Source organism: Gadus chalcogrammus, chromosome 23 (genome assembly GCF_026213295.1).
Source record: "Gadus chalcogrammus isolate NIFS_2021 chromosome 23, NIFS_Gcha_1.0, whole genome shotgun sequence".
Lineage (NCBI taxonomy): Eukaryota > Metazoa > Chordata > Actinopteri > Gadiformes > Gadidae > Gadus > Gadus chalcogrammus.
In genome coordinates, this window is record NC_079434.1 from 4,114,116 (window position 1) to 4,221,615 (window position 107,500).

At 43.6% G+C, this 107,500-nt stretch overlaps 6 protein-coding genes across 10 annotated transcripts; 3 read left to right on the top strand and 3 right to left on the bottom strand.

Annotated features, from left to right (window-relative positions):
* Positions 1–22,515: 22,515 nt before the first annotated feature.
* Positions 22,516–61,819, bottom strand: xylb (xylulokinase homolog (H. influenzae)). The gene is made up of 19 exons (XM_056583892.1): positions 61,702–61,819; positions 61,028–61,110; positions 60,444–60,513; positions 59,977–60,057; positions 59,627–59,713; positions 59,306–59,434; positions 58,979–59,044; positions 58,009–58,081; positions 56,009–56,127; positions 55,543–55,624; positions 55,350–55,390; positions 54,901–55,016; positions 53,870–53,985; positions 53,614–53,687; positions 53,099–53,195; positions 50,781–50,839; positions 46,327–46,414; positions 30,668–30,765; positions 22,516–24,980 (listed from the first exon to the last, which is right to left on the bottom strand). The coding sequence occupies exons 1-19, from the start codon at positions 61,753–61,755 to the stop codon at positions 24,918–24,920; spliced, it is 1,596 nt and encodes a 531-aa protein (XP_056439867.1). The 5' UTR covers positions 61,756–61,819; the 3' UTR covers positions 22,516–24,917.
* Positions 61,711–65,436, top strand: LOC130376967 (uncharacterized). Of its 2 annotated transcripts, none has more exons than XM_056583893.1 (3): positions 61,711–63,187; positions 63,761–64,013; positions 64,190–65,436. In XM_056583893.1, exons 1-3 carry the CDS (start codon positions 62,944–62,946, stop codon positions 64,752–64,754), a joined length of 1,062 nt encoding a protein of 353 aa, XP_056439868.1. In that variant the 5' UTR covers positions 61,711–62,943; the 3' UTR covers positions 64,755–65,436. The 2 variants fall into 2 exon arrangements, with proteins under 2 accessions (XP_056439868.1, XP_056439869.1); XM_056583894.1 differs by having other exon boundaries at positions 62,657–63,187; positions 63,887–64,013.
* Positions 65,437–65,692: 256 nt separating this feature from the next.
* nub1 (negative regulator of ubiquitin-like proteins 1) lies at positions 65,693–78,073 on the top strand. Its single transcript, XM_056584222.1, has 15 exons — positions 65,693–65,813; positions 66,085–66,219; positions 66,400–66,567; positions 66,721–66,785; positions 67,108–67,172; positions 67,548–67,712; positions 67,810–67,898; positions 68,099–68,205; positions 69,336–69,522; positions 72,394–72,501; positions 72,590–72,742; positions 73,945–74,091; positions 74,601–74,678; positions 75,695–75,917; positions 76,134–78,073. Exons 2-15 carry the CDS (start codon positions 66,103–66,105, stop codon positions 76,274–76,276), a joined length of 1,815 nt encoding a protein of 604 aa, XP_056440197.1. The 5' UTR covers positions 65,693–65,813; positions 66,085–66,102; the 3' UTR covers positions 76,277–78,073.
* Positions 77,977–80,660, bottom strand: crygn2 (crystallin, gamma N2). Its single transcript, XM_056584223.1, has 5 exons — positions 80,640–80,660; positions 79,683–79,774; positions 79,196–79,352; positions 78,654–78,799; positions 77,977–78,254 (listed from the first exon to the last, which is right to left on the bottom strand). Exons 1-5 carry the CDS (start codon positions 80,658–80,660, stop codon positions 78,119–78,121), a joined length of 552 nt encoding a protein of 183 aa, XP_056440198.1. The 3' UTR covers positions 77,977–78,118.
* Positions 80,661–89,453: 8,793 nt separating this feature from the next.
* On the bottom strand, positions 89,454–95,926 carry rheb (Ras homolog, mTORC1 binding). Of its 2 annotated transcripts, XM_056584339.1 has the most exons (9): positions 95,789–95,926; positions 95,061–95,132; positions 94,627–94,694; positions 94,427–94,509; positions 93,715–93,771; positions 93,417–93,464; positions 92,442–92,523; positions 90,918–91,006; positions 90,296–90,607 (listed from the first exon to the last, which is right to left on the bottom strand). In XM_056584339.1, exons 1-9 carry the CDS (start codon positions 95,838–95,840, stop codon positions 90,391–90,393), a joined length of 768 nt encoding a protein of 255 aa, XP_056440314.1. In that variant the 5' UTR covers positions 95,841–95,926; the 3' UTR covers positions 90,296–90,390. The 2 variants fall into 2 exon arrangements, with proteins under 2 accessions (XP_056440315.1, XP_056440314.1); XM_056584340.1 differs by having other exon boundaries at positions 89,454–91,006.
* Positions 95,927–97,135: 1,209 nt separating this feature from the next.
* eci2 (enoyl-CoA delta isomerase 2) lies at positions 97,136–106,324 on the top strand. 3 transcript variants are annotated; one of them, XM_056584300.1, is made up of 11 exons: positions 97,136–97,305; positions 98,238–98,299; positions 100,412–100,515; positions 100,670–100,768; positions 102,344–102,532; positions 103,022–103,091; positions 103,348–103,450; positions 103,571–103,691; positions 103,833–103,922; positions 105,021–105,164; positions 105,923–106,324. In XM_056584300.1, exons 1-11 carry the CDS (start codon positions 97,256–97,258, stop codon positions 106,076–106,078), a joined length of 1,188 nt encoding a protein of 395 aa, XP_056440275.1. In that variant the 5' UTR covers positions 97,136–97,255; the 3' UTR covers positions 106,079–106,324. The 3 variants fall into 3 exon arrangements, with proteins under 3 accessions (XP_056440275.1, XP_056440276.1, XP_056440277.1); XM_056584301.1 differs by having other exon boundaries at positions 97,305–97,395; XM_056584302.1 differs by lacking the exon at positions 97,136–97,305 and adding an exon at positions 97,405–97,672.
* Positions 106,325–107,500: the final 1,176 nt, after the last annotated feature.

Below are 107,500 nucleotides of genomic sequence, written 5' to 3' on the forward strand. Positions count from 1 at the left end.
TGTTCGTACATGGTTCTAGGGCCCTATTTTAACGGTCTAAAACGCAAGTGAGAAGCACCAAGCGCAAGTAGCTTTGTGAGCGGTTCTATGGCGATGTTGCTATTTTACCGGCGCATAAATTAATCTTGCGCCTGGCGCAAATCTAAAAAGGGTTGGTCTGAAGTAGCCTAATTACCCGTAGGTGTGGTTTGGGCGTAACGTGCAATAAACCAATGAGAGTGCCATCTCCCATCCCCTTTAAGGGCCATGAGCGCATTTGAATCTGACGAGTTGATATTTTGACAGGGCATTTGCAGTCTCCGATGAGACAGATGCATGACCACATGAATTTCGAACTTCAAATTGCTCAGTTTATGGCCAAATAATATGGCATTATCGTTATCGACTTGTGTTCCTAATATGCATGTGTCCCCCCGTTAATATACATTGCCATGGACTGTATTATGTGTTACGTGTTTAGGTTGCGTGTGTTTAAGCAGATGGACGCACACATTTATTAATTATTTGACACATACACACACGCGCGCCCGCATTCATTCATTCTTTTTCATACTCACTCACGGTAATACAATGTTTTCTCACGATCAAATACTCAACAATTCTAAAAGTTATGGGCTTGTACACGATGTCTGTATCAAGAAAATATGTGTTTGCTGTACGGTGTTTGCAGATGCATTGATTTAAAAGTACAACTTATTACCGCTGTTCTTTCCCAAATAATTTACCAAGAATGTGTGGCTAGGTAGATGAGGGAAGCAACGTGTAGGCATTATGCGCAAGGTGCACAAGCAACATTATGCATGCGCCCTTAAAATAGCATCTGAACAACGCGCCACTGACTTTAAACCAAGTATTTCCTGGTTTGTGGCGGAATTGTTTTCCGAAACTGCAAAATAGCACCAGGGAATGTTTGCGCCAGAACACGCCTCCTCCTTTTGCCGAACCGCCCCTTGGGGCGCAAGATCATTCCCTAATTTACTGACGCATGGCGGTGGAGGGAAAAGAACGCTCAGCGCCAGTTGCAAACTAGCAACGACACATGCGTCAGTGTAGAAAGTCAATTGCGCCGGATGCAAGATAGGGCCCATAATCTTAGCTAAACTGAAGAAAAGCATTGATGAGAGCAGGGATCAGAGAATCACAGACAGTTCTGGAAGAGATTGTGACACATCCTGGTGGATATCAATGCAAAGATAGACACGTAAAACACACACACACACACACACACACACACACACACACACACACACACACACACACACACACACACACACAAACACACACACACACACACACACACACACACACACACACACACACACACACACACACACACATACACACACACACACACAACACTGCACAGAGTCACACATTTCTCAGATGCCTTCTTAGATTCTACTCTCTAAGAGTAGATAGTTACGTCCCTCTCTTCTGTCCTCTCCTTTTAAATCTTCCTCTCCTTTCTTGTCCTCTCTCCACGTTTGCCTTCTGATCTCAACCCCCTCCCCTCCATACACACTCTTCCTCTTCCTCATCTCCCCCCACCTGCCTTCCCTTTCTCCTCTCCTCTCATCTTCGCCCTCTAATGTTTTATGACTTGGCCTCGCGCATGCTTTAATGAGTCACTCACACACACGCACACACACACATCAGAGTGGCAGTGTTATATCAACCACACCCACCCCTCTCTCTATTTCTATGTGTATATCTCCTTTCTTTCTTTCCTTTTTCTCCCCTCGCTCTCTCCCTCTATTTCCACCAAGCCTTTCTCTCTCTCAATGCTTCTATCTTTCTTAAACTCGCGTGCTCTCTGTCTCTCCTGCTCTTATTTGCTATCTGTTTGTCTGTCTATCAGTCCTTTTCTTTCTTTCTTCCTCTGCCCCCACCCCATCTCTCAATCTCTCTGTCAATACCCTCTTTTAAATGTAGGTGAACTCAGAGATCACCGCTATACAGATAGAGGACATATGCTTTTCATGGATCTGTAGCCAAGTTGTAATGTAATTGTCTAGCATGTACTCGGTTCACACTTAGTGCGCTCATGAAAAACAGACAAAGACAAAAGACAAAAAACATTAAAAAAACATTACCAACGACAACCATTTAATCAAGACTCTCAAAACCATATTATCTATCAACTCTCTTTGTTTACCTGCTATTTCGATTTTAGGAATTCATTCATTCCATAAAACACAAACAATTTATTCACAACTTATATTTTGCCTTTGTTAGATGTGGGTATCACCTCTAGCTTCCTGTCATAATTATTTCCTATTATCTTTTACCTGAATGTCATGGCCACACAAAATCCATCTCCTGTGTTTGTTGGGTGATAAAAGTTTAATGTTCATCGGAGGATAGGGACATGATGTTAGAGGTGAAGAAAGGGCGTCCAAGGGATGATGAACAGGAGAAAGAGAGGGAGAGAGTGAGAGAGGGACAGGGGTGGTAAAACAGAGGACAAAGAGACAAATATAGATGTAACAAGAGGCATAAGAAAGACAGACAGACAGACAGACAGACAGACAGACAGACAGACAGACAGACGGACGGACGGACGGACGGACGGACGGACGGACGGACGGACGGACGGACGGACGGACGGACGGACGGACGGACGGACGGACGGACGGACGGACGGACGGACGGACGGACGGACGGACGGACGGACGGGCAGACGGGCAGACGGGCAGACGGGCAGACGGGCAGACGGGCAGACAGACAGACGGGCAGACAGACAGACAGACAGACAGACAGACAGACAGACAGACAGACAGACAGACAGACAGACAGACAGACAGACAGACAGGCAGGTAGTGTGATGCTCCGATTGCACTTCATTAAGACACCATTAAGGGAACGTACGAATCGGCACTGGTCCGCTGGGACACATTAGCGTGTAACAAATTGTCGCTTGAGAATTCCAACAGCAGCACAGTAGCGCTGCGGCTCGATTACCTCCGCCTGAAACCCACAGGGTGAAAGAACTTACTCACTCTCAGAACCCAGCTCTATTAAACTACAAAAACATTGATCTGTAATCTTAGAGTAGAGAATCACCAATCACACACAATACAACTCTTCCCCGTTCATGTTCCAGAGATTTGTTTTATTGCTGTTTATCCTAGGCATACAACGAAAGGGTAGGGTTAAGTAGAACAGTAGGAAGTGTGGAAGATCATGCTGGTCTTTTTTGGTCATTTTTGGGACGGTATGTGTCCATAACTGTAATAGTCAGGACCAGAGATCCGTGGACCTGTTCCAGATTGTGGGTTCAAAAGAAATGTGAGGAAGAACAATTGATAGAACTGGAGGCTTCAGGACAAGAGGTACTGGCTGTCTGGGCTGGTCTAATAGAGAGTGATGAGAGGGAGAACTCCTCTGTACCCAGCCATAGACACCCACTAGGATTTATCTAGATGGAGTTTGCAATATAAATACTACTCTTGGCAATGTCAGAACCAGCCTTTATTCTTTAGATCCTCATATCCTCAAGGCACAAAAAGGGAGCTAGGCACAGTTCTGTGACTGCTTGCACCCTATAGCTACACTAATACATGTGTAGTAGCTACAGGGCAGTAGTGCCCAAAAAATGAACCCATTGAGATGTATTCTATTTCAAGGGCAAGAACCGTTCCCACTGGACTAGTCTCACAAATCAAACTCAAAATGTATATCGAAACTCGAAGTTGAAATATGGGTGATTATTTCATCCATATTTCCGTATTTGTTTCAATAAATCATGTGGCTTTAGGCGGGCTCTGTATGTGCGTAATTAGCAAACATAAACTTGGTTAGCAGTAGTGAACTGTAAAAAGTGTCTGAAAGTGTTTCAAATCAACACTGTGTTGACTGGCATCACACAAACTAATATGTTTTCTTCTGTAGTATAGCCCCATAAAAAGCAGGCAACAAAGTGTCACTCCGCCCCTTGCGTTTCTTGTTTCCGGCCCAGACTCTGTACCATCTCAGCCTAGATGTTCTGCCGTAACATAGTAGGACGCCTGGGATTCAGAATACCCTTTGTTACGGCGCGAGGTTGGAGGAGTCAAACGCACGACACAGAGGGTTGTAACAGTACGGATGATTATCCGATGGGAAAGGAGCAGAGGTTTGTTGATGCGGGAGGCCAGCCGGATCGGAGGAGGAACCAGGAAGCTGGCGTGGAGGAACACCTGTCTAGGTGGTAGTCTGGCCAGGTGCAGAGGGTTAGAACCCGACAACCTCGAATGCAGTGAGAAAGATACATGAGAACTAGGAACAATGCTAACGGAGGTAGACTGTTTGACGATCTGGCGATGAGTGATTGAGAAGCCGGACTAGATAAACAGGAAAGGTTCATTAAGATGATCCTCAGGTCATTCTGGTTGAGGTGGAGAAGGAGGACTCTGGAGAAGCTGGTTACACCCTTATACCACTGAGGGACGGAGTTAGGATATGGCTCGATGTTTCAGACCTATCTGGGGCTCTGGGGTCGCGGAGGCCCCTTCAGTCATCAACAAACCTGCACTGCTCGCATATCTGGTCCATTTGAATCTAACCAGAGTGTGTTTCCTGAGTTGAATTTGGGTACGTTTGTAAAGATAAGAACAGTCACATGAAACTAAATGCAAACAATGGCAAAATACAAAAAAATGAATCTTGTTTCGCTTGAAGACGTGAGTCTCGAGCGATTTCTAAGTGAACTCGGTTGTTGGTTAGTTTCGGTAAACATAACCCAACCTAACAATGGGAAGCAATGCAACATACAGCGCCTTGTTGTTTGAAGACGTTCTTTATGGTTACTCCAATTTATATCAGGCTGGTTTTACTGAGAAACTCTGTGAACGTATCCAGCTCTAAGATGTTCATCTTTTTTCATCCCTAGTAAAACATGGGGTTACATCACGGTTACAGAGAAAACACAGAGAAAGGACATCGGGCACTCATACAAATATATATGCACACAATAAGAATAAGTATATGCTCATGGGAACACTTTCAGTTTTGAAACACGGACATGGCCTAGAGCTGTCCAGTTCCAAATCTTTTTAAAAGTATAGAATCCATGGTTGAATGCGTGTGACTCCTCTAGCTGGAATGATACTTAAGGCAGAAGAACCATTGAGAAAATCAAATCGATGCATAGGCACTCTGCACATATTATATTTGTATGTGAGGCACAAAGCAGGGAGTATGTGTTCAGAGTTAAGGTTGAACTAATATTTACCCACATGAAGACTCAGAGAATGGAAGCGTGGTTTAAATTGGAACATCTTAAAGAAACAAACCGTTTCTGTTCTTCCTCTTTTGACTGTAAGAATTTTTTTCGGTGAAGGTCAAGTTGAAAAGTAGAGGGCTTTCTCATTCAAAGGACTGACTCTATATATGTCTATTTATGTCTACAGGCGACTGCAGCCATGAAAGCTTTGGCCCTATTCTTAAGTGTTTCTCCTTACATTCCCGTCATTTAGACAATTATCAGCAAATACTTATATTATCCAGAGAAAGGAATTATTTGACTTTTTCGTTGTTGATCCACAACACGGGGATCATGGATAGATATTAAGATATTCAACAGTCTTTCAAAGATAGGGAAAGAAAAGAGGATAGCTTTGATTGTTTTTTAACTGTAACGCAATACACACCACACAACAAAAGGGGATTTGTGCTGCGTGTGCTCCGGTGTGCAAACAGGGTTAACCATAGACTCCAAAGGAATTGATCAGAGCACTAGTAATCAACCAGGGACAGCAGAGCTCCCAGTGCAAAGCAAACCTCTGAAAGGGGAAGCTAGCGGGCAAGTAATACATGGACGGGTGCACGTTTAAATGCACCGCAAAACAGCTTGAATGTCCAGGACAAGAACACAGACACACAGGTGTGTTTATGTGTGTGTCTGTATGTGTGTGGATCTAATGAGTGCTGAACCTCAAATTATTAATGTATTTTCAAGCGTGGGATTAAGAGTTGTTTATTGACCATATGGTGCATTCACCTCTGTGTGTGTGGATGTGCATGTGTGTGCATACATGCATGCATGTGTGTGTGTGTGACTGCATGTGCATATTGTTGTGTGTTGGGGGCAGTAGTGTTGTGTCAGCATACTATGACACAAAGATTTATTGTTGTGGCGAGCTGTCATACCTCTTCCTGCAGATTAGGTGATGTGTATGTTTGTGTGTTCGTGCGTTTGTGTATGTACTGTATGCATGTGTGCGTGCAGTCACATGCATGTGAACACAGAGTAAACATTCAAGTCAACTTGAATGTCACGCAACGCCTGTGTGTTCTTGTACCGCTGCATGTGAAAATGTGTGTGTGTTTGTGTGTCTGCATATATTAACGCATGTGGGCGTGCATTTGTGATAAAATGGGGATAAATCTCATCTGACAGAGTAATGGTTTGGTGGGGAGTGATCGCAGTAAGCAGCGGTAAGCACTATCTACATGGAGAAAACAGCAGCAGAAATATGGCCTCTTAAAAACATAGATCAACCGAGAGAGAGAGAGAGAGAGAGAGAGAGAGAGAGAGAGAGAGAGAGAGAGAGAGAGAGAGAGAGAGAGAGAGAGAGAGAGAGAGAGAGAGCAGGAGATCCTCTTCATACTTGTTTAATGTTTGATTGATCAGTAATCTGTGCATTGTTATTTCTCATTATTATTAAACTATTATTATTGATGTTATTGTTAATTCATAATTAAGGTAGATGCAGAGAGCGGGCTAGTAAAAGTGAGATAGAGTGAGATAGAGAGTGACACAGAAGCAAAAGAGAAAGAGAGAGATGGACAGAGATGGAGAGACAGAAGCTGTGTTCGAAATCGTTCCCTATACACTCGTTCCCTATTCCCTATATAGTGTACATGATATAGTGCACTATATAGGGAATAGGGAACGAGAATTCGGACACTACGCTGAACATTTCTAAACGTCATTTGCGTCAGTAAATGCGCCGGCTATTTGTGTGACGCAGACAGATGCGCCCATATCATGTAAACAAACCGGGCACTCTCGAGGAAAGCTGGAGGTTGTATTGATGTTGAATGTTACATTTCCTTGAACAAGGTTTTTCTTATTAATTTTGAATGTTACATTTTCTATGTTAAATCCCAAATAAATTGTTGACATTTCTAAACAAAAGCCGGAGACTCCATCATTAAATGTATTCGTTTTCTAGGTTATTAAGCTTCTTATTTTCCTCCGGAAAAACACAACCGCATTGCATTGTGGTATACGGGAGTAACATGTAGGGAACATCTTATGTACCCTATTTTAAGTCCACTATATAGTGCCCTATATAGTGGACCACTGAGAATTCGAACACCCTACAAAATGGCGTGCACCCTATTTAGTGCACTACATCCATGATAGGGAACGATTTCGAACACAGCTAAAGAGTGACACAGAGTCAAGGGGGAGAGAGTGAGAAAGAGAGAGACCCAAACACACACACAAACACATACACAGGGAGATGAACATGGAAGGTGGAGTGAGGTATGTCTTGGGGTTAGCAGGTTTGATACTTGCCTGGAAGGTTTCGGGTGCAATCAAAATTCTACATGAAGGTGGGATGCTTACACCCTACCTGCTCATAAATTACATTTGGATCAACATTTCTGCCATATATAATACATTCTTGTGACTTATTACTAATATATTTTGAAGGAAGTTGGAGGCTCACATGTCCTTGGCTGTCAACCCGGTATTATCTGATTTCGTCACTGAATATTAATCTATTGAATCGTGTCCCAGAGACTAGATTTTCTGACTTTTTTCGTGCTACAATGTAAAACCCATGTATTTTGAATGGGATTGTTTTCTGACTATTTTCATGCTGGACGAAAATATATATTAATATCAGACATCCATAGTAATTACTATTTAATCAAAACAAATATTAAAAGATCAGAGGTAGAATTAGGTGACCTGGTGCTACATGATTAGCACCGGGGCTAATCATACATTTCACACTATTTTCCATTAGAGGATCCTCAACCTGGGAGGGGCCTGGGAGTATGCCCATCCGGTCTACATGTGTTTTGTGGATCTGGAGAAGGCGTATGACCGGGTCCCCCGGGAGAAACTGTGGGAGGTGCTGCGGGAGTATGGGGTAAAGGGGTCTATCCTCAGGGCCATCCAATCCCTGTACTCCCAAAGCGAGAGCTGTGTTCGCGTCCTCGGCAGCCAGTCAGTTTCGTTCTCGGTGGGTGCTGGGCTCCGCCAGGGCTGCGCCTTGTCACCAATCCTGTTTGTGATATACATGGACAGGATATCGAGGCGTAGTCGTGGTGGGGAGGGGTTGCAGTTCGGTGGTCTGAGGATCTCGTCACTGCTTTTTGCGGATGATGTGGTCCTCATGGGATCATCGGCCTGTGACCTTCAGCACTCACTGGATCGGCTGGCGGCCGAGTGTGAAGCGGCTGGGATGAGGATCAGCACCGCTAAATCTGAGGCCATGACTCTTAGCAGGAAACCGATGGATTGCTTACTCCGGGTAGGAAATGAGTCCTTAGCCCAAGTGAAGGAGTTCAAGTACCTCGGGGTCTTGTTCGCGTGTGAGGGTACTATGGAACGTGAGATTGGCCGGAGAATCGGAGCAGCGGGGGCGGTATTGCGTTCGCTTTACCGCACCGTTGTGACGAAAAGAGAGCTGAGCCGCAAGGCAAAGCTCTCGATCTACCGGTCGATCTTCGTTCCTATCCTCACCTATGGTCATGAGGGCTGGGTGATGACCGAAAGGACGAGATCGCGGGTACAAGCGGCCGAGATGAGTTTTCTCAGAAGGGTGGTTGGCGTCTCCCTTAGGGATAGGGTGAGAAGCTCAGCCATCCGTGAGGAACTCGGATTAGAGCCGCTGCTCCTTTACTTAGAAAGGAGTCAGCTGAGGTGGTTCGGGCATCTGGTAAGGATGCCCACTGGGCGCCTTCCTTGGGAGGTGTTTCAGGCACGTCCAGTGGGGAGGAGACCTCGGGGAAGACCCAGGACTAGGTGGAGAGATTATATCTCAACACTGGCCTGGGAACGCCTCGGGATCCCCCCGTCAGAGTTGGTCAATGTGGCCCGGGAAAGGGAAGTCTGGGGCCCCCTGCTTGAGCTGCTCCCCCCGCGACCCGACCCCGGATAAGCGGAAGAAAATGAGATGAGATGAGATGAGAGGATCCTCAACCTCAATATTTCATATGTGAAATGGACGGTATCCACACTCAATAGTAAGAACGTTATTAACTCTATATATTTAGTAAGGTTCAGTGGGTAGTTATCATCATTTCGTAGGGATGCTCCGATTTACAACTAGTTACATTTGGGTACTTGCCGATACCGAGTAGCAATATGTGCACTAGCACTAGTAAAACCATTACAGTTTAAAGAGGCTTTAAACCCACTGACAGAGGGAATTCGAATACAATGAGATTAAAAAAATCTGTTTTGGGCTAAGAGTTCTAGGAAGGAGGGAGGCGTGTTATCGGCATGGTTACGGCCCATGGCAACTTTAGGATGCTTTCTTAATACCGCCTTTGTGCATAAGTATGTAGCGGTATACTAAAGGTGACCGGGAATCCTAACCCTCGGACGCGGGTATTAAATGAATCTCTGCTCAGACGGGGCTTCACCGCCCACACACCGTAGCGGTATATAATAAGTTTCCCCCGGATGCTACAGTCCAACACTGCCCAGGCTCTGAGTAGCAAACCCAGATGTATAGATATATTTCTGAAAATCACGCATGGAAACGTGCATAAAAAAAATTGTTGCATCCAGATGCACCCCTAATAAAATGGTGCAAATAGATGACCCAATAACCAAGATAATGCTGCTGATGCGTAGCTAAGGACCTAACAAGCCGCAGTACTTACAAACATTGCAATCATACAGCTAGCAAGACTAGGATGGTGGAAGATGTGATTTCTATAGTGTTAATGTAACTCAGTTTCACTTCTGGAATAGCCACATCCGGTCCGACGGGAAGTACTAACAAATAAAGACAGCTCAATAAAATAAAAGCCTTGGCATAAAAACAGTGACGAATAGGGCCCAGAACAGTGGGTTAACACCAAAAGCGAAGGCGTGGTGAGAGTAGATACAGAATTCCAATCAGGCGGTTGGTTTGAATGGTTTGAAGACTTTTTTTAAGCATATTGGTGGAGGAGGCGCTCTCTTGTTAAAGGTCCCATGGCATTAAAATCTCACATTATGAGATTTTCTAACATTAATATGAGTTCCCCTAGTCTGCCCATGGTCCCCGAATGGCTAAAACTGACGTTTGTTGTAAAACGAGCACTAAGTATCCTGCTCGCCTTTGAAAAAATGGAAACTCAGGCGCGCTGATTTGGAATGTGGCCCCATATGTCGTCATAAGGGGCCAAGCTACCTCCCCCTTCTATGCCTTGCCCGCCCAGAGAATTTGGCCAGCCAATGAGACAATGAACTACGACCGTGCGAGCGCCACATGTGTGTGTATGTGTGATAACACACACTGTAACGCAAGTGTTGTACACTTCTTTGAGGCATGGCGCTGATGCCGAGGCGGTGGTGCCTCGGCAGCGGGCAACGGGCAGCGACGAGGCGGTTGTGCCTCGGCAGGGTGGCTCCGGCGGGAGTCAATCGCGGGCAACAATCCCATTCTCCTCCATGTCGCGGTTCAGTCTACTTTAGATTGATGTGGAAGCTGAAGAACCAGAGACGTCGGAGAACCTGACGCAGTCGTTTGAGATCATGATATCGTCTGGAGGCGCACACAGCTTTGGCCGTGATAATATATATTATATGATATAGATATCTATTTATAGTAAGATATTATTTAGATACAGAGCTCCAGGACTCCCGCCGGAGGACCCGGAGTGTTCTAGAATATTTACAGAACATGGCCAAAGGCTGTGTGCGCCTCGCCATTTCGATACAACCACTCCAGACAGAGCGCATGGTACCCTGTCAGCAAGCTGCTCAGGGCCACACCCCCACCCTCCTCCTTGACCCGCCTCTCTCCTCCTCATTTGCATTAAAGCTACAGACACTGAAACGGCGCGTTTGGGGAAAGCTCAATGTGCAACTGGCTCGAAGTGGCTGTAATTCTGCACAACAGCTGGATTTCGGGGACGTCTTAAAATACTGTGTTAGGGGCCCACACGACTAATATCTATATTAAAGCATCCATAAAGTAGTATGCCATGGAACCTTTAACAACAACGTTTCCTTTCATCAATTCATTCTCAACCATGGCCAAGATAATCACCACTACCACCAGTCTTAATTTAGGACCAGAGACGTCGGAGAACCTAAAGGTTTTGTTTATGGGTTCATAATATCATCCTTGCAGCACCAAGCGTTTGGCCATGATATAATTTATTATATAATATGATATACTATAGGGCTCCAGGAGTCCGCAAACAGCAACAATCCCTTTTTCAAATCAAGACAGGAGTAGCAGGGTGGAGTCAAAAGTAATTGGCAATCCAAATCAAACAGAAAAGCACATCACACCACCAACTGACCAACAGAATGTAGATAAAAGCACACAGCACACAACTTAAATATCAGGATCCCTTACACCAGCCTACTGGCTGGGAGGGGCTTCAAAGCTGAAAGTGACTAGTTGAAGAACACATTTAAGAAGCTATACTCACGTAGTGCAGTGACTCTAGCAGTCCCTGTAGAACAATGAGTACACCCTTAATGCTGACATTTGGGGATTGTTATTATTTCTACATGGAAAAACTGTATCTTTCTTGGAAAAGCACCCCCCCCCCCCCCCCTCTAGCTCTCCAACAACCCTGGCACCCAGCGGTGGGTAGGCGGGTGAGGGAAGAGTCATTGACAGAGGGCACACCCAGAGAAATAAGAAGGTCAGGGAGGAGAGAAGGAAATCGAAAAAGGTCAGAAAATACATGAGCAAAATGGAAGGGGCGAGAGAGAAAGAGAGCAAGAGAGAGATCATTAGGGATTGTATAACACTACCCACCTGCTCTCGCTCTCTCAGACACACACACACACACACACACACACACACACACACACACACACACACACACACACACACACACACACACACACACACACACACACACACACACACACACACACACATACGCACAAACACCACACACACATCATTTTAGGACAGACCAGAGGGGTTCGGCTCTTCAGCCTTCGGCCCCCAGTGTAAATCAATAAATTAGGACAACGTTAATTGGTCCAATTAATGCATATGCTAATTACTAATCTGGGCGTTGATTAGCAGAGGTTCCAGGAGGTTGCACAAGGGAAGAAAAAGGAACAGGGATTAATTAGGGGCATGATGTCGAATTCAGCCACACATATCTGTCAATTTATACACACTCACACACACAACCCTGTGTGGAAACAAACCTGTCTTGCTGGGCCCGGGGAGGTTAATTAAAACAGATCATTATGGGTTGATTAATTAATAAACACAGAGACGAGCCTGACTGACAGCCCAACATCAGGGAGAACAGCTCCCCACAGACGGAGAGGCTGAGAGGCAGAGCAAGAGAAGCCTCGAGAAAGGGTGAGAAACAGGGAGAAAATAAGGAACGAAATAAGGAAAAAGGTGTGAAGGCGTCATGGATGAATAGAGGCAGAAACTGATAGAAGGAGAGGAAGACATGCAGAGGGAAACAGACACAGAGAGGCAAGGTCAACTCAATTTGATTCTGAATTTAAAATTTAAAGGCTTATTAATATGATCCTTTTATGGGGTTGATAATTCAGATGTACGACTAGAATAGGGTTACATGCCTTTATACCACGGTCTGCGGGAATACTCGATTCTGATTGGATGCAGGGTGTGCATTAACTCCTGATATACGGACACCCGGACAAGTAGTTCCGTCAAATTGTCTGTTTACCGTTCTCAATTAATGCGCTAGCTGGCGAATCGTCTCTAAAATAGTAGTAACCATAGCAACGGGAAACAAAACAAAGCTGAGCGGACTATAATACCTCCCGCTACCTCCCGTTCTAAAGTCGTAGCTATGGCCCGTCCTAATTACTGGAGGAGTGAACAACGTTTCCGTTGCATGAGAACCCAACGGGCGTGTAATGGTGGTTCCGGGTATTAGTCAGACCCTCAGGCGTAACCAGGCAAACAAATGTATGTTTTGTGGAAAACTTTATATTCGGATTGTAAAACGCATGAAAATATAAATTAATGGTCTTAATTTGGTCACCGTTGGTAAGTGACCGTGGTATAAGCGGGATAATGCCCTTCGAGGTGTCCATTATGTAAGGGATAATGCCCGACGAGGTGTCCATTATCAGGAATTAATGGACGACGTGGAGGCGTGAACCGTCCGACGCGAAGCGGAGGACGGTTGCCTACGCGAAGTTCAAAGTAGTTCCTGTATGGCTGTACTTATTTTCTTACTGTTGTGCTTGAATGGCTGTAGTTCATTTCTGACTGTTGTTCCTTTCTGACAGTAGTTCCTGTAGTTCCTGAATGACTGTATTTCATGTAGGAGAATAGTTCCTGTATGGCAGTAGTTATTTTATGACTGTTTCTGTATGGCTGTAGTTCATTTCTGACTGTAGTTCCTGTATCACTGTAGTTCCTATGTAACTTTAGTTCCTGTATGGCTGCAGTTCCTTTATGAATGTAACCTGTGTATTACAGCACCAGATATTGCCCAAATTCAGATTGAAAGCCAACTAATTAGCTGGCATCCGTCAGAGCAGCCGCCACCGGTACACATCTATGCTGCCTTCTTTTTTAAAGTGTGGGTGCATGCGTGCATGCGTGTTGAAGGTTCCTTGGAAACCATTTTTCCCCAATTGGCTTCTGAACAGAGAGCTGACGGTGACCTTTACAGAGGGGCCACAGGAGGGAACACTAATGTCTCTCATGCATGCATCATGTCATCACGAGCACATTCTGCTGCTCCTTACCTCAGATTACCTCGCCCTTCCTCTTGTCTCAATCCACCTTACTTCCCTCCCGACATCCTGACCGTGGGATATTGCTGGAATACTGTGGCTCTTACCTTTGACCGACACACGGCGTGGGGGCGGATATAAGCTAACACTGCCGTTTTGCTCCGCAAGTTTTCGTTCGAGAGACCTTGGACATGATGGAGGGAGAGGTGACTCCTCTTTATCTGGCTGGCTCTTTCCAGTTTGAAAATATTCTGAAAAAAGTCAAGTCACATCTATGTTTAACATGTTTTGAAACATGTTATCATATGATGACATACCTTTTTGTTGGGCTATCCTTTCCTCTTCCACTTTTCTTTTCAATTTTTTATAAATAAGTCACCTGAAAGCTTGGAACTTTTCATTGTGGAAAACGTTGTGAGCATAAAATGAGGAAGGGCGCCCGGCCAAATTTGCCTTTATTTTATTTTTTCCTTTGAGGGCGACCGGCCTCCACCCTCCCCTCCTCCACCCTCCACCCCAGAGGATGACTCTCCAAAGGAGACCTTCTATAAAGCTAAAGCCTTTAGAGAGAGAGAGAGAGAGAGAGAGAGAGAGAGAGAGAGAGAGAGAGAGAGAGAGAGAGAGAGAGAGAGAGAGAGAGAGAGAGAGAGAGAGAGAGCGAGAGTGAGAATGACTGTAGTCCCCGAATGACTGTAGTCCCTGAATAACTCCTGTCTGACTAATCCTTGCATGACTTTAGCTCTGTAGAGAGGGAAAGAGGACAAAAAAAGAGGCAGACAGTCAGATATTTGCGAAAGCTTTCATCACAGCTTCGGCCTTCATTGGACTCACTGAACCAGCCAACGAACCATGTACCCTCTGTCTTTGATTATTTTCCAGGAATCCTTCCTGAGATTCCTGGGGACCTGCTAAGATTCCGTGAGGGGTGCAGAGATCCTTGGCCCTTAGGTCGCACAGTATCCACGGCCATTTCTGCATTCCGAAGCAGATTCAATCAATAGAATATGAAGTCATGGTACAGACGTTCTACAACATCCAAGCAGTGCAGAAGGTGCTAGGACACCAAGGTAGAGTTTTCCCGCCGCGGAAGGGGAAATCAATGCTCACCAGGTAAACGCCTCAAAAGAAACAAATCGATATGGAGCAAACGCCCGGCGGTGGAGAGAACCGAAGATTAAAACAGAGCGATAGGAGAGAGAGCCACGCAGAGATTGAGGAGGCAAAGGTGGGAGCAAAGGATGGTGGAAGGGGAGAGGAGGGTGGGGTGGGGTGGAGGACAAATATTCTTAAAAGTGTGAAGTGAGGGGATGAGAGTGGGGCAAACAGTTTGGAGAGTAGATTGAGAAAAGGCTCACGGAATGGAATTGAAGAAGAAGGGAAAGCATAGAAAAGAAGGGAAGAGAATGAACGAGGAGACTGTGGATGAGTAAAAGGTGAGAGAGGGAGGGAGAGTGACCAGAGCAGGTTGAATAATGAGAGTGTGGTAGGTGGGAGCTCATAGACAGACTAACAATTTGAGGAAAAGCAAGACGAAAGAGCAGGGATTCCTTCCTTCACTAATGAGGGTCAACACGAGAGAACAACGATAATCGTATTCATAGTGAGAGGAAGAAAGAGTGCGAGAGAAAGAACAAAAAGAATGGAAAGGAGGTCTCCTCACTTACCCTCTCCTTTTAGCGTGACAACATGACACAGACAGTCGTTACATCTGGGCCCCGGCTCCAGTAAGCAGTCATCGGCCCTTGGACCTGCTGTCCTCGGCCTTCAAATCAGACCCGGGTTTAAGGGCTTCTCAGCAAGGCCGTCCATTGCCATGCCGCCGGGGACCTCGTAAACAATTTACACCTATATTGCTGTACAGCAATAAAGTAGCATAACTTTATCCCTGTACTGCAACGACGTACCACATCTGTATCACTACACCGCAGCAGCAGCTATATTGCTGTACTGTGGTAAAGTTCATTTACTTTATCACTATACTGCCATAAAGTACCACACCAGTTTCACTGTACTATGGTAAAGTTCCAAGACTTTATCATTAAACTGCCATCAATTACCACACCTGTTTTGCTGTACTGTGGTAAAATACCACAACTTTATCACTATACTGTACCCCATCTGTGATTCACTAACATATCTATCCCACTGTACTGTGATACAGTACACCATCTATATCACTGGACTGTGATAAAGTACCATATATATCCCACTGTACTGTGATACAGTACCCCATCTGTATCACTGGACTGTGATAAAGTACCATATCTGTATCACTGTACTGTGATTCCCTACCATGTCTGTACCACTGTACTGTGATACAGTACCCAATCTGTACCACTGTACTTTGATTCACTACCATGTCTGTACCACTGTACTGTGATACAGTACCCAATCTGTATCCCTGTACTGGGATAAAGTACCATATCTGTATTTACTGTGATACAGTACAATATCTGCATTGCTGTACTGTGAAAAAGTACCAAATCTGTACCACTCTACTGTGGTACCATATCTGTATCACTTTACTGTGATGTCGTCCCAAAGCGCTCTCCTTGTACTGTAATAAAGTATCACACCGTGTCACTTTAATGGGATAAATACCACATCTGTATCACGTTACAGACACTGAACATATCCAAGAATTTGTATGTGTTTGTTTGATGAGTTATACTGAAAAGTTGCTACTCTCGGTAGTGCCTTGATACCAATGCACACAGGAGGGATGCTAACCCCATCCCAAAATATCCCAGATGTTGACGCTACAATACTACTATTCAGTAGCGTGCGGTGACCCTACATTTCAGTGGGGCAGAAACTACTCGTCTATGACCACACCCACAATTTATGTTTTTTTATATGTTGTACATTATATCCATATTTTGTATTGTATTATATCTTATTATATGTATATATGATTGCTTCACATCACTCACACCCGTGGTACATACATTCCCTTGTCCTCTTTGCACACACTTGCTCGAAAAAGTAGACATGGGAAACAAAAAACGGTGTTTCTCTTTGAGCAACAATAGCCATTCTTTATTTTCTTACCATGCTCGAGCGAAAGTTCTGTTGTAAGTTTTCCCCCTATCCTTCGTTTGTTGGATAATGTTTGTGTCCGATCTGTCCGGGCCAAGTTGTTCTCAAATGGTGTTTTTTTAACAGAAACTACAACACTGTTAATCACAGGTGCAACACCACTTGCCATATCTGCATCTGATATAGTAACGACGAAAGATACTGGCAAAATAATTGGAGTTAAACAACAACAGTTCTAGATTATGACCATGGGGCAGATTACTTTATGACCATATAGGCGCGGATTGCAATTCTTATTACAGCCTGCAGGGTTATGCGATAAACATAATGAGGAACACGGCCACTGAGCTACCCTGCACCAACATTGCATGACACGTTCAACTCAAGTAGAGTCGCCACCATCATCCAAAATTTGATGTCAACAGACCATACATTTTCGGAAAATCTACAGAAACTAGATAGTTAATGGGACCATCACGTTATTAAAAATAGACTTGTAGCAATGATTTACAGACAAACAATTTTTTTGGGAGCATGTTTTTGCAGGAAAGATGTTGATGTTCCCCTTAATGGCAGACTGTGCCTCGGCTTTCAGGTGACTGGGCTGCAGAGCAGTGGCCGAATGTGATGTTCAGCTTGTTCATAATTGTCTAATCGGGTTTCGAACTCTCAAACTAAGGATCACCAGTACAAGGCATTATCCCATTGAGCCACTGACAAACCCTCATTCAAATGGTCAAAATGTCTATTGATAAGCACACATCATCCAGAAAACTCCAAGCAAAAATTTCTCAAATGAATTAAGGGCTTTCTTAAAAGTAAATACCTGAAAAATCTTTGAGATTCTGGGGAAATAAAAGTTTTTGTCAAGAACACTAGCGGAAGAAATCTAAATATAACAGAGTTCATTATGAAGGAAAAATTGTTAAAAAGAAGTTCCCCATAATGCCCTACTGTGTCTTGGCAGTCAGATTCTTGGAAACTAATGAGCCGGAATTTTGATTGCCTGAAAAAAACTCCAAGCACACATTTCACGAGAATTTAGGGCTTTCTTTAAAGAGTACAGATCGGAAAATGTGCACAGTTAATTGTATCCACCTAATGATAGCCGTAGTTATACAATAACAAAGACCAGGGTGAAAAAGATGCATCTGATTTTAGAGATTAATATGATGAAAGAAATTTGAGTCCAGGTCAATCTCGTAAGGAGAAATAAGGCTAGTTCATAATCTTTTTAAATAGCACCACCTTTGGGTGCAGTACTACAATTTGGGTTTATTAGTAGTGGGGGTTATTGGTATCCACCTATTAATAGTCGTATGTTTTTTTATACAATAACAAAATGGTCATATAAGAAAAATGGGCTACTGCTCCACCTTTATTGGCCAATATTTCTCAAATGGAACAAAGTAAAACAAATTCTGTTGGAAGATTTTCATCATCACATTCTTTGGTAAGATTACATCTCGTCAGATCTCTTAGGATCTATTTAAAATATAGTATATATAAAATATAGTATATATATAGTATCATTAGTTAAAACGCTATTTGGGTGACAAAATGTGATAATGCTCATTGTACTGTCATGAACAGCCAGAGGTGTCAAAAGTATTCACATTCATTACTCAAGTAGAAGTATAGATACTAGCGTTTAAAAATACTTCTGTAGAAGTTGAAGTATCAACTCAAGCTTTTTACTTAAGTAAAAGTATAAAAGTACTGGTTTCAAAACTACTTAAAGTATTAAAGTAAAAGTAATGCAAGGGGAAAAAAATGCCAATGCCAAAGTGCCACAGGGGCCTATATAATTCAGCTTTTTTTGCCAAGTATGCTCACACATACAAGGAATTTGGTCTCTGCATGTATCCCATCTGTGAATTAGTGACACACACAGCACACCTCTATAGCACACTGCCCCACTTCCCCAAAAAAAACATTTTACTAAGGGCCATCTAATGACTATAATGTTAATGTTGAAAAAATTGGGATGCACCTGTTTCAGACACATTTATGCCCATTGAAAATTAACGCATATTAGTACAATGCAAATACATTCAAGAACCATATATGTGTACTACTGAGCATTAACATGCGTTTCATGGAGCGGAAGATATGATGACTAGTATTGGAATGGTGCAAAAAGTCAAACTTCAGAGGCATGTTATCAAAAGCCTTTATTGGGAATGTAAATGTATGTTCCAAGCCTAGCTGCAGGAATTTAAGATGTAACGAGTAAGAACTGAGTTGTTTTTGCATCCAACCATTTCAAAAAATTCTTCCAGGTACGGCCAGGGATGTAGAAGCTGGAATGTGGCGCGATTTATGTCAAGTCAGAGAATGTAGACGGGCTCTGGTCATGCGCAGGTGCCATGTATCGCGTATAAACCAATAGGGTGTCAGAATGGTATATGTTTCTATTCTCATCCAACCAATCAAATTCACTCTATCCGATTGGCGCGAATTATCTGAATAGGTTTTTGTTTTTTTTGAACACCGGCGGAATAAAAACAAGCCAAAATTAAATAGGAGTAACAAGGCCATTTTTAAAAAGTTTATAAAGTACAGATACCCAAATTCTCTACTTAAGTAAGGTAACGAAGTATTTGTACTTAGTTACTTGACACCTCTGTGAACAGCCCATGTTTCCATGAGCCATATACAGAGTGAAAATTGTGCATGTGTCCACTTTTTCATTGATAATTCACAGGTAAGTATTGAATTTCAATAATATATCTTTGTCATTGTGAGTTCTGACATAATATTGCGATGGAACCATAACTTTTTTGAATGGATTATTCAGAATGTGTTCACACCCCAATATGGCTGTAATATTTACTGCCTTCCAGTAAAGCAAATAGCCTACTGAAAGGGAATGACGGAAAATACAACTACATGCTAACTTTATACCCCTGCTCTTAGATTCTAGTCTGGTTCTGCACTTTTCTGATGGCTGTTGTCCAAAGCGCTGGGCACGTTTGAGATTTAGATTATTCTTTAGATTTAAAGTGTAACAAAATACCTTACACCGAGTTGAATTTTTAAACTTTAATACACACAAAATAATCAGCTGGGTGTTGACTTCGTAGTAAAGGTTTACTATCTTGCAAAGTCGTTTTTATCACAAAATCGTACAAAATCATGAGCAACGATGCAAGATCATGAAATAAATAGTTAATTTGCGTTGGTATCACGGTTCTCGGCTCGTCGTCAGCTTGGCCTCTCCCACGCATTCAGAAACACAAGCTAATTAATTTGTTGTATTGTTGCCTTGTTTACTGTAATGGAACAATGCCAGTGCTCTTGAGCCACCATAGACCGTCTAATATCTTACCTATGATTACCTGCTCTTTGCCAACCACCCGATCTCAACACAACATGTCCGTGCTGGCGCAGTCCCCAAGGCATCATGGGTCCCCAGAAAGTTTGTTGTATTTTGAAGATCGAGGGATGAATCGTTATCTTGATGTAGAAGCTGAATTTATTATTATCAAAACTTGAGAGCTAGCCTATTACAGTATGTATGATCTATCAATTGAGCTTACAGCAAATCCATACTCACTCTCCAAAAGGTCCCCAATGGGTTTAACAGTAAATAAAATAAGACAGGGATCCTCACATATTGCGTCTACTTTTACTTATGTTTATTGATTACTTTATATCTTCATAGTGACATGTCTGATCTATTTTGATTACATGCCAAGATTTTGTGGGACTGTTGAAAGACAAAGGGTTTTCTCTGTATCCCATGTGCACACACAGATACACACAACACACACACGCTCACTCTCATTTGTCTTTTAATACGCCAACCCTGAAATAAAATAGTGTATACAAATGTATCTAAATTGCATGTTGTTGGCCGCCCACAATGCACAGCCCTAGAATCCCATCCTCCTAGCTTTGTTGTGCGCCTGGGACTGTGTTCCAGAGTCATTTCAGGACACTGCACACATACGCACACACAGACACACGTGACTAGTCTCTGCAGTGGCAGTCTCCTCATTTGAACTCACACACTACATCCCCCAAACCTCCCCCCTTTCTCTCTGCCGCAGCTAACATACTTACACACATGCACGTACACGCAAGCACACTCAGACACACACTCACAGTCCACTCTCACTGTACTGTCAATTAAACAATCTATGGTCTCCCATGCATAAGGCACTTTGGAGAACAACTAACAAACCCACCTGAAAACAGACACACACACACACACACACACACACACACACACACACACACACACACACACACACACACACACACACACACACACACACACACACACACACACACACACACACACACACACAGACACACACACACACACACTCATTAAGGTAATGTTGTTTGCATGCAAGTATGTAACCTATGGATCATATAGAGCCGAGAATAATGACCGAAGAGGGGAAGGTGGAAGAAAGAGAAAGCGAGAGCGAGAGAGATGGACAGAGGGAGGATCAGAGAGCGAGGAACAGCGGGAGGGAGAGAGAGAGGAGAATGGGGAGAGGGACTGAGCAGATAACTGTAAGAGACACGAGAGTGACGGCAGAGGCAGATAAATGAATACATGCATTTGAGGAGAAAGAGCTGGAAGAGTGCATTAGAGAGCCAGCATAAAAGGTATTTTTAGAGTGTGACGATAGATAGGGAAAGGTACAGACAAATCCGGCCCTGAAGACGAGAGCTGTTCTGACATTCACCTCATGCCGACATGCTGTGTGCGTGCGACACACGTGTGATACCGTGGAGTGTGTGTGGATGATGGCTGGTTTAAGCGGCCTCACCTGACCTGCCTAGTACTCTGAGGCTGGGTGAGGCTGAACACCTGTTGCACATTGCGTAATCAGTGTGAATGGGTTGAACCAGCCATCTCCACACACTCCGGGAGAGATCTCCTGCATGGTAACATGGAGCAGCAGGTTCATCGTCGACAAACTTCTACAATAAACGGGCTTTCAACATCGCCAACCTGCTTCTTTTGTGTGGAGGAGCGCATTAAATCCCCCTAGGAGTAGTGTGGCAATGGACCTCGTTACAGATGGCTCTGGAAAAAGGGTGATGAGCACGAAATGGATCTGTCAGTTAGACACACACACACACACACACACACACACACACACACACACACACACACACACACACACACACACACACACAACATTTAATAAAGTTTGGTTTGCCATGTTAAGTATTAGACACAGAAGATCCAGAGAGATTTAGGAGGCCTTGAACTGTTGTGTTTGTGCAATATAAAAACACGTTATGCGTCCTTGTGTACAAAACGACACATTGTACCAGAAGAGGAAGACTGACAGTTAAGCCTTAAATCTAAAACATATTATCATATTATTATCATATTAGCTAAAAACATATTATGGACGGGAATCGTTACAACATATACAGACTATATGTGGGAATATATAATAACCCGATCAGATGGCTAGCTAGCTGCTTGGATGCCAAAGTAATTCCTTGTAAACTGACCAATTATTAATATTATTTGTATTAATACATTACGCTTCAATTTTTCTTTTTTAACCATAATAAACCTTTATTCTCTTTATTTTTCATATGTTTAGTAAAAAATATGAGAACAATTATTGTATTCATAAGAAATACACAATATTTGTTTGTTTTACTGATCCTATCAAGATTTATTTGACACAAATTATATAGATGGAGACTATACAGTTAAAATTTAATTCAGAATCATCCCTCAATGAACACACAATAACCCTTTAAATTTTTAGAGTTGACATTTTTCTCTGCACTTGAAAATAAACCAATCAACAAACCAATCAACAAATCAACTTGCAGCTTATAATTACACAGACTACTGTCAGTTGATTGGTTGGTTCAACTGACCGGATGCCAACAACATGTTTCTGCAAAGGTCCAATTTGACTACTTAACATCCTAATTGAAAAAATAAAACAAATCAATAAAAAAAAGACTAATTATAATGAGTCCTTCACTGAGGTTATGGCAAGTTAGCCTTGCAAGAGAAAATTCACACTGACCAAAAACTTTTGCTCTTTTAATTTTGCATTCATTGAAATAAAATGAATTGCTTATGGATGTCGGCATTTTCAATATCAAATAGTGACCAATGAAAATGAGTTGACTGCATGACAGATGACTGCATTGAAGACTGTAATGTCTTACTTTTTAATATATTGACTTTTATTTAATTTGTTCATTAATTTGTTCATCAATCATTTCACCCTCATAGAAGATTTCTCCCTTCATGCACCAACATACATAACTGATTCCAATGGTCTAAAGGGCCTGAATGTACAGAACAGCGAAGATTTAGCTACTCCAATTGTGATGGTATGGTTGGATTGTGGGCAGCCTAACTTGCGATAAAAGCGTGCGCTGAATGACTAGATCTCCTGTTTCAAAGACAGACAGAAGAGTGGGTGGAAACAGGCGACAGGCCTCAGTCTCATATGGGTGCTGGGTGGTGCTGAGGGCTCTGCTGTCTGTACACTTGAGACAGTCAAACTTCAATGTCAGTATAGAACTCAGGGAACTATACGATTCTTTATAAGCGTACTGTATTATCTGCAAACACGAATGAAGTAGAATTAACACAATTGAATGCCAACTATTGACTACTGTGTCTTTTGAGCTTCAAATTTAAGGGCTCGCTGACAGTTAAAGTCCCAGCACACTTATAAGAACTCCTATGTTAAAACTGCGGTTGGCATTTACAATAAAAGAATCCTGATAATAAACCTGTATTTTAGCATCTAAAACAAAAAATATAAAAAAGTTATTCTTAACTTTTTACAAAGTTTCGCTCTGCTTTACTGTCTGCTGTGGATGTGCTGTTGATAGTGTATGAGTTTATGTTTGGATGTAAGTCTCGTTTTTCTGTCACCTCCTTTAGAGACTTGTAAGCTTCCTGAATCAGAATCTGAACAACTCTTCAGTTAGGTTTAATTATGACCATTGTTGGTACCCTAAAACAAAAAAAAACAACGATTTTGTCTTCTTATGTGATTGGGTTTTTATGTTAAAGTTTGAATAAAAAACTAAAGATAGAAATGTAAGATGCTGCATGTATGAATTTAGGGTTTCAATGAGCCAAAACAGAAGAGAACTGAAGAAAGCAACATTCTGAAACTAAACAACACCAAAACATACAAACTCCTGCCTCCTCCCGCCCTGCATTTCAGTGGTTAAAATTAAACTAAGTATAGTTCTTTAATATTAAATTCATAGCACCTTCAAGAAGAGAGACAGGAGGCAGTGATAGTCGACCAAAACATAAATCAAAATGTTGTCTTTATCTTGGTGTCTCAAACATGGAAAGTAATTAATAATAAGCAAAACTATTTCAGACATGATCTTCCTGAAGGTTCCCATTAATTGAAGAACCAACTGAGATTACTAATCTAATTATGGGCACAATCGCAGCTGGCAGCAACAACAACCGAACACAGAAATAATTTGAGGTTTCTTGACTTGTGTGACAAAGCTGATACAGACTGGTGGGTAATTAATGCTTAATTTAATCAGTGAAAATAAGAAAAATAGAAGAATATCAAAAGCTACCACTAATTAATAGGAAAGAAACACAAAAGTTAATCTAAAGAAACAAGCAATTGTAATTCAGTAACTAGTGTCTGTTCCTGTTGCAACTCAACCAATCACAAACTGAATAGATCTTCAGATTCTCTTACTCCATGGCCAATCACCTCTCTGGTATATTTCAATGTTTCAAGGTCATGTACCTCTGTAATTTTGACTCACTCAGAAGACTATACATACCATTTGATGGATGCTTTTACAGAAGCGTCTTACAATACCGTGAGTGCATTCATTATACATTCTGAGCATGGGTGGGTCCCAGCAGGGATTTCAGTTCAGCTCTGACCTAAAATCAACTCCTACAATCATCACCAGAACTTGAGTCGCAAAAATTACGCGATGCTTTACAAATCCTAGACGCCAATCAGGTGTTATAGGAAGACGTATGTGATTGACGGAGCTAATACTAGTTTTCCTGTAGGATTCTGTCCTCCAGCTCAGCGTAGCGCTTCAGCATCTGATTGTAGACCTGGAAGAAACCCACACAAAAACATTATTATAGGCATATCAACTGCTCTCTCTCTCTCTCTCTCTCTCTCTCTCTCTCTCTCTCTCTCTCTCTCTCTCTCTCTCTCTCTCTCTCTCTCTCTCTCTCTCTCTCTCTCTCTCTCTCTCTCTCTCTCTCTCTCTCTCTCTCTCTCTCTCTCTCTCTCCTTACAAGTGGTTTAATGAGAATCATTTCTGAAAGTAGCACAACCTCTCTGAGTCTCTGAGTACATGTGTCTGTGGATATGTGTGTGTCCACTATTATATGTGTCTGTGGATGCGTGTTTGTTACAAAAATCACACGCATACAATATGTGTGTGTGTTAGTCTGTTCATCGTAGTTTGTACGTTTGTCTGCGTCAAAGTGTGCATGTGTATCTTACTCTGTGTCAGTGTGTGTGCGTGTGTGCCAAAGCATGTGCACGTGTGTGTCCATATTTGCCTATGTCTGTTAATATGTGGATGTATGTATAACTGATGGATGTAGTTATTCATCTGTGCGTTTGAATGTGTGTGTGCATACATTCATTGCGTCTTCATGCATCCTGCTATATATATATATGTAATTGTAGCACACAATTCTTCCCTTGAGTCTTCCTGTCATGTGTTCTTTAAACCAACCCCCCCCCCCCCCCCCCATCTTAACATTCAACCCACATCCTCGAGACGAGCAGTGAGGCGCGCAGCTGACCTGATTTTCACAGTATTGTGTTTAAGTCTTCCATTCCCCGCGGGGCTGAAGCAGCGACCACCGCGCTCAGGCTGCTAGCGACTCTACTTCCATATTGTTCTATCATGTCATCTTGCCCAATGGGTAGATCATGGATACCCCAAACAAAGCTTTTTTTCTTAAATATATATATATACATATTCATCTAAGTTCAACAATCTCTTATGTCCCAAAGGGGAAAGTTGTTTTGCAGGAGGAGAATACATACAGTACTGTACTGTATGCATCACACAGGTAGCATAACAAGAAACAGAGCCCAACAGGCATTTATTATATATATATATATATATATATATATATATATAAGAAATTATTCGTGCGGTAATGATAGGACAATGAATGACATTGTTGCACAGTAGGATCACTGGTGGGGAATCAGAATCACGAATGAATGATGTTCACCACTGCCATTGTTATCCTGTGTGTGTGTGTTGTGGCAACCCGGTCCCAACACCTCGGGCCAGGCGGCCCAGGGGAGAGGTGGTGGATGGCATATACCGCCGATAACCACCAGTCGGAGCCAGAGAGCGTCCAGTGCGTCACCCTAATCGGCCCAAATAGAGAACACCTGCGGCGGAGGACGCGGAAGACCAGGTAACCCTTCGAAAGGCGGTGACATTTTGTCTTAGGGGGAGAACTGGGAGTCCGAGAGGGAGCAGGGAACCTCCAGGACCCGATACGGACGGGTAGAAGGGTCAATCTAGCGGACCTTCCCCCAGTGGTCCCGAGGGAACCCGCACGCCCGGACGACGTACGCCAACACGGAACGCACTGCTGGAAGAGCGCTACCGACGGGAGTGACCTCCCTCTCCATGGACGAGACCGGCCCGGTCATAGAGACAATCACCTGGACTCTACCGTGGCTCACGGAGTCAGTATGATTTTTGCTATCCCCGCGTTGGGCACAGACCCACGTGGTTTTCCGTTGTTCAATGAATAAACGCCTTATTGGGCTTTGAACGGACCTTGGCGTATGGTGATTACCTGAGTGAGAGAGACATTCCTGGGGCCGTGTCGTCACATATGGTGGAGGATGCGGGCAGCCTGACCACGCTACGGACCACTCAGGTTTACCAACCCACCCGCCAATGCAGAACCCGGATGGAGCCGCCGCCGCAGCCACCACCCAGCGTCAGCAGCGGGACCAAGCCCTGGCAGCCGACAGGGTTTTAATAGACAATTCCGTCCGTCAGCTCCCGCCAGACGCCCGAAGAACCCTCGCCACCAACCACCCCGACACGATAGATGAGCTGGTCCGGCAACTGGAGAACTGGCAGGTGGCTCAACAGCTGAGTTTTAGCGTCCCAAACCCCTCGCGACCCACCAAGACGCATCGGGACCGACGAGGACCGAATCCTTTGCCACGAGCACCCACACCGAGACCGCAGACCCTCTCCCAGAAGCCCCAAGAGGATAGACAGTGCTTCAGTACGTACGGACCGGACACCTAGCCCGACAGTGTCCCAGAAACCGGGACGTATCCATGCCGCCAGCCTTCGCCGATGAGGGACGGTCAGGGCCGTGTCTCCTGACCACCTGTTGGGCGCATCAGAAGCCCGGGGCCCCAACCCTCCCAGTGCGGGTAGGGAATAAGGACACTCGGGCCCTCTTGGATACCGGCAGTGTCGTGACCCTCCTACGCCCCGACCTAGCTGGGGGACGGCGAGGGGAGCCCATAGAGGCCGCCTGTGTGCACGGGGACACCCACACACACGAGACCTGCCATGTGTTAGTGCGGACCTCCCGAGGGATGTATACGGCATGGGCCGGGATTGAACCCCGAACAGGGTTACCGACCACTGCGGGGTCCGGCACGACGGCACGAACAAACCGGCAGACCCACTTATGGGGATAGGGTGGTCCACTCAACCCCAGCAGAATCGTCTACAGAGGACGACGGACCCAAGGGAGATGGCCCCACCCCAGCGGGCATCCCAGGCCACTCGATGGGAGGAACCCCCTCGGGACCCCCCCTGGACACTCCGGATACCCTGACGGCCACCGAGCAGACCGGCCCACCAGGAGAAGCTGAGAGCTCCCCTCTCACCGAGTTCTCAGATTTTTTTCCGACGGGGGGGGGGGGAGGACTGAACAGGAGCTGATGCTCCTGTTCAGTCGGGTAGGGATAGCCAGGGAGGTACTCACAGACCACGGATCCCGTTTCATGTCACAGGTGATCAAAGAACTGCTTTCCTCCAGGAAAAGCAGCTCCGGACATCGGTGTACCAACCCCAGACTGACGGGCTCGTGGAACGTTTTAACAATGCACTAAATCAGAATGCTCAAGAAGGCCATGGTCACCGACGGGAAACATTGGGACCAGCTCCTGCCCCACGTCCTGTTCGCAGTCCGTGAAGTGCCCCAAGCCTCCACGGGTTTCTTCCCCTTCTAGCTGCTGTACGGGAGAAGACCAAGGGGACTCCTCGACCTCGCCAAGGAGGCGTGGGATAGTTGGCCATCCCCTCATCCCACTATGGTGGACCACGTGGAGCAGATGAGGGACCGCATGGCGCAGGTCTGGCCCATCGTCCGGAACCATCTCCGACAGGCCCAGCAAGCTCAAGCCCGGGTCTACAACCGGGGAGCCCAGCTGCGCATATTTTTGCCCCGCGACCTGGTCCTGGTACTCATACCAACGGCAGAGTACAAGTTCTTGGCCAAGTGGCAGGGGCCCTACGAGGTGGTCGACAGGGTGAGGGAGGTGAACTACAGGGCATAGCAGCCCGGGAGATGCAAACCCACCCAACTCTACCACATCAACCTGCTGAAGCAGTGGCGGACTGGAGCTAACCCACCGGCACAGGCATCCCTGGTTCTGGACGCCCGACGCGACATACCGGTAGTTCCCTCGGGAGAAGACCTCAGCCCAGCCCAGAAGCAAGACCTCGAGGAAGTCATCCTACAGAACCAGGATGTCTTCTCAAAAGTACCCGGGAGGACCACATTTGCCCAACTCGACATTGAGACGGCGCCAGGCGTCACGGTGCACGTCCCCTCCTACCGGGTCCCGGAAGCCCGTAAGAATTCGATCCGGGAGGAGGTCGCCAGAATGCTCCAGCTCTGAGTCATCGAGGAGTCACGCAGCGCCTGGTCCAGCCCTGTTGTCCTGGTCCCCAAACCCAATGGGACTTTTACGACTTCCGGAGACTCAATGAGGTCTCGGACTTTGACGCCTACCCCATGCCCAGGGTCGACGAACTGATTGAGCGACTCGGTCCCGCCCGTTACCTCACTACCCTGGACCTCACCAAGGGGTACTGGTAGGTGCCGCTCACCAGAACCGCTCGGGAGAAGAAGGCGTTTGCGACCCCGGGGGGTCTATTCAAGTATACGGTCCTCCCGTTCGGCGTCCATGGCGCACCCGCCACGTTCCAGAGGATGATGGACCAGCTCCTTCCGCCTCACAAGGCATACGCAGCAGCATATATAGATGACATTATCATCCACAGCGCCAGCTGGGATGTCCACCTCCGACAGTTGCGGGCGGTCCTGGGGGAGTTGAGGAGGGCCAGACTCACAGCCAACCCCGCCAAGTGCCGCCTGGGAACGTCCGACCCCAGGAGAGCAAGGTCGCAGCCAACAGGGACTGGCCCCGCCCCACCTCCAAAAAACAGGTGAAATCGTTTCTTGGTCTAGTAGGGTACTACCAGGTTTATCCCCGGCTCTGCCACTCTGGCCAGTCCCCTAAATGACCTGACCCGGAAGGCCCTGCCAGACCGGGTAACGTGGTCGGAGGCGGCCGAGAGAGCATTCGGTGACCTCAGACAAGCCCTCTGCTCGGAGCCCGTCATGATAACCCCTGATTTTTCTCTGCCAATGATATTCCACACGACGCATCTGAAATGGGTCTGGGAGCGGTACTCTCCCAGGTCCGGGTGGGAGAGGAACACCCAGTGACCTACATCAGCAGAAAGTTCCTCCCCAACGAGAAGAACTATTCTACTGTGGAGAAAGAGGCCCTGGCCATCAAGTGGGCCCTGGACAAGCTGAGGTACTATCTCCTGGGGCGGGAGTTCACGCTCGTCACCGATCATGCGCCACTCAAGTGGATGGCCAGAGCGAAGGACTCGAATGCACGGGTGACGAGGTAGTTCCTGGCCCTCCAGGATTTGAGGTTCCAGGTGGACCACAGGCCGGGCAGGGAACACGCCAACGCCGACGCTCTGTCCCGCCGAGATGCCTGTCTCTGGTCAGTCAGAGACAACCCGAGGCTTCAACCAGCGGTGGAGGAGTGTGTCAACCCGGTCCCAACACCTCGGGCCAGGCGGCCCAGGGGAGAGGTGGTGGATGGCATATACCGCCGATAACCACCAGTCGGCGCCAGAGAGCGTCCAGTGCGTCACCCTAATCGGGTGGAGAACACCTGCGGCAGAGGACGCGGAAGACCAGGTACCCCTTCAAAAGGCGGTGACGTGTTCTCTTACTGGGAGTCCGATCGGAGCAGGGAACCTCCAGGACCCGATACGGACGGGTAGACGGTTGGATCTAGCGGACCTTCCCCCAGCGGCCCCGAGGGAACCCGCACGCCCAGACGACGTACGCCAACACGGAACGCACCGCTGGAAGAGCCCTACCAACGGGAGTGACCTCCCTCTCCAGGGACGAGACCGGCCCGGCCGGAGAGACAATCACCCGGACTCTACCGTGGCTCACAGAGTCATCAGTATGATTTTTGGTTTCCCTGCGTTGGGCACAGACCCACGCGGTTTTCCGTTGTTCAATGAATAAACGCCTTGTGGGCTTTGAACGGACCTTGGCGTATGGAGTGAGAGAGACATTCCTGGGGCCGGGTCGCCACAGTGTGTGTGTGTGTGTGTGTGTGTGTGTGTGTGTGTGTGTGTGTGTGTGTGTGTGTGTGTGTGTGTGTGTGTGTGTGTGTGTGTGTGTGTGTGTGTGTGTGTGTGTGTTTGTTTAGCATGTTCGTGTCTGTGTGTGTTTACCTCTTTTGCCCGCGGGTTGGGAGTCACAGCCAGCTTGGGCTCCATTGCGTTCTCCACCACATCAGAGAAGGGGACCCCGGACTCTACAGATTCAAGCCCTGCAACAAAAAACACACTAACACCTTCAGAAGAGAGGACGTCTTCTTTTGGTCAACCGCTGACATGTTCGATTAGGAATGCTTAGTAATTACTATCCTGCCCGCCCCCTCCAAGGCCTGATTTAAACAGTTTGTGCTCTGGTGCTCTGTTTGACTAATGGTTGACTTATTCTCTCACTCTCACTCTCTCGGTCTGAAAAGGTGACCCAGTATGACCGCAGTAGGAGTCTATGGTTATACTGGGTTGCTTCCAGAAAGGACTTCAAATGTGTTAGTCTGTGGAATGTGCACAGAGGCTCTCCCACACACACACACACACACACACACACACACACACACACACACACACACACACACACACACACACACACACACACACACACACACACACACACACACACACACACACACACACACACACACAAACAAATGCCAATGAGACAAGTTTTATTGACTAGAACCACAAAAGCACCAAACACATGCAGAAAAGCACTGTGAACAAATCCATATTTTCCAACATTGCAGTCACTCTTTAACTGGGACTGTAGCAAGTTTGGGAACTTTAAATGGATTAGCATGGATAAGCATTAGAAGCTACGCTACCTGTCTAGCATTCCGCTCTCGATCTTCCATGACAGACTGGGTATACAATTTTAACTTTGTTTGACTAGCCGTCCGGCACCATTCTGCACAGATTTAGCCAGAGCCATAGAGAGAGAGAGAGTTGCATCATCTCTAAAAGGCAAATTATTTCAGAGCAATGGCAGAACATGGAGACGCCCAATGGCAGCAGGAACTTATGGCAGCAGCGCTGCAAAGGAGTTATCAGATTTAATTTAGTTAGCAACATGTTTTACAGTGTCTTGCTAATTTGTTATGCCCCGTTTACACCATCCCGCCAATGGCCGCTAATCGCCGATGGACCACCGATGTGGAAGTCGGGGTGATTCGGGTGACATCAGGCTAAAAATGTATGATCGGGTCAATTTATCGGGGTAGCATTTACACATACCCGATGTTATAACGATAACATAACGATTTATGCCAGGGAAGACACCCGAAGTGCGCTTGGCGTCATTTGACGTCATTTCGAATGACGCCAAACGCGTCATTTGACGTGTTTCGGGAGAAGGCAAAGGGGAGACTGGTTTAGACTGATATTTATTTATATATTTATTTATATTACAATAGCGATTTTATAATAATAGAACGCCGGTTCTAAATGGGTGAAGTACCCTGTAATTATAAAAGTAGGACATCCATCCATCACCCACTATTTATACCCAAGTGGCAGATTGAGGGTCTTCCTTAACACAATCTGGTCACTCACATTCGTTATTTGTCTAGGGTTCTCGAGGGTCTTTCCTGTGTTGAGGTTGCCGATATAAAGACGATAAAACACGATAAAGCGCGGAAGATTAACGAATATAGCCTATGTGCCCAGGAAAATTCCCGAACGATTTGCGATGTCTTACGTTATACTCCCGTTCTATTCCCGATTATAGCCGATTAGCCCATAGCAACACCTGGTAACCGATTCTACCCCGATAGACCCAAAATTAACAAACATGTTCGTTCTTTGCCGATGTTGCCCGATCATTGAGCATTTCTTCCCGTTTCTTCCCGTTGTCTAACGATGTTCCCGGGAAGAGTAACGGTGTTTCCCGATGCAACCACGCTATTTGCCGATGTTATAACGATAGCTGCTGATTTAGCCATCGGGCACCATCGGGGCCCACTATCGGGTAGGTGTAAACAGGGCATTTGCAGTTGGTAGACTCTAATTAAGCTATGTTACAGGGAGAAAATCAAGATCATCAATATGGTTCCTTGTTTTGTTTTCGTGTGCATCCGTACGGGCAAATGTCTCTAAACACATGTTTTGAGTTGGATCTCAAGATTGTTAGATGATCAGTTCAGAGCACATTGACGGTACACTCCTAACTGCGTAAATAGGGTTCATCTTTGTATCTATTCATGTTCTCCACGTGCGCCTCAATTAGTGCCTCATATTTTGAAACATGAGATTATTATAAGTATGTTGATGTAGTCAGTGGTATGATTCTACACAGGAGGTCATGAATGCATTCAAGCATTCAAAGGCAACACCTTGATCGTCATGCTTGCTGTACATTAGTGTTGTTGGAGGATACAGATCCCTTGGAGAGGCTAATGCTCCGTATATGGGGTTGTTGATTTATAGTTACCCTAACCCTAACCACACATAAAACAACCAATAGCCTATAGTGTATTGCATTTATGAAAGGTGTGGGTGTATGATGTGACAATTATTGGCAGTTGGTAGTTGACAAAATATTGAAACATTTGATTTAGCTATTTTAATCAGTATCACCGTGATCTCCAAAATAAGAGGTGTTCCATTTTAAACAAAAAATATGAATACTTTTTATTATTTATAAACAAGTCAGACTGACAAGACTGCAGAGGGGTGGAAGAGACACATTCGGCTCCCGAGCCGCAGGTTGCTGACCCCTGGTTTAGATGGACTGATATTCAATTCCTAACTTTGGTTTGCAATACTCCAAATAAATTTATATTATGTTAACTGGTTACCAAACATCGCTGCTTCATGGTAGGTCAGCAAAGTCATGTGCAAATTCCCCTCATTCATATGCAGCTGGAACTATCTGGAGCTACATGAATCCAGTCAACCACCAAGCTATTTGACCCTCCATTTAGACAACTCTGTCTTTCTATGGCTCTGAATTAAGCTCAGTTATTATTATGGCTTATCGACTTATGACTTACAGTTTTTCTCAGTCGCTTTGGTACATTTCTCAGATCAGAATTGAAATTCTCAAAACTACCTGTTCAATCTTCACATCATTGTGTCACTTGTGCACATCAAAAAAGTTTCTAATTTCTTTGAACAAGTTGCAAATGCTTTGGTACATTCATGCAAATGATTATGTACAATTCTCTGCTCTTTCCTACATTATCAATTGCTTATGTCATGTTGATCCAAATGTATTGTAATGGGTCTCTATTGAATAGTCTCACCCCAAAAACATTTAGGCATTAGGTCATTGCATAAGTCTTTACATGCAAAATGGTTGAACAAGTTGTCATAATATGTCAAGCATATTTCTATACATTTCCATTAGACTTTTTTTCTAAATCTGTTCTGAATTGCTAAATTGCTACCAGGTGAATCTTAACTTTCTCTAAAGAAGGGAAATGTGTGAAGTGTTAGATCAACCAACGATCAACCAGTTTACTGAAATAGCTCAAAGGTGGATCTCCTGAACCATGAACTGGCAAGTATACAGTATATATAGCTGGAGCACAAAACAATGTTACATTGTCTGACAATGGAAGGACAAGGATTTGGACAGGGTCAACAGCCAGAGAGAAGAAGAAGAGGAAGAGGAGTGAGGCTGCCTGAGAATTTGTGGCCCAACAGACAGGAACGTCAGGAGGCGTAGGAAGACTGCACCGTAATTCCTACAGCAATGCATGTACAGTTTACCCTAAGGAGATTTTCCTATGTTCGCATTTCTAGCAATGACATGGTCTGTCAACAAATAAAAGTACAATCAGTCAAAGCGTAAATGAGAATCTTGTCCAGTCTCTTGCAATCAATCTCCCACATACACTAAGGTGTAACTTATAATTTACAAAAATTGTCTTCAAAACTTTAGCCATAGTTTACATCAGAACATCCCTCCAGAGTACACTGTTATTGACAACATGACTAAGCAATTTGACTCTCTTATCCATACACAATGACACAAGGACTTGTCATTGTGATGGCACTGACATGTTCATTGACACAGATATTTACTTTTGAGAAACGAACTAAGGATTTTGAGCAAGAGACTGGGTTTGCAAGAAATCCATGGTGTTTTGCTATTTGTACGAATTGTTTTGAGAAATGCACTTACTGTTTTGCAAATTTCAATTCTGATCTGAGAAATGTACCAAAGTGACTGAGAAAAACGGTAAACTAAGCTAATAAACAAATTAAAGAAACATATACACACACACACATACACTCACATACACACACAAACACGCCATGGCAACACCTGTGTCTGAAAGATCAATCTAACTGAACCTCCACTACTAAATCATTCTCCCACTATTGAATACAACCCCATTGCCCCCAAACGCGCTCTCTCTCTCTCTCTCTCTCTCTCTCTCTCTCTCTCTCTCTCTCTCTCTCTCTCTCTCTCTCTCTCTCTCTCTCTCTCTCTCTCTCTCTCTCTCTCTCTCTCTCTCTCTCTCTCTCTCTCTCTCTCTCTCTCTCTCTCTCTCTCTCTCTCTCTCCCTCCCTCCCCCCCCCCCCCTCTGGAGTCTTTATCTTAGCTAAACTGAAGCAAAGCATAAATGAGAGCTGGGATCAGAGAATCACAGACAGTTCTGGAAGAGATTGTTACACACCCTGGTGTATATGCACAGATAGACACTTAAAACACACACACACACACACACACACACACACACACACACACACACACACACACACACACACACACACACACACACACACACACACACACACACACACACACACCAGTATCTATCTCATATTGATTTGTCAGTCTATGTAAAAGTTATTAATACCTCTCTCGTTGTGCTGCTCAGACCCTCAACAGGATCCACTATCAAAGGCCTAAGGTCTCACTAGTTTCATTGATGTGTTTCATCAAAGTTGAAATTACTGGGAAAATACATGGAACATCCAATTCACCTATGATTTATTGAAGTCATCGCCTGTAGAAGTCATCACCATGCTCCCTCTTCAATCCCTCCATCCAAACATGAATCATCCATCCATCCTCCATCCATCCATTCATCCATTCATCAATCATCCATTGATGATATCACACGCAATTGATATTGCGTGTGATATTACGGCTGCAATATTCAACATCCTTTATGGCCCAGTTCATATATTCCCTATTGCAGCATCAGGGCCTGTTTATCGCATCAGGCGCACCAGACATACCGCCGCCTTCTCCGCTCAGCGTACATAAAAGATAAACAGAGCATTTTACATGCTCTCGCTTTCTTTGAGTTGTTTCACGGTGCGGCTCGTACGCGTCGACGCAGCGACTCCGCAGAGGGCTGGTGAGATCGCCCGGCCCGGGCAACACGGAGACTTCTGTCCATACACCAGGAGATGAAAACGATCCGAGTGGAGCGCCACAGCACCGTTTCATCAGGGCGGGAGAGAGAGGCGGCCCAATAACACCCACCGTGTTACATCCGCTTCAAACGCAGCCATGCAAGCCGCAACGAGATATGGAACATATATGTATGAAATATTTATGCCTAGGATGGCAGGCCCATTCTACATAATTTGGAAAGAGCAAGGAGTATAAAAGATAATTCTCGCCATCTCTGGCAGTATTTTGGTGGAGAAATGAAAAGGTGAAAAAAACCAGTATCTTAGTATCTTACGCAAACTGCGCCGACTTCAAACAGGAGCGTAACGCAGCTGATGCTAACTGCTAATGATCCTCTTGGGAGCGTGGGGAGATGGAGCTGGAGGGACTCACACTGAAACAAGTGGGGGGAGAAGAGGGGATAAATACTTAATCGTAACAGCACACATGGTAGACATTGTGTAAGATGAGCCCTCCTCTAAACGTATTTGTACTGTGTCCACAGAGGACAAAATGATCCCACAAAGGATATAACTGAGTAAGACTTTATAACCTGTATAAAAAAACATATGGTATGCCTCCACCTTAGCGGATCTTAATCCCGTAAATATCCCACAGGTGAGCAGTCATTCCAACAAGTATCTCATGAGAATGACAATATATTTTTTATTGTCCATTTTGAAATATATGTCTGACTTAATAACAATTAATACATCTTAGCATAGGGTTGATCTGTGTGGACCGCAGGTCGTCTTTTTCAAGCACATTTGTGTCTATGAACTGATGCAGTATCTTCAATTGAGTGCTAAATCTGTAGGCAACGGGACAAGACTTTGGTATTGGAACCACTCTTGGGTAACACTTTATAATAAGGTGCCATAATAAATAGCAAAGTAGTCATTGCCTAACCCTTTGTTAATATTTGTTAATTGTTACAAAAATATCTAATTGGCAGAAGTTAATAGTTTTTTTTCACTGACCACAGAGTGTCGCTGGTTAGGGTTAGGGTTGTGTGCTAGGGTTAGGGCCGTGTGTTATGGTTAAGGCTGTGTGTTAGGGTAAGGGTTAGGGCCGTGTGTTAGGGTTAGGGTCGTGTGTTAGGGTTAGGGTTAGGGTTAGGGTCTTGTGTTAGGGTTGGGTTAGGGTTATGCAAACAACTTGTTGCGGCCATCCTTTGCCTTGGGTTGGATGCGTGTGTATGGATTGTTGATAATGTTTGTTGATGGTGTTCGATGTTGGTTGAGTGATTGGATGGTGGGGGGGCGTGGTTTGTGCCACCTGTAAATGCACTCGAGAATGGCAGCCCGTGTCAGTCCAGCAAAGTCACAAACTGGTGCAGACACTGTGGAAATATATAATTTTGACCACTCAAATCTAAGTGTTCGTTTTCAAGTACCTTAAGCTTTTCGTTAAGTTAAGAGTTTATTTGTTATTTTGAAACCCTTTTTACTCATGGTTTGGAAGCCCTTTGTACGAAAATAAATACTTCTTGGATGGAAGAAAACCACGTTTTGGAGTGCGTTTCTCAAACACCACAGTTAATGCCCCGGAGGCATCACTCGACTTCGGATGCCGTGACATTAAGTCAAAATTATCTCGATTCTGGACTGACTGGAAAATGGAAAATGGATTGGACAAGTTTGCAGCGCTAAAGTCCTGCTCTCGGCTGATGAATGGAAAATGTTTGACGACCGTCTACCGTGAATACCGAGCTCAACAGACCGCCGGCGCGCGGTGAAGCCTCGTCAGGTCTTTCGTTGGAAGCGATCACTGCTCACTGCTTATGCCAATATTTGTGTGAAAATTAAGAATTGGAAATGGAAAGCGATACTGATCAAGGTGTGGACCCAGAAAGGAAATTGTTGCAAACAATTAGATCACGCAGAGGAAAGCTCGGCGCTCTGACGAGAAAAAAGAATGAAGTGCTTCATATGGTAAAGACAAATGACGATAAAGAAAATGTGAATAAACATCTGGACACATTCAACGAGCTGTTAACAAACTTTATGGACCTGCAAGTGGATGTGCAATCACTGCTAGAGGTTGATGAAAGAGAAGATGATCATACTCGGTGGTATGAGCCAAAGTTAATCGAATTCAAAGAATTCCTAACAACCGTTCGCTTATGGATGTGTGAGGATGATGATGGTGAAGAGTCTCGTGAAGAAGTGGACGACATAAATGCTTTAGGTGAACAAGTTGATAATGACGATGAAGAACAAGCATGCAGTGAGATTGGCCGTAGCGCGTCACAAGTGTCATTATGCGCCAGCGGCTCCAAATCATTAACAACCGCCTGCGTAGAAGCCGAGGCTGAGCGCGCTGCTCTGAGCGTCAAAGTCAAAACGTTGGAACAAAAGCATGCATTGGATATGGAGGAGGCAAAGATAAAGGCCAAGCAAGAAACGCTTGCATTAACAGCTGAACTGGCAGCCGCAGAAGCTAAAGCAAAAGTACTACGGCAAGCCGGAGCTGGCTCAGTAAGTTCGAAAGCAAGCAGCCGCACAAGTCAACATCGCTCCGCCTTATCTCAACCCCCCCGTGCTAAAATGCAGAAACATCGTACACCGAAATCTGAACCAATCACTGCCCCAATTGAAAGCCGTATTCATGCAAGAACAACTAGCCCAGAAAATGTTGTAGACGTTCTGAAAAGGCAGAATGACATAACTGAAATATTGATAAAACATCAGAAAGCCTCCCTCCTGCCAGTTAGAGAGATTCCCAGCTTTGATGGTGACCCACTGCACTTCAATTCATTCATTAGAGCCTTTGAGCAAGGCATAGAAAACAAAACAGACAATATGCAAGATAGACTCTACTACCTGGAGCAGTACACCGTGGGGCAGCCAAGACAAATTGTACGCAGCTGTCAGCATATGGATATGAAAAGTGGATATAATGAAGCAAAGAAGCAGCTTGAGTGGCATTTTGGAAACAAGATGAGGATCACAATGGCATTCATGAGCAAAACATTAAATTGGACGGCTATAAAAGCAGAGGATGGCCCCGCATTAAGAGCATATTCAATCTTTCTCCGAAGCTGCTACAACACCTTGTCAGGGATTGACTACGTGGAGGAACTGGAAAATGCAGCAAACCTGAGGATAATTGCATCAAAGTTACCCTTTAAGCTGCGTGATACCTGGAGAACAGTCGTCTGTGATATTCAGGAAAGGCAATGCAGACGTCCAAAGTTTGAAGATCTCCTCCAATTCATTGAGAAGAAAACTCGTGCACTACTGGATCCCATGTTTGGCGAAATAAATATGCCACTATCAGTGGAAAATAGAGCCAAACTCAAGGTACCACAAAAGTCCAGCAGGGGGAGCAGTTTTGCCACCACCGTCACCCCTGTCTTTGAAAATGCAAAAAGTAGGATAGAAGGGGAGCATAAACAAATAACAAGGAATGCCATTAAAAGACCCTGCCTGTTTTGTAGCAAAGACCACTCAATGGAAACATGTGTGTTGTTTAAAGGAAAACCCAACAAAGAAAAAGTGGAATTCATGAGAGCCAATGGATTGTGCTTTGGATGCCTGGAAAAAGGACACATGAGCAAGTACTGTAAAAATCGTATGACATGTGAAGCCTGCCACAAGACTCATCCAACCATCTTGCACATAGAAACAAAAGACAGTCAAAGAGAGCAACCAGCTAGGATGCAACTCATAGAAGCATCCATGTCCAGTGCCTTGGTTTCCCTGAGCGCTGGTAGCCACACTGGGGCCGGCATTAAAGAGAGTGCACTCTCAATAGTCCCAGTAAAGGTGAAATTGGGCAAGGGAACAAAAACTGTGCAAACATATGCCTTCTTGGATGGAGGAAGCACTGCAACATTCTGCACTGAGGAGTTGATGCAACAACTAAATGCTAATGGAAGGAAGCAGGACATATTGCTCAGGACAATGGGTCAAGAGAAGCCAGTGTCTAGCTACAAAATCTCTGGATTGGAAGTTGCTGCTTTGAATGGAAATGGATACCTTAAACTGCCTGATGTCTACACACACAAATCCATCCCAGTCTCCCAAGAAAATATCCCTAAGAATGAGGATATTAGAAAATGGCCTTACCTGGATGAGGTTGACTTGACACCAATTGATGCCAGCATTGGGCTGCTTATAGGTGTCAATGCCCCAAAAGCCATGGAGCCATGGAGAGTAATTAATAGTGAGGGTATTGGGCCCTACGCTGTGAAGACTCGACTAGGGTGGGTTGTCAATGGCCCACTCAACATGACTAGTGATGGAAGTGCAGCTGCAGGTACGGTGCAGGTTAATCGCATATCCGTTGAAGATCTGTTGGTCCAGCAATATAATCAAGACTTTGTGGAGCAGCACTATGAGGGCAAAAAGGTGATGTCTGTGGAAGACCAACAGTTTATGGACAAAGTGTCAAGCTCAGCTGTTCTGGAAAATGGCCATTACAGCTTAAAGCTCCCCTTTCGTAAAGATAACGTGAATCTTCCCAACAACAAAGCTGTAGCCCAGCAAAGGGCACAGCACCTGTTAAAGAAGTTCAAAAGAGATCTAAAGTTCTTTAACGAATACAAAGAATTCATGAAGGATGTTATAGCAAAAGGATATGCAGAAGTCATACCACAAGACCAGTTGGAACATAAAAGTGGAAAAGCATGGTTTATACCACATCACGGAGTCTACCACCCACGCAAAAGGACTTTGCGCGTGGTGTTTGATTGTGCATCCGTGTACGGTGGAACATCTCTAAACAAAGAGCTGCTGCAAGGCCCTGACTTAACAAATTCACTGGTAGGCGTATTGCTTCGTTTCCGCCAGGGCTCCATAGCTATCATGACTGACATTGAGGGAATGTTCCACCAGGTGAGAGTGGCAAAAGAGGATGTAAACTATCTGCGCTTTCTCTGGTGGCCAGACGGGGATGTTACGCAAGAGCTGGCGGAGCACAGGATGACAGTGCACATCTTTGGAGCTGTCTCTTCCCAAGTTGTGCCACATTTGCCCTGTTGAAGACAGCTGATGACAACCAAAATGATTATGCAGCCGAGATCGTAAACACCATCCGGCAGAACTTTTACGTTGACGACTGCTTAAAAGCTGTAAATACCGTGGAGCAAGCAACATATCTCTATGAGAACCTCACACACCTGTGCGCCCAAAGGGGGATTTCGGCTCAACAAATGGGTGAGCAACCATCGCTCCGTCCTGGCAGCCATCCCCGAGGATCAGAGAGCTAAAGGAGTTAAAACACTGGACCTGGACAAAGATCAGCTTCCCATGGAAAGGGCGCTTGGAGCTCAATGGAATGTAGAGCAGGATACCTTCACGTTCAGTATTGAGGTAAAACCCCACTCAGTGACCAGACGAGGCATTCTGTCCATAGTAAGCTCAATATACGACCCCCTTGGCTTCCTGGCACCAGTTATTCTCCCTGCAAGACAAATCTTGCAGGGGTTGTGCAAAACAAGCTGGGTTGGGATGACCAAATCCCGCAAGAATGGCTCAAGCGTGGCAAAAGTGGCTGAGTAGCCTAACTTTATTGGATGCATTTAATATCACCAGAAGCTTTGCACCCAAAAACTTTGGAGCAATAGCAGCAGCACAGATGCATCATTTCTGTGATGCCAGTGAAATGGGGTATGGCTCGGTATCTTACCTCCGGCTGACGAACACCAGGAGAGAGGTGAGCATTGCTTTCGTCATGGGAAAGGCCAGAGTAGCGCCACTTAAGCAAACAACCATACCCAGGCTGGAACTTGGAGCTGCAGTCTTAGCTGTGCGCATCAACAAGATGCTACAAACAGAGCTAGAAATCAACATGGAGGAGCCTGTTTTCTGGTCCGACAGCATGACAGTTCTTCAGTACATTGCCAGTAGCACCAAACGATTCAAAACATATGTGGCAAATCGTGTTTCCATCATTCGAGAGCTGTCAGAAGGGGCACAATGGCGGCACATAAGTTCCAAGCTAAATCCAGCAGATGCCGCATCACGTGGCTTGAAGGCTGATGTATTCCTCCAGTCTAAGTTGTGGATCAATGGCCCATGCTTCCTCTGCAAACCTCAATCACAATGGCCAGGAACAATACAAATGGATGGAGTTCTTGACGACGACCCAGAGGTCAACACCAAGATTTCTGCCAATGCCGTAGTGCTGAAAGACAGTGAATGTCCCACAAGTAAGCTTCTGAGCTATTTTTCCAAGTGGACAGACCTAACGAGAGCTGTAGCATGGATTCTGAAGATAAAAGAGCTACTTCTTCAGTTGAGAGGACAAAGAATGAACACAACCCAGGATCAAGCTAAACAGGAGCGCAAACTGAAGCAGCAAATAAAACCAAACATTCCCAAACTGTCAGTGAGCGATTTGGAGAAAGCGGAAAAGGCCATTGTCTGTTTTGTGCAGAGGCAGTCTTATCCAGACGAAATCGAAGCCTTAACTAAAGGCACTTTGAAGAAAGCTAGCCATCTGTACAAGCTGGACCCTGTGATGGTGGATGGAGTCCTGAGAGTTGGTGGTAGGTTGAGCAGGTCGGCTCTCCCTGAAGAAACAAAACATCCAATGATTCTTCCAAAAAGCAGCCAAATCGCCACGCTAATTCTGCGTCACATCCATCTTAAAGTTGGTCATGGGGGCAGAAATCACATGCTATCAACTCTCCGGCGCCGCTTCTGGATACCACATGCCAACTCTGCCGCCCAGAAAAGTCATGGAGATTGTATGACCTGTAAAAGACAACGACAGCAACCTGGTGAGCAAAAGATGGCAGACCTTCCTGCGGACAGAATTATTGCAGATCTGCCTCCATTCACAGACGTTGGAATAGATTACTTCGGCCCAATGGAGGTGAAAAGAGGACGAAACACTGTCAAGCGATTATGGCGTCATATTCACCTGCTTAACATCACGCGCAGTCCATCTAGAAAGTAGCCCATACACTCGACACAGATTCGTGCATAAATGCCATCAGGAGATTTGTCTGCCGCAGAGGTCAAGTAAGAGAACTAAGGTCTGATAATGGCACCAACTTTGTCAGTTCTAACCGGGAGTTAAAGAGTGCCGTCAGAGACTTAAACCAAAACAAGCTGCACCATTCTCTCTCACAGGATGGAATAAAGTGGATATTCAACCCGCCGTATGGAGCTCATCATGGAGGAGTCTGGGAGCGGCTGATACAGCAAGTTAAAAGAGTGCTTTGCACAGTGGTAGGGCAGCAAGTGCTGGACGACGAGGCCCTACATACTGCATTGTGCGAGGTGGAGGCTGTGTTAAATGACCGTCCAATCACCCCATCTAGTGGTGACCTAAATGACCTGGAGGCCTAACCCCAAACCACCTCTTGCAGCTCAAAGCAAAGCCACTTCTACCACCTGGCTTGTTTACCAAAAACGATCAATATGCTCGCAGGCGTTGGAGGGCAGGTCCAGTACATTGCTGACCTGTTCTGGAAGAGGTGGGTGAAAGAATACCTCCCACTAATGCAAGCACGTCAAAAATGGAACAGAGCAAAAAAAAGCTTTGCAGTTGGAGATCTTGTGCTTGTCATGGACGAATCAGCACCCAGAAATTCGTGGCCATTGGGGCGAATCATAGAAAACCATGGCCGATTCCAAGGGATTCGTTCGTCGTGTCCGGCTGAAGACACAAACCGCGGAGCTGGAACGACCCATCACCAAGCTGTGCCTTCTTTTGGAGGGGGCTACAGCTTAAACATCGACACTTAAACTGATACACTGAAGGACGCTGGCACACTACATTTCTCATAACGCACATATCCCCTTGCATTACACCTCTTCCCCTTTTTTGAAGTTTGACCCCTTGCATACACCAACTTCTCTTTTTCGTCTTTTTGAAGATCAAAGACCTTATTTTTGCCTTTTTTTAATGGCCTTATGGGACTGGTTCAAGAGACACTTTAAAAGAAAATGTTAAAAAAAATGCATGAGTAAATGATGTCGGTAGATTCTTGTGTTATGGCTATATATTTTCCCCTTTGTTGGGTTTTGTAATTAGTGCTTGGCAATAATTAGGGGCGGAATGTTGCGGCCATCCTTTTGCCTTGGGTTGGATGCGTGTGTATGGATTGTTGATAATGTTTGTTGATGGTGTTCGATGTGGTTTGAGTGATTGGGATGGTGGGGGGGGCGTGGTTTGTGCACCTGTAAATGCACTCGAGAATGGCCCAGCCCGTGTCAGTCCAGCAAAGTCACAAACTGGTGCAGACACTGTGGAAATATATTAATTTTGACCACTCAAATCTAAGTGTTCGTTTCAAGTACCTAAGCTTTTCGTTAAGTTAGAGTTTATTGTTATTTTGCAAACCCTTTTACTCATGGTTTGAAGGCCCTTTAGTACGGAACATAATACTTCTTGGATGGAAGAAAACCACGTTTTGGAGTGCGTTTCTCAAACACCACAGTTAATGCCCCGGAGGCATCACTCGACTTCGGATGCCGTGACACAACTAATATTTAATTAATGATGAAAAAACGATTGGTAACTTGTGCCAAATAGATATTTTAGTAACAATTAACAAACATTAACAAAGGGTTAGGTAATGACTAGTTTGCTATTTATTATTGCACCTTAGTAAAAAGTGTTACCCACTCTGGTTTTTGTTTGTAGTCTGAGTAGTATTATCAAATCACGTTTGAGCGGGCATTAGCTGCATTCAGGTAAACAGTCTGTGTGGAGAGCAACCATCTCTGAACCCATCGTTTACTGTCTGACGGTTCAGCTCACTAGCCATGTTTCTTATTATTTTCCTTCCGCCGATTTTGGGTAAATATCTATTCTTACAGATGAGGGTTTTACACCAAACCACCTCAATAGTGTCAAGCATATATCAGGGCACTGTGCTACTATTTTTAGAGACCAACCATAACAGACTTCTTTTTAAATTTATATTTGTAATATTCATATTTAACATGGAAAGTTAATGGGGCAAAACGCGAAAATCCATCAGACCAAACCTAAACAAAATGTTGTGCTATGACAAAAACAGGGCGCTATAACTTGTGGTCAAACCTATACGGCCGCTAACCGTACCCTATTTTATAATGAAATCTGAAACTTATTTGACAAGCTGAATCTTTCTCCTCAAGGACCCATAAGGTCCGCCAGGATAGATTTTTCTGTACCTTGAAAGCTTTGGAAAACCTTGAAAATTGACCTGTCATTTGGTCCAAATACTCCTCCTACTGCCAGACCTTAAGTTAGGTAATGTCGAAAGTTTAGTTTGACAGCTTACAAAAGAACGTCACAGGGTCAATTACAAATTAACACTGTTGCAGCTGCTCAACAAGCATTTTTTTTTCCAATGGAAGTCGATGGGGCTTCAATCGCTGACTTCAACCATTCCGAAGGTGAAAAACTGAGAGTTGTCAAAGTCGGTACACGTTTAGAAACCGTGCGTAAGAAGGTCTCCAAAAAGCAAAGGACCTCTTCGGCGAGAGGGGGCGCCGTAACTCAATCTCAAGTCAGCCTCAGAGCGTCCCAGGGACTTGAACCTCCGTGTGCTGCTCATTAGCCTCGTGGCATTGGCATGCTTGCAGAACATTGAGAACACAACGAGCAGGCGCAACTACACACATTTTCTCCAGAAAACACACATGCGCAAACGTGTCTAGTTAGTTTTGATATCTGTTTATGGAGAATAGCTTAAATGTCGGCCGAACCTTAAACACCTATAAAGAAATAACGGAAAAACAATGACCGGCACAGGAGAGGAAGTCTGGCCCTTGATATCATTATCTGTTATTTGGCCCGTTGTCCCGTAGAGCTAAATCGTCCGACAATAGCCGACGGTTCACCAGATTGATTGGTTGTCAAATGTCTAACTGATAGAAAAAGACAGAGCTCTAAGCAGGGCAGAATAATCACAGCCCAAAGGTTCTTGGTTCAATCCCCAATCTCCTCAACCTACCCGTAGGTGTCCTTTAGCGAGAAACCTGACTTAACCTTAACTTAAGATAATCATATGAATTCACTGTAAGTGACAATCAATGAAATCGCCTTCTAAATGAAAACCTAGGGTATTGTGATTTTGCATTGGTATTCTGGTCAATTACATCCAAGGTTGTGCATCATTTTCAACAATGAATCAATGAGTTAAAAAGTACAAATAGTACAAGGCGGTGCAACTATTGAACAGATGCTTCCTTGACAACTCAAAAGCAATATGCTCCGTGCACCCCACAGGAATGGTTTAATTTCATTATAGATAACATTGTGCAAGTCAATGGTCTGCAATTATATGCAAACCATATAAATAGAAAGTGACTCATATAATCATGTTGTTAAACTTGGTTTACACAGTATAAACCACCCCGTGCTGTCCTGTTATTGAAGCGGAGGTTGAGTGTGGTGGCAATATTCTAATAGTATAATACAAGTATTAGTATTCATAACATATGTACTAAAATTATTATCTATATAGTAGTAGTCTTACCATGGAGAGCCCTGTAGGCTGATCCCAGACACGCAGAGTTTGCCACGTCTTTAGTGTAAACCGGGGCGTCAAACACATCTGAGAGCACCTGAGAGAGGAGAGAGAGAGAGAGAGAGAGAGAGCGAGCTTTAAGTTGGAGTCACAACAAGTGATCGCTATGAAACAATATTACACAATTTTAATGAGCTCTTGTTACCACTTACTTGTTATTTGCCCTTTTGACCATTCCCACCCATGTGGTTGTAAGGTGTAATTAGCGCTATATGCGTGGGCATGTGGACGTTCTCAGACCTTGATAATATTGAATTGGTTCCTTGCTAGTAGCTTGTGGTGTCAAAGGTGACATCGGCATCCTGCTTGTGCTAAGCTGAGAGGGGAAGGGTGCAGTTAAAAGTGATGCCTGGTAAATATCCAACAATATTCCTCTGCCGACATATTCATAGTTATTAAATAACTTGTTTTCACATATATTATTTAGTGACTCTGTCCACCAGGGTTTTAACACTTAAGCCTATGCCTGCAAAAGTCTTATTAAATTGAAAGACGTGAGGTGGGTTTTACACCACATGGTCAAAGTGTTTTTCTCTTCAGTTACGTTATACTCCTTTAGCTAGCTTCCAATAGCCTTCCAATATCTCTCCAATGTTGCTGAGGAGAAAATTGGAGTTCCGCATATAGTTAAAGAATGCATCCTTTCTGCGCTACACGAGAGCACAAATCACCAGTGCACAATGTGCATTCCTAACATAGCTTAAAAAATACATGACTGAAGGTTTTCATTCCTCCCCAGGTTCATGGTCTGTGTGAACTTTTGTACCAGGTCAGAGATGTTCTTGAATGTGAAGCATATGGCTCCACGTTGAAATATACTAGAAATACCAAGATTGATAAATGGTAAATTGACTGCATGTAGCCACTCAAAGGGCTTCACAATATTGTCAAACATTCACCCATTCATGCACACATTCATATAAACCTCATGGCAGAGTCAGCCATGCAAGGCGTCAGGAGCAGTAAGTGGGAGGCGTCTCGCTCAGGAACACCTCAACACTCAGCTAGGAGGAGCCGGGGATCGAACTAGCAACCTTCCGGTTACCAGCCAGCCCGCTCTACCTCATGACCCACATGCCGCCCGCGATGGATGGTTGAATATCTCTCTTCCCGTACTGCAGTGTTTCCCCTATATGTATTCAGCAGCGGCGGTGCGCTGCTGCTGAATTGTCAGCGCCACTGCAAAAACAAATACAAATAAAAAAAGTTTGTGCCAAGTTCAAGGCACATTTGCACCATGACCTGGTCTCAGCAGAAACCTTGACTCTGTTGGTTGTTTTGCCATATTTGGACTGCTTGCGTTCTAAAGACTTCATATAAAGGTGAACTATACTCAGTGCTCCATGCTCCTCTCTCCATCCCTCCTCCTCTCTCTGTATCAATAAAACCCTCGTGTTTTCTGCTTCTGTGTACTTCCAAGACTTGAGGACTGCTACTCTTTTAACTCTTCCCAGACTCTCCCTAAACATCTACTCTATGCATGTCTAGAGTGTCATGCTGAAACTTCTACATAAATTATACCTTAAGAGTGTCCTATAGATCTGTTCACTTAACTTGACATTGAGTCATTTAGTGAATCCCCATGCCCAAACTGAAAAGCAAAGCATAAATTCTATATTGGAGCTGCGGCAATATCACTTTTCTATACAGTGTATAGAAAAAAATCGAAAATGCAGATCACAGTTAATGAATAAGTCAATAAAAAAGAGAGAGGGTTTATTCGTTGTGACGAAAAATATATATACTGTAAATAGAGCAGCAAAAGTGATAGAAAGAAAACAAGGCATAAGGACGAAGGGATTGGAAAGAGAGGGATCTCAATTTAACAGAGAAAGTCAATGCTGGCAGATGAATCTGATTGATCCAATTATTATTTCCACTTCCACTGCATATTTAGCAGCTATGTTTTCAACTAAATGATTCACTATAAGGCGTCCTTCAGTGACGACTAAGTCATTAGCCAACGGAAGGACAACTAAACCACCAAATCAATATTAATATTCAAATGAGGGCCTGAATAAAAAAAAGAGGTTTAACACTGCCGATAATTAAAATAATAGCTAGGAGCATTAATCATATTCACTGGCCATGTTTTGAATATATGTAAACAACTATGTTACCATGAATGAAGAAAAAGTCTTTGTCTTCACAGCTGGCTCGCTACACTCTTTATATACTAAGATGCATGAATGTATATGTATGGAGGGAACAGGTAAAACTAAAAGGGACAAATAAATAAAGGCCCACAGCGAACACGCACCAGGATTGTTTGTTCGACCCACAAACACCTGGAGTCTAGCCTGTATGCGTCCTTGAGGAAAATGTCATTGCCACATCTGCTTCTGAATATTTTCTCAATTCAGAACAACTTGATTTGCTTTAAAGAGTCTCTTAAAATGACTAAATATTAAATGATTTCAACAGAAAAAGAAGATATTCACAGCCCACGCACCGCCATTTTCAAGCGAATCACGGGTGTAGTCTTTACCCCAAGGTGCAACTATTCCTCCATACACAACGATACCCACACACACACACACACACACACACACACACACACACACACACACACACACACACACACACACACACACACACACACACACACACACACACACACACACACACACACACACCTTTAAAATGCCCTTGTTAGAAGAGGCTCCACCTGTGGCCAAGACATGCTTCCAGGAACTAAATCACACACACACACACACACACACACACACACACACACACACACACACACACACACACACACGCACACACGCACACACGCACACACGCACACACGATAGGATAACATTCGCTAATTTATTGAATTTGCCTTAACACACTTATTAAACCCATTCATTGCAATTTTAATTAGGGGATCCAAGAGGCAGAAATGCTCGGCATGTGAAATAAATAGTACACTATGTTTCAGAATTGCTATCCATCTGGGGCGGCCGTGCTGATCATTTTTTTCTATGAACGGAAGTTATAGCGCCCCCTATGGGAATTCTGGCAACAAATTATTTCAAGAGCTGCTTACCGGGGATAATTATAAATACCTCAAACCTGACGTCACAAAATGTTTGAGATACTTGAAAGTAATACTTATTTCATATTATTAGACCGGGAGAAAGATTAAAGCGCATTGCTGCTCAACGACAGAGAGGGGAGAGTATATTTAGTGTCAGTGATGGCAGGATAAGAATACTCCAAAAGGAGAAAATGATTACATAACAACATGAATGTATTGTTGAGCGTGACTCTGGACCACCAAGTGAATCGTGGGCAACCTTCAAACAACACGGTGAGAAGGAGAGAGAGAGGAGGGAGGGAGGGAGGGAGGGAGGGAGGGAGGGAGGGAGGGAGGGAGGGAGAGAGAGAGAGAGAGAGAGAGAGAGAGAGAGAGAGAGAGAGAGAGAGAGAGAGAGAGAGGGAGAGAGAGGGAGAGAGAGACGCCTTGGAAGTATAAAGTATAAAATAATGTGGAGAGCACAAGTAAAAGGTTTGGATTGGAACTACAATATGCCGTCAACCAAAACCTTGGAGATGGACTATACATATTTACTATTTACTAGCACACATTTTAAAGGTTAAGGTCAAGGTCAATAAAGGAGCAGGAAGGGGGTAAGGGCGTCTTGCTAAAGCGAGCCTACAGGCTGGGCTGCGGACATGGGGGTTTGAAACAAGAACCTTTGGGCAGGGAGACGACACCTGAGCCCAAAGATAATGGATACATCCAGGGGGGCCAAACAGGGGAATGGTCAGTTACCATGTTGTTAAGGACACACAAGACTAACGAAACCCAGGTTTAAGCCAACCCCCACACGCTTTACCGCCCCGCCAACCATTTAGAGTTATTTAACCAGACAGTGTTCTCCCCTGTGGGCCCTTACTACAGGGTAGCGTACGGCTGACAGCTAGGGGGCCCCGGCTACAGAGACAACCATCATTCTGTAGCCCAGGCCTCTGGTTTCCTATTATACGCTATTAATATGTAATCAGTGCGATGTAGCTACACATGTATGTGTTGGGTAGTTTGCCCGATGACACATCATGTGGCAAAGAATGTGAGCAGCCATCTGGAGAGGGGGCTGCTACAGGAGGATCTGAGGTGCACGAGGAGGTGTGCGGGAACAGGTATTTATAGTCAGATGTTCTTTATGGCTATGCATGGATATGGATAGGCAGGGAACAGGTACAGCTATAAGGGCATGTAAAACCGGCACAGACGCACACACACACAAACACACACACATATATATTTACATTATATATATATATACAGTATATATAGGTGATTTATACATATTTTGTATTGTTTATGGGTACGTACCTACTAAAACTTGATTTGAAAACAATACACCACGGTATACACACAAACTTACATACACACACACACACACACACACCTGTAAAATGTCCTTGTTAGAAGAGGCTCCTCCTGTGGCCAACACTCTGCTTCCAGGAACTAAATCACACACACACACACACACGCACACACACGTGCATTTGGTAACCTTGGAACATTAAGAGAACACATATTTTATGCATAGACAATATTAAATAATTCATAATAAAATATATTTGAATAATTTGAAATGGGAAATATGTATAGTTCATCTTTTCAGGAGAAACGATGCGAGACATTTCTTTTTTTATCACTTTCTTTCAACAAGGTCTCTGTTCTGTCGATAATAGGCCTACAGTGAATACACTTCATAAATGTTCTGTGCTTTCAAAAAAAGAAATCTTAGGATTTCCATCTATTCAATTTGGTTCTGTCTTTCTGTCTTTTGCACAAACATTTTCTTTCCATTCTCATCATCCTTGGCTAACCTCCTTCACACCTCTTTCTCTATTGCCCTCTCTCCCTGCATATACCTTTACCCTTTCTTCTCCTTTCTTCACACCTTTATCTGCCTCCTCTCATCTTGCCTCTCCTATTAACCTTAATTGTCCTCTTCTTCGCCTCCATTCCTCTCCTCAACCTTTCAAATCCTTTCATCGCTCTAATGAGTATGTGCTTTAACCCCCACCCATTCCCCTCCCTTTCACCACACACACACCTACATGCATGCACTTAACACATCCCTCCACGCGCGTGGACAGTTGTGAGTTATACCTTTGGCAGTTATGTAAATCGAGAGGGGTTGGTGGGGCTCTAAAAAAGATCCTGTCAACTCCCAATCGGCACCTGATTGGTAGCCCTGTTCCACTCACCTCTATGGCTATCAGGTGAAACCAGTCATGACCAGCCAAGCATTGAGAAGAAAAGGCAATTATATTGATGGAAAACGGTTGTCTGTTAGTTGGATTGATGGAGTGATAGAGAGGGGGGATGAATCAGACCCTGCCGCGATGGCTGGATTACTGGAAAGATGAGGATTAAGCATGAATAATCACATGGATAAGGGATTTTAAGAACAATTCAGGTTAGATGAGAAGTTTGATAGCTAAAAGAACCAGCTGAATTGAATGATCTTATGAAATGAACAAACTCTGATAATGTTTTTTAAAAGATAAATTAAACAAAGTAATAAACATTTTGGATAGTCTGTTCAGCTTGGATTATATTTGTAATTGGGTCGCGCAGCATTTTTTTTTTAAGTTACTCAAATTCGTGTCGTATGCTTTGAATGTACTCATTTACCTCATTTACAAGTCAATTTGGAGAAAAATAAGCCGTCGCTAAATGACGTGAAATGTAATGCGTGGGGAAAACGTGAACGTGTAGGAGGGAATGGGAGTTTCTCCTCAGGAGATAACCTTAAGTGTAGCCCTGAGAGTTGGCCTGGGAAACCCTGTTCTGTATGCATGGTTACCTGCGAAATATACCCTCTTCAATTCCCCCTGGGCTCACGGAAACACACATACACTCGCAGATAAAGACACAGAATATGCCCGAGATAAAGGCCAAAGGCATTTTTCATCTTCCTCTAAAGGTTGTGGAGTGAGTAGTAGTGTGCCTGTGTGTGTGTGTGTGTGTGTGTGTGTGTGTGTGCCTATGTGCGTGTGTGTGTGTGTGTGTGTGTGTGTGTGTGTGTGTGTGTGTGTGTGTGTGTGTGTGTGTGTGTGTGTGTGTGTGTGTGTGCCTGTGTGCGTGTGTTGAGGGGGGGTTGCTTCTCAATTGCCCCCTGGGGACAAATAAAGTTTTTTTGAATTGAATTGAATTAAACACTTATACACTAGTAAAACAGACAGACAGACAGACAGACAGATGGACAGACGGATCCGGTATTACGTGAAGGGAAGCGTTTCCCATGGCAACACCTCTGTGCCAGAAGTAATTCCCCCGTTAGACTATAGGTACATCATATGCTTGTGTGTGTTTGCCTGCATGTGTGTGTGTGTAAGCGCATATATATGCTTATTCAAGTACCATTTGTGCAGTTGGAAACCTCATAATTATTTCAGAATCAATCAAATTAATTATGTTAAAACAATCAACTGAATCGTGTAAGTGCGCTTGGAGTTGTGTAAAGAAGCAAGCTGAAAAGGTGACCATGGTGATTGACAGTTGGTCAGGGACGGCAGTGAAATGGGCCCTGTTGTAACACAGTTTATGTTAGGTTAAGCACGTTGATATTAGTCCGCTTAATGTACCTGGGGCACAATCACAGGATTTATGTGGTAAATATTAAAAGGTCAACCGAGCTTCGCTGTCAAGTAGCTCTCAGCATAACGCCAGAGTCGCCTGATTAGAGGGAGGTTGGCAAAGCTTTCTTACTGATTCTGTACCCGAGTCGCTCCGCGTGAAGCCTCTTTGACAGAAACTGTCCTTCTAGCAAGGCTCTCACCTGCACCTGGGCACTGAAACCCGACACCTAGAGAGAGAGGGAGAGGGAGAGAGAGCGAGAGAGAGCTTAACGGTCTTGTTTATTTACAGTTATGGATTGACGTTTATTTCAATTATATTGTGCATGATTAATTTCAGATTTTTTTAACAAATGCTGTGGTATTGAGTATCATCATCATGTTTCACATTATTTTACCTTTCTGCTTTGCCAATTTAAATGTATGTTTTCAATGCCAACAGAGCCGTTTCATGTTGAGTCTCGAGACAGAGATAGACAAATATGCAGGGGCAGAGGGAGGGGGGTGCAGGAGAGGAAGAGGCAGGCAGGCAGACAGACGGACGGACAGACAGACAGACGGGCTGTCAGACAAGCAGACACTCAGACAGACAGCTGGCTAACCAGAGCAGCCAGTCAGTCAATAAGACAGACGGAAGGACGGACGGACCTTGTTGTCGTGGCGGTCAAATCGGTGTACTCCCACAGCAGACGGTGTGATCTCCATGACATCAAAATAGAACCCTATTTTTGACACAAACAAAGCCATTAACGAATCACACTGTTTCCATTAACGGAAACAGTGGAATAATAAGAACTTCACAATCTACCTTCCATGTGAATAATGCAGTCAGAGAGTAGGCAGTTGAGAAACAACCATAGAGCAGGACAAAGCTTTAGGGAGAGCTGCCAGGGTAAACCTTTACCTATGTTGCCATGGTTTCCGATAGGTGTATCCCGAAGTGCGGTGGAGAAAACCTCCCATGATCCTTCAGCGCACTCGTTTCTAACTCTCTCTCGGGTAAGGGAGCCATTCTTGAAGCTAGATACCACACACACACACACAAACACACCATCAAGAAGATGGGGATCAAAGCCTTTTTATTCTACCCCTGCTTTCCCAGAGAGAGCTCTAGAATGCTTACAGGTAGGAAGCAGACAATGGAGATTTAAGCCAGTTCCTTATGGCTGGGAGTCCAAAGCACGACTCACTGTACTAACCTGCCCTTTCCTCGAATGTTAACTGCTCAACTGACCGGCTGTCAGTCCAAATTGAACCGTCTAAACCTTAAGGGGGAGGCTGAGTGAACTGGTCTTTCAAAATAAAGCTCATTAAAACGACGTGTGGACGTTTCATTCCCATTGAAATTGTCCTTCCCATTGTCGTTGTTTGTGCAGATTAGGAAGGCGGTCTGTGGGGAGGAGCAGAGCTGGTGGTATCAGCATTAATAAACAGAACATGGATGTGCTCTGTGGAGCTGGATAAACTGACGTGGTGTAGCATATAGTGTTGATCGCTCGCGCGTATATGATCCTCATAAATATGTGGCCCGCTGGGAATGATTTCCATAATATTTGAGAAAAAAAAATTTAAACTGCCAGGGACTTTTTAGTGTTTGTACTGTGGGGATATCCTGCCCTTGTGGCAGATATCAACCTACAGCTTTTGGACAAACCCAAGGCTAGGTTGTCAATTTACAACTTATTTCTGCTCTGTCCAATGCTCTCTCCCGCTTTCACTCTCTCTCTATCTGTCTCTCTTACACTGTCTTACATAGCCTTTTTTTTTTTGCCAGCAGCTAACTATTCTCCATTCCTCTCTCTCCTCACAGTGTGACACAGTGTGTGTGTGTGTGTGTGTGTGTGTGTGTGTGTGTGTGTGTGTGTGTGTGTGTGTGTGTGTGTGTGTGTGTGTGTGTGTGTGTGTGTGTGTGTGTGTGTGTGTGTGTTTACACACCATAGTAGAGCCATGTATGACTGCCAGTCTACCGGGTTGCAGAATACATGACCTTCTAGTGCAGGACGGGGGTCCCTGATCCATGAAAACACTGTATCACTGGTACCGAGGCTCAGCTACACACACACACACACACACACACACACACACACACACACACACACACACACACACACACACACACACACACACACACACACACACACACACACACACACACACACACATATATATTGATGCAGATACAATCAAACTGGACTAGGGAGATAGGAAATGTATTGCTTGTTGAAAAAACTCCTGAACCCAAAATAATTGTAATTGATGTGTCTATCATCCATATCTATCGTGCCACTGTTTCATGTCTTATCATAGTAAGGTGTTCTCTCCTACACATCCACTATAACCAGCATGACTAAGTGAGACTGGGTCCTGTACAAAGAGGCACTCACAGCCACGTCTCCTTCCCGTAGCCCCATCCCTGCAAAAGAGGCTGAGAGACAGATAGATACCACGAGAGAAGGGAACGAGGGAGATGAAGAAGAGGGAAGAAAAAAGAGAGAGACATGTTCATGATTGTTCAACTAAAAATAGCAATTCTCCAAACAAACATTCAGTTTCATTGTTTTATATTGTTGAGGTTACCAGGGTTATCTCCAGTGAAGGCCACTACTCTGCAGTCCTCTGAGAACCCATGCCTGGCAACAAAGTGAGGAGAGACGCAGCCCTGGATGGGGAGGGCGGGGGGAGAAAGAGAGAGAGAGCGAGAGCGAGAGAGAGAGAGAAAGAGAGAGAGAGAATAACTATTCATCATTTAGTTCAATCCTCGCATTTTAATACTGAAACTACGTTTTATAAGTGCCTCAGCCAATAAAATGATCTTCAATTAGTAACCAATTAGCAGCGATGGCCTTCTTCTCCAGTGTGTGATCTTGCTGATGGGAATCGGTGCTCGTTAACACATTGGCAACATATTATATTTCAAGAGTAGCTGATTACAAGGTACAAGTGATACCAAGTCGATGGGGGATTTAAACGGAGTACAGATGTGAAACAACCCCACAATGTGAGCCGAATCCTGCCTGGTTCAGCCTGCCTGCGGTCCTCTTACCAGCACTGTAGTAGAGGGTTGAGGGGCTCCCAAGAGCTTCCCCAGACCAGGGGCGGTGGCCTCCAGGCAGACCTCAGACCAGCATCGGGTCTTGATGTCCAGAAGATTCATTCCTGAACCTGAAGAAAAATCAATCAATCTGTAAATCCAATAAATCAATTCATAAATTGTGACATCAACATAAAGTCCATAAGTTTTAATTCCATTTAACAGGGAGAAGTGTGTGTGTGTGTGTGTGTGTGTGTTTGTGTGCATCACACATTTTCTATGTGCCTATGGGGTTTTCATGTGTATTTGCATATGCATATCAGCATTTGGTATGTATGTACACCTTGACCAGTTTGACCGTTATGCAATACATTTGTCAAAAATGTATTGCATACTGTTAAATATGTGTGCGTGGGTATGAGTGAGAGACAGAAATAGAGAGAGAGCGAGAGAATGTGTACATTTGTTATCAGCCTCAACCAGACACAGCTCCAGTCACACTCTAATTGTCCCCAGACAAGGAGAGCTGTGAAACACAGTATTACACGTGTGTAGTGCAATTCCCGCAGGACAAGCACTGGCAATATAACTGTCGAAATAACCATACACCGTACTTATTAGTTTTTACTCAATCATGCTTATCGCAGTATTTAATGTGTCACCTCCCAACCAGAAAATAGGATTTATTTTGTTTTTGTTTTTATTTCCTGGGGAGAGTAACTGAAGAGGGTAAACTTGCGTGTTTTTTGAGGTGTGGGAGGAAACACACCTGAACACGGGGAGCACATACACATATCCCCGGCAGGCAGGTCTAGAAAAGGTTTGGTGCCAAAATTCCCATAGGGGGGGCTATAACTTCCGGTCTTAGTTAAACACTCGCCATGCCCGCCCCGATTTATAAAAAAAACCTGAAACTTGGTGAAACATGCCTTATTTTCATGCTCAACATTTTGGGAACCATACTGTCTGTCAGTATTAATCCTAATGTACAGTTAACATTTTGGAAAGACTTAAAAAATGTCTTCTTCAGAATCATAGCTTGAAATGAAAGTTTTCATAAACCTGATCTGTGGACTTGTTGTCTGATAAAAATTCTGGGATTTGGTATTGACACTGATTGTGTAAAAATGGTTGAGGTATAGCAAATTAAATATCTGCTAATTTGCTTACATTATTATACCAACCACAAGTCAACTTCAGAAGGAAGCGTCAATTTGAAAATCCGAACTAAATGCTAAGCTAAGCGCAAATAGACCATTTCCAACGCTAGTCTGCGTCGGAATGAGTAAGGAACTTAAAACTTGCCAGGAACAAAGAGGACCCTTCCCTTAACATGTGTACATAGTTAGTGTGTGCATGTGTGTGTGCGGGTGCCGGTGAATGTGTGTGTGCGAGTGTGTGTGTTAGTGAGTGAATAACAAGGACCCTGCGGGGGGCATAGTTGCGTCTAGGAGTAATGACTGTGATTCGCTTGAAAAAGGCGGCCACTGGGAGAGGAGGTGCGTCGGCTGGGAATACCTTGTGTGATGTGACTGCAGTCCTAGTTGTATATACAATTAGGTTTCCCACGTTGTACCGTTAATTGGTCATTTGTGTTCCTTTCTCTCAAGATTCTCATACCAATGGAACCAAATTAACGTAGAGAGAATGAATGTATGGGTGGATGGGTTTTATTAAAAAACGTGAAGTACTGGATTAATAAATAAATGGTTAATTTTAATTGAATGCATTGTTGATATTTCAGTCACTTCACTAGATTGATTATTAACAGACAGATGCTTGGTGGACCGGTAACTAAGAGGAGATAGTTGGATTGACCATTTTGAAACTCCCTTAGAAAATAAAACAAATAATTGGAATGGATACGAGTAAACGTTTTTGGAACTCATCAACAACCGTTGATCTAATAACATACTTTCATAATAGATGATGGATATAGATAGGTAGAGGGTGGGGCATTAAGGGACGCACAGATCAAGGCGAGCATGGATTGAAGGGGGAGAAAAACTCACCATCACTATAGTCGATTGCAGCGTAGGCACCCAGGAATAGAGAGGCAGCAAAACTACTGACCAATGAGATCCTCTGAAACAATAGCATGCGCAGCCACACACACACACACACACACACACAAACACACACACGCACACACACACGCACACACACACATGACTTTAATGGATTTTTATTGCGATGGAACCACTACTCCAGCAGTTTGACACCTCCGGGGTAATCTCTCACTCTCTTCACCACTCCGACAACACCGTCTTACTTATCCATTCCTTATTTTTAGTGGTGACAGAAGAACACAAGACTCCCAGACTCCCCGCCCGGCACCCGCCCACAGTTACAGCTGGGAGCTGCCCAGGGCCCGGCACCTCTCGCAAGGGCAGACGCTGTACATGCTAGGTACCGCTTCCACAAGCGCCCTGAGGAGGATTCTTGACGCTGGGATTATGAAGACTGGAGAACAGTTGTGGGAGGGGGGGGTGGGGGGGGGTGTACTTCAGCCAGAGCCATTATCTAATAATATCACGATTGTATTAAAAGTATCGTAAAAGTCTTGGCTGGCCTCTCAGGGGTACATGCCTTTAGAGGTATCTCCCCACTTCAGCGTGTCGACGGAAATCAGTTACTTGCATACGTCGAGTTCACAGCAGGAGGAATTTGGAGGAAAGCATTGCAGTGCCAATTGGCGATGCCAAGTATCGAATAATGACCGTTGCATGCTCAGTGCCTGCTTAAAGATGATACGATTTACCCGCAGACAGAATCATAATGCTGTTGTGGTGGGACATTCGCAATCGTAACATCAGAAACAGGTATAAAATATCGACTTCATGTTACCATTATACCATCTATAAGGAAGATTTGACTGCTAATATTTCTGGGGACTATGGACAGTAACTGTACACAAGGATAGGGCTGAATGTCTTTAGGTCAAGGGTCAAACTAAAAGGTCAACGTACTCTGTACACTTACCTCTGTGTTCTGGTACTGGTCCGGTCTGGTCTGCTGGATTTTGGCGATCTGGCTCCCAGTAAACCTCTGCAGTAGAGAGAAATACATCAGAGAGAGAGAGAGAGAGAGAGAGAGAGAGAGAGAGAGAGAGAGAGAGAGAGAGAGAGAGAGAGAGAGAGAGAGAGAGAGAGAGAGAGAGAGAGAGAGAGAGAGAGAATAATTAACGTCGTAAGAAGAGAGACAGGATAGCAGGAGGGAAGAAGAAGAAAAAATTGAATATAACAAAGGATGAATAGAATAGAGAAAAATCAGAGTGTGTGACTGTGTGGGTTTTTTGGGGATAATGACCTCATACGCCCTGGAACCGGTGATGTCCGCTAGTGTAGTGGCGCCCCCAAGTGTTGACTCGAGGTACTGGCACTGTGGCGACGTGCTGGAGTCCATCCACACCGGGCTGTCTGCCACGGCGAAGCTTTCCTGGTCCACACACATGCACTCGCTTTGAGCGTGCATACACATGCACACACTCAACAGTAGAACCTCAAACACCTATCCAAGCTGCAATTCGCTCCACATAGCATCATGGAAGAATGCAATTTATAATTGTTTTGCCAATGGTCTGCTGGCTTGTATTTTGAACAATGATGGTCTGGATAATTACAAACACACCTGCATCAGTTGGCTTAGGCTCTTCTCTGGGTCCAAATGTTTGAGGGTGTGATCGGCCCCTGTGCTCCAGTAAACACTGCCATGTTGCTGGAGAGTTTAAGGTGATTGGAGAGAGTGAAGACATTGCCCAAAGCAATGCATGAACATGTAAATACACACCAGTTTAGGTTATCAGGTTATGTGATTGTACAACTTCTGATTATGTGATTGTAGTTATGCCATTCTTACCTATAAGTGTGGTTCTACCAGTGTGTTTACAATACAATAATTTAACTTACATTGTGAATCACAGAGAGAGAGAGAGAGAGAGAGACACACACACACACACACACACACACACACACACACACCTGTCCACTGCCAGACAGGGCTTTGACCAGGGAGAAGTCAAACCCGGCCTTCTTCATCTTGTCCAATAACAGGTCCAAAGCCTTTGGGACAGGAACAAAAAACACTGAACAAGCACGTATGATTTGCCCTTATGGTTATGAGAAACTGCATGTCGTTGTATCAGTACTTGTACTCTGTGCAATGACAATAGAGTTGAATATAATCTAAAAATAACTGTAATACCAACCCAACCATATCACTGCAATCAAAACAAACTTGTGTAGCACGTCTATATGATGGCCCTTTCTCCTGCTCTGGGAATAAAGACCAGTGTTCAAGTTAGTTAATCATCTAACCTCTGTCTTTTGGGTGTATGTGTGTGTGTGTGTGTGTGTGTGTGTGTGTGTGTGTGTGTGTGTGTGTGTGTGTGTGTGTGTGTGTGTGTGTGTGTGTGTGTGTGTGTGTGTGTGTGTGTGTGTGTGTGTACCTGTATCCACATCAGCACAGGGGATGTGACAGTTAACCTGTCAGCATGGATATGAACCCCTCCCTGAGTTCTGATCATAGTTACAAAAAAAGAGCGAGAGAGGTGATTAAATAGCTTTTACCTGTGACGAGTACAATATTGCTTTTAGATAATGTTGAAATCCTCTACTTATTAGTACTTATTTTATTGTATTATTATTATTTATTATTATGATGATCCATTGATGCTGCTACTTTTTTATTTTCTATTGTATTGTTACTGCTATGTGACTGTTGAATAACCAAGTCTAAGAATTGGGCTCTTGTGTACTTGTAAGATAAGATGAAATAATAGTAACTCTAATTCTGATTCTGGCATTGTATCTTCAATTTATATAATGTAATTATGCAATGCAAATGGTAGAACATGGTATTAACAATGCAAGGATAAGGGGTTTGATTCTCACTGGGCCAGCCATGAATGCTACGAATGCATGCTTGCACATTGTATTGTTAGGCCATTTGGATGGCATCATCTTGGATGGCAGCATAGATATAAATCTGTGTGACAACCACTAGAAGACGTTTTTAGTTTTGATGTCTTACTTGAACTCGGGCAGTTCGGAGTCAAACTGCACGTTGCTCTGGTGAACCACCGTCAGAGTGCCATCTATAGCCATCACCTTCAGCTTTACAGGACACACACACACCACACACACACACACGCACACACACGCACACACACACGCGCAAGCACAGATGCACAGACACACGCACAAACACACAGTTTGAATATTGCTGCTTGAACATCTTTACGACTATGTAATATACTGAAGTAAGGCCTATCTTAATGCTAGAATTGTCCAGATGTCAGAAAACTCGTGTGTATTCAAAATGTTATAACGTGAATGATGAAACATGCTATAATTTCCTACAGACGATACAATCAAAGTCATGCATAATGTGCATGCGTCCATCAAGCACAGGTTAAGCACACAGCGAAGGGAACAAGGTTCAACATTGTGGGAAGAGGCTAGAAATAAAAAAGAAATAAAAGCGAACAGCCAAGATATTAGAACAATTAGAACAATTACTAGTCCGCTGATTAAGAAAAACGCTTCATTAAAAACAAACAAAAACAAATCAAGTATACTTTTATTAAACAAAAGCTAACGTCAACAACAGCGACAGCTTTCTTTCGTTTCTGCGCATGTGCAACATAGACTTACGATACGTCACGTTAGTAGACGTGCACGAAAATTAAAGATCGAAAAGTGTACCTGCTGCGTGCTGAAGTCAAAGCCCAGGTAGAGCGAGTCCTCTGGGGCAGCCATGGCAGACTGTGTGTATATGAGAGACACGCTGGACACACTAGCAGGGTCCTGAACTGTCTAGAAAAGGGTTAAATATTTAAAGAGACAGCGTCTTCCTTCCTGCCTGCCGTACTCTGTGAGCACCACTACAACAAAGGCCACATGGAGTGAGACGAAAAAAATAAATATTTCTAAAGAATATATGAAATAGCAAAAATTATGATGCCAACCCGCACACGAATTGAATTACATAAATATCCATTAACAGACAATCTGGGAAATATAATCAGAATTATAAGTAGTCAACTTTCATTGGCTTGGTTCCTCAACAGCCACATTGCAGCAAAAATACAATATAAGGTAAATAAAGACAAGTAAAAATAAAAAAATGAAATAATTAAAAGCATAGATCACAATAATAAAATCAAAAAAGTAAGTTATAATAAAATAAACGAAGACCGTGGTATAACTAATAATAAGTTATGAGGTGTATCGAGAAAGAAATTCTTCTGAAAACACTTTGCTCCCCCTTTGAGTTTTAGACCTTAGCGTTTAGCAGGAAAGTCTGAACAATTACAGGAAGTATGGGCCTCATACTTTTTTTCAGCATATTCAGCATCTTTTAAATGGACAAACTACAGATGTCATTCTGAAGCATTTTTAAGATAGGCTTCCTTAAACACATAAGCCATTTTGACCTGTAGACGAGGTGAATAAAATGTTCTTGTTTTTTTATATAATATAATGTTGTGTTGTGTAAATATTCTATTGATAATTAAATTGCATTTCCTTGTGGTCGGTGCTTGGTTTTGAGCCATGTCAAACAAAAAGCCAGCAAGGGCCTCCGGAATCATTGTGCTCCACTGTTGACACAGTTATCAAATCTCAAACAGTAAAGTACAGTACACCCCTTGTGTGCACGGATCCAGGAGCGACCAGCGTGTGTGGGGAAGCCGATGTAGACCTGAACTGACCTCTCGTAGTTCATATTGCTCTGTTCAGCAGCCAAGAAAGAACAATATCAATATCGGCCCCTTTAGGATTGCCCCCTTTTTAATTTTTTTATTTAAACTTATTTAGTTTTAGTTTTTGTAAGATTTGTAGGGCCTATGAAAAAATCATGAACGATGATGAACATTGCAAATTGATTTTACGTGTTGCCGGATTAAACTTTTTGAATTTTGCAAGAAATAAGGGTGGCTCGTCAGGATGTCCTCATGCTGCTGTCTGAACTCTCCTTGCCCCGTGAGAACACCACCAAACCCCTTCGGAGCAACAGCGCATAGAGCAGGCGAAGGGAAGCAGCTCGTCCCGTCCACTGCCGAAGAAGTGGTCGATTATCTGGAATACGCAACAAGCCGGACTGAAATGGACGTAGCCTTACTCAGAGAGCAGTACAGATTGACCAAAGAGAACAAGATGAGGCAGAACCGGGTGGTCGTGTTCAGAAGAGGTGAGCTGTCCACGCTGGCACGCTGATCTACTAAGGTGTGCACCTGCGTGCAGCTGCCAGTCGTTTATAAGTACTTCAGTATTTATTTTTGCTCTGCGATTAAGTTTGGGGTTATAAACATTTCTTCCTTGTTTTTTCTACTGAACGACCATTCAAGGAGAAAACGATAAAGGGATATGCGAAATGGCTGACGCATTTTCTATTTGCAGGAGAATTTCCTTTCGAAAATTATTTAAACGCCAATAAAAAGTTTTGAAAGAGACCCGGACACGTACCGGTGCTTCACTTCGCTTTTGCGTTGATACGTTTGTCACTTGGTCATCTGAATGATCTGATGAGCCTACTAAACAGTAACCCTCCTCCACAAATGGGATTGTTCTTTGCAAATATTTTGTTCTGATGATTGTTTTGGCCTAAACTGATATATTTTAATTTCCAGTAATCTTCCACCTACACTTCACTCTCATACCTGACCTGCTCTGGATGTTTGCTGTCCATTTCTCTTCTCCATTTTGATATTTTCCTTCTCTCTGTCTATATCTATCTTTATATCCATCTTCATCTTGCCTACAGTTTCAGAGGACCTCACTGAGGCCATGCGCATTATCCCCGTCGCGCAGGGTTTGTCCTCTTCGCTGTGGTTAACCAACAGCAACAGGCCTCCGGACTTGACCCTACTGTCTGTTGACCCAACTCCAGCGACCCCTGACCCCTGGCACGATCACTTGGCCCTCCACCGGTGCCCCAGCACCCCTCCTGTGGTCACACTATCACCCCCGGAACAGACCAGCAACGCCGCTGGTTCCAATTGGCCTCCACCACACAGGTTCGTTATTGTTGTTGTGGTTGTTTTTGTTGATGTTTCTCGTCATTATTGCAGCAAAGACGGGCATTATTGGGTTATATTCTGGTATATTATTGGGTTAAGTAACTGATGAACCAAATAAACAAAAAGGCTGACCGACGGGTTTTCTGACTAGGCTGTTGTTTCTTTCTCTCCAGGAGGCACTCCGAGGCGGGGAGCTTTAAGCCGAAGAACAAAGTTGAAAGATATGTTGACTCTGCAGCGGGTTTAAAGGGCAGCTGCCCCAACATCTCCTCAAAGGATCCGCTCTCTGGCTGCGTCCACATGGCAGGAGCCTGTCAGCTGGACGGTTTCCTCAAGATTGCTCCCAGAGAAGAGGGCGGAGGTGAGTCCCTCACTGGCACCTCGGAGGGCTTCTCCTTTGAAGGCTCTTTCACAAGTTTGGAAGAGAGTTACACCCCTCCTGGTTGCTCCCTCACACCCTCAGCCTGCAGTTCAGTCGCTGATCCATATGAAACCGAGGATTATGACAAGCCACTGGAGGGTAGCCATGGTGGCTACGGCCTAGCGTGTCCTGCGTTCGGGAGGCTTGCTGCGCCTGTGCCAACCCCCAACCGAAGCCAGAGTTTTGGGGTGCAACCACTACGACCTACCCTCGTTCCTGATCAACACCATTTCTCCACCTACTATCCTTTCCCCAACAGGAGGTCCATAAAAAAGTCTGAGGCAGCCAAGAAACTGGGCATGTATTCCAGCTTTTAACCCTGAACATTGGATCGTGGAACGATAGCATGACGATAAGACCCTCTCACAATAAAACGCCCTGCGCATCAGAGAACTACTCTCCTATTTCTTTATCTTTGACTGTTAATGTGGAGGAATGGATGTGTTGAATGTATGCTCTTTGAATTACGCTTTAATTTGTACGCTCTGAATCTCTACGTAATGTAGCATCCCTGAAATGCTTTACTGAAAGGTAGACAGGGTTGGGCAACAGAGATGTTGGGTGGATTGGGCTGCTGTAACTTTTAACTAATCTCTTTTGAGGGTCATCAACACTGCTTTAAAGTACTCATGAAAATGAAATTCTATGAATGACTAAATCAGAATCAATGTAATTTTTTTTATATTGGTGTCTGTCAATGAAGTATTGACACAATTGAATGTGAATTAAAAAGACACAGATTGTATCCTGTTGCATTTCTGTATCTTAAGAAATTGTAATAAGAGGCTCAATAACATTTTATTTTTCTATTGGGCACTGTTGTATAAACAACTGAGGCTATAGCATTATACAATGTTATGGTATATTGCACTATGGCATTGTGCATTATTGATCATATAAAAATTGTATTTGATCGTCCTATCGTTTTATTCCTTTACATATTAGTAGGCTTAATGTGTGTAGAATAAATCGTATGTAAAAAAATTATAATGTGGGCAAATAAATTAGATAGTTCAGTAATTTGTCTTTTAATTATTTGCATTATTTTAGCCCTACACGAAATATAATATTATGCATTCAATACAAACAATATAAGCGTTTATTATATGTGCGTTCATATAAATATATATATATGTGTGTATGATGTAGATTAAATGTGTGCAGATAATATGAGCGCATCCGTCGGGGGCGGGGCTTGTGTCGGCTGTCGGGGCGGGGCTTGTGTGACGTGCCTTCGTCACATGTCAAAAAAAGACGAAAACAAAAACAAACACAACATCGACCTGGCGAAACTACAGCCCAATGTTGCTCCCTGAACTGAAAGAGATATAGCATAGATTTTAATACACGTGTCTCCGCTAATATATTGACTAAAGGTATTTCATGACAACCGTGTGTTTTAATTTACCAGGAACTAGCCGTGGCATGTCCCAGGACCTAGCGATGCAGATGAGCTGCGATGTGCCAACAGTGAACAGCTAGCCCATTGGCTACAATGTTTTCCGTCCACGGATTGTTCTGCGTTTAACCATGATTAATGTTTTAATCATAATGATATTTGATGACGTGGAGCAACATGCCATAATTTCCCGTTTCTAAACGTGCTCGCTGGAGGAGAGCTTGATACTTTCGGTTTGCTCCCTTCAGTATTGTTTGATAGAAGCCATGGCGGAAGAAAACCTTGAGGCCAAGTTAAAACATCACCTCAAACAAGATAAGATCCAGCTGTGGAACCCACCGTACACCAATGACAACAACGAGCCCGGAAAAACACAGATGCAGGTCAGTGAAACATACAGGACAATGAAATGATCTAGTCGCCCCCCAGAAGTAGGCCTTTATATACACTAGCGCGACAGGGCAAACTTGAGTGCATTACAGTAACTATGACCATGGCTGTTTAATTTCAGCAACGTGTGTGTGCTTGTTTACTACTCTTTCGATCTGTCCTGTGGTTTGTAGGACCTGGCAGAAGGCTATGCCCCTATGGTAGGCTTCGCTGTGTCTGAGGTGGGCTCTGTGTTGGAGGCCATCAGAGCCCAGACGGTGAAGAGAGGCCAGGGCAACAAGGCCTTCAAAGAGACTTGTGTGGCCACATTGGAACTGATGCTGCCCAGGGATGGGAAAAAGGTGAGTTTGTGTGTGTGTGTGTGTGTGTGTGTGTGTGTGTGTGTGTGTGTGTGTGTGTGTGTGTGTGTGTGTGTGTGTGTGTGTGTGTGTGTGTGTGTGTGTGTGTGTGTGTGTGAAATATCAAGTGAGTAACAAACTGTTATTTGTTTAAAGGAAACCAAGAAAAAGAACTACCTTGAGACCAAGCTTGATTTTCCAGTCCAGGAGATCATGAACAGGTCACTTGCCTCATCTCACTCTACCCACAATGCATTTCAACCACTCTAAACAGTAGGACATCAAATGGTCCAACAATCAACACGTTTGATCATTATTCAGAGATTGATGATCTAATGAATACGATCTTGTTCACCAAATAAATAAATCATTATTATTCAGGATTAATTAGTATTTTTCATTCTAGGAAGATTGAGAATGATATTGTCTAAACTAGAGTGTTGCTGATGTACCGACATTTTCTTGGAGGAAGTGGCAGAGAGGGTCGTGTTTCATGTCATGTGTGATGTGTTCTTGGTCAACTGATGATTTTTCCCGCTACAGAATTGGAGAGAAGTACGGCTTCAAGTACATTAAGTTGATTCTCAACGGCAAAACTCTTTCTGCTGGTGAGTGTTAGCTGTTAGTGGGCTAGGAGGTGTAGCATAGAGAACAGGCTACTGGCTAACAGGGATTATTCTTGCTCTCTGAGCGGGGGGCTGCATACAAATCAACATTTAGCTCTGGTTATCTGTCGTTTATGTTTTAGCACGTTGCTTCTGCCTCAGTTTATTTTTTATATATTTGGGGCTGGACATGAGTGCATATCAAATGGAACAACAGTATTAATATATATGACATGTAAAGCCTAACGTCTTTACAGGTCAGTATAAATTAATGAAAGGAAAATACTGTCATTTAGAATTGACTGAACATTTAGAATTGCAAAACATTTAGCAGAATGGCAACATGGCTGTACGTGATGAATGGTTTGCACCCCCCAGAACAACGGCTGGACGAGCAGGGCGTGAGGAACAACAGCAAGATCATGGTGCTGAGGGTGAACGAGGAGGACCGCAGGAGACAGATCACGGAGGAGGAGCAGAAGAAGAACCAGAAGGAGAGCATCGACAGAACGCAGAAAGGCTTCCAGATCCTCTCAGAGCGAGGTGTGTGTGTGTGTGTGTTCCTATATTATCAAGGTCTAATGGGTCTTCTTTGTTTTATTGTATTGAATTTGATGTTCTTCTTTTGGTTTGGCGCCAGACGGTAGTGAAGACCCAGAGACCACACCCTTCCTGGAGATAGCCGACCAGAAGGGAAACCCACTTCAAATTCCCCACGAGGAAAAGAAGGTTGGTGTGTGTATTTCAGACAGCCATGGTTGGCTGTCTCACCTTTGAAGTTATTGCTTCTGATGTGTGTGTGTGTGTGTGTGTGTGTGTGTGTGTGTGTGTGTGTGTGTGTGTGTGTGTGTGTGTGTGTGTGTGTGTGTGTGTGTGTGTGTGTGTGTGTGTGTGTGTGTGAGATTATAAATGTTTGGTCTCCTCACCAGGCTCTGATCCTGGCAATGGGTTTCCATGAGAAAGGTCGATCTCTGTTGAAGAGGAAGCAGCACGACAACGCACTGTGTCACCTGCTGCAGGCCGACCAACAGTTTGGGTAGGAAGACACTCTCTGGTCCGGCCTTCCTGACACTGTTGGAAGACAGGGCTAAGTAGTGCTTGACCCTTAGCCTCTAGGGCCCACCTTAGACCTACAAGCTTGATTGATAACAGACCTTGAATTGATAAAGGATCATTTATTTAAAAGTGAAGTAGGTGTCAGTTTTCTGTCTGTTTTCAGACTAATGTGATCTGTTGACTGCAAAAATTGTGGTGTGGTGGGTGAAACAGTTTTGTGTGTGTGTGTGTGTGTGTTAGGGCTGGGCGGTATATCGATATTTGAATATATGGAACGAGATGCTATCGTCAACATCAATATAGTTAATTTGAGTTGAAATTACAGCGCATGTGCTCCAAAAAAAGCTGTTCTGAGCCGCGCCTGCTATTTCCTCACTCTGCTTATCTCTCTCCGTCCTGCTCTGCCTCTGGCTCAGACAAAGTGTTGCCAGATTGGGTCAAATTTCCCGCACAATCTGGCACAACTGGGTGCAGCGTGTTGGTCCCAGGGTTGCCAGATTGGGCGGGAAATATTGCCCAATCTGGCAACGCTGCTCAAACACAGTGTGCCCCGGCCCCGCTTTTCCACTCGCGTCACCTTTTTAACGCATTTGCCACATCTTGCTCTGACTGATTCATTTTTTAATGTTTAGCTAGCCTGGCCCTAAATTTAGGATTGAGTTTGCAATCAGCAAGGCAGGTTAACGAGCACAACGACGCAGGCAGGCTGGAAATGAAAGCACAGTGGTTCCCCAATGTTGAATGACGAGTTGTAGCGCGGCAACTATGTTATTCCGTCAACAAATATCAATATATATATCTTATATTGACAATCTGCTTGAAAATATCGTTATGACTTTTGGTCCATATCGCTGAGGTGTGTGTGTGTGTGTGTGTGTGTGTGTGTGTGTGTGTGTGTGTGTGTGTGTGTGTGTGTGTGTGTGTGTGTGTGTGTGTGTGTGTGTGTGTGTGTGTGTGTGTGTGTGTGTGTGTGATGTACAGCATATATATCCCTCGACTGAACCCTCTGGTGCCCGGGAGTGAGGCGGGTATTGGACCCTAGTCTGTTGTATCTACCAGTCCGTTGACAGTGGCTTGGGTGTGTTCCCTTGTGGGTGTGTCCTCCTCCAGGCGCTGTGGCTCCGCCCTGCTGACCAGTGTGGATAACTACGCGGTGCTCCAGCTGGACATCGTGTGGTGCTACCAGGCACTGGAGGCGCTCTCCTGTCTGGACGACGGCAAGATGAGGCTGCAGAAAGCGGAGGACTGCTTCCTGCACTGCTACGGAGAGCAGCAGCAGAGACTGCTCATGATCAAGGTACTCGGAACAAACAAACACACACACACACCCACGCACGCACAAACTCACTCACTCACTCATGATTAAGGTACTCTGATACACACACTCACTCACTCACTCAAGATTAAGGTACTCTGGTACACACTTATTCACTCACTCACTTATGATTAAGTTACTCTGATACAAACTCACTCACTCACTCACCCACTCATGATCAAGGTACTCTGATACAAACTCACTCCTTCACTAACTTAAACTAACTCACTCACTCAACACTGAGTGATTTCCCATCACTCAGGCACCCAAGATGGCAGCACACGTCTCCTTCTGTCCCCAACTGTGTCTGTTTGTTTTACTAATGTGACTGAGTGATTTTTCTGTAAGTCATCTGCAAGCATCATTCAAACATGTTTCCATTCAAGACTTTCTTTTAAAGTGAAGTAGTAGCTTATTAGCTCATTATCTCGGGAAGACCTGGAACGCCTCTCCTTGGACTATCGGAGCCTGTCAGCTCGCGGAGCTGGGAGGGCACGGCGTTGATCTATCAGGGTAGTGCATGTTCCTGCTGCTTTTTGCTGCTGTCTGGGGCTGGCTCCGGCTGGTTTTGGGATCCCCGCTGGTCCAGTTTATTAACTTTGTTCGGAGCGATGTACCGGCTTGATTTCCTGTTCACGTCTGACGACACGACACGTATTGCCCTCAGTTGTTCGGGTGGTCGGGAATCCACGGAACGGATTCCTGGAGGATTCTCCCTGCACTAATGTGTGGCGTCGTTGATTGAGGCGAAATTGTCTGTCTGCTTTTCTCCTCGGGTTTCGGGATCTCAACGTACAATGTCGCTGCTCGTGGCTGCCTTTTTCCTATTAATTTGGAGCAGCACCGGGGAAAACCCCCACGGGACCAAAAACTCCCGTCCAGTCAACCCTACTCCGGTTTTACCATGCCGGGGGACACGCGTTTCTGGCAGTCCACTGGGCATTAGTTTGTCAGCTATGACTCTTCTGCCCCCCGCACCTATGGACCTGGCCCGTGTGGTCAGCTTGATGGCTTTACAAGGCCACAGGTCCAGACCAGCTTGAACCCTATTTCTTAAAGTTAGCTGCTGATTTTATTGCATCGCCTCTGACTTATCTTTTTAATCTATCCCTGGAGACAAACTAAATACCCCTTATTCGGAAATCTGCCTTTGTTCTCCCACTGTGGGGACAAAAAGGGGGGGACCCCACTGTGCTAAACAACTATAGGCCCATCTCCAAACTGTCTGTTTCAAATAAGGTGTTGGAATCCATTGTAAGCAAACAACTGAAGGACTTTTTATCAACAAACAGTATTTTATCCGAATTTCAATCTGGTTTCAGGAAACAACATAGTATGTCAACAGCTGCTTTAAAAGTGGTGAATGATTTTATTGAATTTTTAGACAATAAGCAACATTGTGCATCCCTTTTTGTTGACCTAGGCTTTCAATACTGTGGATCATGTCTTATTGTTAGAAAGACTCTGCAGCATCGATTTGTCTGATCAAGATTTCGGTTGGTTTAAAAATGATCTATCAGGCAGATCTCAGTATGTGCGAGCAGAAGGTATTACTTCTAGCTCTCTTAATGTATCCAAGGGTGTGCTACAGGGATCGGTTCTAGGACCTTTATTATTTACATTAATTGTAAAGCCCTGAACACTCACTTTCACTTTCAACCCGATGACGCAGTGATATATTGCTCTGCGTCTACCCAAAATCAGGCTCCAAATTGCTTTTAACACTGTGCAACGTGACCTGTGTGATTTAAAACTTGGACCTCCCTCCTATAACCACTTTGCAGGGCTCTGTCATTGAATCTGTGTCTCAATATAAATATCTGGGAATTATAATTGATGATGCGCTCTCTTTTAAACCTCATATCCAGCAGCTTTTGAAAAAACTAAAGATAAAATTAGGTTTTTGCTTTAGAAACAAATCTTGTTTTTCTTTTGAAGCCAAAAAATGACTTGTAGCTGCAACCTTTTTGTCTGTGTTGCACTATTGTGATGTTTTTATACATGAATGCATCTTCAAAATGCCTACAGTCTTTGGCCCTGAGATTTGTTACTAATTTTAAAACTCTCACGCACCACTGCTCTTTGTATGCTCGAGTTGGATGGTCTGCCCTGTCCACCTGCAGATTCATCATTGGCATATCCTAATTTATAAGGCTATCCTCTGTGTTCTTCCTCTTCCAGCTCCGCTCTGAGGACTTGTTTTTACTGACTGTGCCTAGAATCCGTACTGAACTGGGGAAAAGGGCATTTAGTTATGCGGCTCCTTTTTCATGGAACCAGCTGCAAAATGCGCTAATACTTAAGGAGCAGGTTTCTATAAACGGGTTTAAATCCTTTCTTAATGATGTTGAAGCTGGCTCTTCTGTCTGTACATGCTTTGTTTGATGATGTTCGGACTGTGACTCTGTTTATATGTTCTCTGTTGTTTTTAAATGATTATCTGTAACAGTGGGACTGTGCTGCTGCCTATCTTGGCCAGGACTCTCTTGTAAAAGAGATTTTTAATCTCAATGAGACTTCTCCTGGTTAAATAAAAGTTAACTAAAATAAAAAATAACTCAACTCCTAACCATCGTCTGTCATCTAAAATCGAATTGTTTTACAGGTTTCAGCCCTCCCTGCTAAAGTCCATACATACAGAGCCTATTTTTATTCCTGTCTTTGTTAGGTTATTTATAGTGTGACTACAGTCAACCAGTCAGCCAAACCTATTTAGCAAAAGCATGATGTCCTTGTCGGACTTATTACAGTAAACCAACAACATTTGCCTGGAGACACTTTGATACATAGATACACACCTACTCCTACACACAGTGCTGTCACCCACTTTGTGTGTGTGTTTGTGGTACTTAGGGGAGCCAAGGCAGGGAGGAGGTGTTGTTCCTCAGACTGTACCTGCTGCAGAGTCTGCTCTCCTACGTAGAAGGAAACGACAGCCAGGCCGCACAACAGCTGCAGAAGGTACAGAAGAGGACTTTTAGTGCTAAAATGGCATTCCCGTAACCATTGTTATGGGTTTGAGGTTGGAGATGTGCTGTGTGTCCACTAGGTGGAGTCGTTGTACAGCCGTCTGTGTCCAGACCTTGATAAGATGACCCAGCTGATGAGCCTGGGGTTCAGTGAGAGAGAGGCGCGCCTCGGACTCCGCGCCTGTCAGGGAGACGTCGAGGAGGCCGCCATGCACATCACCAACCGCAGACAGGTAAACACGCACGCAGACAGGTGAACACGCACGCAGACAGGTGAACACGCACGCAGACAGGTGAACACGCACGCAGACAGGTGAACACGCACGCAGACAGGTGAACACGCACGCAGACAGGTGAACACGCACGCAGACAGGTGTACACGCACGCAGACAGGTGTACACGCACGCAGACAGGTGTACACGCACGCAGACAGGTGAACACGCACGCAGACAGGTGAACACGCACGCAGACAGGTGAACACGCACGCAGACGGGGTAAACACGCACGCAGACGGGGTAAACACGCACGCAGACGGAGTAAACACGCACGCAGACGGGGTAAACACGCACGCAGACAGGTAAACACGCACGCAGACAGGTAAACACGCACGCAGACGGGGTAAACACGCACGCAGACGGGTGAACATACAGGCAGGGTCCCCATTGTTGTGTACAAGATGCCTGTAAGAGCCATATTTAGCAAATATCTAGTTTTCCTATTTTGAGTTATTACTTTTTATTTTATGATTATTATTAAGATTGCATATTAGCATGGACCCATAAGGCTTCCGTAGAGTCATGACGTCAAAAGGAGTGACATCCTGATTTCATGCCTTTTGTTTGTATTGTTCCCTTTTTACAAGTAAAAGATCAAACTAACTCCAGAGCCATGTCATTTATGGCTCATTGCTTCTTTAGGCTTACCAATTGTTTTGAAGAAAATTGGAAAGACAATGCAACATTGCCCAAGATAATTTTATGAACTACTTGAATATACCTTCTAAAGAACCGTAACGATTATCCGAAGCATGAACCAGCGTATACGGTGTTCATGGTTATTTAAATTGACGGCGGTGTCATGTTATAGTGTGTTTTCTACCCCAATGTATGGTGAAACCGGGCATTAACCTCTTAAGCTCCAGCCTATTTTTAATTGTCTAATTTGTCTCATTAATATGCTTGGTGTTTGAGTTGTGTTTGGTGTGTGTAAAAATGACTTGCATGTGCTTGTAGCGGAGTTTCTCATGTTTAATTTGATATGACTATTTCTACATAATAAGGGCAGTGTTAACTGCATTGACTCAATTAAGGTTCAATTAATTGACCATCAGTAAGCGGTGAGCTTGACCGTGGTGCACCCCATCAGTAAGCGTTGAGGCTGACCGTGTTGAACCCCATCAGTAAGCGGTGAGGCTGACCGTGTTGAACCCCATCAGGAGCGGGAGGCGCTGAAGGAGCGCGAGGAGGCCAAGAGGAGCAGCAGGCTGGAGGCCGTGGCCGTGCTCACAGAGATGGGCTACTCCAGGGCCGACGCCTCCAGGGCCCTACATCAGGCCCAGGGGGACGTGAACCGGGCCTACGCTGTGAGTACCTGCATTATGATAGAGTGAGATGGACAGGACTGTATGGGAGAGAGAGGGCGTGCAGCGAAGGACCACGGGCATTAATCGAACCTGGCTCGCTGCGATGAGGACTGAGCCTTTATGGTACGCGCTCTACCCGGTGTCATTTTTATTTCCAAATGCCGTCACACCAACGGGCACAGACCAAAATGCCTCTGGACGCCATTGGACAGGCCCTCAACCAATCAGAGCTATGAAATGGGTGACTCAGCTCTTAGCCACGAAAACATGACCTGTTTCTTCTCAACTAGCTTTAAGTGCAGTCGCCTGTTCTTCCTTCAGTTAAAATATACCTTCCAGTTTGTTTAATACTGTCTTTATAGAACAATCAACTTAAAATTCAGAATCCTGGTCCATCATTTGTAAGGATAGTTTGCTTATAGTTCCTTTGTCCTGTGACATACAACTTCTGAATCTCCAAACATCTCTTGACTAACCCATCTTTCCTCTTGCTTTGCGTTACTGGGTAGATCCTTGTCGATGCCCAAACTGTCTTGGTGTCCAATAACAACTCGGAGAGAGCCGTCAGTGAAGAGCTGGTCCAACAGGTAGGTGGAGGTCACACAGAGTGGTTGGTGTTAAAGGGGTGATATCATGCTTTTTCGACTTTTCCCTTTGCTTTAGACTGTTAAAAGACGTATGGATAAACGGTTTATGTCTGTTCTACAAAAATCTGAGTCCGAGCCAGGGGGAGTATAAGCATTGACCGAGAACGCTTGTTTGCGCTCAAAATTTACTTCTGTAACAGTGTGACGTCAGACTGTAGTGGGCGGTGCTGAAGGGCAGAAGTCCCGCCTCCCGTCTAGCCGCATCGTTTAGAACTTCTCGGGGGCGTTTATCTGCCGAAGCACGCGCAAAGCGTTCAACCAATCACAGCAAAGTGGGCGTGCTGACCAATCACAACAGACTGAGCTACTCGGGAGGGGGGCCTTAAAGCGACATGATACAAAACTGTATCAACCCCAAGAACTGGGCGGAGTCAAGCCTTTTTTCCTGATTCATTGCAGAGATATTCAACAGAAGAAAAACTCATCAGTGTATGAGGCTTTTTGAAGTTGTATTCCAACAGTGGCTAGTCTACACTGCTTTGATTTGAAACCTTAACAGACACTTTAATGTTGTTGTCCAAAATTGTGTTCCCTGTTAACCAACCATGCGCTCACAGATCCCCACCTACAAAACATGATCGGTCTGAACAAATACGAGCCAAAGAGAGTGAAACGCCCTGTTCACCTAGATTAGAGTTTGTATGCCACGAGACTTTAAATATTAATCTTGGATTAATATAAGACTTTAATTTAGATATTAATCTAAAGTCTGATTTGTGAGACTAGACTGACTGTTAACCCTTGCATGAAACATTGCGATCAAAATAATTATTTCAAATATTGATATATTATTACTAACTTAAAGATTTCAGTTTTGTTCTCTTTGGCGCTCATCCCCCATAGATCCCAATTGTCCTAACCCTAATCTGTCCTCATCAGCGGTCAATAAGCTCTTAACCATTGAGTCACCTCATTGGGCGATGGATAGTGACTTCTTCCTCTCCTCGGCCCTCCAGCTGTTGTATCTGGGCTTTGAGAGGCAGGTGTCTGAGACGGCTCTGAGGTTGACGGACGGGGACCTCCAATTAGCCACTCAGCTGTTGCTAGACAACCAGGGCATCCTCTCCCCCGACCTGCTGTCAGCCTCCCCACCCTCGTCCCCCTCAGAGGAGCACAGCAGCTCCTCGGATGACCCCAGCACCTCCCGGCACCGGCCCAGGACCTCCTCAAAGGCCAAAGGTCAGACCCCCACCAACACACGTCACACGCATAGAATATAGATGTGGAAACGACATGTGTATTCTAGTCCATACAGATACAGCCATCCACTGAGAAACTGTGTGTGTGTGTGTGTGTGTGTGTGTGTGTGTGTGTGGGTGTGTGTGTGGTGTGTGGTGTGTGGTGTGTGGTGTGTGGTGTGTGGTGTGTGGTGTGTGGTGTGTTGTGTGTGCGCAGAGGACCGGGAGCTAGTGAACGAGGTGCTGGAGGACATCTCTCGTCACGAGGAAGACTACCTGGACCTCACCCTGGAGGAGGAGAGCGAACTGATCGCTACCATGAAGAGTTACCTCAGCCGGGGCAACGCACACGCCGTCTAACACTCACAAAAACATTTAGATTCACTGTCTAACATAAGCACACACATGCATACATCGTACAGCCAGACAGACAGGCGCAATCTCTCTTTCTCTAATGTAGACACGGACACACACACTCTCTCAACAGTCTCACACACAATACTGTCATACAATGTTGACATGAACTTCTGTACATGCTTCATAATATTCAATTGTGCCTCGCAGTTGCCCAAACGCGTTTCTGCACACACACAGGGTTTGTCATCAAAAGCAATAACTTCAAAGGTGAGACAGCCGACCTTGGATTTATTTGTTTCCCTTGTCTCATTCCCCTATACATAATCTGATGATAATACTTTGTTCTGTAATCAACAGAATTTTTGGCTGTTCATTTGATGCATTCTTTGTTTTCAAGTTATTTGAGAAGATCTCAGATAAATTCGTTACATTTAACGAAAGTGATCTAGGACGATCTGTTATTAGTTTTCATATTTATAAAATTTGCTTGGCTGTACAATTTAAATCTCTTCTTTAGATTTATTTGTATTTGTTTTTTTATTTTTGGGAACTTCATTATTTAAACTCCAACTGTCCTCAGCCTGATTTTTACTTTGAAATTATGAATTTTACTTTGAAACTATGACTTTTACTTTGAAATTATGAATTTACTTTAGAAATTCATAATGTTTAATGATAAAGCAAGTCCGATCCTAGATCGTGTTGGTGTTTTTTTACACAGTGGTTTGATATTGAGCTGAAGGTTCTGCCCATTTAAATCGTGGGGGAAGCTCGATTGGTTATCCACCACCAACCAAGGACAGAGGGGTTACTGGGTCGCTGTTGTTTCAGTTGAAATGGATCCCAGTTTAACCTTCACTAATGACTTTCTGAAGGACTTACGTTTCTGATAATGCTTTGTAAAACGTCTTCAGTGCAATTTATTTAAAGTTAATTTTAAGTTAGTGAATATGTTGCCCTCGACATATAGTTTTTTTATAACAGAACTCATTGCAATTTGCATGATTTATTTTCCTTAATTGAAGAAGAAAAAAATATTGTTTGTCCAAGGGGAAAGGTTTTTTGTTTGTTTGTTTTCTGTGTTTGAAGTCCTTGGTACAGAATATTATTATTGTTGTTATGAATTATTATTTCATGTGGTTTTTAAAACTGCAATAGCATGTTAACATGTGCCGTATTACCGGCCATATCATGCCGAGCGAGTGTTAATTTCATGTCCAATTTTACTATTCATTTGTTTAGAGGATACATTTGTGTTGCTTTTTTCAACGTGCACATATTTTCTGGATGCAGTGAGTTTAATTGCATTGCATTGATTTGGAATTCTATCGTATTGAAGTTTCCGATGCAACAGCACTTTTTGTTTCATTGAAGCCATTTGTTCTTATATATAATTCAGTAAATACAGATTTGAATATCTTCAGTGGTCGATGTGGTTTGTCTGTTTCTGAATGTTTCACTTGAATAACTCACTTTTAGACAAATGTTCTCATTTAGCCTGGTTTAGTCTACGGCCTTTCATTACAATTGTATTCCTTATTCCACTCATAATACACCTTGAGATTACACTTCTATTTACCATAGTACCAGATTTAGAACCTCAAATATCTAAACCTAAAGCTTAGAATCGACTTCTTTTAGGTCTAACACCTGCCAAGCAATAGAGGCAAGCAGAGAAAGTTCATGTTCAATCAGAAAGAAAGAAATCTCGCTGGTTGATGTGTATTTTTTCTTTATTTACTTTCATGAATTTTACAACATGAAGAGTGGCTTTCCATCAACGTCAAGTAGTTCCTCGGTTCAAGTTCAGGAAGGGGTTGGAAGGTAGGGGGTGAGGGGAGGCCTTTAGAAGTAGTTGACCACCCTGCGCAGGGACTGGATGTTGGGGTTCTGGGCCTGCCACTCGTTGTGGCTGCAGTAGTCTCCCCTCTCCACGATGTACATACGGCCTCTGTAGTTGGGCTCCTCATACATGGCCCAGCTGCACACACACACACACACACACACACACACACACACACACACACACACACACACACAGACAGGAAATGGAGATTAAGTTTAAGAACATGGAACTTACTAGGAGTAAGACTAGAACGAAGAATCAATCATTGTAGTATTGTCAACAGGCTGAGTTTACTTATTGGCTTCCTTGGGGTGTTTGCAGCCAGGATCGAATGATCGAATATGACCTCTGTGTGTGACTGTCCTCATTTGAACATGATTATTTAATACATTATGCTGTGTGTGTGAAGAATAAAACAAAAGTTATGTTACTCTAGGATCCCATGACGCTTTCTCTCTGTGTCGTCATTAAAGGGAACCCGTTTTCACATCCCATTTGACATCTGTGTGTGCAGAGGAGCCCGTCGACACTTACGCTCCGTCTCCGTAGACCTTCAGGGAGTTGATGCAGTTCTTGGAGAAGCCGCGGCTTTGCAGGAAGGGGCAGTCGTCGCACAACTCCACGCACTGGCCGGAGAAGTTGCAGGCCTCGAACAGCTCAATGCGGTAGTGCTCACCGTGCTACGGGAATGCATGTTGAAGTTAGAGAAACACCGCACCCCACCGCACTATCTATTACGCCAGGGTCCAGCCATAATAAGAATGTATGCACTCACAACATTTGAAACCATTTTGGATTAAAATTGCCAACCGAATGGCTTTTGCTGCAGGCCCTCCTTAAAGTTATATGTGCTGAAACTGGACAACATTATGGCCAATCATGCATTGGTGTGTTATTGAAGATCACAATAATGTATGTGGGAGACGTCCAATAGCCACTGCCTTCAACCAAACACATCATCTACACCCAGGTTTGGCGGTCAGGCCCTGCCTCTGAAACGTTCAGATCTAGGTCTAGCCTCGAGTCTCTCTCTTTCTCTCTCCATTCATGTCTCTATGTCTCTCTCTCTCTCTCACCATGCGGACGGGCTTGCAGGAGCCCATGTGGTCGTTGTGGGAGTTCCACCTCTGGAACTCGGGGTACTCTCCGCGCTCCAGGATGAACTGCTGGCCCTTGAAGTCGGGGTGGTCGTAGCAGATGAAGGCGCCGCTCTCCACACGGATGGAGTTCACCCTGGACACACACACACACACACACACACACACACACACACACACACACACACACACACACACACACACACACACACACACACACACACACACAGGCGAGAGGAGAGGGGTAGGTGGAGTAAGTCAAATTGATTTTGTTCAGGATTAATCAGGGAACCTATCCTGTAAATTCCATATATATTCTGCATTGTATCCCAATTTATGTATAGATCGTTTTTTTCCAATCAGATGTTCCTCTGTTTGGGCCTTTCGTTGTGGGAAAGCATTTCTTGGCTTAATTACTTTCAGATTGATAGTAGGTTGAGGGGCTGTTCTCTGAGGCTGATCTCACCTGTTCATGAAGCCACGGTCCTGGAAGTTATCACAGTCTCCCCTGACCTCCAGCTTCCTGCCGGTGAAGCATTTACCCTCGTAGAAGGTGATCTGAAGGGGAAGAAGACGAAGAGGGATGAAGAGGCATGGGGGTGGGCAGTGAGAGAGTGAATAGTGGAACCTGTCCTCCATCGCCGTCTGTGAGGCAGGAATCCAAATATTCTCACTACTTTAATGTAAATGTAATTACTTACAACTAATACCACTAGCAGGTGGCTGTATAAAGCCTTGAAAAAAGCTATATTAAATATATTATATTTACATTATTACTAAAAACAAGCTACATCGAGGCTACATTAAACAGGTCCAGTTCACAGAATCAGTCAAAATCCATTCATGGGTAGAGAAGATTTTTTAGAAAACCTACACATGGTTCCAGTGATGTATGGTTCCAGTGATGTATGATAATAGCAAGGATACAACTATAAATAAATGGAAAAATGCTTTTCTAGCTTTTGTATCAATTCTTACATTCTTGTTTCACACACACACACACACACACACACACACACACACACACACACACACACACACACACACACACACACACACACACACACACACACACACACACACACACACACACACACATATAATATATATATATATATATATATATATACATATAAATAGTAAGTATGCTTGTAAATTAGGCCTACAAAGTCTGTGAACTAACTACAAAGTGCACTGTGATTGAAGATCAATGAACAAACTTTCACCCAGGTTTGCCACACTTTGCAGAGGATCCATTAAACAAACCACCCCCTCATTTAAATCCACAGTAAAGAGGGACCGCAGATTTCCCTTAAAGCCAACGGGAATAATTCAAGCTAGACTGTGGGAGAGTCAGAGAGAGAGAGAGGAAGAGAGAGAGTGATAGAGACCTATTGAAGCCTGTGTCGGCTTCGTCACTCACCTTTCCAGAGTACTGAGACATTTTCACCACTGGTTATTTTCCAACCTGCCCTACGAACAAACTCTCAATGTAACTAGCAAAAAATTGGACACCCCAATTTATACGGCACAGGGCCGAACCGGTGACGCGCAGGGGGCTATGGCAGGGCCGGTCCGACAGACAGGGGACAAAGGACAGGTCTTCAAAAGTTCTGCCTGCCGCAGCCTTTTCTCTTCATCCAGCAGCTCTGCTGATGCAGGCATTTGTGTTCGCTCATGTGCGTGTGTGTGTGTGTGTGTGTGTGTGTGTGTGTGTGTGTGTGTGTGTGTGTGTGTGTGTGTGTGTGTGTGTGTGTGTGTGTGTGTGTGTGTGTGTGTGTGTGTGCGCGCGCGCGCGTGTGTGTGCGCGCGTGTGTGTGTGTGTGCGTGAGTGTGTTAGTGCGTGAGTGAGATAGATCAATGGAGAGTGTGTAAGTGTACATAACAATAGAATGTGCTTGGCCTGCCTTTTGCTGGGTCAATGATACTGCAGCGAGCAGCTTTCTCTTATGAGGACCTCGTAGGGGACTTAAATTATCACATACTCTTACCCATCAAGATATATATATTTTTTAATAAACAGTTAGGTTACAGTTACATTAGGTATTGGCCTACATATCATATGTATATACATATCTAATGATGGCCTAATTTTAATGAATATTAGTTGAAACGTCTAACCATATCCTCTGTGAATATCAGCAACTGTTTTGATGTGTACACCAAAAAATAAAAATTCCTTTGCATCGGTATTAGATAAAGGGTAATAAATGATCTTGGGTCATTTCACAGCTGTCGTGTGTTCTAGCAGGGATGCCAAAATAAGAAACACCCAATGGAATGACATCTCTCTAAAACACCAACATACTCTTGTTTATAACTGAACGTTCAGGCCTCAAATCTGTGATTTAATGTGTAATGCTTCTAAAGGATAGGGAGGGAACTGAAAAGTTGGGCAGGACCGAAAGTGGGGCTATGAAAGGAGTATTATCATTGTTCAAAAAGCAGCAGCTCAGGCCGAGTGGGTAGGGGGAAGAATAGCTAGAGAGAACTTGGTGCTGATAAACCTCCTCGGCCAGAGTGGGTCTGATGATCATAGTGTCCATGGGAGGTGGGAAATGAGCTACAGTCTATAGCAGACAATGCCCTTATATCACACATGATCAAACATACAGTACTTTGTTTGATCCTACAGTAGGATCATCAAAGCTCAATAACGCAGAGCTATAATGTGAGTGTTATTTGTTAGAAATTCTGTAGCCATCGACCAGGTATTAGTGAGTGAAACGCCCTGGAGAATATCGGTTAGATTCACTGCACGCATGTCTCTGTGAGATGTTATTTGTACCTCCCCCGCATAATTTCTGACTAAATAGTATTAGCTATCATTTCCCGCTGTGGTGAAAATGGAGTAGAAAAGTTAGGAAGGTTTAGGTTTAGGTAGGTCTACTTTAGTGAACCTCTCTATTAGCATTTCGCTCACAAAAATATAACTGCACAAATATAAAACCTATCTCTGAACTGGGACATGAATAAAGAGATAATTCTACCTTTGCTGACTTTGTTCATTTACCACTGAACAAGAATAGAACCTGTACATCTCAATAGAATACTTATTTTCAGGGTGTAACCCATCACTTAAGAATAGGCTCTAGTTGTGAGCTATAATGAATTAGGTGTGAAGAGGAGGCAGCTTTAGAACAGGGAATCTGTGTGGGTTGACAAGTGTTAAACTACTGGTGAATAAGAGCAAGCAATATGAGCAAGACCTCATAGAATGTGGAAGCTATTCTGAGGGATAAATACTCAATTTGGAGTTATTTGGACAATATTAACACTTGCAGTTTAGTGGTTTGTTACATTAGAATATACCATTATTAAGCGTTATTAAGGGACAGAGACTATGCTTGTGCTACCTTATAAGGCCCATCCAACTTATTTACTCAATAAGCAGTAATAAGGAGAAAATATTGTGGGTTGCTGCACTGCTTTAATATGGTGTCACCCCTGCCTCACCAGTATTGCTGCTTTTGGGATTCCTACTCTTTATGAATTACCAACCATTTCATGTTCAACTTTTCATTACTCTCCCTTACAGCTGGGGTAGGAATCTATCAAGAAACTAGCCAGAGTAGGCTAGATTTTTTAAATGATGCAACCAAAATAATCCCTACCCTCCCTTCATACAATGATGAACCATTTAGTTTGGATATGCTGTTGTTTACAATTAATTTGCAATATATTCAACGATGTTACTTTGCAAACCAAGTCGCTCATCAGAATAATGAAAAGTTGAACTTGAACCGGTTGGTCATTCATAAAAAGTAAGAATCCCCAAAGTGGCAGTATTGGTGAAGCAGAGGTGACCCCTATATGTATTTTTTTTTTTTGGAAGTGTACCATAGCATTTTTTACCCAGGCTGGAACCTATGGGCCTTATTCACTAAGCGGCCATCTGTGAATAGGCCCATCATGCTAAAGTAGTCCCAGTGGCGTAACAAGGCAACGACGGGCCCGTATGCAGGATGTTCCCCCCCCGGGCCCCCCCCCCCCCCCCCCCCCCCCCCCCCCCCCCCCCTCCCCCCGCCAGCCGCTCGCCCGCGGCCTCCGCAACCGTGCTCACGCCGTTCACTGAGGTACGACACGCACACGCACGTGAGAGGACGACACCAACGAAGGCATGACGACACGCGGCTGGCACCGGAACACACATCGTAAGTGGAACATTTCGAAGACCGACAGGCGGGCCCCTGATTGGCCCGGGCCCGTACGCGCCCGCATACCCTGCTTACCGATAGTTACGCCACTGAGTAGTCCTATAGAAACTAATAATAGCAACAGGTTCATGGAGGGTGTTCAGTAGACCAGCCATAAGTAGACTTTGCACATCGTATACTTTGAAGACATGAAGGTGAACATCTGTATCTCCTCCAACATGAAGCACAGAAAATGTAAAAAAAAAAAAAAAAGTGGCAATGGCGATCAACATAGGCAAGGGCAAGGCAAGGCATATTTATTTGTGTAGCGCATTTCATACACGTGGCAATTCACTGTGCTTCTATGGGGTCAGAACAGTCTCAGTAATAATGAATGCACAGAGAAGGATTCACAAATGTATTTTGTGATTTATATATAAATTACTCTCTTCTCACAAATACATTTCAATGCACAAACACAAATGGATATCGGTATGTATAAATGTAAAATAAATCCATAAACAAAAATAAGCTTCACACACACATTTCTGATCCACACACAAATGTGTCTTGTTTTAAATAAATGTAGGCTAATATAAATCCATAAATATATAAATTAAAAAAAATGTTTGGATTTTGTTACATTTAGATACAAACTGTTAAACTTGAATTAACAAGACGCTTTTCATTTATGAACTTCTTTGCAGTTGTGTGTGAACTGGTCTGTATTTATGCCGCCTTCCAAACGGCTCGGAGGTTCGGAAACTCTTACATGTCTTTTCGTTATGAAGGGATTATTGTGGCAAAAGTCTTTAGCACCTGTAACTGCAGAATTTGAATGCATACACTAAAGTCACAGTAAACTTGAAGTCGTATATATTTATTTTGCATGTGTACTCTAAAGTCACAGGATTTGTGAACCTGTAACACAGATTTGCGTACTCGTATTTTGTGTTTACAATGGTATAAAAAATATTTACGACTACAAATGTACTGTTACACATTTGTACGGAGCCCCCCAAGGGACATGGAGGAAAAAAAAAAAATTGGTTGAAAATAAAATAAATAAATAATGGTTTGCGAGATCTCGCAAATATTTTGCGAATCCCGCAAAAGACTTTGCGAGATATCGCAAAGACTTTGCGAATCCCGCAAAAGACTTTGCGAGATATCGCAAAGACTTTGCGAGATCTCGCAAAAGACTGCGAGATATCTCCTACATTCACCATTCATAAAATTCCCCCTGCGCGCTCGCGCTCTGCCCTGTCTGTTACGAAGCGCGAAGCTGCCCCTGCATCTCTCTGCACGTTAGTTGGCGGGCCGAGCCTAGGGTTGCCAACTTTCAGAAATTAAAATAAGGGACGCCCACCACGGGCCGACTCCTGTGGGGCGGGGCGCCCGCATTAGTGGTATGTTTTATTTTGTGCTGGTGTTTTTAGTAAAGGGTTGATCAAGAAAGCAATTAGTCATACTTAAAGCTTGAAATGCTTTATTACCACATAACATTCTCTTATAAAGTGCAGTCAATTAAATCTTGAATGAAATCTCTTTGTGTGGCGTGTGCAGCAATGAACTTTTAAAATATAAACTAAATAAACTGAGAACTTCATGTTACTTTTTAAGTGCATAACTATAGGGACTCTCTTTGAAAAATTTTACAAAAAAAACCAGTACAAATAAACAACAAAAACACTTATAAACTTATGTAAAAAAAGAAAGTGCAAATCATTACTCCTTCCCTCAACATTACTCCTCCCCTCAAAACTGTTACTTCTTTTTCCAGGTGTACTTCTTGTTACTCCTTGCAGCACTGAGTAACTCTTTGTCTTTCAAAGCGCTGTTGTAAAACTCTGAACAGGACTGCTCAAAGTTGAGAGTGATCAGGAGCTCACTTCTCATGAGCTCTGTGGAGCACCTGTTCCTGCATTCACTCCATTTGTTGGCCATTCTGGAGAAGATCCTTTCCACACATCCAGTGGATGCTGGGATGATCTAGGAAATGTATGTATATTAAAGAATAAAGGTTTTCTTTTAACAAATGTATTTATTTATTTATTAACTGTTAATCCATTAGTATGATTTGTTCTTTAAGTGGCCATATATAATATTTATATACTTCTGTATATTAAATAAATGGTCGTTCATTCAACTTTTGAAACTCAACATCCTAAACATCAATCAAACCACAACAGTTTACTAAAATAGGCTCTGCCCATGCACTGCGATGTTCTGGCAAAAGCACAACCAGATAGGAAATCAATCACAACATAATGTCTCATACCGTATCAACCTCAGGAGATGATTGGGGTATGAAGAACTGTGACACTGACGCTTGGGTCTTCTGTGATCTTTCGTGTCTGCAGTGTTGCTCTCCTGTTGCATGCTGTCTGATGTCAGACAGACCACCGTGCGCCACTGAAAACACTCGCCGACATATTTTACAACTTGCCTTGTAAACATCTCCACTGACGCTGTCCAGCCAAGGATGTGCGTCTTCCCACTCACGTCCGTATTTCTGCAAGCGTTTACGCTTTTGAGGACGTGGTGGAGTACCGGGTGTAGTGGGCATTTTTAAAAGGCGCGGGTTTTGTGAGCAGCGCCGGTGTGTGGTGTCTGTCGCTAGGCAACCGTGACCACCACACGCATGCGCATACACACAGATGACCGGAGCGGGTCTTGCGTAGATCCCGCCGCGACAATTTTGCTGACCGTAGTACAGTATTCCCTGTGTTTTGTTTTGATCATTGTTAGATTTAGTATTTGTGTGTGTGACAGACATGTGTATTGGAGATTTATGGAAATACGGAACAAATTACGTCCCGTATTGGTTCAATACGGGACGCAACATTTAATTGCCAAATAAGGGACGATTCCGTATTTTACGGGACGGTTGGCAACCCTAGCCGAGCCCCTCCTTCTCGCGTGTGTGTGTGTGTGTGTGTGTGTGTGTGTGTGTGTGTGTGTGTGTGTGTGTGTGTGTGTGTGTGTGTGTGTGTGTGTGTGTGTGTGTGTGTGTGTGTGTGTTGGAGGGGCTCGGCCCGCCAACTAACGTGCAGAGAGATGCAGGGGCAGCTTCGCGCTTCGTAACAGACAGGGCAGAGCGCGAGCGCGCAGGGGGAATTTTATGAATGGTGAATGTAGGAGATATCTCGGAAAAGTTTTGCGAGATCTCGCAAATGGTTTGCGAGATCTCGCAAAGTCTTTTGCGAGATCTCGCAAAGTCTTTTGCGAGATCTCGCAATGTCTTTGCGAGATATCGCAAACCATTTGCGAGATCTCGCAAACCATTATTTATTTATTTATTTTCAACCAATTTTTTTTTTTTCCTCCATGTCCCTTGGGGGGCTCCGTACATTTGTGACTTTAGAGTAGGCCTACACATGCAAAATAAATATATACGACTTCAAATTTACTGTGACTTTAGTGTACGCATTCAAATTCTGAAGTTACAGGTGCTAAAGACTTTTGCTACAATAATACCTTCATACACCTGGGCTGCACCACTTCAGGAGGGGCCTCTCAGTTACACCCCTCTAGACAAAATCGACACGGTTGCGACGTTGACATTTTGTTGCGTCGAGAGGTTGCGGGCGCACAGCTCAGGCTGCCGGACGGCGCTGCAAGGAACTTTTATAAATGCAATATAGTTATCCCGCATTAATCAGCCCGGCAGCCCCAAAACGTTAACGGCCCACCGGGAATTCTCCCGACTCTCCCGATTAACACTCCACCACCGTGCGTGTGCGTGTGCGTGTGTGTGCGCGTGTGTGTGTGCGTGTGTGTGTTTATAGGCGTTATTCGATAGCCTGGTAATGTGTTCAGGCCTACGTACGGTAGGAATATACATACTGGTTTAAATAATATATGTTATTGTATTTCCCATCTTTGCTGAGCAAGAGTTTTTTCGAAAGTTCAGTGATTGAAACAATTAAAAGCCAGGGCTATTGAAGTTTAACGTAGGCCTACCACTGTCATGCACCTACCCAATGTCAAGTGGACCCTGTTGAATTCACTGCGGGTCTCTCTTCTTACTGTCCTCCTCAATATCTCTGATCTCACCAAAAGGCTAGCAGCACGAAATCAAGGGATATTTAGAGTAGAAAAAAATGTGAGATTAATTGCGATTAATCGCGATTAAATATTTTAATTGCTTGACAGCATTGAAAAATGAAAAAGCAAATTGATTTAATTAATTTCTTTAAATAAGATTCGGGGCTAATTAAATAATATCCGGGGCTTTAGCCCCAAAAGAAAGTGACGCCACTAGGGTATATAAGCAATAGTGGTAGATACATTTGAGTGTTGTCAGCGTAACTGTGGCAGGCGATTGAGTTGTTCTTTATAAGTTAACCAAGCGGCAGCATGTAAAGGTTAAATAATAGTGGACCCAAGATTGAGCCCTTGGGAATGACGTCATAGCACTGCTTCTGTCGTCATTTTGTAATTGTTTAAATAATATTATTAAAGGAACTGTAGGTACGATTTGAAAGTTGTAAAGAGGGAGCACAGATAAAAAAGAGTGCAAGATTAAGGAACTAAACGACCAAACAAACATCCCCTCCATCTCTGCCTCCTCCCTCCCAACGTTTTTTCACCATTTAGATGTGTTACCAGATTGGGTTAGATTTCCCACCAAATCTGGCAACGCATTTCACCAAGTCTGTGTTGCATTTCACACACCTGTGATTGATAGGATTCCCCTAACCAATCACAAAAGAGTTCCGTAATTATCCAAAAATTAGCAGAGAGCTAAAATCTAAATCGGCTCATGTAAAGGAAGGCATAATAAACTCTATAAGTTAGACAGTGGAGTCTCACATTACATGGAACATACTTTTCTGATTCTCCAATATACATCCATGCAAAATATCTCAGGCAATGGGAATGTACTTCAGCCTATAAGCTAAAAAATACCAACATGTTCCCTACCTCATGACGAATTTTAAGGATAGATCATCTGCAGCCTTCTCCCCCCCAAATTTTCCCCGGACTCTATCCTTTGATTCCTTCCATCCGCTAGACATTTCCCAGCATCTCTAATATTCAGTGCTGTATATTCAATGATTCAGTGCTGTTGCTTTGGCCTGGGATAACCACGCCCCCCTCATTTGAATATACCAGATAGGAAATGTAAGCTTCCTATCTGTTCTACCAGGAGGACTCAACTCACACGCGCCAGTTTGCCAATCACCAATCACCTGCTTCATAAAGAGTAGTCTAACCTATGTTCTTTGCTGCATAGGTATTTCGTTCGATGCTCCCCCTTCCACCCCACCACCACCAGGTCTGCCCCAGTCTACCGGTCCAGGGGAGCTCCGGCCCTGCTAGTCCTGGCAGCATATGCAGTGTCCACACGTCGTCCTGGATCCGTGACGGGGCTCACGCCAAAGACTTATCATGCAAAATATTCTCTCTTATGTTATCATTAAAAAATATTCTTTATTCGCGTTTATTGGTTAATGAGTCTTCATGGGAGAATGTGCCATTATGAAATAAATGTGGCATTAAATGAATAAATATGGCATTATGAAATAAGATAAATAAACATTGAAATAGGCCTAAACAATAATAGTCCTACAGTCGATTTATTAATTTAAAAATGTTGAATAATTTATATCATCAAATATATTTATGGCCTCATTTATTTATTTCATAGCCATATTTATGAATTATTTTAGTATTATCATTAATTTCAAATGACAGATAACCTAAATCAGTATGAGTATCACAATAGTGTCAGAGGAGAGGAACTCAGAGAGTAGTAAACAGTAGTAGCAATTTGTTCCACTTGGATCCTGATAGTTTGCATATACTTATAATATATATATATATATTATATATAACTGTGTTATGGTTGTATTGAGCTCAGAAGGTACCCGTGGCATGAACTGAATTTGAGGGATGATTATTCCTTTACTTTGCCAGAACAGAAAGTTGTAATAAATGACTGAATCAACAGCACCCCCTGTTGAAATAATCCAACACGTCAACTGATAATCCATATCATAAAGATTATACACACTTCCAGTATATATCACCGGCATGCATCTTCATTACAATGAGATGTTTAAACAGGCAATAGCACACAGATTTAATGAAAGTAATATTAAACTGGATTTATTTGTTCTTATTTCCATATAAAACCATTTCAAGTAATGTGTGTGTGTGTGTGTGTGTGTGTGTGTGTGTGTGTGTGTGTGTGTGTGTGTGTGTGTGTGTGTGTGTGTGTGTGTGTGTGTGTGTGTGTGTGTGTGTGTGTGTGCGTGTGTGCGTGTGCGTGTGTGTGTCTTTACCGGAACTGCACTGCTGTGACCTGTCTGGTGGGTTTCAACAGCATGTAGAAATATAGTCCAGCGTGCTAATTATTTGCAATGTAAGTTAAAAGTTCCTTTTCACCTTGTTGGCTAATTTCCATAGTCATTTTATTCACATTCAACAAGGTTGGGAAAATTATAAATTAATAACAAATCTCATAAACCAAACTTCCTTTGCATTGCATTATTGGTTAAACTTTCAACCAATAACATCATAACAATGTCCCTCCCTTCCTATGGGCAAATTTAGTTAATGACAAAACACTGCTAGAAAGGAACTGGCAGGTGTAAATCAAGGCCACTTTCTGCATCAACTTATAACAGTAACTCTGATGCCCCAGCATGACAAGCTCAAAATAGATAAGTCATCGTCTAGTCTAGCCTAGTCCGATTCCATGCAAATAAAAAATGATATAAATTGGGTAATAATCTGGAAGTCTGGGATGAAATCATCAATTATTTAGTTTGGGATTTTGGTTTCCACCAATGACTGAAATAATAATAATAATAATAATAATAATAATAATAATAATAATAATAATAATAATAATAATAATAATAATAAATAACAGAAACATATTTAGACAAAAACAAAGTGATCACACACTTAAAAATACTAAAACCAAAGTGAAAAATCTTTGGTTGAAAACAAGGGTTATTGCACATGCTGTTTTCTGATTGGCTCAAATTAGTGCCCACACCGTTGCAATCTTTTCAATGTTCCTCATTGGACATCTCGAAATATTGCTGGTCTTTTCCAAGGTTGCAGTGTTTGGTCAAGAGAGCGAGAGAGGGAGAGAGATAAAGATGGAGACTGGTAGACACAGAGAGAGAAAGAGTAAAAGTAGTTATGGTTGGACATCGACGCAAGGGGGAATGCGGACCCATGACGTCCTTGCGGACCCACCTTCCATCCACCACAGGAGTGTGACGTGCGCCTCCTAAAAATTGGAACCTTGCGTCAAGGCAACACAGCAGCAGCAAGGACTGTGATTGGTCGGCTAACGTCAACCCGACGTAAACCCGTCTCAGAACCAAAACAGGTTCCGACTAAGTCTAAGCGACTGTGTGGTCGTTGCGTTGCGTCAACGTCCAACCATAACTCTACCTTAAGAGAGAGAGAAAGAGTGACAGACAGACAAGGAGACAAAGGACAGGATGGAGAGAATGGAGGGGGAGGAGAAAAAGGAGGTAGTGAAATAAGCGGGCAGAGGTTGGAGGAAGAAAGGGTTGTAGGTCCAGATATACTACATGATGAGACAGGAGGTGCGACCGGGAGGCTGCCCCGCCTCCATCTTCTCCACCTCCAGGATCATCCTCCTGAACACCTCCACAGCCGTCTGCACACACAGGAAGGACAGGTGCAGGAAACAGGAAGTAGACAGCGATTCAGGGTAAGTCAGTCAGGTCTGCTGATATGTGTTATGATACAAGTGTGTATTTACTTTTATGTACCAACTGTGAAAACTAATTCGGAGTGTCTATTCGTACCCCTGGTACTTTTAGCCTTGGTCACACTAGGTGCGTTTCCATCTTAAAGGTGATGCGAATCTTGAGAAAGTTCGCAAAAAAGTAATTCGAATTAGGTGCGTTTCCATCAAGTGGTTGGAGTGGAATAGGGTGATGACGTTATACGTTGATGTCGGCATGCTTGCTATGGCCAGTCGTTATGCGGAAATCGAAAAGACTGTCAGTCCTGTGTGTTCAAAGTTCGCTACGTCACAGCTGATTCGAAAAATGTGTTTCCATCCCCCATTTTGCCAATTTACTCTGTTTAGCATTTCTCAAAAACCACCTCAAGCGAGCGGATAAACTTTTTCGCGAATTAGAGGATTTTGATGCGAATTTTGGTGTTTCCATCACCGTTTACTGATTCGATACTTCAAAGTTCGCATTAAATTAGGGGGATGGAAACGCACCTACTGTTGGGCTTAAAAAACACCCTTTATTTCATGTACTCCCCCTAAACTGCCAATTTAAATGCAAAAATTGCATTAGTGTCTTATGTCACACTTTTTCTAATTTTATCATAATTCTACCTGACTACAATTTTCTTTTCTTCTTTAAAAGGACCACCGGCCGAGTAAAATATGATCAGGGCAGACGTTTGACAGTTGCAGATGAAGAGTTCCACCTAGCAATGAAAGCATGGAGTGCAGAGGGCTACCATCCAATGCATGAAGACCGATCTGAAAAGATACACTGTTCAGATGCAATTGTCTCAAGTACATTTAAGTACTCTAAATGTACCCTTTCTTGTGTCCATTATGGAGTCAGGAGGATAAAAAAAGCTAGTAATGTTTGATCCAATGCAATCAAATTATATTTGGAAAGAAAAGAATTTACTAACATGGGCTATTGTTTAACTATGACTAGGAGACATATCTTATTCTTTCATATTCATTCATCATCCTTAATTGCACCAGGGTACAAATGGCTTATACAGATCATTTTACCAGGGGTGCAAATTGCCTTACCGAACTAATGTCCTCAGTGATAATAGGAAATCGTTTTTTAGTTGGTGAGCAATAATTGTTTCGTTACACTTGTTAGTTTGTTCATTGGTAAAAAAAACTACTCTGCTTTAGTCTGCCAGCATCACAGAACTGAGTGATGTTTACACATTCCACTTAATAGCAAAAAAGGAAATAGAAATTTTAAGTTGAATGTACTTGTTTGTTGTATTCCCAGCATTGTTTGTGAGTTGTGGGTTTGTGGGTAAGTGTGTTGGGGTTTGGGGGTGAACAGATGAGCACAGGGTTCAGCGTTCCCGACCTGGTTCTCCTTGGCCGAGGACTCCAGGAAGGGAGCGCTCCAGGACTCCGCCAGCGCCCGGCCCTCCTCGAAGCTGATCACTCTGCCATGGAGAGACCCCAGAGGACACAGTAGAACCAGCCCCGGCCAAAGATCCAGGGAGAACCGGAAATGGTAGAACAGAGAGAAAGATCTTTGCGTCAGCGATTCAGTGTATTAAAAACTATAAAACCATTTGGATGCCTTTCCTCTCCTTCCACTGATTATTCACACAAAAACACGCACACACGCACGTGTACCCACACACACGCATGTACACACACACACACACACACACACACACACACACACACACACACACACACACACACACACACACACACACACACACACACACACACACACACACACACACACACACACACACACACACACACACACACCTCCTGTGTTATTTGTGCTCCTCCTCATATACTGTCCCTCTCCAGAGAGCTTGTGACTACATGACTCATGTTGCTGTGATCTGCGTGCGAGTTGTTTTTCTCCCCTGGTGATTGGATCTTACACACGTATTGATCTCGTTGCAGCTCTGGCCTTGCATATAAAGTCCTCTCCTCCCTTCCTGCAAGCAGACCTCTCTCTCTCTCACTCTTCCTCTCCTCCATTTCCTTTGCTCCCTCCTTTTAATCTTTCAATTCAAACGTGTTTTCCGCAGAAAATAAAGTGGCCGCCTACATTTAAATGTAAACATACATCGTACTAAAAATGCTCAGTGTAATATATTATTTTATTAGAAATATGCTTTGTTAAACATTAATTCAGACATTTGACATCCTTTGGTTTCTCAATGATACACACACAAACTAATTGGCTGCATTCAAACACACACACACATACAAAGCCAATCAAAAGAAAGAGCAAATTCTTTAATGTTTCCTGGTACAGATTTGGTGAGGTCAGAGTTGTGTGTGAGTTTGTTAAGATACAGTTGCTCACCTTTCCATGTGCAAGTCCTTTTTGTTGCCTACTAAAATTATTGGTACTCTGAAAGGGCACGGGGGGTGAGAAGACAGAGACACAGAGACACAGAGAGACAGAGAGACAGAGAGAGACAGAGACAGAGACAGAGACAGAGACAGAGACAGAGACAGAGATAGACAGAGAGAGAGAGAGAGAGAGTTATGACAGACAGCTATTGACCTGTGTATTATAGTAAAATGTATGTATCTGTGAATCTTTTGGGAAATAACTTTTCCCCTGGAAGAGAAAGGTCAAAGGGATTTGGTTTACTTACTGCAAGTTTCCCACCATGTCCAGAAGCTTTTCGTGGATCACTCGGACCACTTCAAAACTGAAAAAACATACAGATATCATCGTGTTTACGTTTCACTCACTCTACTGGGCATTCATGAGGTAGGCGACATTGACTCAAGGGTTTATAGCACTTCCAACTACACATTCCCACAGTTCTCTCATAACTAATTGAACTCCAACATCTTGCTTATCGCTGTCATTTCAATTTTACTTCAATAACATCACGAAGGTTCGTTTTTTCTGGTCTTTGAGTCGAAGACACGCTTCAAGCTTAATTTAATACATGCAATAACATGAACTACCAATGAGTGAGGCTATTGATCATAAGAGACTAAACATCATTATTTGTATTAGGTATTCTGATCATTCAGAGCTGTACATTGTTCTGATAACAGATAATGTGTCAATTCAAAGGTGGGGGATATCTAGAATCTGGGACACTACCACTCATATCTGTGTTTGCATCAGCCTCTGATGTAACGACACTCTACTAACAGGAGGTCACTTACTCTCTCTGAGAGCTTGTCAGGGCGGGGCCTAATGTGATCTCTAACGATGTCAACAACACCATAATCAATAGACAAGAGGTAAGAACGGGGAGGGTGAACGAGGGGCCGCGGCAGGGAGTGAAGGGGACAAATGGGAGATGGAAAACGACAGAACCGAATGAAAGTAATTAACAGGTAGAGAACCTTTTGTAGGAGGTGACAGAGAACAGGAGGATGTATCCGTCCACATCAATCGTGTAACTCTGAGGAAAGATGGAGTATTCATCCTGAAAGAGAGAAAGATAGAAAGAGAGAATGAGGGAAATAAAAGAGAGAAGGGAAGATGCATAAGCCCATACAAGAAGGTTATAAGAAGGGGCTTGTGATTGGATGCCAGCGCTCACCTGACCGGCTGTGTCCACTAGCTGCAGGTGGTACTCCTGACCACTCACTGTTATAGTCTTAGTAAATGCTGATTGAGTGAGAGAGAGAGTGAGTGAACAAGCATATGTGTTTGAGAGAGAGAGAGAGAGAGAGAGAGAGAGAGAGAGAGAGAGAGAGAGAGAGAGAGAGAGAGAGAGAGAGAGAGAGAGAGAGAGAGAGAGAGAGAGAGAGAGAGAGAGAGAGAGAGAGAGAGAGAGAAATATTAACATTGATTGTTGTGTGTGGTATGCAATGTCATATCACACAGAGGGATTTCAAAAACTAACAGCAGATAGCTCAATCATGACTACACTAACAATAATATGTCATATTGTTGTGTTCCTCTTCCTTCTTTTGTAAGTCTACAGGCCGGTACAGGAAAGGTTCAGTTATTAAATATATCGTATCAACATACTGTTTTCTATGGTGGGATCATACGAGTCCACAAACTGTCCTTCAACAAACTGGATGGTAAGGGAAGATTTTCCTGAAGAAACAGAAACACTCACAACGTTTTAACATGGCTTATGTTTAGAATTCAGTTAGGATTATGAACATCATATTATGAGTCTTATCGATGATAATCAATTCGTTATTAATGGAGATGCACTATGGATTACCAACTCAAAAATGATCATTAGCATTAGAACGCATGCAACATTATTAGTGCAACATGTTTAAAATCAACTGAAGGATATGGGGGGTTTTAGTGTACTAGTGACCACGTTGTTCTCTGAGGGCTGCCATCATGTGTTTTGACGTAATGATCGCAGCATCACCACTGGTCTACTGCACATCCTTCATTACATCCTGCTAGACCAGTCGTGTGGACCAATCTATAAAACTTGGATAATGAATATAACTTTCATTTTGGACAGATGTGTTTGTAGCCCATCGATAGTTAGTTAAGTTTACGTTGAATATACAATTGAAAAAATGTTACTAGGATGAAATTCCTCCCTAACACAGACACACCCATGTCAAGTCCATCTGACCTATTTGAGTAATATAGGCTATATTACTATTTTAAACAATGCGTACAGATGCGCGTTGTGAGAAATACGTCGTAGCCTATCATTCGCTTCGTATTTTTCTCTTGAAGTCGGCCCATATATAGTTTAAGAAGCAATAGGAGTCACTCACCCACGGATCTGTAACCCAATACGGCGATTTTCCGTGATTTTGGCTGCGGCATGATCTTCTTCCAAGCGTCTAAACACCGGGCTGAGCAGCAGATCTCTCCCTTCAAACCCAATTCATTATTAATGAGTAGCCTGCTCAACATCCCTTGGTCACGCAAATATATTAAAGTCACTCCCATAATAGACGTTTATTTCAATTGGACTAAAGACCATGTGGTTGCTGGACATGGACTGATGGTCCTATCACATTCATCACAGACTTTGACACCTTGACGCTCCAGCCAATGGATGCTGACAACTCTGGGAAGTGGGCGGGTCTAACGCAGACAGAGCCCAGCTTCATCAGATGGATGCTACTATCTGTGAGAGTAAAAACCCCTAGCTTCCCCTAGCGTTTTGGTTTAGCACTGTCGAAAGTTAAAGGGCTGTTAACAAAAGTCATTACTGAGCAAATGGTTGTGTTTGAACAGAACGAAGCACCATCTGGTGGATAAAGGGTATCAGCTTCACAAAAGCATTGGCTTCGGGGGGAAATAAAGGAGATTATTGCAGGACAAAACAAATGATAAATGTTTATAGATATTCTGACATGGTTCAACGATAATGGGATGCTGCTTGGTTGAAATGTTCTGGCCTCTCGCTGAGATGAGGAGATCACAAAAACGTGTTTGCTTTAGTCAGATGTTATGGAATGACTTATATTTAAAATAAGAAACATATTCTTGCAGGATTGAATGAAGCCAGAAGGGAGGTTATGTGACACTGTTGTTTATCGATTACAGTTCAGCTTGCAATACAATAATCCACACCAGACTTGCTGATAAACTGGTTGAACTAGGTGTGAACTAGGCACACAGGGATGTAGACACACAGGGGCGTAACTGGGCGTAACTGGACGCACACAAGTCTTGCCCTGGGCGTAACTGGACTTGTGTGTGGGCACAAACTGGACGTAGAACCGCCACTGTTTCCCAGGCCACTATAGGCCTGTAAACACTGATCTCAACAGGGCCCCAAACCAAGTCACACATGTTGTCCAACTCATGCATACACGCAGACACATATATATAAAGACGACCTCAAATTTAATATTTTTTATTCTATTTACTGTACAGACTACCTCTTATCTATTTATTGTTTTTGCGCATTTACAATTTAAAACTGTTACAGACATGATATTCTATATAGGGCTAATTGTTTGAAAACAAACAACTAATTGAAAACAGTAGAGAAGTGCTTCTTATCCCAAAAAAACGCTGCTCCCATGTCTACTTTCGTATACTTTAGTTTTTTGGTGTTTAATATTTATTTATTATTTCAAGCCCGTCTTGGTCTGTTGTGTTGGCGAACAGAGCGAGCCTTCATTCAGCCCATCTCAATTGACACTAGCCGGTTGGCCGTAACCCAGAGCGAACCCTTCAGGGCACGAACTGTACTTTGCACTGCACTGTGTGAGGCTAACTGCTAGATGGCTGCTCGTAGCTTGTTTGCCCCTTTGCGGTTCGTCAGTCTATCGAGGTAAGAGAACATTGAACAACATTAGAGTTTGCTGGTTGTTTGGCAGCCAGGGCACTCCGTCTGAATCCAGTTAAAACGCGTGTTACAAGGGTAAACCGTTTAGCATTACTCTCCAACAGCGCAAGGTAGCTGATTTAGCTTAAGGTAGCACGGTCCTCTGATGTTTTTTAGGGAGTAACTGTCTCACATATATAATAACAACACTAGTCTTTTTAATGTCACTGAGTGCTAAATGACATGTCAATAGCCATCCTCTGTCTGCAAGCTCAATGAAAGGGGAGTTAGCATAGCAGCTAGTAGGGTGAATACAAGGTCTTCAATGATGTCCTGCAGCATAGCAGCTAGTACGAACCACGCTCAATACAAGGTCCTCTAATGACTTTTTTTATTCCTGCTAAATTGTAGTAGTCTTTGACCGTTGCTTTATTCTGACTGTAAGGTTATTAATGTCATGTTATGCCATTTGAGATCAGGTCTGGTAAAGCCAAAGTCCCGACGACCTCTGCTCTACATTATGTGACCCCGGGCCACTTGTTGGTTCATTGTGTAATGCGTCAACTAGTTTGGTTTAGTACAGCTCATTACAGGTGAGACCCGCAGTGTACTTTTGTAGCCAAGTGCATGCAACGATATTTTCAAATTGCGACTTATTGAGTCACGAGGGCACATGACATGAAGATATTGAAGATCTTTTTTTTTTTGATCACTTCTTTTCAAATATTGATCTTCACTCATTGCAGTTCATACTAGCAAACAAAGGTTATAAACAAACAAACAGAATGTTGACTCATAATTTGACTGTTTTGCATTAACATCTGTTTTTTGTTATTCAAACAGTCCTATATGGATGGTTGAAACCCTTTTAGGTTAAGAGCGAGCGGCACATTATTTTTGCAGCAACAAATGTTCATGTCTCACTTTCCTTCTTCTAGGGTTGGCCGAGCGACTGCTGTTCCCGTGCTCAAGTTCCACACCAATGCTTCTCCATTGATGGGTGAGTACATGTAAATAAGTAGCTCCATGTATTGTTCTGGGTATTGGTAAGGGCCAGCAACATATTCAGGGGTTGACACTAAGGTTTCAAAAGCACTTGCCCATCGGGCAAGTACAGGTCAGGTTCAACTTGCCCGAATGTAATGTTCACTTGCCCAAATTATAATCAGAATCGTGAACGGGCCTCTTTTTGCCAGGCACCCGGCCTGGTTTTGGGGGGGCTCAGAAAAATCATCCTAGCTCAGACTGAAGCTGAATGTTAGCTTCCACACATCTTGTGTTTAAAAAATAACAAACTTCTCTTTCTTTACTTATTTATCGAGCGGTCACATCGTGCCATGAAGTGATTTCAGTCCACCGTTCCAACCTATTAAAGCTATCGCCAAGTTATATGTAGACCTGCATGATTTTATGCAAATGTACATAACTAAATGTCAGAGGTAGTAGCAAAGATATGTCTTTTTAACTTTCAAGTTTCTTGTAGCTCTAACTGAATAATCACAATTGCGTTTCTAGTAGGGTTGTCAGTCACGATACTGGATTTCTAACTTCAACACTATTCCTGGAAAAAGATCGATATTCTATACCATTTTTGATATCAGGGGAAACGTTTTTTTCAGGAAAGAACATACCCAAAGTAAATAGATTATATCTCCACAACTGCAAGGGCGATAATGTAATCTTTGGGCCAAAAGAAAGATTGTTGTGCAAGTGAAATATTCAATGGGGATAATACTTGGTTAAAGTGAATAAAGCCATGGAACACAGCATAAGTGGAAGATAACATTTCCATCAGTTGGTCATTATCAGTTGGGAGCGCTGTCTTACTATGAGACACAAATAAAGGTAGATATCTTACAATTTTGACACTTGACACCTCTATATAAAGTTCAGGGCAATCGAATGCACCAAGCCAAACACTCGCAAATAAATATATGGCCACTAGATTGCGCTGAAGAATATGTTTTCTGATTGAAGGCAATTTACCTATTTCCTAAGAAACCTTCTCTTACTCATTGATTGAAAACAGCATGTTAAGTTGCAAAATTTGGCCCAGATACTGGATAATCTGTTTATGGTGGTTTTATTCGATCAGAATCAACTTTGTGGACAAAAATCACAAAGGTAATACTTCATTTTTGGTTGTTAAAAGAAAAGGGGACGTTTCTACTTAATTTGTTATTTGCAAGTTTTAGTCACAGAATGATATGGTTTGGACTGTTGGAATAAGTGGAGGGTCAGCTTTCATGTAATATACAGTAGTTTGTGAGGGTCCAATTTCGTGAAAAAGATCGCTATTGCTGTGTGCATGTGCACAGTTATGAAACCCAAAACCGTGTTCTTGACTTTCCTTGATAATTTGCCTCAATCCAAAGTACTTCCAAACTGCACTCCTCCATCACTACTCCATTAGCTTCTACCTAAACCGTTTGCGGAGGTGCTGCACTTGAGATGCTAGCTGTGTTGGCTAACCTTTAGCGAATCAATGCCAGGGACCGCACAGCGAGTGAGTGACAGAAGGCGGGGCTATATTCGCACTGAAGCGATGCGTGACTGTTAACTCGCTTTCCGAGAGAAGAGAAGACAGCGCGCTGATCAATTGCAAATACTTATATTTTGTGTGGTTTTGAGGAACAAAAGGTTGTTCTGCAGTTTCTAAAAACATTTGAATAAATAGCTTTTATATTAACATCCACCCAAAATCCACTTGCCCGTTCGGGCAACCAGAAAAAATCTCAACTTGCCCAAACATTTTTTTTACTTGCCCCGGGCAAGCGGGCAACCGTTAGTGTCAACCCCTGCATATTGTTTCAGCAACAACATCACGATGTGCCCACGCAAATGTCTTACAAGTGTCACATGTAATCGTCATATTGCACCACTGTTTTGTTGTTTTTTTAAAGGTATTCGTGTTAATATTACTTCACATGTTGCTTTGGCGGTTATCTGCTCTATGCTCAATGTAAAAATGTCGAAGCATCAGCAAAGCTCTGTGTTTGTTATCTTCATTTTACTACACTAAACCCCAGACATTTTGTGTCCATGGTTCAGTTGTATTACATTACATCAGTTGAAAAGTCCCATCGGTAGGCAGTGATCCATGTGTTTGCAGGTGCTACCGTGGAGCAGTTTAACCTGGCCAAGAGCCAGCTGGCCACCCTTAAGAATGACCCAGGCAATATGGCCAAACTACAAATCTATGCTCTCTTCAAACAGGTAACATCCACCATTCGACAGGGCTCCCTTCAATTGTGCATGACATGATTTGTCATTAAAGTGAATTTTTTTTTCTTATAATGCTATCCTCCTCAATCTTATCTTATCCAAATCAACACACAACCACGACAACAACCGCCGACCGACCGTCCAGTCCACTGAAGGACAGTGCACCTCGTCGAAACCCGGGATGCTAGATTTTGTCAAAAAAGCTAAATGGGACGCATGGAAGTCACTTGGATCCATATCTCAGGTAATATCCTCTCAACAACTCTCTCAGCACCAAAGCACCATGTTTCAACAGACCCTTGGAATATCTTCTAGAAACCTGCTGTGTGATTGCCCTGTTCAACTAGGCGTTTTTTCTTCGGCAAGTTATAGTTGTCAGAAAAGCTAAACTTTCTCAAACTTTCTTCCTTGTAAAGACACTCAGATATCACGAAAAAATATGCCACCAGCGTCACAGCAGAGTGGAACGTTCACATAGTGCACAGGAAAACACAGGATTTTAGCTTTTTCTTTTCGGTATTCGTTTTTAGTAACACAAGGCTTACTATTACATTAGGATGTTGACTGTTGTATAATTGCCACGATTTAAACCCCCAGAAATGGTTTTGGGTACATTGACTCTTTAGAAAGATATCAGTGAAGTGAGCGAACACAACTAATCTGAAAACGCATCTGAGAACAATGCATCCTTCTTTGTGGAGGCTAGCTGCCTCAACACTTTAAAATGTAATGAATTGCTCAGAAAACACACATTAAGTAAGAACATTTTGTAAGAACATGTATGTAAGTGGCGGTTTGGCTAGTGATCGCAGCAAATCCTCATGACTCCCCACATCTTTTTATTTGATCTATAACGTATTTTTTAGTTTATTTATAACTCCTTTTACTCTTCAGCTCCACAATTTGAACATATTTGGGAACAATTAAAATGAACGAACTAGAAGGCCACAAGGAGAGCAGATTGAAGGTGGAGATGTTATCAAAAGTGAAACTTAAGTTTCAGACCTGTATCTCTTTAGTTTGCCCTTCCTTGGCGACACTTCACCCTTCCCAAGGTTTATCGAACATTGGGCTAATCGCTTTTTTTGTAATCCTGCGTTTAGACAAACAACGGCACAAATAACTACCTCATCAGTGCAGGTGAAAAATGTAACACAAGGGAGTGTGCTTGCGGTATTACCGCTAACCACAAGGGGGCATCGTTCCTACACGGTGGTCGGATCTCACTAACCGCTCTATATGCAAAAATATAGCATACTTTTCACTACCTCCCGTAAACAGTGTACTGACCTTTTTATTGTCCATATTTAATGCTGGCTTCTAGATTTGATCCCTGCACTGCTGCACGTACTCATTTGCACTGCCATCAGGCCACACATTCTCCAAGAGTACCTTAGCATATCTTTTATCGTACATATTATCCATGTGGATATTTTATATTATTTTATTTGATCATCTTGTTTATCTTCTATGTGTATGCTATGTCAATGCAAGATACTGTGTCTTTGAATTTCCCCTTGGGATCAATGAAGTATACATCTGTCTATCTAAATAAACACATATACGGTGTTCTACGGTGGCTATTCCAAGCAAAAGTATAATATTTCCTTTATTCCCAACAGTGATGTTACTACAGAGTTTCCAGTTTCCGGGTCTGGTCTTTGGTCTCTTACAGGGTTGCGAGAACATCTCTGACCAAGTGCATAACTCTGATCCTGATAGCAATGTGTTTTAGTTTGGAGCAATTACAAGCAAAGATAACAAGAAAACGAATGGATGTGTCTCACATTTGCCTTGTTTTTTTTCTGCCTCCAATCAGGAAGAAGCCAGGCAGAAGTACTGTGACCTGATTGGCTCCCTGGTGACGGAGGAAGGAGGGTCCGCTCAGGTGGTGGCACAGGCTGCTGGCAGCGGCCCCACATATAAAGATCTGGTGGTGACAACTGAAGATAAGATCACCACCATTATGCTCAACAGGCCCGCCAAGAAGAACGCCATCACCACAGAGGTGAACAATGAAACTTCCTATTGAAAATACTTTGGCTATATGTTAAACGGTACTCAGGAATCAGAAGTTCCTTCTCATTACTGGCCCCTCTGGCCGGTGTGTGAACTGCAGTCTTCTCCGGCTCTTGCATTCAGAGCACTGGAGTCTGAGCTCCGTTGGTCCAGTAGATAACAATCACATGAATAAACGTTTGAAAGTTATAAATTATCTATTATCCACTTCGACGTCGTTTCCCTCCTTTCTCCTTTCATAACCAGTTCTATGCAATTAAGAGCGTAGGTGAAGGTTACATTCTTTTATGTTAAAATGCTACCATGTATCGCCTAGGCAAAGCGATTTTAATCCAAACTCCTACACCTAGTCCCCTTAAATTAGTATTATAGGTCTTCTTTTGAAGGGGCTGAAACGGCTCATTGGTAAAGTTATTAAAGGATTGTTGTAGCAACGAAGATGGTCAATTGTCATCCCTTCCCTCTGTTCCCCTCTCAGTTGTACACTGATATCATCTCTGCCCTGGACCAAGCAGCAAAGGACAGCTCTGTGCTCACAGTCATTACCGGTTGGTTGTTACACTGTTTACGTGTCCAAACAGAGTCGTGCGACCATCCTGATCTCACACGTTTACGTTCTGTTTCACTCTGGAGATTGAGTTTTATTGGGAAGTGCAACAGGAATATCGGGATGGTCTCACAGTCCACAAAGCTCAAAGCTGTCAATCTTTTTTATTTTACAAGTAAATGCATAGTGATTAGACAAATTATTGATGAGCTATCGTAGGATCACACTTACACATTTGTGTGTGCGTGTGTTTCTAGGTGCTGGGGACTTTTACTGCAGTGGGAATGACCTGTCTAACTTCACCAAGATCCCAGAAGGTGGAATTGATGCGTTGGCGAAAAAAAGTGGGGATCTGCTGAGGTGAACACCGAGTGGTTTATAGCAGGGTGGATGATTACTTGTTGTATTAACAACCTATTAATTGACTTTCTTCTGCACAGTGCACTAAATGTCAATTTTCTCCACTTCCTTTGTATACAGGAACTACATCAATGCTTACATAGACTTTCCGAAACCTCTGGTTGCCGTGGTGAACGGGCCAGCTGTCGGCGTATCGGTCACAGTGCTGGCGCTGTTTGATCTGGTGTACGCCACAGATAGGGTACGTTGTTCTGCATCATCATATAACAAACCACCAAAACAGTAAATTCATTTCCATACTGTGTTGTCGGCCTATTTTCACTGTGTGTGTGTGTGTGTGTGTGTGTGTGTGTGTTTGTGTGTGCGCGCGTGGGGGGTGTAGGCAACCTTCCACACTCCCTTCAGCAAGCTGGGTCAGAGTCCAGAGGGCTGCTCCTCATACACCTTCCCCCTGATTATGGGGCCCTCCAAGGTAAGCACAGGGTTACACACAGGCAACCTGAAGAACCACCTCCCTTTACAGTTTGTTTTTATTGTCAGACAATGGCAATTTAATTGAGGATTAGAAAAAAATACTGAAAATGTATTAATGAAACACTCAAAGATTAAGCTTTAAGTCTTTATTAAATGTAAAGTTTTTAATAATTCTTGATTAGGCCTAAAAAAAAAAAAAGTTTGGTTCCTGTTGGTTGTCAGTTGAGGTCATGGGTAGGTAGGGAATTTATTTTATTTTTTTATTTTATTTTTTCCAGCGACAGCGAATGATAGGTAGGTTGTTTTCATTTAAAAACGAGAAAATTCGCTCATCCTTGTACAGAATGAAGAGGTGCTGTACCAAAACGTAATTATAGTTTGCATCAAAAAAAAAAAAAGGGTTTTTTTTTATAAAGCTCATAAAATAATTTGGGTCGCACATAAATTGACAGGGTCGGTCGGAAACCGGAACCAAACAATTTTTTTTTTTAGGCCTTATTGCATTCTGTAAACAAAATGTATCTTAAAGGTTGTGTCAGCGATGTTGGGTGACGTCACCTCTGTTGGTGTTTTCTGTTTTGAAGCAAGATCCCAAACAAGCAGAGCCCGCTCGTCCCTCCGTTCTGTGTTTCTTGCCTCCAGTAAAAGCTATCATGAAAGCATCGCCAAACCCCCAACAGCCACCCCTTGTCGGGGATTTGTTGGATTACTATTTATTTTGGTTTTGAGTTGTTGATAGTACCATTTGTTTTTGTGAACGATCTCGGAGCATAGGCTGCTTACAGAGATGCCTTTTTTTGACTGCCTGTATATTGGGCGGACAGCTAGCGGATCGTGAGGAAAGGTCGGATGAATGTGACCATTTATGTTTTGGCCTAGAATCGCTGGTAAAACCTTTAACTATGATGTGACTATGCTAACACAAATAAACTCTATCAATTTGGGATTACGTTAAACTAACAATATTTGAAATGGCCAACACATGATTACCAATGTAACGCAATGATTTACAATCTAAATTCACCAAATTTGTGCACATCTTCTGTCTTCCTCCACGTCCCTCCCTCTGTGTGTTTCACTGTCTCTGCCTCCCCAGGCCAGTGAGATGCTGCTGTTCAACAAGAAGCTGACGGCGGCCCAGGCCTGCGACCAGGGTCTGGTCACTGAGGTGTTCCCTGACGCCTCCTTCCAGACGGAGGTGTGGAACAGACTCAAGGCCTACGCCCAGCTGCCTCCCAACGTATGGACACACACTGCAGACACTGACATTATACGATCAAAGTCAGCTCAAGGAATCACAGTCCACCTCACTTTGTATATTAGTTATCAGTATTCACAGTATCTGTGAATACTGATATTCCCAGTATCTTCACAGACGGCGACGCGCTTGCGTGTACAGACACGCATTCAAGGGCCCTTTTTGAGTAAATTCATACTTGAAGGCAAGGTGAAGTGTGTAGAAATGAGGAGCATCTAGACAGACATGGCCTTGAAGCAGACATCTCTCCAGGCTCGTGTGTATTTGCTCTGCAGATAAGGTCCGTTTCCCCTCCCCTGCTGGAATATTTCTGCCCGGTGCGAGATAGACCAATCGATCTCAAGCGTTGATCTAATATGAGGCGGTATCAATACGATGAAGGAGCAGCCAACGACTCTAGAGACGCCGCCTTTTCCATTATTATTCAGAACCGCTGTCTTACTTGTCAGCCGAGACCTATAGTTGCTAGGACTAAATATCTTAATACAATGTATTAATCTATCAGGCAACCTCATCACTTGACCCTAGGCTACTATATGCTGTTGTAGACAATGACATCTGGAAGTACCAGATGTCATTGTCATCCCTGTCATTGTCATTGTAGTCATTGGAGGAAGGGCGGGTGGATCTGCAACCTCACCGCTAGTTGCCACTGAACCCTCCACCGTTTGACGTAGTGGTGCACAGCCCACCTCTATCCCACCGTTAACACACACAGTCTCTCTCTCCCTCTCCCTCAGTCCCTGGCGCTGTCCAAGCAGCTGGTCCGCTCGGCGGAGCTGGAGCGGCTGCACGCGGCCAACGACGCCGAGGTGGCGAGGCTGGTGGAGCGCTGGCAGTCCGACGAGTGCATGGCCGCCATCATGGGCTTCTTCCAGGGCAAGGCCAAGTTGTAGAGACGGGGAGGAGGGGGGGTTGGTGGCGGTATATAATGGTCGCCTTTTCAGACCAAGGTAGAGAAAGTGCCATGAGCAACCATGAGGCAACGTCTAGATGCTCGAGGGGGAGAGATTGGGTTAGAAGACAGATAAATAAAAAATTATTTAGGCTGTTTGATATATATATAATATATATAATTGTTGAGTTTTAATTGTTCCGGAATTAGACCATGGACCAGCTTCTTACACACACACACACACACACGCACACAAAAAGAAAGGACATGAGATTTTGAGAGAATATCTTCAACTTTGCAAAGAGAAACACGGTAACAATTGTTATTTTTGTAAGAACGTATAACTGTGTCAGACGGTGAGAGTCGCTTATGGGGACCGAAGGAACAGGAGGTTGCCTTCTCTCCTTGCCTTCCTATAAAACATTAACACTTTGTTGCCTTGTCGTATTGGACAAAATTGTGAGTCAAATATATAGTAAATACATTTTCCATAAAACCCTCCATATTTGTATTGCCCTGTTGGATAGCTATGGTGGATTATGTCATACATGTGATTATGCCATAAGTAGACTGCCTTATAAATCAAGAAATTAAAGGGGCACCTCGTTGCCAACATTCGTAGTTTCACTGGCTTCTTCAAATGAATTGAACTAATGCTGTTAACATTACTATGCGATAATGTTGACTGCTTTTTACTTTAGAGGTTAGGGTTAGGGTGTATTTTTGTTGATTACCACTGAAATGTATTGGTTTGTAAAAAATCTAAAATGCCATAACGGAGGACTGCTGTTGTAACTTTAAATTTAAGGCATTTGGAAATATTAAATCGAGCTGACTGATAACATTTGTTGAATCGATTGTCCTTGTGTAGTTCCATGTTAGAACCACCAGATGGCGATGTGAATCCACTAAAGTTAGAAAGCCAACTGGTGTTTCAACTTTTTGCGATGCGAAAAGTTCCTAGCGATAAGAACTTTTTCAAAGCCTCAGGTTAAAAAAACTAAATTGAATGCATCCATGTTGCACATTAGCGAAATTCAGATGGGAAAGTGGCTTTTTCATTAGTTTATTATTTTAAGTAAGGGTGTTATTCGAGACGTATTAGCCTACCTTAAGTCGGTTTCACAATTACTCCACATGGGGGCACTCTATATTTATAACAAACAGGGTTATGTTTTATGACTTGACTACTGATGGAATCCAGTATTCTTATCTCAGTCTCAGGGTTAATGGTTTCGCCAAGAAATCCAGCCAAAAGGTAAACCGAAACTTAGATTAGCTATATAAATCAGTTTAATTAGAAATGCAGGCATGGCAGAAACGATGTTACTGCGGCATAATGAAAAAATCTCATGCATACAATTTTTTCTTTATTATATTAATAAGTGTCAAGTCCACATGATATTAAATGTACCTACAACAT

What these genes read in the sequence shown, in the direction of transcription:
- nub1 (XM_056584222.1), top strand. Translation starts at nt 66,103, where the DNA reads ATGGCGGAAGAAAACCTTGAGGCCAAGTTAAAACATCACCTCAAACAA. An exon ending in CCGGAAAAACACAGATGCAG is followed by an intron (nt 66,220 to 66,399) that starts GTCAGTGAAACA and finishes TGTGGTTTGTAG; the next exon opens with GACCTGGCAGAAGGCTATGC. An exon ending in CCGCACAACAGCTGCAGAAG is followed by an intron (nt 72,502 to 72,589) that starts GTACAGAAGAGG and finishes TGTGTCCACTAG; the next exon opens with GTGGAGTCGTTGTACAGCCG.
- eci2 (XM_056584300.1), top strand. Translation starts at nt 97,256, where the DNA reads ATGGCTGCTCGTAGCTTGTTTGCCCCTTTGCGGTTCGTCAGTCTATCG. An exon ending in CAATGCTTCTCCATTGATGG is followed by an intron (nt 98,300 to 100,411) that starts GTGAGTACATGT and finishes ATGTGTTTGCAG; the next exon opens with GTGCTACCGTGGAGCAGTTT. An exon ending in TGATTATGGGGCCCTCCAAG is followed by an intron (nt 103,923 to 105,020) that starts GTAAGCACAGGG and finishes CTGCCTCCCCAG; the next exon opens with GCCAGTGAGATGCTGCTGTT.
- crygn2 (XM_056584223.1), bottom strand. Translation starts at nt 80,660, where the DNA reads ATGTCTCAGTACTCTGGAAAG. An exon ending in CCTGCAAGCCCGTCCGCATG is followed by an intron (nt 78,800 to 79,195) that starts GTGAGAGAGAGA and finishes GCATTCCCGTAG; the next exon opens with CACGGTGAGCACTACCGCAT. An exon ending in AAGGTCTACGGAGACGGAGC is followed by an intron (nt 78,255 to 78,653) that starts GTAAGTGTCGAC and finishes GTGTGTGTGCAG; the next exon opens with CTGGGCCATGTATGAGGAGC.
- xylb (XM_056583892.1), bottom strand. Translation starts at nt 61,755, where the DNA reads ATGGCTGCCCCAGAGGACTCGCTCTACCTGGGCTTTGACTTCAGCACG. An exon ending in CGGAAACCATGGCAACATAG is followed by an intron (nt 53,688 to 53,869) that starts GTAAAGGTTTAC and finishes TGTCAAAAATAG; the next exon opens with GGTTCTATTTTGATGTCATG. An exon ending in CCAACCCGCGGGCAAAAGAG is followed by an intron (nt 24,981 to 30,667) that starts GTAAACACACAC and finishes GGTTTCTTCCAG; the next exon opens with GTCTACAATCAGATGCTGAA.
- LOC130376967 (XM_056583893.1), top strand. Translation starts at nt 62,944, where the DNA reads ATGTCCTCATGCTGCTGTCTGAACTCTCCTTGCCCCGTGAGAACACCA. An exon ending in GGTGGTCGTGTTCAGAAGAG is followed by an intron (nt 63,188 to 63,760) that starts GTGAGCTGTCCA and finishes TCTTGCCTACAG; the next exon opens with TTTCAGAGGACCTCACTGAG. An exon ending in AATTGGCCTCCACCACACAG is followed by an intron (nt 64,014 to 64,189) that starts GTTCGTTATTGT and finishes CTTTCTCTCCAG; the next exon opens with GAGGCACTCCGAGGCGGGGA.
- rheb (XM_056584339.1), bottom strand. Translation starts at nt 95,840, where the DNA reads ATGCCGCAGCCAAAATCACGGAAAATCGCCGTATTGGGTTACAGATCC. An exon ending in GACATGGTGGGAAACTTGCA is followed by an intron (nt 93,465 to 93,714) that starts GTAAGTAAACCA and finishes GTGCCCTTTCAG; the next exon opens with AGTACCAATAATTTTAGTAG. An exon ending in CCTCGGCCAAGGAGAACCAG is followed by an intron (nt 91,007 to 92,441) that starts GTCGGGAACGCT and finishes CTGTGTGTGCAG; the next exon opens with ACGGCTGTGGAGGTGTTCAG.